This window comes from Miniopterus schreibersii (genome assembly GCF_964146895.1).
Source record: "Miniopterus schreibersii genome assembly, chromosome: 1".
In the NCBI taxonomy this organism is placed as follows: Eukaryota; Metazoa; Chordata; class Mammalia; order Chiroptera; family Miniopteridae; genus Miniopterus; species Miniopterus schreibersii.
In genome coordinates, this window is record NC_138101.1 from 38,177,069 (window position 1) to 38,290,015 (window position 112,947).

General features: G+C 38.3%; 2 protein-coding genes across 2 annotated transcripts; both read right to left on the minus strand.

The window, feature by feature from the left end:
- Positions 1-1,325: 1,325 nt before the first annotated feature.
- On the minus strand, positions 1,326-14,407 carry LOC308563349 (transmembrane protease serine 11B-like; the record flags this gene model as incomplete). The annotated part of the gene is made up of 10 exons (XM_081150351.1): positions 1,326-1,487; positions 2,198-2,340; positions 2,700-2,959; positions 4,635-4,812; positions 5,581-5,619; positions 7,026-7,186; positions 8,526-8,593; positions 8,685-8,800; positions 10,473-10,591; positions 14,385-14,407. The coding sequence occupies 10 exons, from the start codon at positions 14,405-14,407 to the stop codon at positions 1,326-1,328; spliced, it is 1,269 nt and encodes a 422-aa protein (XP_081006477.1).
- Positions 14,408-28,412: 14,005 nt separating this feature from the next.
- On the minus strand, positions 28,413-64,594 carry LOC308559291 (transmembrane protease serine 11E-like). Its single transcript, XM_081141883.1, has 10 exons — positions 64,544-64,594; positions 49,889-50,013; positions 45,973-46,094; positions 44,364-44,431; positions 41,759-41,922; positions 39,363-39,401; positions 37,779-37,956; positions 36,605-36,864; positions 35,872-36,014; positions 28,413-28,998 (listed from the first exon to the last, which is right to left on the minus strand). The coding sequence occupies exons 1-10, from the start codon at positions 64,549-64,551 to the stop codon at positions 28,837-28,839; spliced, it is 1,269 nt and encodes a 422-aa protein (XP_080998009.1). The 5' UTR covers positions 64,552-64,594; the 3' UTR covers positions 28,413-28,836.
- Positions 64,595-112,947: the final 48,353 nt, after the last annotated feature.

Sequence of the window (112,947 nt, forward strand, 5' to 3'; positions counted from 1 at the left end):
TTCCTTTGAAGTTCTCTTCTCTCAGATGTTTTGTATGTTTTGCCTCTTCGTCATTTAGGTCAAGTTCAAACGCTCCTCCCTTAGAGAAGTAAGTTAGACTGCCCAATCTCAAGTACTCTCCATCTGCTATAGTACTTTTTATTGCCTCCATAACATTTATCACAATCTCAAATTATCTTATTTATGTTTACAATCTTCATCCACTAAATGCAGCATCCTTGAAAGAAGATTCTTTGTCTATATTTGACAGTTCCTAGAACACACTAGGTGCTAAAAAAATATGTGTGTCCTGCCTGAGAAAGGAGTCGAGAGAGAAAAACACTTCAGTCGAGAGAGAAAAACAGTCACACCTGGTTGTGGATTGGTTTTATGCAGGTCATTTAGGTCACACTTTATAATAAAAAAGTAATATTATAAACAATTGAGGAGAGAAGTAGTTTTAGTTTATTTTAGGGACTTTAAAAATTTGGGGCTACTTTTTTAATATTAGGAAATTATTTTCAGAGATTAGAGCTACTCAGTTGGTTCCACACAGTTCTCTGCCCTTGAAAACCTCACATTATTTTTGTTGCAAGTGAAGGCAAACAAATGACAAAAGGACAACAAGCAGAAAATGTTATTTAAATAATTGCAACTTAAGAATTATTTTTAAATTTCTGATTAGTTTAGTACATAAACTCTATGAAGGAAAATTCATGTGAGGGTTGCAATTTATCAGTGAGGCTGAAGATTAACTTTAAGCAAATAATTTTCCCTCTCTAGTCTTTAGTTTCTCAATCTATAAATTGAGAGGCTTTGTCTAGCCCAAACTCAGAAACCTCTTCTCCACTCAAAGATTGTATGATTTTATGTGGCACACAAATTATCTCACATATAAGTAAAAAAATGAATGTACATTTTATGTCTTATGTATTCCAGTTTAACAAAATGCAATTAAAATTTATAGAATGAAATATAATTTATTTGGTAGGTGCAGCATTTATGTTCTCATACTAAAAAAAATGTGTTTTTTTAATTCTAAAAATAAATTAAGGTCAATTCTGAATATAGTGGCAGGATAAATCAGAACTAGGCAATTAATAAAAATATTCTGGCCATCTTTTTTTTTTTTCTTACTGTTTCCTCTATTAGTTAATAGAGGAAGTAAATGGATAGTCTTTTAGATATAATAAAATATACCTTTATCTATGATAAAGACCTTTATGTATTTGTACATAAGAAAATGATTGGTATACCAACGATCAAAAGAAAAAGATTTTGAAGCAACAGATAAGAAAGCCCTGCAGTTGGTTGTCTTTATGTTTTGTTCCAAAGTTACTTTTCGTTCAGAGTCCAGTCTTGGAGGTAATCCAATCACGATACGCAGTCACTCGGGTGTAGACACCTGGCTTATTCTTTTTAGCGCATCCATCGCCCCAGCTTACTATTCCAACAAGGTGCCAGATCTTTCTAGAGTCAGGGTAAACTAGTGGTCCACCAGAATCATTCTAGAAGAAAAAGGAGAAAAAAAGCTTCTTATCCTGTCCAAGATTTTCCTTTTACCTCTCTTCTGGAGTTATCAATAGCCCCTGGGCATTGAAAACAATCCACACCCTTTAGGCTTAGAAACTCAGGGTGGTGACTGGAAGCGGGGCGAGGGGGGAGAGGGCATAGAGGGGATAAATCATGATGGAAAAATAAAATAAAAATAAGCAAAACCCAGGGAAACTCCAAACCAGAATCAGCTGTCTCCAGCTGCCACATGTTGGATTGGGCAGACTAGGAATGAATTGACAGTGAGCCCAGCCTGGACTGTGGAGGCCACTCAGCTGCTCTGTGATGAAGCCTCTGGGGAACGGGCGACCTGTGCACCTGCTAAACCCGCTGCATCTCCAGGTAAGAAGGAGGCAGCATTGTAGATCTGCAGGTTGCCCAGGAAACAGAGCACATCTGTTTAATTACCTTGTAGCTATTATTATTTGTGTGCATTTGTAGACTGAAAACTCCATGAGGGCAGGGATTGTGTTCCCCACTGCATCCCCAGCACCTAGGCTGGTGTCTGGGATATAAACGGGGGTAATCAATATTCTTTATATGGATTGAAATAAGAAGGAACTCTGTGGAAATCATTAACACAGAAAAATATCTTGTGGTGATAAAAACTGCCATTTAATTAGTACTTTGGGAGAAAATGATTTGATGACGAATCTAGACGTACCTGACAGGCATCAGCGTTTCCTGACATAAATCCAGTGCATAGCATGTTATCAGTCACTAAGCCAGATAATGCATTTGGCGCGTTGCAGACTTTGTTACCGATAATCTTCACAAAGGCCTCTTGAAGGACACTTGGAAGGGGACCTAAAGGCAACAAATTCTGCATATTAAGGGGATCTTAACTTTGTTGAGACGAAGAATACCCCAAATAAAGCAGTCTTTCGGTCGCCAGGAGTCAGGCCAGTCCCAGGCCAGGCTGCTCTCTTTCCCACATTGATTCCAGCTGGTTCCCTCACACAATTCCAGTTTTTCCAATTCTCATTCCCAGAGAGATTTCGGAACTTGAAGACAATGCCATGCTTTTGGTTCCAGCACTGGGTTTCTTTTCAGTATATTTAGGGATTGGTTAATTGCATGAGAGAGTGACTGATTGATTGATTGATTGATTGATCGTTTAAATAATTATTCCCATGAAGCTATTATGTTTTTACAGAAAAACTTACCGTTCATATAAAGGGCTCCCCATCCTGTAACTACAACTCTGTCATTTTCTGAGAGCTTCATTTTGGCATCAGGAAGACAAATTCTACGAATGTACTTTGAAAAAGAGACTTCCTTGGCAAGCTGCACAAGGGCAATGTCATCATGAACCCCAGGACTGCTAAAATTTTCATGAGAAATAATGTTTTGGACTTTCCCTGTCATATATGGTTTATTTACTACAGTTCCGAAGTTGACAGTCCAATCTTCTGAATTCGTTTTGCTGGAAAACACAATTCAATTTAAATATTTTCAGTTTCTGTGCCACAGCAGTGTTCCTAGTGGTCATATCATGACTTTAAGGCATGAGATTCCCAAATAACATTGTAAAGCACTTAAATTCTTATTTTTAAAAAATGGCTTTGACTTGCGGATGTTATAAATGCTGCAGTCATATAAAAATAATGCTAAGGACTATTAGAGCTGTCAGCCTTCTGCAAATCCCCCTAACTAGAGTCACTGCTGTCTTCTCCTCCTACTTCAGTCCCACCCAGTTTCTGAACATTTGACTTGAGTAGGAATCATCCCAGCAGCCTCAGGGGATGGGGTCTAGAATCACTCATTGCCAGACAGTCTGGATTTCGAGAGCCATTGAGAGGCTCTGGCATCTGAAAACGTAAAAAAATTGCCACTTGTTCTCACCCAGTCACCCTATTATTCTACGAAGTCAATACATTTTGGCTTCTGATTTAGATTTTATGACCCATTTCACCAAATCCCACTGAAACTCTCAAGTTAGGACCTAACATCCTGTTTAACTATTTTCACTCTCCCTCAAAAGATCAGATTCTTGGTTTTTGTTTGTTTTAAGGTTTCAAGACCTTCTTGTAACAGTGACACTCTTCCGTCCTTCTACCATTCTAGAACCTTCCATGACTCCATGTGCTTCACAGATCTGTTTGTTAAACTTCATTCCCTTAGACTCAGCCCCAGCGCCACCTCCAGAAATTTATATTTAAAAGGTTTAGTGATATGCTTAAGGGTCTACACTTTTGATAAGTCTCCCAGGTGGTCCATAATCCATGGACTACTTTTTGAAAATTACATCAGAGGGACAAATCTTTGTAAGTGACTTCTTCAATAAGTAAGTCTCATGTCATTTAGAGATGTTCCCAATCGATACAAATTTTCTAAGCATATTTTCTAATGTTTTATTTCACAAAATTTTTCCTACTTCAAATTACTCTTTTTGTTTACTATCCATAGAATATAACTTCTCAACACATTTTAAGAAGACTGTTTTCCCAGCCCAACACACACATTGTTCTTTTCCATCTACTCACCCTATTAATCAAATCTTATATCTGTAGGGGCCATATCAAATTTTATATCTCCATATCTCAGTTGGATATGCTGTCTTTATTCATCAAATTTCCATAGCTCTTACTTGTGTTGTATGTAAGACATTTACTATACTATGCTGTCTTATACCTTGAATACATCACATTTTAAATTCTTTAACTACATTGTAAACCCCTGAAGGGCAAGAAAAGTAAGCACCTAGTAACTGGAGTCAGACATTCCTGAGTTCACATTCAGTTTCTGTCATTTAAGGGCTATATGGTCTTGGCCTAGTTATGTCACTATTTCTGAACCCCAATTTCCTCAGCTTTAAATAAGCTTACCTTCTGTGAAGAATTATTGTTATGATGAAATAAAATAATGTAAGTAAAACAGATGCTGTCAGGTCAGAGTAGCTATTTGGAAAATGAGAATTGTTTCTATTCACTTTTCCTTTCTTTGCCAAATTTAAATATGCCTGCTTCCCTTCAAATTTGCAGGTAATTGTAAATGTATATGGCCTTGATGAATGCTCAGACACTTAGGTTAGCCCCCACAAACTACCAAAAATGGGCCAGCACCCGGAATCCTACAGATAGTCAGAGTTTTGCACTTACTTAGCAAAGCAGTGAGCTGCAGATAGTAACCACCTGCTGCTGATCAGAGACGCTCCGCAGTGGTGTTTGCCCTTCCACTGCATGCTGGCCTGCCACGGCCATGCCCCCATCTGGGCATTTTTTCCATTCACGATTCGGTTGCCTGCTCTGATACTGTTGAACAGTTGTCTCCCACAACCTGAAGAAAGGATTTTTTTTATACAAGAGCAGGTATCTTTGATAACGCTTTATAAGATATGTGTCTTAAAACATTACTTTAACCCCTTTGGTGATTGTCCAGCATCTCCTGAGTGATGCTTTTTCACTCCTGGAATGTACTGTCATCATGGTTTGGGTGACTTTCACATCTCTTCTTTTCCAGTCTACAGCATCTTTCAACCACTGGCTGTTATTGTATCTATTTCTTATCATTCTCATCTCTCCAACTGCAAAATTTTTTGAACGTGTATACTTTGCTTCATTAATGTCTGCATCTTGAATAGCAGAAATATTCCTTATAGATACTCCACTGAGTGCATGAATGCAGGGTTATGTCTTGGGAGAACATGATACTCCACAGAGAATTTGTTTAAAAGGTACAAAACTGTTTTTCATCAATAATAAATATATTTGATACAGCCTGGTTTTTTATATTCTTATTATCCTAAATTGTCCTTTTTTCCCTTCAATCTTTCCTATTTTAACTTATTCAGAGTGATTTCCTTAACTCATAATTCAATTCTTTGGAATCAGTTCTTATTTCATCCATTTGGACAACTCCTTATAAAGTTAAAATTGATATGCCAGTGTTTTTCAAAAAGAAATTCCAGATATATATCTGATATATCCAATAATTCTGAAAGACTACTATGGATTTTCATGTAATGTACATCAAGGTCCTTTTTAGGAAAAAGATGGAGAAATGTTTATGAGTGTGTTAAATTTACAATAAAATTTCTAAACTTACATTTGTTGGTAAGCATTTCAGCATTAGCCTTGCTGATTTCTGAAATTTAAAAGACATTAAATTGATAAGACATAATTTACCAAGCAATTGCCTTCAGTCCGAGGACATAAAGGCTAAGTTTTCCAGCCCAATCATGACCAACATTTAACAAATCCAGACTGTTTCATGTATTATTGGTCCCTCTTACTGCTACTTGTTATATTTTGACCGTCTCTCCACATCTCTACCAGGTATAGGAAAAGGGGAAAGGAAATAAAAGACAAAGCTCTCAATTGTATAATAGTTGTAGTAAAATACTTAGTGAGGTAAAAGCTGACATTCTTACTATTAAAAAGGACTGGGCATTATCTTTAAATTTCTCTATGATAATTCTTTTTACTTTGACGTACTCAGAGTTATCTATATTGTAAAGAAAAAGGTCCAATTAAAATTCTATTTTATTGGACCTGTTCTGCTCTTTGGGATCATCTTATTACTAAGGCTAAATTCTAAAATTTTGAGACTTTAATTTAAATTCAAGTCTCTTTTCTATTGGGAAGAGACTTTAGAGAGAAAGAGAAGAGTAGGGAACTAAAGGAAGACACACTGGAAAGTGCTGCCTGAATCCCGGGGACACAGGGGCAATAACTAGTGCAGCCATCTATCCCGACAGCCACCCACAGAGAATTGCATTGCCCCTTTGAGAACTTCTAGTTCAAACTCACTTCTCATCAGTGGCCCATTGGTGGTAGAGTCTGTATTCGGAGTCAAAGGAGCTGTAACTGCCACCTGGCAGCCTTCATAGACTTCAAGGACACTCGGATCAACTGTCTGTCCAGAAGCACCACAAAACTGGGTTCTGTAACCACATGCTTATCACCTAACAGGCCCTTTAACAGTACAAGTGAGAATTTCAAGACCTTCACTGGACCTGGAAGATCTTTACAAACTTCACTTTCTGTACTGTGGCAAAGTCCTATCGTTTTCTTCCCTTGTTTTCTAGGGAGTTAGTCCAGACGGGTTTTTTTTCTTTAATACTGTTACTCCCATTCGTCCTCAAGAAGCAATGAGAACTTCCTATCCCCAGCTTCACTCTTACCACGTCACTGTTTACACTGAATGATCAAGAAAATTCTAACTCTGTTTCCGGTAATGAGATCCTGAGAAGAGTAGGGGCTGGGGAGGAATAATGCTTCAGTGAGGACCCTTCACTGCCTTTTCCACACATTGACAGCAAACTCTCTCAAACTCGCATGCTCACCGTTTAACCATTTCAATCACCCTTCAGACAAAAATTCTTTGGCGCTGTCCCTTCTACAACCAATTCACTGTAGAAGTGCCAGACTTGGGGAAGCATATTTTTTCCTAAATGAATTCCTGAAACCCTTGGCTTATTTTTTTCCTAGTACTCTTTTTGTTTTTTAAAATAGTTCATAAGCACAAATATTAGAAAATAAAGGAAATACCCATAAGTTTAATGGAAGATGGAACTGCATTCCAGGACACCGTGTTGTCTTTCAACATCTGAAGTAAGACAGCTTTGATTTCAGTCTTCATGATGCCCCTCTTTGCTGGAGGAAACTTGAATGTCAGCTGCAACTGTACACTGGAACCATTGGGATGAGGGCTAGAAACAGAAGAGATGTTCTAGTATGTTGCTTCTTGATTTTTTAGATGTTTTTTGAACCCATTGAATGTCCCACATTTTAATTATTATATTTTCTTTATATATATTAAAAATAATACACAGAAATTGTTCCAGCATGTTTAAAGTGCAAGGGTTCCCCAAAATCTTCTAACTGGTTCAGAGGTATTGTGCATGGAAGAAGATGTGAACCACAAACTAGAAAACAGAATACAGGGTGGGACAAAAGCAGGTTTATAGTTGTTCATGTGGAAAATAACACAATAATTAATAAATAACAATACAACAATAAATTCTTTGTTTCTCGTACTCACAACTATAAACCTACTTTTGCCCCACCCTGTATTTTAAACACATAGGAGACACTGAGTACTGGCCAATAAATGATTAATTTGAGATTTTATTATAACACAGTAAAAACCATGTTCTCATACAGGTATTTTCAAATAATTTTAGATTAAAAGATAAGTGAGAACTTAAATGTAGAACTAGGAAGCATTCAAAAGATAACTTCTAAAATATATTCAAGAGCAAGTGCTAAGATCCTTTTTATAATTTCTTATACATGTCTACTTCCTGAGAAATCTCAGAAACGCAACTATAAAGCATGAAGAAAATCTCCATTATTTGTACATTCAGTACATTCTTTTTATTAATCAGGAAAGGAAATTAATTCATTTTGGAAGACAAATGCTATCTTAAATGATTCACTTTGCTCCACAGTTATTACAGTAATGGTAATGCTAGAGAGACCAAAAGAAGGCTATTTTAGGAAAGGCATGCCAGGTGGATATGGGCGGAAGAAGAGGTGGCTGGTATATGGGTAGCAAAACAACCAGGTTGGATTCCTTGTTTTCCATAGAGTTACAGTTACCTTTTATCCTAGAAGTCAGTTAGACCTGCCTGACATGAGCAACCTTGCAATTCCCCTTCATGTATAAGATTACAGATTCGGACAGAGCAGTTTCTGCCTTGAACAGAAATTGGTTAAATACAATGATACTTTAATTTATGGACAACTTTTCTCCCTTCCTTCCTTCCTTCCTTCCTTCCTTCCTTCCTTCCTTCCTTCCTTCCTTCCTTCCTCCCTCCCTCCCTCCCTCCCTCCCCCCTCCCTCCCTTCCTCCCTTCTTACCTTCCTCCCTACTTTCCTTCCTTCCTTCCTTCCTTCCTTCCTTCCTTCCTTCCTTCCTTCCTTCCTTCCTTCTTTCCTTCCTTCTTCTCTCTCTCTCTTTTCATGTTGTTATTATGTAAAACCAGGGCTAATGTGACATATCGCCTACTTCCCTTTCCATAGCATCCTGAATAAATTTGTACTCACAGAAGTTTGATGACCTGAGAGTTGATATATTCTTTGTATATACTAGAATTTTGAAATCGGTCCAACATCTGTCAGGAGAAAAAAAAAAACACAAAAGAGCTACCATGTCTATTTTAATCAAATTTATAATGAAATTAACAAAATAAATCACCAACTTACCTTAGTCTCAATATCTTTGCTCAGATCTGTACTAATTTGTGAAGGTGCATTTTCACAGCTATCATTGTATGTGACTCCAGAAATAAGAAAATCACCTTGGTAATGGTAAATCTTTCCTGTGAAATAGAGAAATGTGCAAAGAATTTTAAAACAGAAATTGGCTTCAAGTCCCTCCGTGTCTTTATCACAAAACTAACATTCAACCCAGCTTTAGAAATAACCAGAAGGACTGAAAAAGGGAGAAGAGGGAAATGAAGGAAAACTAATATTCGCTTATTCTAGAAATGGCAACTACCCAGCATACACGAAGTGACCCCTCCTTTATTCGTAAGGTAATAGACATCACCGTTCTTCAGTATCCTCCTCAAGGCACTAATCCAGGCAGCTGATGGCAACTTACCCAAGAATGCACTAGAGGTGAAATGTGTTTTTCATGTGTAACCTGAATTCTTAGCCTAGTGATTACCCAATTAACTTTTTTAAGCAGTTTTGATACAGGAAGTATTACAAACGTCTCCTTGCACTTTCTGGATGACCTACACTCACTTGCACCCTTTCTTATGCCCCACTGCCTGTTGGCCTGCTTTCCGCGCCTTGAAGTCATTCTTTTATGTCCTGATGTTGCCCTGGCACTTCCCTGTGGCATCTGGTGCCTGGTGCCTGGCGGTGTCACAGGCCTCACATTCCCTATTCTTTCCTCTCTCCAAATGTAAACTGCTTCACCTGATGTACTAGGCCACCCTAATTTAAAACATGACAACCTACAGGTAGCTCTTTCACGTCACCTATGTACTTTTAAAAATAGGAACTAGTAGGAAATGGTATCCTGTTTTGGTTAAGGATTAGCCATTCACATATTTTGAGAACAGTTGTGTGCTTTTGAGCCACCTTGAAAAGCACCACATGGTCTGTAAGGGGTGCTAATAATAGACTTTGAAAAATATGATCACCTGAGCTGTAATACTTCATTGTACTAGAAGTCAGAAACATCATTTCAACCTAAAATAAAAATCAGTTTTCTTCTATCCTTACAGTTTCCTGTATTTTTCCTTCTGGCAACCAGTGCATGTGAAAGGAAATGCCAGGTTCTGTCTAAGAAGTTACCTAAGGTCACTCTGAAAAGAGTAAAGTATATAAAGTTAGATAAACTAGTTCAATTTGTTAAATACAAGGTGAAACAAATTGGCTGTCACCTCAGCATATTACTTTAGCCCTCTGGGATTATTTTCACTAATAACAAAGACTAAATTACATTAAATAAACTCCAAGACTCTCTTTTTCCTACCGTTTTATAATTTTAATCTGTAAAGTTTTTCACCAAACAGAAGAGCAAATAAACAGACTCTTTAGCACTGTTACATTCAGTATGCTGAACTTGGGTATGTGCAGGAGAGCAGATTAATCTGTCAATACTAGAATTGAGCCGAGAATAGTAGGAATCTCTACAATTTGAGGTATATTTACTAAAAGATATACCAACTCAACTACAAGCTTACTACAAGCTCCTTTATTGACAATGAATATTAGCATCAAAGTATTGACTGTTTCATTCTTGTCATATCCCCATAGTTGATGATACAACTTATAGAGTGGATCAAGGAGGCATCTAATTCAAAAACTTTTATAAACTTCAGTGTCAAGTAGTAGAAAAGTATTGTGTTGAAACAAAACACTAAGTAAATAATAAATTTTACACAAAGAAATTTAATATTTATGTCATTTCTTGACAATTCATAAGTAAAGGAGATTTAGTAGTAAGGGTGGAAATTGAAAATAGTTAATACTGACCAACTGCCAGGAAATGAACAAGGAGACCAATAGTTACTCCCAAGATTGCCACCACTCCAAGAAGAATAGGGATCACCGTACATACTGGCCAAGATCTCCTCTGGGAGGGCACTCCAAACCTGTGACAGGGGGAAAGTGATTCAGATCAGGTGACAGACACTCTAAATGTACCTACCTCTCCTCCAGCACCTACAACATGGCTTATAATACATGCATCAGGCCTTTACATTAGCTAAAGCGCAGGAGCCTCAAATGCCCAAACTGGATACACGCCCAGTGGCAGCCCAGCCCCAGGAGGCCCCGGTCGGACCCGAGCAGGGCACGGGGCTGCGGGCTCCATCCCTGGGAGGCGGCGTTCAGGAGGCAGCCAAGGCACGTTTCTCTCTCAAAGTCAATTTAAAAAGATGGACAGGCCCTGGTGCTCATTCTTTGAGTCAATCATACTTAAGTGCTATGTTAGCTTAAGTACTATGGGGATACAACTGTGAGCAAAGTAGACATGGCTTTTGTCCCCATGTTAGGGATGAGAAACTGGTTTGCTCTTTTTATTTACCTAAAGCACGTTGCATAGCATTAGGTGTGGTCTGGTTGTATTTCTCTAAACTATAGCCACATCATGTACAAGGGTATATACAGATTCATAAACAAATATATAACATAGCCATTTATAAGTTTTACTTAAACATGGAAGGAAATATCGTATCAATTGCACTTATTCCTGTTATGAGATCATGAATAGATTTTTTTTTCTTTTTTGTCTACTTTTTCTTTAACTGTATTTTCTAACGTTTCTACAGTAAATGTGGACTATTTGTACAATGTAAATTAACAAATAGGTAAGTTTCATCATCAAAACAAATCAATTAAATAAAAAGTAATCAGAAAATACAGTGATTTGGCATCATAGAGTGATCTAGGGCTACAGTTGGGCCTTATGGTCACTCTCAGTCTGATCTACATAAGGTTTGGATACTAGTTATTCTTCCTATCTTGAAAGACTTGATGTCACAAAATTGCTCATTTGAAGGAAGAGCTGTAACATTAAAAAACATCTCTGATTTCAAGTTCAAAGCAGCTTCAGCTGTTTCCTCAAACTCTGTATTCTGCACCCTCCTAAACAAAATGTACAAAACAGGAGCTTGTGATCAGCAGATATATTTGGCAGGTTAAATAGTCTCTATGAATATGAGTATCTTTCTTTTTGTTCTAATGCCTAAAGAGCCAATTGATTTTTAGGTAGAGGAAAATTTGGGGGTTTTGTTTTGGTTGTTTTTTACATTTTTTTAAAACATTACCTTATGTCACAACAGTGCAACTCCACCAGTCTTATTTCCTCTCTGCTCTGTTCTCTATTCATAATCCTACCTCTTCCTTATATCTCTTTTGATGACTTGTTAATTCATGTTTTCAAGAACCATAATCTCTTTCAAGAAACTCCCTATTTCATGTATGCTTTCATATTGGAATTCTATTGTTTATTCTCATGCTCAGAGCAAAAGGATATTCTAGCCATGTCTCTAATACAAAATGAATCACACCCTAAAAGAAATATACAATTAAAGCAACTAATAACAATATTTTTAATCTTACTAATATCTGAGAATATGTTTCCTGTAATGACTAGAAGTTCACTGTGATAGTGAGGTCTCAAATCTGTTTTGGATTAGCCAGTAGTAATTTAAGACTGATAGTTTAGTCTTTCTGAGACACGCATATCAGTTTGAGGGACTCAAATTATGTAGCCTAAATGGTGATTCTAAAGTCACTGAGATGTTTTCTATACAAACAATCACTACATAACAGCTTATAAAATGTTTTTCTATGAAAGCCCTTTTAGATGTTCTAAAGAAAACATATTGTTGAGTATAGCACCGATATGGTTCCCCAGCCCCTCCCATTATGGATCTCTTCCTGTCATAAACAATTGAGATTAGATTTTTTTATATCTAAAATATCATAGTAGTTTATGATTTATTCAACTTTTCCTTTAGTAAATGTGATGCATGGACTTTAGGAATTGATTATTATTTTGAATTACTGAAACCATTAAAATTATGTTCTAAATACTAAAAAATGTCCATTCATGAAACACTTTACTCTTTTATTTATCAAATTAACTTTTGGCCATAGTTTTTTTTTTAAAATGTAATGATTTGCATTCCAGGATGAACCCCTCATGAAAAAGAGAATAGGTTAAAAATTAATCTTCAATGAATTTAACCAACTTCAAATACTTAACTATAATTGCCTCACTTTTGAATTGACTCTACTTCAAGTAAAGGCTCATTGCTGTTCTGACATAATCCACCGTTCACCTTAATCAAATTACAATAATAATATCATACAAATAATAGTAACTACATTATTCCCAATTTTAAAACATCAATCTCACTATAATTTATCCCACAGTCCATACCAGGTGTAGTTTCGTAGATCAGATGTCCTTCTAACCATATTCTGATATTGCATTTGCAGTTAGGCTGCATAACAAACTACTCTTCATTTATTAGACCTTCAGTTACAGACCATTTGAATTAGATGCGCCTAAATTGTTATATAGTGAAGAGAGTTATTGTAAGATTCCTGTGCAAAATTCCCCAAATTTTATAAAGATAACCCTTTTTTTTCATAGAAGACTTTAAATCACTAAGGAGAAAGTTTTGAAGAACAAAGAGAGAAATTAATGATCAAATGAGCTGAATGGCCTCCTGTTCCAACTTTCTCCTGGAACCCTAAAGAAACAGTACCCTAGAAGGGGATCTCATTTAAATATTTATGAAGTTTTGAGGACCCCCAGAAGTTTGCCAGCTGCTAATTCAGAATGTGTGTTGTAAAGTGCATTATTCTAAAAATCTATAAAGACATTAAGAGTTTTAAATTATTTCTATAGAAACATTTTCTATTATAAAATATGATTTCAATTTTATTACTAGAGAATAAAAATGGTAGTGTTCTTATGGGTGGTTATAAAAAAAAAAAAGTAAGCAAAATTTTGCTGAAATCTGATTCTTTTTTCCAACTTTCTGAAACTTTCCTAGAGACTTTGCAAGGCCTTTAAATCTCAGAAACAAGAGCATGTTTTTGACAGTCCAGAAAAAATAATCTGAGTTATAGAAAGCAACCAATTAGTAAAAAGCTAGAAGATACCCTATAGTAGCTTGTTAGGTTTTTACAGACTTAATTTCCCAAATAAAGTCCCCTTTACCTGTACATAATTTTCTGATTGTTGTAGTGGTGTCAGGGACAATGATGGTGACGAAGATGACAACGATGATAATGGTAATAAAAGTAAGGATCTTCTTGTGTAGCTCTTAAATTGACCGATGTTTCACAGGTTTATGTGCCACATCCAGTGTGGGTTGGTTGGTTTTTATGGGTTGGGTGAAATGTAAAGAATAAATCAGATGAAACTTGTCTGACCAGGGTTAAAGACTGTCATATTTCTATAGTTTCAAGATAAGAGTCATCCAGGGAATGACAAACTTCCTTGACTTGGCCATTTAGGAAAAAAAAAAAATTATAGCTTTGTCTTGGGTTAGTCACCTAAAAGTTACACCCAAGGTACAGCTGAGTGGTAAATTGGGATAATCTGTATCTGCTTGACCAATTCCATTCTAGTGACTTCTTCCTCCTCAACTGAAACTAATTATAACTATGGAGAAGTTTCTGACCAATGACTTTCCACAAGGCATGAATTTCATTATAACTAATATTGCCATCATTCTCATGTAAATAAAATTCTATTTCATTGTGGTTTGCATTTGCTTTTCCCTAATTACTAGTGAAAATGATCATCATTTCACATACTTTTGGGGGGGTGCTGGAGGGCTGGGTTTTCTCTTCTGAGACACCTGTTCATAAATTTAGCTTATTTTTTCTATTGGTTGTTTATCTGTTTTCTTCTGGACATACCTGAGTTTTCTATAATATCGCATTGTATACAGGAAACGTATTTATATGTTTTACGTTGACTGGTAGTAGAGCGCGCAATAAAAACTACCCGCAAACAATGTGATATAATAAATATTGTGGTTCTGCATATAATTGCTTGGAAGTCACCCCTCCATCCTAACAAGTAGAAAGTTCAATCAACCCCATTCCCACAATAAATACTGAAGTAAAATTCCTTTGGGCTTCTCACTGAGGGAGGTAAAAGGAGCCATTCTGAAATATTACAGAGCACTCTATTCTTCTTAACAAGGCTTGCCATCGGGGGTAACTAGTTACCAGGAGTCTAACCTTCAGAGGTATTATCAGAGCCTTTTTGCCCTGGAGAAGGGAAATACCCAACTTCAGACCATTCCAGCCACCCTATTCCACCTGAGAGCAAGAAGAAAAACTGAGAAACACTTGTGAAGTTTACAGTCCAGAGGCACAGGCTCACTAAAAGACTGGACCTAATCATAGGGCTATAGAACACATCCTGGGCAGTGTTGCTAAAGGCCTATTGAAAGAGGAATCTCAAGGGAAATTTTTAAATATTGAACTAAATAAAAACTAGAACACAATTTATCAAAATTTGTTGAATGTAGTGAAAGCAGTGCTTAAGGGAAATTTAGAGCATAAATGCATATATTAGAAAAGAAGAAAAATCTCAAATCAGTAACCCAACTTTCCATTTTAGGAATCTAGAAAAAGAAGAACAAGTTAAATCCAAAGTAAGCCAAAGAAAAGGAATAATAAGAAGTAGAGCAGAATTCAATGAAAATAAAAACAGAAAATAGAGAAAAGCAATTAAACCAAAAGATGGTTCTTTGAAAAGAGCAAAAAAATCAATGAGCCTCTAGCCAGGCTAAGAAAAAAGAGAGGATACATATTATTGACATCAGAAATGAAAGAGGGAACATCACTACAAGTCCCATGGACATTAAAAGAATAACAAAGGAAAACTATGAACAACCCTATTCCCACAAATTTGATAAACTTGATGAAATGGACCAATTCCTTGAAAGGCACAATCTACAAAAGTTTACACAAAAAGAAATAGTATAAATAAGCTTATATATATGTGAATCAATAATGAAAAACCTCCCAATAATTAAAAACTGGTGGATTCTACCAAACATTTAAGGAAGAAATCATAACAATTCTCTCCAATCCCCTTCAGAGGATAGAAGCAGAGGAAATACTTCTAACTCATTCTATAAGGCCAGCATTAGAAAACGAAATTATAGGCCAACGTCTCTCATGAATATAGATGCAAAAATTCTCAACAAAATATTAGCAAATTGATTTTTAAAAATATGCAGACCACGACCAAGTGGGATTCATCCAGGGTATGCAAAGCTGGTTCAACATTTAAATCAGTTAATCCAAATCATCATATTAACAGACTAAAAAAGAAAAATTGCATCATCATTTCACCATCACTTCAATAAACGTACTGGATATTAACCAATTCTGTTCAGATTTAATAATTATTTATCCTCAGTGTGTAATTTGATGTTTTGTCATTTAAGGAGGCCTTTTCATGCATAGAACATTTTAAAAATATTTAATAGTCTAATTTCTCACACTAAAAACCACAAAATATTAACAAATATTTCCCACCTTGATTTCTTCAAAGTATGTTTCTGTATTTTTATCTAAAATTTTAATTTTAATTTTTTTACATTTAGGTTTTGCTGCTATTATTTATGTCTAGTTATAAACCATTTATCTTTGTGTCAAGATAAGTTAAAGATACAGAATTTTTGTTAACACAAGTAAATAAATAGAGAACCTGCCTATCAAATAACAAGTTGAGATGAATTTAACATGAATCTCCTCTGTCATAAGCTGCACATTTCATGTATTGTTTTACACCTGCTTTAAATGTAAAATTATCTTTTTGTTTTAAGCTGTGATTAGGAATCTGAATTTATAATCTTTAATTCCTAAGCTTATACTAATATCAAAACCTATCTCTTTTGAGATCATTTCAGACTGAAACAATTAGAACCCACATACAAACAGACACAGTTAAATAAGAAATACTACTTCATACCATACATGTCTGTTAGTTTTCATCAATTTTTTGTTTCTTTTTATATATTTTTCCCAAGAATCTGTACAAATTCAGAACTCCTTTTGTTTTTGAAAGAGCTGCTCTAATTAGCTCACTTTTGCAAATATTTTAAATAAAATTTAATTGATTTTCATCATTTCTAATTTTCCAAACACTCCTGGCCTTTTACCATACTCCTTCTTCCCTGTTAAGGTAGAACATTTTGGGGGAGAGAAGTTGTATGTTTTTCTCCTCTCCTGACTTCTTTATAAATCATTAATTTTTTAAAAATTATATTATCTGTTTTCATAATTCTATATTTTATCTTATTATTTTAAATAAATTTTAACTGGAGAATTTAACAATAAATATCTTTACCTTCTTTTTTGCATTACTTTTAAATGATTATCTCAGGAACTAAAAATATGCATCCTTATCATGTTCTGCTTATGTACCAATCTGCGACATCACTTTTCAGCCATGTTGCAGCGCTAATCCTTGTTTTCTGGTGCCTAAAGCCAGTAAGACTGCCTTTCTTAGAGACTTTTTTTATAACTATTTTTTCATTATTTTTTTAAACATATCTATTGATTTCAGAGAGAGGAAAGGAGAGGGAGAGAGGGAGATAGAAACATCAATGATGAGAGTCATTGATCGGCTGCAGCCCGCAACCCGGGCGTGTGTCCTGACCGGGAATCGAACCCCAATCTCCTGGATCCTAGGTCGACACTCAACTGCTGAGCCACGCCAGGCCGGGCTTATTTTTCAATTACAGTTTACATTCAGTATTATTTTGTATTAGTTTCAGGTGTACAGCATTGTGGTTAGATAATCAAATACTTCATAAAGTGTTCCCTTTGATATTTCCAGTACCCACCTGGCACTGTCTGTAGTCATTACAATATTTTTTACTCTGTTTCCTATACTGTGCATTATATTCCCCAGGACTACTTTGTAACTAACAATTAGTATTTCTTAATCCCTTCACCTTTTCACCCAGCCTCCCAAGCCTCCTTCCCTTTGGCATCCATCATTCTGTTCTCTATAAGTCTCTTTCTATTTTGTTTTTTAATTTATTTTATTCTTTAGCTTCCACATATAAGTGAAATCATATGGTATTTGTCTGCTAGACTTTTTAGCTCCCCTCTACCACCTGGACTGGGCAATACTCTCTGGCAAGAAACCATATGTATGTAAATCTGACCCATTATACTTCCTTCTTTTTACTCTCCTTTAATTGACTCTTCAGTTTTTGCCAGTTTGGGGGTTACTCTTTACCATCTTCATATAGTCAGTTTTTATATTTTTCTAAAGTTTATAACTCTAGGAGTGTTCAATATAAGATACTTGACCATTGCTGGAAGCAGAACTCATTATTGTTGACTTTTAAAGAACAATATTTTTTTGGTATGGACATTGATTTCATTTTTTAAAAAAAAAACACCAAAATTTCTTAATTTTAGTTTAAAATTTATCAATATTTCCTTTTAAGTTTAGTATTTTGGATCTACATGTGTGGAGTGTGTTTAATAATTCTTTGCTTTCCATAAAGATATTCTCCCATGTTTTCTGTATAAACTTTGTGTAACCATTTGCACTTAGATCAGCAGTTTATATGGAATTAATTTTTGTGTGCATTATAAAGTAGGAATAAAGATACATTTTTTTTCATATAACTGTTTATTGACTCTCTACACCTTATTGAAAATGTACAAACACTATCCTTTATTCACCGCATTGCAATGCTACCTCTGTTATAAATCAAGTAGGTATCAAGTGTGGGTCTGTTTCTGAAGTTTTCATTGTTTCTTTGATTTTTTTCTAATATCACAAACAGCAACTATGGGCTGATGTAGTTCAACTTTCCATGTTACCCAAGATCAGCCTCTCTTCCATTTGAGCAAAGCCTCAAATTTCAGTATTTCTTCTCTTGGCTCCATAACCACAAAAACACATATATCATGTTATTTTTATGGTCTTGTTGAATCATCATGCTTTAAATGAGTGAGTTACAGAATGTACACTATTCAAAGGACACTCCCACAGACTGCATATTCCAGTTTCAGTTCAGCCAGGAAGTCTTAATGCCAACTCGGAGAAGAATTAATCAAATCCTCTGTAGCTACTGGAATTATCCACCCCATGACAACACTTCCTCTTTCTGGGTTTATGTTTCTCCCAAGGCAAGTTTCAGAGTGGGAAAAGAGATTTTTAATACATTTATCTGTATTCTACTATGATTCCATATTGTGAATTCATTGGAGGGTGTAGTAGGCTGAATAATTGCCACCTATAGATATCAGGTCCTAATCCTTGGAACTTGGAAATGTTACCTTATAAGAAAAAGGGTCTTTGCTGATGTGATTAAGTTAAGGATCTAGACATAGGGAGATTATTCTTGATTATTCGAGTGGCTCTAAATCCAACAAGTGTCCTTATAAGAGAGAGACAAAGGGTAAAAAGGAAGAAAATTTTACCCTTTGTGACAGCATGGATGGACCTGGAGAACATTATGCTAAGTGAAATAAGCCAGTCAGAGAAAAGCAAGTACCATATGATTTCACTCATAGGTGGAGTTTAATGAACAAACTGAACTACCAAGCAAAGTAGAGACAGACTAACAGAGAGCAGGCAGACAGCTCGAGGTGAGCGTAGAGCTGGGAGGGAGGTGGAAGGATTGAACAAAAAAGAAAAAAGTAAAGAGAGAGAACTCATGACATGAACAACAGTGTGGGGTTGGATGGAGGTGGTAGAGGGCATAGAGGGGATAAAAGGTGATGGAAAAAATTAAATTAAATTATTTTTTAAAAGAGAGAGAGGCAGAGGGAAATTAGGCACATAGAAGAGGAAAGGGGCATGTAAGATGGAAACAGAGATTGGAGTGATGGGCTCATAGCCAAGGAATGTGGTAGTTACAAGAAGCTAGAAGAAGCAGGAGATGGATTCCCCCCTGGAGATGGAACCCAAAACACATCTCAATTTTGCAACAGTGTGAAAGGAGGAAAGAATGGGAACAGAGCATGTATGTTAGTAAGTTTAGTGGTGGAAAAAATGTAGGTACTAGTTAATTTTTCCAAGTAAAATAGAAGGCAAGTTCTTCTACTAAAAATTAAATAGAAGGTGACAAAACTGTAGGTTTAATGAGATAGTAAATGATTTGAAACAACCCATGTGGAGAATGAGAGAGCCTACGTAAGGAAACAAAATAACCATCTTCTCCTACACAGAGACAGAGGCTGGGGCGATAAGGCTACAAGCTAAGGAATGCCAAGGATTGCAGGCAACATCCAGAGGGCAGGAATAGACAAGGAAGGAGTCTTCCCTGGAGCCTTCTAAGACACCATAGCCCTGACGGCACTTTTATTATAGACTCTAGCCTCCATAACTCTGAGATTTCTGTTGTTTTAAGTCATCAAGTTTGAAGTACTTCATTATGGCAGCCCTAGGAAACTAATAACAGGTTCTTTCTCTCATTCTATTGCTGCTTTCTCTGAAGGAACCAGCTGCCATGTTGTTAGTTGCCCTACATAAGGGCTAATGATGACTCTAGCCAACAGCCAGCAAGAACCGAATGGCCGCATGAGTGAGCAAATCCTCCAGTCCAGCCTTGAATTGACTATAGCCCTGGCTGACACTTTGATTGAAACTTTATAAGAGTCCTGAGCCAGAGATATCCAGTGAAGTTGTAGTAGATTCCTGACCCTCAGAAACTACCATATATTAGGTGTTTGGTGTTTTAAGTTGCTAAGCTTTAGGATAATTTGTTTCTCAAGCAAGAGATAACTAATTTAATGCTCTACATGAAAGACAAGAACTATTGGTGGTCTGGTGTAAAAGAAGACAGCAGTGTCTCTCTCTAGTCTTAGTTGGGAGGCTAATGCCAGAACTCTATCTGACAGCAAGTCGTTTTCATACCTGGGGCAGGTGAGGGAACACATGTGACTGTGTGTTCAAACACACAGAAAAACACTGAACCAAAAGTAAAACATTTGCATTATGTCTACCTATCCAAGTACTATCTTCTGGTCTCAAGGATGTTAAGAAAATCAATCAATTAGAAGAGTGCTTGAGTAATAATAAACCATGTATTTTAAGACAAAGGGAAACAATAGCACTCATCTTAGCCAAGCATCCTGAGCCCTGGTTAACTTCGTTTAGGTTGCTTCTTCTTTTTTTTTTTTTTTAAATATGTCTTTATTGATTTCAGAGAGAGGAAAGGAGAGGGAGAGAGAGAGATAGAAAGATCAATGATGAGAGAGTCATTGATTGAGCCCACAACCCGGGCATGTGCCCTGACCAGGAATCAAACCCCGATCGCCTAGGATCCTAGGTCGATGCTCAACCACTAAACCATGCCCAGCCGGGCTAGGTTCCTTCTTAGGTGATATCAAGGTATAAAGGCAGTGTTTCATTCATTTATTCATCTGATAAATAATATTTGAATATTTGCCATGTGCCAGATACACTGGAAATACAGTAAACAGAAGCAAAACTCCCTGCCACTTGGAGTTTACATCTTAGTGTAGAAGACAGAAAATAAACAAGTATTTATTTATTTATTTACTTATTTATTTATTTGTGTGTGTGTGTGTGTGTGTGTGTGTAGTGTCAGGCAGAAATTATTTCTATAAAGAGATATAAAGAGGGTGAAAGGAATATGCGTAACAGAGGCTACTAAGGGAGATAAGGTGGTCAAGGTAAGCCTTTCTGAGAGATTGACATCTGAGCAGAGACTTGAATAAAATGAGGAGAAGGGGAAAGTTGCATGGATATCTAAGGAAATATCTTTTCAAGTAGAAAAATCAAAAATATAGGGCCAAGAGAATTCATGAGATGCTTGAGGGACTGCAAAGTGGCCAAAGCGGAGAGTTAGAAAAATTGTAGAAAGATAAGAAGTTTTAAAGGCAATGGCCAAAGAGAAACAGTTTTTATTGGACATTATGAAATATAACAAGAATTTTGAATTTTATTCTAAATTTGGTGGAAAACCATTGTAAATTTTAAAACAGAAAAGTATTTGATCAAACTTATATTCCTAGTGACTGTATGAAGCAAGAAACCAGGTGTCAGGGCTGAGAAGGAGCAGGAGTAAGGGAGTTAATAGGCTGCTGTAGTTTGTAAAGGTGAGAAAAATGGGCTGCAGAGATAGCAAGAAATTGTTGAAGTCTGGTATATTTTGAAGGCTGAGCTGGCAGAATCTGCTGATGAATTGAACATAGTAGAAAGTTTGGAGCCTGAGCAATTGGGTTCACAGTAATGCCATTAACTGAGATGGTACCACTCAGAAAAATAGTGAGTAGAAATTGGAAATCAAGACCTTGTTTTTAGACATCTTCCATTAGAGAGGGCTTTTAGAAATCTATGGGGAGCTGTTGAATAGGTAATTGCTTATAAGAGGCTGTAGTTCACTGAAAAGATTGTAGTTGAAAATATAAATTTTGGAAGTTGAGGAAACTGGAGACTAATTCCTGTGATGAAATGCCCAGACACATTGATTATTCCAACTGATGTCTACAGAGAGTAAGCTGTAGACTAAATAAGGTGCCTTGACAACCATGAACAGGAGGCTGAAATGTAGATAGCAGAAGCTCAAGAGGAAAGAAAATCTTTAGGTAGCTACTTTGCTATTATAAATGCTTTTTTGTTGTTTCTTTTCCCAGAATGAACTCTATTCCATGGTAAGAAAAATAGTTGAAAATGATAACTTGACTACTGAAGTTCATGTCTCTGGAATTATGGGAATTCAGAGAATGAAAGGAATGATATTCTTTTCAGAAGGGAGCAAAATATTAATTTATAAACAATTGACAAGTGAGCTTGAGTTTAGGCAAAATTCTAGAGAATATTAATATACTAGAAAAGTTTTAGATGTGGGAAGTGAGAGAAAAAAAGAGGAGGCAAGAGGATAGCAAGTTTTGAGGCCTCCACAACTGGAAGAATGGCATTGACTGAGATGAGGAAGACAGTGGGTATAACACATTTTAGGAAAAGACATGTTGTGTTTGAGATGGTTCTTGCACATCTGAATGGAGATAACCCATAGGAAATTGGACATATGAGTTTGGATTTGGGGAGAGAGGTTTGGACTGAAAATAAAAATCTGAAATGTCATGTATATAGTATTTAAAACTAAGATTGAATGAGATCAATATGGAAGAGTAACAAAGTCTTAGCCCTGGAGTAAGCCAGCATTAAGAGATCAAGGACAAGGATAGCGACCAGAGTATAAGAATAGCCTGTGATTATAAAGTCTGAGAGTAGCAGGAAATCAGGAGGGTGTTGTGCCCTGGAAGACAGAGAAGAAGGTTAACAAAGGCGAAGGGAAAATCAACTGTGCCTTGTGCTATTGATAAGACATGTAAGGTGAGAATTCACCATTAGATTTAGCAACATGGAGAGAATAAACGTCCTTGAAGAGAACAGTTTTAGGGAGATATGGAGCCAAATTTTGAAATATGCTTAAGGAATAATGGAAGGAGACGTGTAGGAGATAGTAAATATAGATCAATTTTTTAAGAACCCTTCCTGCAAAGTCTTGAAGCAGCAACTGGTAGAGAAAGTGGGATCAAAATAATGTTTTGGTGTTTTGTTTTTATTTGTTTGTTTATTTTCAGATGGAAGAAACAACAAAAGGAAAAGTTGACCCCGTAGGAGAGGGAGGGAAGAGTTACTGGAGCAAATTCCTTAAGTAGGTGAGAGAAGGTAGGGTCTAGTGTGCAGGTGGAGAAATTGGCTTTCATTCGGAGTGCCTCAGCAACAGGTAGAAGAGCCAGCCGTGAGGGAGGGCGCAGCTGCTGGTAAGTGGAGGCAGTGAAGGGTGTCCTCAGAATGCTTCAACTTTCAGTGAAGGAGGTCAGAAGCAAGGTCTGCAGTAGAGTTGGGAACGGATAAGAAGATGTTAGGAGAGCTGAGGAGAGGGAAAGATGTGAAATAGATGTCTAGGAGAGTGGGAGAGTGAATGGTGGAGCATAGCATGATAGTGGGGAAGCATCAAGGTTATGCTGGAGGTTTGTGATCATGAATTTGAATTTAGATCAGTCAGTGTGGTTGTGTATTTTTCTCCACATTCAACTGCATGGTATAGAAAAAGAAAAGGTGGAGATTTGCATTTTATCAAGATTATGGTAAAAAGCAAGTGTGACAGAGTGGTGAAACAAAAAAGAAGCAATGTAGGAATATGCAAGGCAGTTATAGTGATTGACTACTGTGTTTATTTACTCTGAACATAGCTATGCCGAAGAAGTACTGATTAATGAATGGATCAGTGTCAACTAATGGAGATCTAATTGCATTTCATAGGCCTCCACCTTGAGAACTGTACAGAAAAAATTACATTAGGACAAACAAATTATAGAGTCATGGTTATAAAAGTTAAGACCAAAAGAGGTTATTTTAATAATATTTTACTGATATTTTTAGAAAGAGAGGAAGTGAGAGGGAGAGAGAACATCGTCAGTTGGCTGCTTCCTGCACACCCCCTCCTGGGGATGGAGCCAGCAGCCGGGACGTGTGCCCAGACTGGGAATCAAAGTGGCAGCCTTTTGGTGCAAAGGCGGATGCCGAAACAACTGAACCACACCAGACAGGAACAGACCAACAAAGCTTTATGAAGCATATTCCTGTTCTGGAATTCATCCCGCAAGTGCAACACAGAGGCTGATAAAGATGTATCAGATGACTGTTAAACATGTTTATATATAAATGTATCAGAAAACCATTAAATATATTAAATATAAATGTATCAGGAAATACGTTCAAGCATGAGGACTGGATCATGATATAAACCATGGCTTAAGTGTGTGCTTGATTGTGTGCCATATGGGAAAGTGGAGAGCAAGATTTTACGTCAACCAATATTAGATACTTGAAGGTACTGTGGCAAAATCCAGAAGTATAGAAATTAGGGCATAATACACTTATGAGGCAGTATGTTATTTTCTACCCAAAGAATTTCTTCTTTTCCATTTTACATATATTATATTTGCTTGCTTTATTACTATCTTATTCTTTATTTAATAAACCTTTATGGGCCATAAGCAATATACTTTTCTATGAACTATGAAAGTTATAAAAATGAATCAGTCATGGTCCCTACCCCTACAGAGCTTACAGGCCAATGCTGAAATCAGATCTATTTACACATGTCCAGAACACATAAGTACAGATTACAGATATAGAGAGGTTAAAAAATGGTAAGAAGCCATCTGAAAAGACTATGGCAGTTTTTTTAAAAACAAACATGCGCTTACCATACAACCATTAATGTACTCAAGGCCATTAATCTCAGAGAAAGGAACACCTATGTTCACACACAAAAAACCTACACACAGATGTTATAATAGCTTTTTTCATAATAGCCGAACACTGTGAACAACTTGAATGCCCTTCAATGGGTGAATGCATAAACAAACTGTGGTATATGCATACCATAGAATACTACACAGCAACAAAAAAGAATGAACTATTGATACACACACCTTGGACTGATCTCAAGGGAATTATGCTGAGTGAAAAAGCCAGCCTACAAAGGTTATACACTATATGATTCCCTTTATATATCATTCTTGAATTGGCAAAATTAGAAAGATATAGAACAGATTAGTTGTTACCAGGGTTAGAGACTCAGGATAGAGGTAGGGAGGAAGGTAGGTGGCTGTGGGTAGCAGGAGGAATTGTGATAAAACTATTTTGGCCCGGCCGGGTGTGGCTCAGCAGTTGAGCATCGACCTAGGATCCAGGTGATCGGGGTTCGATTCCCGGTCAGGGCACATGCCCGGGTTGCGGGCTCGATCCCCAGTCGGGGGCTGTGCAGGAGGCAGCTGATCAATGACTCTCTCATCATGGATGTTTCTCTCTCTCCCTCTCCTTTCCTCTCTCTAAAATCAATATATATTTTTAAAAATGCTATTTTGTACCTTGACTGTGGTGGTGGTCACATATGTGATAAAATTACATGAAACTAAATACACACCTACAGAAATAATTGCATGTTTTTAAACTGGTGAACTCTGAATAAATTTGATGGCTTATCTCAGTATCAACTTTCTGGCTGTGACATTTTACTAATGCTAAGCAAGATCTTTCCACTGGGGGAAGCTGCAAAAAGGATACTCAGGATCTCTCTGTATTATATTTTACAACTGTATGTGAGTCCACGATTATTTGAAAGTAAAATAAGTTTTTTTAATAGTTAGGAATTTCAGAAAAGAGGATGTTACGTCCACTTGAGGGAGTCAAGGAAAGCTTAATGGAGAAGGCATCGTTTGAACTAGACTATAGATATTCATATAATCCAGTCACTCTTTGGTTAATAAGGTTTATCATTTTTAAAGGTTGAAACAAAAAATTAGAATAGCAGTCAGATAAAAAATTGACAATATGTTTTGGAATTATCCCAATAAAATTTATTTTGTAGAATCAGAATTAAGAAAACAGCCCATTCTCACAGTCTAATTATTTCTTCATTTCAAAAGTCTTTATTCAACCTGTTATGATCAATTACCAATCATTCAAAAGAAGAGTGTAGTTTCATTACAACCATTGCAATAGCACCATTTTTCAGCACCTACTATGTTCCAAGAACATTCATTTGATGTAAATGTTATTCAGTGTTTAAATTACTGGTTTAAGTCACACAGTTAGTGTAAAAATCTGACATTACTCCTTAAAATCAATGTGTGAAAAATAATAAAGCTCTGTTTTCTGAATAATACAAAAATAAAAGAGCAGTTTGGCAACATTTATTCAAAGACTATTAGATACAGAGCACTTTACTAGGTGTTGTGGTAAGAGAGATAAAAGATACAGAAGAGGAATCACCTACCCTTTTTTACATTTAATAAATATTATTTTGGTCATGACTTAACTTTCTCCAATTAAATGGTTAAAACAGACGTTTCCAATAATGCTTAAACACTTTCTATGTTATCTTTCAAAGGAAGTTGTCATTTAAAAAAATTTGACACTACATTACCTGTTTCTCTGTACACATAAAGTTTGAATTATTGCTCATATTTCACAGTGACTCAACCTCTCTTTCTCACATCTTTTGAAAATACCAAAAATATTTCTTTGAGGAATATAATGCCATTATAAAATTAAACTCCAAAAATCGGTCAGTTTAACTCTCTTCCACTTAGTTTGCAGAGGAAACTCTTTATGTCACGTGTTCATTTTATTTTAGTTTGGAAACTAGCCTCCAGAAATCTGGAAAACACTAACCATGATGCAAGTTTACATGGATTTACTTTTAAATGCCTTTTCATGAGTGTATTTTTTTAGTTTTACAAGACCCTAATATAGAACTGCTACTGCAGTTTTTCTTATTACTTGAAGACAGACGTCTCTCTTCCCTGTATCTTCCTGCAGCGGGCGGGTGCCACCTAGAGGCCTGACTGCGGAATATACTGAAACAAGGGAAATAGATTTTTATTGGAACAGAGTAAGGGGAAGGGCTGAGCCAGAAACTATACATACATAACACATAGACACAGGCAATAGTGTGGTGATAGCCAGAGGGAGGGGGGTGGGGGCTAAGGGAGGTGGGCACAGAGGGGGAGAATGAGGGTGGAAAGGGACTTTGCTTGGGGCGACGGGCGCACGATGCAGTGTGCAGGCCATGTTTTATTGAGCTGTACACTTGAAACCCGTATGGTTTGTGAACCAAGGTCACACCAAAAAATTCAGATTTAAAATGTACTTAAATCTTTGTTTAAAAACTATCACTTCCCTCAATTTTTTTCTCAAAATATTCATTAAATGGAACAAAAATAATTTCTGCAAAATATTTAACACTATCAATTCAGGTCAGTTTTCATATCTTATTTTAACCAAGTGCCTAAATCTTATCAGCTCACATGCCAGTATTATTTGAGTCAATTAAAGTCAAATGTTCCTACTGACGTTAGTTTTCAAAGTGGTTGTGGTACAATACAAACTTGCGTTAAGTAGCTGTGCACAGTGAGGGAGGCGTTAATGAAAGATTCGGTGAGACCTCACCATTAACACGGCGCCTGCCAAGGCACCGGTGCTCACTCCATAGTGGCCTTGACCACTTGGATGTTGTGTCCCTAACAGCTCAGCAGAAATTTACCAAAACTGAAATGATGCAGGCGGCTGATGATTAAGTTTTTATTCTTCCATTTTGTATCCAAGCAGTTAGCAATCCAGTGCCATTCTGGATGCGGGGAGTCGGCTTCCAGAAGGCCTTCCCCATGCCGTCCTCCCATCTGAACCCAGAGAGGCCTGCACCGCGAGCATGGGGTGGACGCACAGCCGTGGGGAAGGTCTGCAATTATTTCAAAATGGTGGAAATCAAGCTACAGAAATAAATGTGGGGAAGAGCTCTAGGTTCCTTTGCGTGACCATAACCACATACCAACATCTGGACTTGATTCCCATGCAAGGCTTTGCAGTTCGGGAGAGCTTCAGATACAAACACACAAGCACTTGGTGACAATGCCCTTTCATGCAGTGGTCTGAGCTGCTTCTCTCTTCATCCCCTCTCATTCAACCACTCAAAAATCTTACCGCATATGCTGTGCTGGTTGTTCTTAAATAAATTTTCATTTTAGCCTCAGATTCGAAAAGAATTTTCAATGAATTCATTAGTGACATTTCCCCATCTTTTCCTCTTTCACGGATTAGCATATTATAATGTCAAGCAAATGGAAGGTTTATTATTTTTATTATTATGTATCCACATTCTCAGCAGTGCATGTTAAATAAATATTATTTGCTTTATATAGATTTTGTAAAATGATTGTAGGTTCCAGGAAAGCATAATCTTGCCCACATTTATTCCTGTAGTCGTTTGACTGGAAATGGGGAAAAAAGCGGTATCTTGTTTCTCTCTGTATCGCCTTGTCTGAGTTCCCATTCCTTTTCCATCATGGTATTTCCATCATGGTAGCTGTCTTTGCTTGACCTTTCACGGTGAATGTGATCATTTTCTTTATTCTGTTCCAAAAAAAAAAAAAAACCCACAATATTTTTCTGTACATAAAATTGCAGTTTTTCCTTTTAGTGTTTTATTTTTTGTCCTGTACCTTGTAAGTGGAGATTTATTGATAAGACAGAACCTGGGGGAATGAAGGAAGGAACCACTTCAAATTGTACACATGCATGAGAAACTTTATGTCAACAAGGCACAAATGACAGAAAATTTGTAGAAAATAAATGATTGCAAGTGAAGACAGAATCCATCTGGAAGAAGCAGGTTGCTCACATGTAGAGCAGAGCTAGGAAGCAAATTATTCATCAAGCAGACGGTTTCATTTTTGGTCAGATCGAGGTGACCTACAAGGCTTCTTCTGCAATTCCGTATCTCTCAGACTGGCCTGTAAACACAGATGCGTTCCATTCTCCTCAGCTTTTCTCTCAGATACCGGTTCGGGAAGCGATCCAGTCCCGCAGGGCAGTCACTCTAGTATAAACGCCAGGCTTATTGGGTTGCCCGCATTCATCTCCCCAGCTCACTATTCCAGCAAGGTACCAGATGTCTCTAGCATCTGCACTAACCAGTGGTCCTCCAGAGTCACCCTGAGAGGGAAGGAAGAGGTTAGTCGTTAATCATTCATTCATTACAGAGGAATTTGCTATTTCTCTCCTAACTTGACTTCAATGAAAGGGTGGGTTTTCAAGTCTTTGGTGTGTTCATATGCACAGTGATTCCCTTTATCTAATCATAATTCACATAGAGGAGGAGCTTCACCACCTGGAGAACTGGCTTAGCCTCAGGGTTCAGTAGACTGAGATTAAAAACTCAATCTCTTTGGAGAACAGGGTTCTTAACCTGCCTGGTTCAACTGACAAAGAAGTTCCCCATATTGGTTGCCTTTTTATCAGTGTCACATAGCTCCCAAAAGAAGTGGGATGAGTCTATTGCTGATATTGAGAATGGACATTAGAGTCAAATATCTGGGCTTAATTTCAAGTCTGGCCCTTCCAAGGTGGCTAAGACCTTTAATTTACTTATTTTAAATGATGGTAATACCTACCTCTGGTGATTATTTTGAAGATAATATATATATTTTTACAAATGTGTATAAAGGGCCTAGCACTTCCTCCTCTGCTCTGGGCTACACTCCCATTGTTTCACCCCAAGCAAGCCAGGTATTTCCACTCATTGTTTCTGTGCATTTTTAACACCCCCTAAATCAGCCACCAGCCACCCTGGGTATCCTGCTTACCCAGTTATTTTTTAAGGTACAATTATTTGTTGTTGCTAACTCTCTGATTACCAAGTTGCTTAGCCTATGTGGGGTCTGCTGGTCTGTCTCTAATCCTATTTTTTCCAAAAATCCTACTATTTTAAGTGAGGGATTTAGTGGGAAATGAAACCGAAAGTTTGTGCAGGTATGCACATAAGAGAAACTTTTAAAATTAGAAGCAGGAGGCCAAACCAGGAAGCAACATTAGTCATCAAAATATGACGTAATGAAGGAATAATTGGAGTATTAACAAAAGGAATGCAGACAAAAGAGATAAATATGGGAGCTATGATAAAGAGGGAAATATTCTAAGACGTGGTTGACTCCACATGAGGGAGATAGAAGAGTAAAAGACCCTGAGCATAATGAAACCCGATAATACGAATGAGAAATTTGATAATGGGAAGTCTGGTTAACATTTCATGATGTTCGTTGTTTGTGACGGCACAAATACAAATGTTAGTCATATTAACAACTTAAAACATATAAATGAAAATTGTTTGGGAGTAGGTGGAAATGTGAGGTGAAATTTGGGCAAGAGGTTAATTCTGGACATGTAGACTTGGAAGTCATTAAAGTGACACTGACTTTAAAAAAAAAAAAAAAGATAGCTTCTTTGAGCGATGACATAGACAGCAGAGAAAAATTTCATCCGAGACCTGAGTCTTTAGGAATAGCCAGGCTTATAGTGAGGATGAGAGACCAGAATGAAAAGAAGAAAGCAGAACGGAGGGCTGCAGCCGGGGGCTGGGGGGCACGGGGGTCAGCATCTCTCAGGACCGTCCCAATGAAGGATCATAGTCTAACAACCAAACACCCAAGTAAAGACCTTTGCATGTGAGGTTATTGATGATTTTTGAGATATTAAAATAGAGGGAATAGGTCAAGTGGCAAAACTGTGGGTGCTAGGTCCCTCCAAAGATAGAAAGATAGGGTATTATAATCACAGGAGTAAATTTGGTTTCTCATCTTTAACGTCCCAAATTTGTAAAGAACATTCTCCTGTAATACCATCATCGAAATGGCATTGTTGAATAGGGGATATATTTTCAGATGAAATTATATGACTTCTGTGATTTTTTTCAAAATAGATCTGGAATTTTGTGGTGGAGGGAAGGGTTGAAGGGATTGTGTTAGAATATATAGGGATAAAATAAAATATAAAATAAAATAAAGTAAAATAAAATAAAATAAAGTGTTAAAAATAGTTGAAGCTGGGTGATGAGTACATAGGGGTTCATTATACTGTTCTCTCTACTTTTGCATATATTTGAAATTTCTGTAATAAAAATTTAAAAATAAAAGACTAAAAAAGCACATAGTTGTTCCTCTGAAACTTTTAATAAGAAAGTTACTATTAATAGAGGCTGAGGTATTTGAATGAAGATCATAAATGATGATCACAAATGTGAAAGCACAAGATGTTTTCAATAATTTTAGTAAAGTTGGAGGTAATTAGGCTGAAGGGGATTAAGACGAGAGAAGATCTACAATCATATCTAAACAATGACTGTAGATCTGTTTTGTATGTCTATGGAAAAGTCAAATAAAATAGACTGGAGTCTCATTCATGGTTGTTATGTTCTATAAAGATGCTGCATACGCTGAATTAGTGATTAATTCATCATCATCACTGCTAGGGGAAATACAGGGTTAGAATGCCATGGGCCTTTGGTCAGACTTTTGTCAATTGATCAAAACATAACCACATCTTACGTGTGTTTCTGCTTAAAATCATCTTATTTAACACGTACTATTGATTCATTAACGTTGAACCCACAGCCAACAGAATATTTTCTCCATAAAGCACATCACAGCCTTCTTGCACTTCGCTTCAGAACTATACACTTAGGGGCTATTTTAAATCACAAAATCACCAACAAAATGCACAAACATGTAGAAAATGTAGCATTAAGTAGACCACAAAAACAACACAAGTTTATGGTGTTAAAGCTAAACAAGAAGGCAGCAGCATCACCTTTTTCAACCTGTGGTGAGAGCATGCTCACTGGGTGACTCAAATTTTTCCCATTCTGCCCATGTTCGTGAATGATCACGTAAGGGCCTTGAGTATTGACTTTGAATTTTCAAACAAATATTAGCAAGTAGATGAATTCCCATGTACAGAATCTGCAAGTAATGAGGATCAAGTGTAATTTCCAGTGAGGCTTATTAGGTTGGTTTTATTTTAGAAGGTTTATTTACAGAATCAATTTGAATTTTCTGTAGAATTTTCTAGTGGAACCAATCTACATTGCATCATGTCTTCCTTCATGAACAAACAGAGCCTCAGAGCAGAAAAAAATAAACACAATGAGCCCAGCCGGGCGTGGCTCAGTGATTGAGCATCGGCCTAGGATCTAGGCAATTGGGGTTTGATTCCCGGTCAGGGCACAAGCCCAGGTTGTGGGCTTGATCAATGACTGTCTCATCATTGATGTTTCCATCTCTCTCTTTCCCTCTCCTTTTCTCTCTCTGAAATCAATAAAGGTATATATTTTTTTTAAAGTACATTTTGAAAATAAAAATAAAAAACACAATGAAATGAGTTCAATCTTGAGTATATGCCAAAAGTGTGCAGAAAGGTCATTTGGGTGAAAGAGTCTAATGTAACCAACTGATCAATACCAAAGTGACTGACCCAGAGGTAAATGTTGGGAAAGGACTATGGTGAAGTCAACTGTGCATTAAGGGAAGTGAAGCCAATGAAGGGAAAAAACAGGTGCAGTATGTATGTGAGAGAGAGAGAAAAATGGCAAGTTCAAAAAATATATATATATATTTTAAATATATCTTTATTGATTACAGAGAGAGGAAAGGAGAGGGAGAGAGATAGAAACATCAATGATGGGAGAGTAATTGATCGGCTGCAGCCCGCAACCCAGGCACGTGCCCTGACTGGGAATCGAACCCTGATCGCCTGGATCCTAGGTCGAAGCTTAACCGCTGAGCCACGCCCGGCCAGGCAAAAATATATATATATTTTAATTAATTACATCCACTCTGTGAATCCACACTGGAAACCATACAGAATAGCATGGAATTTCAAAGGCGAATGTGAGGCTCAGAGAGCATATTAAACATAAGATCTGTCAAGTCATAAAATAAAAATTACAGGGGTATTTAGGGACATACCCAAGGAATTACTTATTGATCCCCTCCAAGATTTTATCAGCAATGAGCATGAAGACATAGAGTTCATGGTTATCATGTCTGGCAAAGGTACAAAGCCAACAGTGATAGCCCATGTACTGAAAAGCAAATTCTGAGTTCAAAGAGATGTCTATGCTGTGGATCAAGATGGAATATACTTATTCATTTTACCCAAAATAAATACATCTATAAAAACATAAAACCCTGGACACTAGAAATAAAGCAAATATAAGAAGCTTCTGAGCCCTGGCTAGTATGACTCAGTCAGTTGGAGCATCACCCAGTACACCAAAAGGTCACAGGTTCAATTCCCAGTCAGGGCACATGCCTGGGTCGCAGATTCAGTACCCAATTGAGGTGTGTATGACAGGCAACCAAACAATGTTTCTCTCTCACATCAATGTTTCTCTCTTCCTCTCTCTAAAATCAATAAACATATTCTCGAGTGAGGATTTAAAAAAAAATTTTTTAAGATTCTGAAAGGTAGAGTGAAGAAGGCAGATAAGCTAAGAACCTCAAGACAAGGAATGACACAGCAGTGAGCTCCCTGGGCCCTGGATTTCCCCCCCTTCACTTATCCTGGGCAGGGAGCCAGCAACCTGGCAACAGGTACAAATGAAAAAGAACCTTCAAGAAAAGCAGCCTTTCTCTAATAAAAAAACCATAAAAGGGGCAACCTAGGAAGACAGAAAATTTTAGACAATATTCTCTCTACTCCAGCCAAACACAGAAAAATACTGTGGCCCCATTCCATCCCGCATCAGCACAGGCTAAGTGGGGAGCTTGGATTCCACCCTTACCAGGCAGTCTTAAGGTCCAGTCCCTTACCAGACTGGTATTAGAGAAGGCTCAGTGGGGAGCCAGACTATTATCCATGCCAAGTAACAACAAAGGCCTCCTCTATCTCCCCTGTGGTGACCAGCTGGGGAGCATGGACTATACAGCCCAGGGGTAGTGAGGCATAACTGTCTCTCTCAGTGTAACGTCAGGGGAGACCTGGTGGAGAGTCAGGACTTTCACAACTACCAAGCAGTACTGAGGCCACTAGCCCACGATGTCAGTGGAGACCGGGGGGAGAGCAGTAACAAGGTGCTCAAGCCAGCATGGTATCAGAGGAGGCCTAAGGGGGCCTGAAATTCCACCACCGCCCAGCAGTAATGAGGCACTGCTCCCCCACGCAGGTGTCCAGGGAGGGCGAGTGGGGAAGAAGGCGGCACCTCCCTTCCCCTTCCTGTGTCACATCAGGGGAAGCCTGTTACAGTAGAAGATTTAAATAAGATCCCGAGTCTCACTACAGTACTCAAAATGTCAAGGATGCATCTGAAAATTATTCTCATACCAACAGCCAAGAAAATCTCGAATGAGAGAAAGCAGCCAACGGACACCGACACTGAGATAGCACAGATGTTAGAATTATCTGATAAAGCAGCCATCGCAAAAATGTCTTCATGAGAAATTACCACCGTGCTTGAAACACACACACAAAAATAAGAAGTTTCAGCAGAGAAATAGCAGATATAAAGGAGAATCAAGTGGAAATTTTAGAACTGAAAAATATAATGACCAAAATAAAAATTTTAAAAACTCACTGGATGGACTTAACAGAAGAATGGAGTTGGCAAAATAAAACATGAGTGAACTTGAAGATGGAATCATAGAAGTTACCCAACGTGGACAACAGAGAGAAAAAGAGTGAAAAAAAGAAAATGAACAACAGAAGCTCAGGGACCTCTGAGACTATAACAAAAGAACTAAAGTTTCTGCCATTGGAGTCCCTGAAAGGGACAGAAGAGAAGGGGGGTGGGGCTAAAAAGTAGTCTAAGAAATAATGGCTGAAATTTTTCCAAATTTGTTAAAGGACAGAAACCTGCAGATTAAAAAGCTGAACAAATCCCAAACTGGCTTACCCAGAGAAATCTATGCCAAGCACATAATCAAACTTCTGAAAACTAAAGACAAAGAAAAAAAAATCTTGAACACAGCAAGAGAGAAATGACAACCTCATCTATAAGGGAAAAGCAATTCTAATAACAGCAGATGCCTCATTAGAAATCAAGGAGGCCCTGATTTAAGTGCTGAAAGAAAAAAGAACTGTCAATCCCAGATTCTATATCTGGCAAAATTATGCTTCCGAAATTAATAGGAAATAAAGTATTTTGCCAGACAAAGAAAAATCTAAGGGAATTTGTCACCAGCAGATCTACACTAAAAAAAATGGCTGAAGGAACTTTCTGAAACAGAAAAGAAATGATAAAAAAGAATCTAGGAAATCCAGGAAGAAAGAATGAAACTGGGTAGATACACTTTCCTTTTCTTGAGTTTTCTAAGTTATGTTTGGTACTTGAAGTAAAAAATAAAATAAAATTGTTTGATGTGGTTCTCAGTATATGCAGAGGAAATATTTAATATTTATATTTATTAATATTTAATATGATACATGGGGAAAGGTAAAGAAATTTGAGGGGACATAAGTTTTCTGTTGTACACTACACTGAAACTAGTAAAATCTGAACACCAGTAGACTGACATAAATTATGTGAGTATAACTTAGAGGAACCACAAAGTGTTTTCTCTACAAAGAGATGGTCTAGTCAAAAACACTAATAGATCAATCAAAATGGAATTCTAAAATAATAAAAGAAAGTTACTGTATACTTCTATTTATATAGCATTCTCAAAATTACAAAATTATTGAGATGGAGAACAGATTAGTGATTGACAGGCCTTAGTGATAAGAGAGGAAAGTGGGTGTTACTGTAAAGGGAGATCTTTGTGGTGTTGAAATAGTTCTCACCTGCAGTGGTGGTTACACAAATCTACACATGTGACAAAGTGCCATAGAACTAGAGGTACACACTGTACCAATGTCAGTTTCCTAGCTTTTATACTGTACTATAGTTGTGTGAGGTGTGACCTTTGGGGGACTTTGGGTGAGGGGTACAGGAGAGCCCTCTGTACAATCTTTGCAACTTTCTATAAACCTATGATTTTTTCAAAATATAAGGTGATCAAAAAGTTATGCAGCATATTAATAGGCCAAACTTCTTACCTGGCATGCATCTCTTTTTCCTTCTAAGGAGCCAGCACATAACATCCTAGGAGTTATAGAATTATTGTAAACTTGAGGTTTATTACAGGTTTTACTGTCTATGAGATTCACCTGCACTTGCCAAAGATGATTTTGACTGCTACCTAAAGAGAAAAAAATAGTCTTTATATTTGTTGATATACATACATTTTATAGACCTGAAGAAAGTCTTTCATAATTACTGGACAAGATGCTAATATAGAATCTTAGGATATGTATTTTTTTCAGATAACAGTAATATTGGAGGAGAGAATGCATTTCTATTTTAAATAAAAAGTTAGGCACCTAGGAAAGAACCTCAAGTTGTGTAAGTAATTTCCACCCCATTGTTAAGCTTAGAAGGTAATTTCAGTAGGAGGGCATGGGGCTTTAGTATTCTCTGATCTTCACAATTGAATATATTAATGATCCCTCAACTCTTATGTCATTAATTCCCTAGGAAAAAGCTCAGACATGTTTACTCTTTCAGGTATCTCCTCCAGCACCATCACTGTGGTCATTGTGACGCACTTGATAGTAACCTAAGGCATGAAGGAATTTATGTATCTTCTAAATGACTTCGTTCATAAGCAGAGCCTGGCCTGGCCCAGGTCCAACCCACTAACATATGTTCGCATAATGACATTCCGTTCTTTAAATGCCTTAGAATATGAAATTAGGTTACTATGATTTGAGTTTCCCTTCAGATTCTCACCGTCATTTTGTAGTGCTCCAAATCCAGTCACAAACATCTCATCACCCGGGTGGAACTCATGGGATGCATCGGGGAGACAAACTCTATGTACCGCATTTGTGTAGGGAACTGGGCTAGAAAGCTCTGCAACTGAAATATCATAGTCATGTGATGGATATTTGTATTTTTCATGGACAATTATCCTCCGGATGCCTTGTTTCATTTTAGAAGGAAATACTGTCACTCCAAAGGAGGCAGTCCACCTGGCTGGGTCGCTATACCTGGGGGGGAAGATGTGAAGAATAAATTCTACTTTACCGTGCTACCAATATAATGATTTCCATGAAACAATTTAATCTGTCCATATAAGGTGTTTTTTTTAAATTACAGTTTCTATGTATAGAAACAAACTCTTTGCAATCTGAGAATCTGGTTCATGGGTCAGAGCAGGTGGAAATAACACAGTGGCGTGTTCCTTGGGATACACATGCTGCTTTGCATGCTGAGTCACCACTCCAGATCTTAAGGCCTTTTGACATTTCTGGGCACCAGAGCGACATATGGAAAGCATATCCTGCACAGAATGAGAGAACTAAACGAATTCTATGTGCACCATGTCACCTACCCCACAAGCATACACGTATCTCTGAAAACCAAAAAGGCTGCGCAATAATTTTAACAAAGCATTATTATCCTGTACATGTCAAGCATTTTACACCGGGTTAAAAGGGTTTTATTTCTTGAAATATAACTAGCCAACCTATTCAGTGGTATAATTTGTTACTACCAGATTTCTTCATATGTCATTCTTACCATGGGGAATTTCCCCACTGGGTCAAACCTACAATCCACCTAGCCTCTATCTCTCACAGATATATATGTAGCAGAGAGATATGGCTCTTCTCTTTGATATCAAGCTCAAAGTCTAAAGGTGACTTTAAAATTCCTGCTTTCTCTGACATATTATTGTGTAATTTTCAGTGGATAATTTACCTACATGTACTTTGATGCCATTCCCATTTCCAGACTATAAAACCTTTTACTAAAGTTTATGAGTTTCCCACTCTCTTTGTGATGTACATGTTTTTTAATATATACCAAACTCATCTCTCTTAAACTTCATAAGGTATTTTCTTCTTGCCAAGCCCCAATGCACTCTGCTTACCCCCAGTCACTCACGAAGTTCAGGACTTACATTCTAAAGCAGTGAGCGGCACTCACAAGCCATGTGCTGTTAATTAAAGTTGCTCCACAGCGATGGACCCCATCCCATTGCAGGCTAGCTTGCCATGGCCATTCACCCTCTTCTACTTGTGTCCCACCAACAATCCTGAGACTCTGCTTTGTAACTTTATTCCTTCGAGTCCCACAACCTGCCAAAGAGAGATGGTGCATTAGTTAGGAGTTGTTTTTAATTTCAAATTGTGGTATTATGTTCCAAATTTCTCATACTTTTTGCTCCAGTAGCATTAAACATTTTTTTCTTGTTTTTACCTTTCCTTAAACTGTTGTGTTTCATTATTTAACTCCTATTCATGTTGTAAGATTTAAATTAGTCATTACCTCCTTTAGGATGCCTTCTCTAACAATTCCCCACCCTCAGACTGATTAGTTATGACTTCCTTTAATGCTTCCATTAAAAAAAAAAATCTCTCTCATATATGTATGTGTGTGTTTTTTACATGCTTTATTACAGGGTTTCTCAACCTTGGAAGTCTTGGCATTTTAGGATGAATAGTTCTTAGTTGGGGGGTGTTGTCCTATATCATAGGATGTTTAGAAGGATCCCTGGCCTACATACTAGATACCAGTAGCACCTCCACACACAGTCATGATAACCAAAAATGCCACAATGGGGCATATTCTTTAGAGGTCAAAATTACCCTTGTTTGAGAATTATTGTTTTAGACTTATGTGTTCATGCACTAGTCCCTGTACATATAGTCCCATTAGACTATGAACTTCTTTAGGCAGGTATAATATTTCATCTTTTATATCCCTATTGCCTAACACAGCACTAGCACATAGTAGTTTCCCAATAAATATTGGTGACAAGAATATATCTCATTTTGGTAATGGGATTATCCTTTGGTCTCATGCCAGTTAAATTTATGAATCAACCAACATTCTGAGCTGGTAAGTAGCATATTTCCTTCCATCTTTTAAGATAAATATATTCTGTACTAATTCTACCAAATGTACTCTCTAAATCCTGGTGGAATCTCTGCTATAGAGGAAGGGAAATACTAGGTCTAGAGACAGTATTTTTAAAATACGGGTAAAGATATTATCTGGGCCTTCGGTAATTTCATCAATATATACTCCAACCCCATAACTGCCTATGCTTTCCACAATATGGGATTAATAACATCGAGAAGATTTTATTTAATGTAGAGTAATAAATTTCTTCCTCCAGCTGAAAAATACCAACATAAAGATCACTTTTCTATAATCTTTAGAAAACTTTTGTGAGAGTATATTGCAGCAATCTTCAATCGGAACATTAAGAACTATTTTTTTGCCTCTCCTTTAATAACTACATGGCTCGCTTCAACTACACATGTGCCTTGGGCACCCATGCATCAACTCCAAAGCTCTCCCACCTGTGTTATTCTTTAGGCATAAAATGTGCCTCAGAGGTAAGATAAAGCACCATGAGCTGTGCACAGACATTCAAGCTTTATTCTGACCCTTAACACCAAATGAAGTAAACCTAAATAATCTAGTATTAATATTTTACATTCAAACCATGCAATCTTAATAAGTATATTAAACTTACAGTTGTTCAGAAAGTTGTCTGTTTCTGTCTTGTTGATTTCTGAAACACACAGAAAGGGTGAACAGGGTCAGCTCATCCGAATTGCATAATGCCTCTGACTACTTCCAATACTAAAGGCCGATTAATTCCATTTTAAGATAGGATAGCTCTAGGTTGTAAAGAAAGTAACACAGTTATTTTATCATAGACATAGTATGTTCATTGCCTTGGGGAAAAGAGAGATCTGAACAGTGTTTGTTAAACTTTCGTGTGGATAAGAGTCACATAGGGAGCACCTTCATAATGTAAATTCCTGTTTCTCTTCCCAGGAGTTCTGATTCAGTAGTCTTGGGTTGAAGCCCAGGAATGTGAGTTTTATACCAGGAAATAAAATGCACATGGACCACAGTCTCTTTGAGAGAAATAATGGTCTGAGCCACAGTATTGATCGGCCAAATGTAAAGATATTTTTATTGACCATTATTTCAGATTATTTTGCTAAAGTCATAGGCATAGTTCCATTTGAAGAACATCCAAGTGGCATCTCCATAAGTTAGTTCTCACTCCCATTTAAAACCAATGTTATCTCTTTATAAGTCTTCCTCTGCCAAAGTTTTTGCAAGACAGTTTGCCTTCATATTGTCATTACACTCTAACCAATGGCTCCTTAGCGTGTTGACTTCTCAACAATCAGGCAGAGGGCAGTGATAGCCCCAAGAGGCCAACTTTTCTGTCTGAACCAGAGCTTGCTTAAAATGAAGAAAGAAGGGAACAACCAAGGGACCCTATCATATTCTCTATTGCTCTCATTATTTCTTGGTACTAGCCAACAGTTTCTGCTGGAAATAATGACATAGAAGAACTTTTTGGTCCATCCTCACTGAACCTGAAGGTAGAGAAAGTTCTTAAGATGTGCATGTGTCAACAAGGGAAATAAAAAAGGTTGTGCTAGCCTCGTTCAGTGTTTTCATGGATCTGGTAAAAACTGAAACATGTATATGTAAGATCTATGAAATACAGTTGTATAATTTTGTGATTCCACATATAAATTAAATGCTCTTCTATTTGCATTTAAAATTGACATTTCACAGTATGAAGGTGAACAGTAAAACTCATGCTAGTAATTTTAACTTTTTCACTTTGAATGACATTAACAAATAAAAATATCATGACAAATCAAGAGATACCCAAAAGAAAAAAAGTCTTATATTTTATTACCTTTAAGAGCCCTTTTTTATTGCTTTTTGAAGAGTGCAACATTTTTATTTTCACTGGGCCCCACAAATTATGTATCTAGCCCTGACTAGTGAAACGTCCCTTTGTAAGCAAGTAAGGTAGCTGACCATCAGGTTAAGCCTCTAGGTAAGTCTACAAGCTTTTATATTAGCAATTTGTATTCATTCTTTCTACTTGTTCCCTATGGCCTCATTTCTAGTACTGCCAATTCTCATATTGTACCACTAGCCACATGTGCCTAGTTAGCTCTTAAAATGTGATTTATCTAAATTGAAATGTACTATAAATATAAAATATACACTCGATTTCAAAAGCCTTAGAAATAAATAATTTTTACATTGACTACTTGTTGAAATAATACTACTTTAGATACATCAGATTAAACATACAATTTAAATGAATTTCACAATTACTTTTACTTTTTGAGCAGCTACTAGAAAGTTTAAGATCATCCATTTGGCCTGCAAAGTATTTCAATAGACTAGCATTGTTCCTAGAACATGACTTAGCTCTTAGCCAGACTTATTTCTACTGAGGCTCTCTTATGTTTCTTACTTTCTAGTGATGAGGACTTGTCACTGCTTGTTTTGTCCCCCTGCCCCGGCAAAAACAAACAAATAAATAAACAAACAAAAAAACCCTCCAGACTTTTTATCTTAGTTGTAAAATATACCAAAAATATATAAAAATAAATTATAAATTTTTCATTGGTAAGTGTTCTAAGGAAAGAAACTGTAACAAGGTATATCAATAACATTTGAAGCAAATATGTGAATGGCATGAACCTTTTCACACATCACACTCTCAGAACATAAAATATGTAAATTACAAGTAATTAATATACAAGTAATTACAAGCAATTAAAAAGAAGAGGAATAGTATGCATAGCCCCTTTCTCTTTTTCTCTTTGGGTTCTATAACCAAAATGTGAGGCCCAATATAGAAAAAAGATCCAAGCTCAGGACTTAATGACAGGCTTGCATGCAAGGCGTAAGTTTTGGGTAGTATTTAAAAATTACTTTATGAGGGTCAGTTTGGTCCCAAAGAAATATTCTACTAGTGGTAAGACCCCATAATTGAAAGGCATCCAAAAAATTTTTAAAAATCATTGCCCAAGACCAAACTTAACATGGAGCTATTTTACATAAGAGAATTAAACTAAGTAAGAAAAATAAACTTACTTTTTATTTCAACTGATTCAGGATCTAATTCAGGGGGCCCTACAGCATCTTGCAGCTTTTTATGTAGAACACGTTGAATAATTTTATTTATGGTTTCAGGATCCTCGGTAGAGCGAAATCTAAAAATGAGCAGCATATGAGCCAACACTCCCTTTTCCTCTTTACTGTGAACCAAAATGAAAAACAAAAACAAACAAAAAATGTGGTTTTAAAAGATATAGTTCCAAATAAAATGTATAGTAATATCACAATATATTTTTCTTTATCATTCATTTGAAACACACACAAAAACAAATCCATATTTGTAATTTTAAAGATCTAATTTATTTTCTTTTATATTTCTATTGTTTACCACATATAGAACTCCCAACTTAGCCTCCATTCTGTCAGCTGCCCCACCTCCTTTTTCACATACAATCATTTCCCACAAAATCTTGCTCCTCCCTCTACAAGGCATTGACCCTTACATAAACTGTAAATAGAAATATAAATTAGAGTCTTATTTTTAAAGGTCAGTTTTGTTTATTATAAGTTTTATTATCTATCCTCTCTGATGCAGTATTTCTACTTTTAGAAATTTAATCTTCAAATACCCTCTTGTGTATACAAGGAGCTATCTATGCATATGCTCATCATAACCTTGTTTTTAAATCTGCAAGATATGTAACAACCCAAGTTTCCATCAAAAGGGCACTGGCTAAGTCAACCCCGAAGCATACTTGTAGTGAAATACTATTCAGCCGACTAAAGAATCAAATAGATGTACATTCACTCATTGAAAAGATGTGCCAAATAAATTGCTAAGAAGATGAGTTCTTTCTGTGAGTGAATTATTGGAGAGGGAGCTTTCATTTTCTATTTTATGTATTACTGTGTTGTTGAATTTTATGTTTTTGTATTGCTTTATAATCTGAAGAAACAGGGCTTTAAAGAGATTATTGTTATGTATCTCATTGCCCTTCAGCAACCTGGTACATCAATCATTTCTTCTTCTTTCCCTTAAACTATTCCTATACTGCCTGGCTTATAGAAACAAAAACAAATAAAACCCTCTCTCTACCACAGCTATTTAATTTCTCTCTCACCTTCTTATCACCACAAACCTTGAAAGGACAAATCCCATCCTGCCTCATATTTACTTCCTTGCACTCTGCTTCCTCCCCTCCCAGTCCACTGAGTCCTTTCTCTGCACTAAATGACTTCCTCACTGACACATACATCCAGTCGATTCTTTCCAGTCTCTTCTTAAACTTTGTGCATCTGTCATGAATTTTCTTTTTTTATGCTCCTTCCCTGTTTCCCAGGTTCCTATTTTTCTTACATCTCCTTAAATACTGTTGTTCTTCAAGCTTTTTTCATCAACTTTTTTTTGGTCTTTCATTACCCTTCTTCTGAGAAATTCCATTTATGCCCACACTTTCTGATACTTTGAGTTGATGATGACAAAATGTATACCTTCTCCTCAGTCCCCTTTTCTTCCCCCAAGTTAGACTCATATTTCAGGTTCATATGGTCCCTTAGTATCTGAATTCAACATCTCTAAGACTGGCTTCCTCATTCCAACACAATTTACTTCTTCCTACTGCAGTAACAGGAGAAAAAATAATGAGCAGCAAGACTTGTAGAATGGAGAAATAGACTGGAAAGTGGTTTGGAAGATAGAATTGGTAGAATTTAGTTATTCACAACAGGCGAGGGTGCCCAGAAAAGGAAGGAGTGTGTGATGACTTCTAGGTTTCTCAGTAGAGTGAACAGGCTTTCCTTGAGTTCATGAAATTTCTGTGGAAATTCCATGTGGAGATGCACATGGGCAGGCATATAGTTCTAGAAGTCAGGAAAACAGGTTAGAGTGAAAATATAAACTTGGATTTCAATAGCATATGATGCCACATGGGTGGACAAAGTCCCATTCAGAGAGTAAAAAATTTAAGAATTGGAGATTCAAGGAGGAATAATATTTCAGATCCTAGAGAGTGCACAATTTTCAGGGGAAAGTAGTCAAAGTAACACCTCAAAGATGTCAGCAAACGAATAAACTAAGCCCTGGTCAGTTTGGCTCAGTGGTTAGAGCACCAGCCCACGGACTGAAGGGTCTCGGGTTTGATTCTTGTCAAGGGCACATACTTCGGTTGCAGGCTTGATCCCTGGCCCCAAAACACCTCTGTCCCCAATAGTCACCAATAACACCTATAGTCACCAATAACACCTCTATCCTTTGCAATCATCTTGCAAATGCTTTCCTTTGCATTTAAAAAATCAGCAAGGGCCTGGCCAGGCACGGCTCAGAGGTTGAGTGTCGACCTAGGATCCAGGCGATCAGGGTTTGATTCCCGGTCAGGGCACATGCCCGGGCTGCACAGGCTAGGCAGCCGATCAATCTCTCTCTCCCCCTCCTTTCCCCTCTCTGAAATCAATAAAGATGTATTAAAAAAAAAAAAAAATCTGCAAGGAACATTGTAACCCATGAATTACACAGAACAGGTGCTAAATGAATATTTGTTCAATTAAATTCCATCATAACACTTTAAACAGTATTTATAACTAATTGCGTTAACAGCTTTAGCTTTAAGTTGCATTCAGAAGTAATAATTTTAGGCCTACATACCTGAATCTGATAATGTGAGACGTGACAAATTCTTCCCTCAGTGAAGATTTATTAAATGCATTTTTCACCTGTTCCAAATATATTCAGATTATGTCAGCAAGAACAATTTTCTGCAAAATTCTGCAAGCTAATTTGCAGCTTAAAAATTTTTTTTTAATTTTTTTTTTTGTTTAAAATACTACAGATGCCCTTTTTTCTCCCCAATGACCCATTCCTCCCCATCTCTTCCCCCTCCCCAGTCCCTCTCCCCACCATTGTCCATGTCCTTGGGTTGTGCATATATACATATAAATTCTTTGGTTAACACATTGACCAACATTTCACCATGTACTAAACTTGAGGACTCTTTTTTAGTATACTACTCAGTGATTTCCACTGAACTCTGCTTTGAGAATTATAGGAGCTGGGGAGCCATAGTAGGAGGGCCTGGGGGGACATCTGCTGTGCTACACTCAGAAAGAGATAAAAGAGAATAAACAGACTATTTTTTTGCAAAGTAACAGTAAATGTTAACATCCTGAGATATAGACAAAAGTAGACAAGGGAAATGAATTAATTCTGCCAAGTAGTAGTTGGGTTATAGAAATTAGTGCATGCATGAGTGTCACATGGTTTCCAAACCTGGTGGAAAAGATATATATATATACATACACTGCTTTAAAGAAGAGCTTATTCAGATATTCCCTGACTTGGTGCTTACAAATACAAATACAACCAAGATTTGAGCCCCTCCTCAGCAAGGTGTCCAAATTCTCAGGCTTCTAGTCTACCAAGCAGTTTCCAGGCGGTTCACTACCATTCTGTTTTTACTCAGGGTGGTGGAACTGGGAGACAATTTGGAAATTATCTAGTCTTAAGTCCCTAATATTCACATAAAGAAATTTGACCAGAATGGTAAGTGCTGTGTGAAATAACACATCACTAGCTAGTACGTGGTAATGAAAATAGATTTTCCAAATCCTAGTGCAGGGTGCCTTCCATCACATCATTCCATGAATCACTTCACAAAATATCAGGAAAAGTCTAAATTATTCTCTAAATAATCTGACAATGAGAAGTCATCACCCAGGCCCTTGCTCTTTTGGCCAGTACTGTCTGTTTGTTTTTAAATATTTCATTTACCCCTCAGGATAATGTTAATGCCTTAATGATAGAATGAGTATTCATGGATTTCCTATAGACTGATGTACCAAAAGCTGGTCCACAGTTAGATATTTTTAAATACAAAAATACTCTTCAAGTATGTGTCTGAATAGTTTTAATCTTGTGGTCTTTTGCTCAAAGTCTCCTCTTTAAGAAGTCTAGTATACATCAGCCCTCACATTCTCGGAATTTCTGGATTCTGCTGATTAAGAGTGTAGCCCAAGCTAAGGAAGGGTGAGTAGGAGAAACGTAAAGAAATGGCTAAGGTCACTTGGTTCAGCTCTTCACATCACGTCATACTCTCTGAAGTCATGTATTATTTTTGTTTTATATCTCTTAGGTAGGGGCCTCTTCTCATTTCGCAGAGTTAAACAAGATCAGCTGAATAGATGCTTTAGAAGTTAGGGTATTAAAAATTATAATAAAAAAGTAATGGCCCTAGAAATGGAGAAAAAAAAATGCTTACCATTGATTCAATTCTCTGGCTCATTTCTGTGAAATTTTTAGAAGCCTCTCTTTGAAAGTCATCATAGAGTTTTTCACTTGTAAATGACAATGTACTGTAGTAATTGTAGGTCTTCCTTTGATCTACAAGGAAAGAGATAAAACCCATCATGCTTTGTATCAGATGTGTTTAAAGCATCATCATGTTCCCATTTGGTGGTTGCTGGGAAGGCTGAGACCAGAAAACTTGCCCCTACCCAGGTCATCATCCCCATCATCCTGCCCCGAGCTTCATGATCATCTCAGAGGAAAAGACAGCAACATTCCTCATGAGACTTGGAGTGGAAAAGCCATGAGAAGCGCTTGGTGTTGCTGCGGGCTGATTAGTCACGTGTCTCTCCATTCCTGAGTAAACCACAGGAGGCAGCAAGTCACGCCATCCGAGCAGATGCACAGGGATGGGTTCGGAAGCTTCCCAAGAGTAAATGTGTTTTGTTTTCCAAAAGTAGGTTCTTCCAATTCAGTAAACTACACATCATTTCTGGCCACAGGACTCTAGTGTAAGAATATTTATTATGACTAAAGAATAAGATGAAGGTAGGGCTTAAAATGCTAGCAGTTCAGAACACAGAAGTTTAGGAAACTAGAGCTGCCATATGACATAAGCTTCCAGAGACACTGTTTAGTTTCACCTGACTCCCTTGTCACTCATTTATTTTCTCCCAGGAGCCACGGGGATTGGCTTGCCTGCTTCCTTAGCCATTGTCTCCACTTTCTGCATCAAGTTTAAGCAGGCCATGTTTTCGGCCTGCTGAGGAATTAATGCAGCAAAGCTTTTCGTCTGCCCTCCTACACATGCAGAAGCACAGAGCCCTCAGAAGGTTCATTAAACAAATGTTAATACTGACTACCTTTTCTGCGAGAGACTCTGTGCTGAGCAGTAGGAATACAGTGGTGATCAAGGCTATTGTGTATGGTTATTACAGGAAAGTAGAGCTTGCCTCACCCAATCTCAATCTCTCTCCTCTTCTCTGTTGCTTCTCATTTGTTCCCTTTTCACTTAAGCTCCAAGGAAACGGAAAACAACTAACACTGGACACCGGTGTCCCAGACATACTCACATATCTCATTTAATTTATAATAACCCTCATGGGAAGGCAGTATTATCCACATTGATCAAAGGAATACAGCCTCATAAATGTAAATAAATTGCCTAACCCCAACATGACATAGCCAGAAAAAACAGAACTGGGCTTCAAGCCAAGGTCTAACTCCCAAAGCACAAATTTTCTTTACGTACTGCTTCCTGGGGGTGGTTAAAAAAAAAACACAAACCCACTCATTGAAGCTATAAGAAAAATCTCTCTTTATATAAAAGTTATGCAAAAATAAAAATAAACCTACTGGTAAATTTCAAAAGAACATCCTGCTCATCCAAAGAGGGAAGCCACCAGTCAGACTCTGACAAGGTCTGAAGTGGCACATAAAGGAGAGGGATGGCAGGCTGGAGACACTGAAAGGTCAGGGTCTACTGAGCATTAGCCACCTATGTGAGGCCCTGGGGAGGCTTTACTTTCCCCCCTCCTTTCTCACTCCCTTCCCTGAATGGCCAGTGTAGGCTGAAACGCAGGTCCCTGGCAATATATACAATTTTAAGTCAGGTTTTTAATTTATTTAAATATCGACCAATAGTTTACCTTAGCTCTAAAGTTGCATTTCCTCCACCAAGCACCAGGCTGCTGCTGCTGGCACCTAACCACATGCTGAAAAGTAAGGTTGTAAAGAGGAAGAGAACAGATTCCTATATCTTTAGACCTGTTTGGTGTGGGGGTTTTTTAATTATTAGATTGAATCATTTGAAATCGCAGTTCGTATAGGTCAAAAGCAGTCAAATATCAGCAATTTCATATACTTCAACCAAATGAACAGCTTATCTATAGTCAATATTTTACTTTGCTCAAATGGCTCAAACAGACCACTAAGTGTCAAAACATACTCCCAGCTGTCAAAACTATATGGCGTGTGTAGTTGTTGAAGAACATCATTGGGAACGTTAACAGAAAAGTAAGAAAAATAAGGATGAGCACAAGTTTTCTAACATGTTTGTGATTCTATAATCTGCAATGATGTTACTAATGATGGATTCACCTCCTGTCATTCAGATCTCAGAGGCAGCTTCAAAGGCCCCTGGACACGAACGGCACACGCAGTTCTAGGCCGCCCTGGGCTGTATGCCAAAACAATGTTTCTTCAAATCTGATCACTTCCATCTTGATCTGACTGTTTCTGTAATAGATTTGTTTGGTTTGGTTTGGTTATCTAGGCGTACCATCTCCTAAATGCGTGTGTGCTATGTCCACTCGCAGAGGGCAGGTCACAATTATGACGGCAGCGCACATCACGATTGTTTATCCAGGTGCGCTGTGTGGGTGGCAGAAACTGTGCTCTATATTAGTCAACTGAGCATCCAAACAGTAGGATCCAGGAGCAGGTTACTGGTAAAATCTTGCCAGGTTTGCATTGTATGCATGTGACTAAGATTTTAAGTCTTATAAACACTTGACTTGGGAAGAGGCAAAGGAGAAAAAATAAGAAATATTTTCTCTCACGCAGGTGTAGAGGCCCCTAGCATTACTAGGAACTCCTTATGAAGTAGGACAAGCCAAAGAATGCCCCTAGAAAATATCACTCGTTTATTACTCAGTATTTAATAGACATTAATTAAGTTTCTAATATGTGCCAGGATCCTCTTAAGTTCTGGAAAACAAAAGTGGATAAAACACAGTCCTAGGCATCCATGGAGAAGAATAATGACGATTACATCATGAGACCCAGTATATTCACAACAGGATTATCTAATTATAAAGTTATTTATTCTTTTTTAATTAAAAACATGCTCCATAAAATTATCAAAATGCAGATACTCCAAATTCGAAGACCCGTATGTGGGCAAATTCTACCCAAAAAAATCTTTACATTAAATATTTTTTCTTTAAACTGCTCAAAAATGATCCACCTTGCTTGGAAAATTAAGACTGGACTGTGTCTGCTAGCAGAAGATCACCAATTTAAAGATCACCATTTCTCCTTATAGGAAACTTCTGCAAACTCCCAATTAACCTAGAATCAAGTGATTAGCCTCTTTAGCTACAGAGTCTTGAACATCAAAGCATTATCTACTCAGTAAGGGAGTTAAACCAATAGGTCATTGCGAAGTCAACTAATTAAAACCTGAGGCCGAGTAGAAGGAAACTTCAGAAGGGTTGTCATACCCTCGAAGAACAGTTCCCAAGTACTCTGGGGACCTTTCTAATAACACAACAGTGTTCATGTTTCATCTAGCAGTGAGATACCCAATTAACACGGAGTGAACCTCTTTACAATTAACCTTCTCAGCATATCCTATCCTTTTTAATCACTTGTAATATATCCCAAGATGAGATTTAAAAGAACAGAAATAGGCACTTATTCAATAATATATCACTATCAGCATTTTTCCAACTTACCAGCACAGAATAGAGCCTACTTATCTCTATAATCCCTGATCATGTAATTAATTTATTGGGCTGTCAGGGTTTCAATGAGTTAGGATTATTTTAAATCAAGGTGTTTGCCCTATAACCTCAAACAACTCAAGACACTGGACTCTAGCTCTCCTATGGTCTTCCTCTAATTAAAACTTGATTATTACTTATTAGTAAAAATGAAAACTAGCATGCTATTCCCAGCAGGAAGCATTGCTTCATCAAAGGTAGAAGAAAGGATCTCCTTGGCCTGTGAGGATTAAATGTGAAGCAAGGCAGGTAAAGAGTTCTTTGTAGCAGCTCTGCAAATGAATTGTAGTCATGGATGAATAAGCCCGAGGCTAACCCAAACAGGAATGCACAGGAGGAAATATTTGGGGTAAATCACATGATGCCAGGGCAGCCCATACTTACTGTATCTCACGTAATGAACAATGAGTCCAATGCACACTGCCAGAACAATCAGGGATAAAAAGGTGATGAGACCAATAACCCATGGCTTCACACAAGCTCTCTTCGTGGCCCTCACAACAAAATGCCTGAGAAAGCAAGCAAATAGGTGAATTACATCACAGTGCACACTGTGCCCACTCCTTAGACAAAACAGATATTTCTGGGGAATTCAGGACACTCAGTTAGATGTTTTGTTTAGAATACACCCTGGCCCCAGGCTGCTGAAACCAGTTTGGCTCTGGCTGGCTGACTTTTGGCAAGTAAATTTGATTTCTCCGTGCCTCAGTTTTTCTTGTCCATAAAATGAAGATGATAATGATAGTACCTATCTCATAGGACTGTTGTAAGGGTTAAATTTATTACTGTGTATAAAATGCCTACAACAGTGCCTAGCGTGTAGAAAATGCTATGTGAATGTTAGCCATGATTTATGGAGCCGTCCATGTGCAAGATTCTGAGTTGGGCACTGTGGAAGCTAGAGAAATGTTTAAAGCCTGTTTCTACCACTCTAGAATCTTCAACAGCCTATGAGGTGTGCTACAGCTTGAACCATACCAGGTTCCAGATAGATTTTCTAATTCAACCTCTTTCTCTTTTTCTGATCTATTTCCAAACAAGCTTTGAGGATACACATAAGGGATAACCAGAGGTCTGTTCTAAAAAAGCTGAATGCTGGAGCTATATTTATCTCTAAACTTCAGTGATGCTGCAGGGAATCCCTTCTTCATGAGACTCCCTCAACCTCTCCCATTTGTTCTGATGTCAAAAACATGTTGCTGAAAAATGTTTGTCAACCTGCTTTGTGTTTGATTAGTAAAGTTGCTGTTTCCTTGTGTTACAATATTTGCTAAGCAAACTGAAAAACTAGAGAAAATGAAATACTAAGTCAGTTGGCTAAAGAGTTTGAATATGGTGCTGTTTTAAATTTCTTGAGGTATTCATCATGCTGGTAGAAGCAATGGCGTGTATTCATGCCTGCAGAGAACTGTCTTGTACATGAGCGATCGGGGTAAGTGTAGTGTTATTTTGGAGGGGCGCCAGGGGTTGAATCAGAATAAAGAGAATTTCAAGTCCAGCTCTTTCCTTACCAGCTTGGTCTAATCATTCAGACTCTGAGCTTAGTTTCTCCATCTGTCAATAAGGGACAGAATACCCATTCTTTCTAAAGCATGTGGTTGACTGTGGGACCCAGAATGAAATCATGAATGTGAAAAGTTCTCACAAACTGCAGAGCATTTTGCAATAATTTTTTTTTTTTTTTTTTGCTTGCAGAAATCAAGGAAACTCTGTTTCCTAGTGACATATGACCAACAAGTGATATTATCATTTTTATCCCTGCCACACCATCATCACATCCTGTCTCTGCCTCCACTTTTTGTCCTGTGTGAACACTGTTGCAAAAGTCAATAATGTTATCATCGCTACGTGACTCTGCCTCCGCTGAAGGCACTGGGCTGTAGTGGGAGGCTGCCAGGCCTGTACTTCGTCTCTCCTACTGTTCCTGTGATTTCCCCATGAGGCTGTAGTCAAGGAAACTTCATCTTCCTCTCCCCAATCTCTCCCATCACTAGTTCTCCCTTGAGTGGGATCCCAAACACCTGTTCCCAGAATGGCAATTACTGCAATATAAAAAGACTTCTCCACAGGAGGTTATTTTTTATGTGCCTAAGAAGACTACAAACTGACTCCTACTCCTTTATCTGTGAATGCTTGCTGTTCACCTGTTGCAGAAGAAGGGAGATGCATATAACAGACGTAAGCAAAACTTTGGGGGGGGGGACATGGGGAGGGCAGGGCTTCTCAACTAATATCAAAACATGCCAGATAAAGTATATGAAGTTATAATAGTAGGGAACATGATATAATTATCAAAAGTATATGATCACTATGTAGAATTGTGAAATATGACAGAAGTTCTAGTCTACAATAACTTTTAATCAAGATAGAAAAGTAAAATAATGCAGCCATTAAATAGATGGGTGTAGAGCTACATGTATTAACATGCAAAAGGTCAATGATATATTTTATTGAAAGAATGTTGCAGGAGAATATGCATTCTGTGTCTAGTTTCTGTAAATAATGAAACTATATATGTGCATGCATAGCAAAATATATAGAAAAAGACACAAAATTATGAACAGTAAGAAGTGGAATATCAGAAATAAGAGAGAAATTTTAATTTTAATGTACTTTTTTGTGTTGTGGTGGATTTTTTTCTAACAAGAAGTATCATAGCTTTTGAATTAAACAAAAGAGAAAGAGGTTGAATTTCAAAAGACAAAAAGATAACGAGGACGATTATATGACTTTTCATTAAATTTCTGTCACTATTGTGCCCCAAAATTACCAGCGCGTTCTCTTTTCCTGACCCCCACCCTTTACAGCTATTTCAGTGATGGTCTTTGGTGGCTTTGAACGAGATAAGAGAGACAGCATGGGACAAAGAGAAAAGAGAAACCATCAAAAACACTTGAATAAACAATTAAGACAGTGTGTTGCTGAGTCCCACCACCAACTGATTTATTGCACATTCCTGTACCAGCAGATCCAATTCTCTTATTTTCTCCTTATGAAAGGCAGGGTTGATAATCCCAGACCCCTCCCACCCGGATGAGCTATTTGGAGATAAAAAATGATAAAATATTCTATTACTTGAGCTCCCAAGTAGAAATTATTGTACAAATAGCCAGGACCATTATTATCATCATTATTTTAATTATTAATAATAATGGTAATGACTATATTGCTGAGATGTTTTCATTTGAAACATTACCCCTTCCCTTCCCAGTCTGCACGGCACTGCTTTTCAAACTGATTCACTCTGTTTCTTAATTACTTTCTTTGTTGCTCCCTCAGCAAGTGATTTAATACTGAATTGCTCCATATTAGATGCGGTAGAAGTGTGCTCAAAAAAGTCATTAAAATGGAGGAATAAAGCCATTTTATATATCAACAGAAACATGTAATTAACCCCCTTCTGCACATAAACCCTTGTCCAATCATTATTGCGGCCTGTGGAAGCTTATCTGAACCTCCTCCCATAAAATTATCTTCAGACAGACTGGTTGAATAACTTCTAATAGCTTCAGTGGCATCAAATTTCTTTCTTTCTGTTATTTTCCTTTCCATGTGGTGACGTGTGATTAGACAGTGAATAAAGCAGTTAAAATATAGGTACATTTTTATAAGTCCAAAATTGCCGGGAGACAAGTAATATGCTCAGAGTTGCGTTGTCATTGTCACTTAATGTGTCGTTTTTAGGTGAGTACTAAAAGAGAAAAGCAATACAACAGCAAAAAAGCAAGTGGGGGGGAGGTCCTAACACAAATCAACTTCATGGCAGGCACTGGGAAACGAGAGTCGAGACTCGCAGTGTGTCAAAGAAAAGTTCCCCAGAAAAGCCCCTGCCCACCACCATGGACTGACGGAGAGGGAGCCTTGAACTCTGCTCATTCCCTGTAATGGGAACCGGCCCTGAAGTTCTTAGTTCGCATGTTTCACCAGGTCAGCCCAGCTAGGCTGTTGTGGATGAACATGTGCACAGCGTCTATAAAGCTGTTGGTGCCAAAGCACTATCATCAACCGCTTAGCCCAGAAATCAGCAAGCTTTTCTGTGAAGGTCCAAATGGTAGCTAAGCCTTTCTGGGCCACACAATCTCTGTTGCAGCTACTCAGCTCTGCCTTTGTCACACAAAAGCAGCCACAGACAACACAGAAACAAAAGAGCATGTCCGTTCCAATAAAACTTTAATTCTGTACACTGAAATTTGAATTTCATAAACTCTTTTGCTTGCCATGCAATATTTTTCTTCTTCTGGTTTGTTTTCAACCATTTAAAAGTATAAAAGTCATTCTTAGCTCAAGCACTGGACAAAAACAGTTGGTAAGCTGAATTTGGCCTAAGGGTCATAATTTGCTGGTGGCTGGTTTAGGCAAGAGCCGACAGGTCAATGCTAATTGTGCTGGGAAGCTGTAATGGTCTTTTCATTTTCTAGTCTCACTTTCGTAGCTAATCTAATGCAGTGTATGGCTAATCCCATTGTTACTGAACTTGTTTTAGCAATCCTCGCTAAAACGTGTCCTGTCGCTTGACAGCAGGTTTCTCTCCTGCCTACCCAGTCCCTGAGCCATCCTCCAGTATAGTAGGCTCTTTCTAGAAGTGGCTGAGACTGCTCGAAACCCAAGTCGGCCTCAGTTAGCCTGGCATTCCCTCTCTGTCCCATGAGCCTTCAAGCTCTTTGTCTTTGCTCCTACTGCCTCCTATGTGGAGTAACTTAGAATCTTTTTTTTTAAGGCACATATGTATAACTTATGTAAAACAGGTTACCAAGGTGGCCCATTCACATCTGAGTCCCTCTCCTTAGCTCACTCTCCCCAAGGACGGCCCATCTTGATCAGTGCACCAGTGCTGGAAAGAGCTGTAGGATTTTTGGTTGTGTGTGTGTGTGTGTGTGTGTGTGTGTGTTAGTTTAACTGAGTGAACTTTTTAAAAGTTACTTTTATCTTCATCAAAGTAATATATGCATAGTGTCTAAAAAGTGAAATGCCACTACTTGCCACTTGTGTCTTTAGCAGTTGTTGTGCATTTACCTCTGAGTTTCTGAATAACGTTCTTAGGTAGAGTCTATTCTTTGCTTGCATCATAAAAGCCTGCGTGTATTTAAGAACAAGTTCAAAAAGTGCCCTTCACTTCAGTTAGGTCTGTTCATCCCCGAATATCACGGCGAAATATGCATTTTGAGCTCCTTGAGGATAGGGTCTGAGCCTTACTTATTTCTGTATTCTCTGAACACATGCTCAAGAAATGTCCCCAGAGGGAATGGAATTGAAGTCACCTAAACCAAATCGAACTGGCCATTTGTCAGTACTGCATTATGGGTTTTGATCTCTCTTAAAGCACTTCTGGTCTGCCATAGTCTTAGAAAAGAACTTGGAATATTACACACAAAGAAACACAGGTCAAGGGTTGTAAAGAATTATTACTATTTAAGAAAAGCCTGATTTCTGTAAGGCACTTTATATAATAATCAAGCTTTGGTTAATATTTCTATTTCACCTGTGTTTAAAATACATGATTTTCCAAATGTGGTTTTATCTACCTCCTGTAAAGTACTATCATAGTACAAAAAGTGACAAATTGCAAAATAAAAGAGCAGTAATTTCAGGAGATATTATTTGGGGCCACTGAATGTCTGTATGTTACAATATCTAAACAAAAGCATAATGAAAAATACCACAATGAAGTAACAATATAGTACCATATGACTTGCTGATTCCCTATGTCAGTGCTTAAGATTTAAAATATAAATTAATAAATTGTATTCATATTTTATTTTGTGTTTGGCTCTAGTTTATTTCTTTAGCTCATAGGATTGTGCCTCCTTGTCTTATCCATACAAATCCTTCAAATGCTTTTTCTTACCAGCAGGCATTGGTGAGATCTTTGATCTTGTTTATACTTTCTACAATAAGACTATGAAAATATCCAGGATAAAACTAAAATGTTGTATATGTGTGCATGGATCATATGTTTTCACTGTTGTTTTTTAAAACAATACAAACAAATTACTCCTTAATAAAATTGTAAATAATATATTCTGCCCTGTCTACAGTTACACAAACACATCTATAAAGTGTCTAATAGCAGAGACCAGGCACATGGACTGAATTATATGTTCATTCCCTACAATAATAACTTTGAATAGTTCTCATAGAGAAGTTATAATTATAACAAGGTGGGAGTCTGATTGCTAAACAACTGTGTCTATTTTTCTTTTATAAACACCAAGATAAATGGTGAGAAACTCACTGTTTTTATTATAAATGTTTTTATTTCTATTCCATCTTGTTCTACGCTGGATTAAGATGGCTTATAAGGAGATTTTTATATAGATAGATTATATAGATAGATTATATATTACATATGGTATTAAATTAAGTTTAGAGATGCAAGAAAAAAGCAAAACATAAGTGAGAAGATAAGATGGGACTAGAATTAAAACTATATTTCATAATTCCCATATAGACATTTCCTTAAGTTGGGCCACAAAATTTATAGCTTTCTAGGAGCCATCTGAAAACACAACTGAACAAAAAGAGCCAACAAGCAAACCTTGGTCAGGTACAGTGTTCACGTCACCCATAAGATAAAAACTGAGCAATTGTTCAGAAGTAATACGATTCTTTTAGTTCCCCATAAAAAGAATAGTATAAAATGTAATGAGCTATATTCTCTAAGATATTCTTAGCATAGAAACAAAATTTGTTTTATAATACTCTTAGAATGCCCCTCAATAGTAACAAATGGCATCAATTACTATTCAGTAAAAGTAATATGATATGGAGCAGAACAGTATGAAATCATTCAGATACCAAGTTCTATAATTTTTATCTGACAGCACTTCCTTAATTATTATTGAAATGGCTCCACATGGCATTTTCACATTACAAAGTATCTAAAGATGATTGGCCTGGCCAGTGTGGCTCAGCAGTTAAGCATCGACCTATGAACCAGGAAATCACAGTTCAATTCCTGGTCAGGGCACATGCCTGGGTTGCAGCCTTGATCTCCAGCACGGGTCATGCAGGAGGCATCTCATCATTGATGTTTCTTTCTCTCTCTCCCTTGCCCTTCCTCTCTCTCTAATCAATAATATATATATATATTTTTTTTTTTAAAAAAAAGATGATTGAAATCATAGACATTAAAACAGTATTGTTAATTACAGTATGTTTTTAATAAACATAGTATTACTTTGTATAGTAGGAAGTTTTTAATAAATATTGTGAATGACAGAAAACCCCACCACTCATTAACTTTTAACTTAGGCAAAACCCGTAGCTTAACTATTTCTATATTTAACCAACCATAAAACTGCAGTGATAATCTTTCCTCCCACCTACTTTAACAGGAAGTTGTGAAGATAGCATCTGATATCATCAGACTTTGTTAGACAGGTGTACTATAAGCATTAGTGGCAACTCAACAGTAAGGAATGTCTCTGATCTCCACTGTGTTATCATCAAGGTCTTTATTAAGTTCCCAGCCAGGTATGGTGCAGCATAGGAAATTTAAGTTGACACTTTGAACTCTAGAAATTTACAATCACAGATAGATGAGGTACAAAAAATTTAAAGGTATTCTTAAGTAATTAGTTATGTGTTTATAGACATAAATTGAGCTATTTGACCCTTGGTTCCACTAATATATTTGTTTTCTTTTCCTCAAACTCTTTCCAGTTCAAGATAATAAATTTGCGTGATCTGAGTAAACAACTTTAAAAGCAGCAGTTTCCCACAGAAATGTTGAAAAGGAATGCCATCACAGCTCATCATAGGGAATTATGCACACTTAAAAATATGAAATAAAAATAAGAATTGATAGGGAATGTGTGCATATGTTATGGCAGATCTATCAGAAGGAAAATGATTGAGAAACCTGAACTACAGACACTTTAGGTTGCTAATATGTAACACAGGCTTTCATTAACTTTTTGCAAAGGTAGATGTCTTTCTACCAAGTCTCTCTCATTACTTTGTCTAGATACCTCCTATAAGGGTTGGCATAATATAGTAGAAATGACTCTGAACTGGAAGACCAGTTGCCTGTGTCTTAGTCCTAAGGGTTTTCATTTAAGGACTAAGTCCTTTCATCTAAGTCCTAAGTTTCTCAAGTGAGAAATCTGAGATCACATTCAACATCACAAATTCCAGCATCTCCTACTCCTCAGCTTCTATGATGTTGAATGTGCTCTCATTGCCTTCATTTTTAAAAAATAATGAGGATTTTAGTTGATCTAGGTGCTCTCTAATTTTATCAAAGTTAGTGTTCCATGCCTAATAACCTAGAAAAACATTATTATAATTAAAATTCAGCTTATGTTAAACAATAAACTTTAACATAAATATCAAATGCATTATTTTTCTATTGGGTATATGCCAGATAAATAGGAATAATAATAAAAATAAGGGACTGCAAGTCATTTGACATAATCCAAGAATCATACATATGAGGAAGAGATAAAATATCTTTATTACTTGAATCCTAAACCAGTTTTAAAATCTGTAGACACATGAAATTCTATTTTATGTAAGCCACTGAAAGGCCTTAAAATTGGAATGCGCCAGTTGGAACACATGCTAAGACCCTGTGATGTCCTCCAGGTTGCTGTTTTCCTGACAAACACACTGTAAGCCATATACTAAGAATCCCCCAGATAATCTAGAAATGTTTACATATAATTCTATCTAATTAACTTTGTAAGGAGAGACAACTGGAAACTGTATGAACTATTTTAATGTTTATATTATTTTTCCAAAAGTGAGATTTCTTGAATAATGGATTTCCTGCCCCAATTACTGACCTGTGTATAAGGAAGTACTGAGTCTTAACTTTGGATAGAACACAAGATTTGTGAAATTGATCATTATATGCTCACCTTAGCTTAATTATACTCTACTGGCATTTTAATGAATATAGTGATATATGCTCAGATTCATGTTAGAATAAGGTAGGATTTGCTGTGCAAGTAAACACCATAATATTATAAGATATTATTTTATAAAAAAAACCCACACAAATATTTTTAGTTACCAATGTCCATGGCCTTATATCCATATGTATATACTGATGGTTACCAAGTCAATAACTTGTCTAAACTTCAGACCCACATAGCCACCTGCCTACTGTTCATCACAAGTTTTGAATGATGATATGCTTCATATAATTCAAACTTAACATGTCTGTGGTAGAGATTCATAGGTGCCTATCCCAAATATTCATTCTTTTTTCTTAATAACAGAATGTTTTATTTTTGGTTGGGCACCTGTCCACCTGGAAAACAGAGTAATGTCCCTTGTCCATAGGAGTCTCCATTTGAGTAAGTTCTGACCAATGAAATCTGTATTCCAATGGCTAGAATCTTGATGCACATGTCATAGCTAAAATGTGTAAGTGCTAGTTGGAGCTCAGGCAACCATACTGAACATGACTTGGAGGATATGTGTTTATGCCAGTGGGACCGCATGACAGTAGGAGCCTCGAATCCTGATGACTTTGTGAACCTCGCTATCAGCCCCCACCCACCTGCCTTCAGACATGCTTTACATGAAACTGAAATAAAATTACATTTCATACACTAAAGCCGCCTTACCTGCTACTCCTAGCTAAATTTAATACATTCGCAATATGCAAAAAAGGCTAGTTGCAACCAGGTAAATAGCTATCTTTATGCCATTATCTTTGGGAAAAGAGGACAATAAGAAAAATATTTACTAATTCTCTTGCAATTTCTGTCTGTACGAAAGATAACAAAAAATATTTTTACTTCAGCATATTTGAAATACAAGTACTACATCTAATACGAATAAATCAGGATAGCACGGTTCCACTGAGGAGCTCATCATAACAAGTTCCACAGCTCTAAACAAATGCCTTCCATTTCCTCACTCAGTGACGGGAGGTCTGGGCTTCAGCACCAGCAGCTCGGGTCTAGTCCCGGCCCTGCCCCTCACTAGCTGGGTGGCTCTGAGCCAGCTACCCTTCACAAGTCTACGCTTCCCCACCTGCCAATGGGGGTAGCTATAGGGGGATCTACAGTTAACCCTATCGAGAGGACCTAACGATAGGGCTCTTCTAAGGGTTAAATGAAAAACGCTCAACAAATGTTGGCTTCGTCATCATTCCTCCTTCATAACGAGAAACAAATTTGTTTTAAAGTGGGTTGAAAACTCCCTCAAGTTGCTTTATGTGTCCCTGAGGAGTTAAGGAGAAGACAGAGCAGGTGAGGCTCGAAGCTTTAGTCCCACTCCACCCTTAGCAACTCCGCTCCATACGACAGGGCTTTGCGTTAGGCCTGATGTGTAAAAGGGATTCAACTGGTAAAGAAAATGTGGAAAAGCACTCATCTTTGCACCTGCCTGTCTCTAGGAACCTGTCAGTTAGGCCAATGGTCAGCCATGCAGTAGAGTTTAGTGCAAGGATTTCGAACTCTACTTATGAAGCCCAAATCTATATTTGCTTCAAATTCAGTAATATATGCCCAAGTGCTTCATTAAGGCTTGGATGTATTATATAGATTGAAAGATTGTTTGTTTTGGATGTATTACTTGTAATCTTTGGTATTCTCTTGATTAGGAAAATTGAGACACTAAGATTAAGCTAATTGTTTTAAGAACGAAGAAAGTTAGCTCTGCTTAATGAAAGGAGCCCTTGTGATTCCAGCCATCATGGTATGGAGGAGGCGGCAGGAAGCGTTAAAAGTACAGGCCTGGAGTTAGATCATGAATGTTCCAACTCCAGCTCCATCAACCACTTACTCAAAGTTGCGGAAGTCTCAGCCTTCCTAATCTTTGATTTCTCTACCTGTAAAATTATGGTAAGGTTAACATTGCCTGCCTCACAGGTTTGTTGATAGGTACCAAATTTTATATGTATATATGACTTATGTATAAAGAGCATATATGTATTATATATAAATATATATATCTGAATATATGTATTCCTACTATATGTACCCTCTCTGAATTTTACTAAGTGTGACCTGACAAGCTTTAATTTGCAATACCTAGTGTTTAAAAGGCCACATATTTCTATACAAATCCAAGCAGGAATAGCAATAACAATAACAATATTTCTTGGGTCATGTAGAACCTGTGTTAATTTAACTTTTCCACTTGACAATATTGTACTCAGTACACAGGTGAACTGGGAGGGCAGATTTTATCTCTAATATTGATTGACTCACTTGTTCCTGTGGCCACATGAAAATTACCTAATTTTTGAATGTTTTATCCCTTACTTTATAGAACACAGACAGCAAGTCTTCCTGTCTACCAGCCTCAGAGGTCTATTTAGAAGATTATTCATTGAATAATAAAGTTGTTCCTTGCAAATTTAACTTTTATGTCTTTAAACACTCAAGACAGTTAAATCAGCATAGTAGTAGAACCACCTGAGTAGATAAAGGAGACACTATAAAGATTGTATAGCACTGTAATAAGAGCATAGGTTTGGAGTCAGATAGACCTGGCTTAATTCCCAGTTCTGCCATTTATTGCCTCTGGACAAATAATGTTACCTGTGAGCCTCAGTTTTCTCATATGTAAAATGAGTATAATAACATAACCATATGTTTTCATAAAGTTTAAATGTGCCTGATGTTTTAGAAAAGTAGTGCATGTGAAACAAATGATAACAATTATTTTCTTCTGCACTGACTCATAGTTTGACTTTAAACAAAGTGCTAAATTCTTCCATATCTGCTTTTGCGGCTTCAAAAAAAAAGATATAATCTGACAACTCCAGATGAAAGGGTGCAAGATAGCATTTAATGATACTGCACGGTACTTTGAATTCCCCGAAGCTTGGTTCTACCACCTCAGAGTTACTATTCTAAATATTTCAGAAATTGCTCAACCATACAGGTGATGCATGTGCCTGGGAGATTGAACTTGCAGGTTTTGGCATGACTTGGTGTCTCTGAAGCCCGTTTTTCTTTCTCAATCTCTTAAAACTTTCCTAATCTCTCATGCACTCATTTTTAACCTATTAAATTATGCTCAAAACTATGAGAGCATTCTTCACAATTTTTACTCACCATCTTCAATCAGAATGTGTTCAAACAACTGAGCTTCGAGAAGTTTTTAGTACAGCTCTTCCAGATCCTAACCCTGACAAAGCTAAGAAATGCAGCCAGAGTACCCATTTCAGCACCTACCGTCTTATAAGACCTGCTTCACAACTGTCCAACTCACCTCATTCCCAAGCACTAAAACATCAGGATCATACACACACCTTATAAACTTTGGTGCTGATATTGAAGCACATGATGTTGCTGTTGCTTCTTGAGCTTCTCTGTTTATTCCCTTTTTATAGTGTAGCAATGACATATTTTTGGAGGAAAGCAGACCAGCAATGAAAAAACAACAAAGGCCTATCACACAGTTACAGTTACTACAGACTAATGAATTCCTTCCATGAAATGCTGCACTAAGATGAACTTGATTTTTACACAATAGCAAATGTTGCAATCCTTTTTATGAAACAGTGATGTTGTAATTCAAGTGCTATACTCTCAGTCACTGATCACCTTTGAGATAGGGTGGGAAAGTTAGGTCATATTCTTATCTTGTTTAAATACAAAGACAGTTTTAAGAAAATTAAATAAGGGCAGTCCATGAATTCTTTAAAATGAGACTGATGAATGTCAGAGGGATGGAGGAGGGCGGGTGGGGGAGGGGGAGAGAGTAACCAAAGAATTTATATGCACAACCCAAGGACATGGACAATGGTGGGGAGAGGCACTGGGGGGAGGGATGGGATGGGGTGGAATGGGTCATTGGGGAGAAAAAGGGACATCTGTAATATTTTAAACAAAAATAAAATTTTAAAAAATAATAAAAATATAAAATGTTTTTAAAAACAGGTCAATAAAAGTAAAATTATATCATCACCCTTCCTTCTTAAGCATATATGTACATTATTTCACATTAATCTGTATATGATCTGTTTCTTTGCCTATATATCACATAGGCATGTATGGGTATACATACATATATATACCTTTTCTCCCTGTGTGGATATGCATGTGTGTATGTTTTCCATTTCTCTGTTAGACTTCAAACTTTCCAAAGACTTTTTTTTAGGTCCCCACACCTAGTAGACAATGTGTTACAATAGAAAAGTGTAGACTTGAGAGCCAGAAAGGCCAAAGTCAGATTCTAGGCTCAACACTTAACTGACCCTGGACAATCTGAGCTGCTGTTATTTCATCTTTTAAAACAGTGATCACAATAACTACTTTTCAAGGTATTGTCTAAATTAAATGAGAAACCATTTTACAAAGTGTACAATACATAATAGGTGCTCAACAGATAGTTTTCTTCCGCTCAGAACTGAATACTCCATGAGAGCTTGCTACAGGTTGTTATATGGACCAGGACTGACCTTAGCTGAAGAAGTGAGGCTCAGTGTTAAACACTTGGAGCACGATCATATAGCAATCCTGCACCTACCTCTCAATAGAGTGCCCTTCAGCATCACTATCTATTGACTAATTTCACGGGAGATATTACTGCATTAGTTTTATATCAAGGTTTTCCCTGTAAACAAACATATTTTTAATCTGAAAATGACCATGCTCCCTGTTTAACACAAACTACCCAATGTCAGTATCCTCCCTTCAGTTCACATTCCTCCTTAAATGATCTTCGCCTCCTTAATCATCACTACGCTGCATAAAAGGGTCCTCTTTTCCTCCGGAGGAAAAGGTGACTAGGGAGAGAGCACCTCTCATTAACATATAATTATACCAATTTAAATAAAATAAAGGGCTACCTCTTTAATAGATAACTGATTTGATTTCTGCTTTAATTTCTTTATATCTTACCAGTTCCTTTCTTTTTTATGGCTTTACACTTTATCAATTCTTCTCAAACTTTAGATTCTTCTCTACTCAAATCTCTTCCCTATAAACTTATTCTTGATGAAGTTTTCTTTGTGTATCTTCTAAAAATTAATTTTTCATGCCTTAACCAGAGATTTATTAGAATTTCTGGCATGAGAACTGGACTTTTCTATTTTTAATAAGCATCTAGTGAATCTAATGCAGTAGGTCCATGGGCCACACATGATAGTCATACCTTACTAAGTAAAAATTAAAGTTGTCCATGATGTATAATTTGAATATTGCTCATTTCACCTTCATCTATTTAAATGTGTATAAATATTAATGTTTATAAATTTGGTCTGCTAACCTTTAATTCTTATCAGTGGTTGCTAATGAATACAGTTAGCATACCTCCCCATCATCAATATATATATAGGGGTGGGCAAAAGTAGGTTTATAGTTGTTTGTCTGGAAAATAATACAATAATTTTAATAAATAGTACTGTTCAAGAATAAACTGTGTACTCACAACTGTAAACCTCCTTTTGCCTGCCCCTGTATGTAATAGATTCTTCTCTTCCCTATAAACTTATTACACTGAAACCTGAATACCATTTAGTTTCTGACTTTGAAAGAAAACAGCCTCAAAATAATTTTGACTCATCTATTAGAGAAGCTGGTTGTGGCCAGGTACATCATTAGATTTATTTTTTAAATCCAGCTATAATAGTTTTAGTCATATTGTCTTCTTAAATTATTTCTCACTCTTTCGAAACATCTTCAATTTTTAAAAGTTAAACTATTTACTTACACAAATAAATGTAATTTGGATCTGCATGATTTCAGATTTTTCATCATGTATACCTTTGAAAATAAGAGTATTTTCTTGATAAGATAAAGCCCACGCTAAAAACATGTTCTGTTCTTCTTAAAAAACAAACAAAAATCCCTAGAAGACAGCTTGCAAACAGTATATACATTTATCTTTTGTTGAACCCTTCTAAAAGTACATAGAAAAACATTTTTGGGTGGGACATAAGAGAACAGGAAACACTAATACAGAAAGAATAGAAATCTATTTCTTGATGTAATTTCATGTTAAATATCAAAAGGATTTTTCTATGCTAAACACATAATAAATCAGACATCTATACATGCCTTGGTGTGCCTTATGTCTCATTTTAAACTACAAGTTAACTTAAGACCAAAAAGAAAAAAGGGAACTCACGGATGCATTGCTGAGGAGCAAGGAGGAGTCCGCGGGTCTGCAGTCGGCGCATCCAGGCTCCCTCGGCAGCTTCCCGGGTGGACGGTGAAGAAAGGGCCGCGATGATCTAAGCAGAACCAGTCTGACGGGTCTTGGCTGGTGTGATGGCAGCTGTCTGTGTAACCAGTAGGACAAAGTCAAATTTTACAGGGAGCTGGAAAACATAAATAATTTCTAAGTACTTTCTAAGAGTGGAAGCTTACAAACTATTGTCTTGAGACTTACTTAAAAGTGTTAATGTCAGTTGTAATATTTAGAAAAGTCAGATGTGTAAATCTAAAACGAAACTCTAAAATCATCTTGCTCAGCCTCTTCATGTTTCCAATGAGGGAGCTGAGGTTTAATTGACTTGGTCAAAATCACACGGTTTATGAACCACCAAACCAGGACGAATGCTCGCTTTTTTTTTAACTAATGTGATATGCCTTCCACTCTACCATGCATATAATGAAAGTTTCCCTTTGGTATTGACTATAATCAGCTGTTGAAAATATAGTAGAGACTTAAAAAGCATTAATATCTTAAAATTATGTAGCATCATTCTTCTAGAAAAGTCAAGTTGTTTACAAATATTAACTTCCAACTGAGACAGTATGTTTCTTTCATTATGCTGGAGTCAGGCATATCAGCCAACACTGAATCACACCGTCTTAGTTCTGAAAAGTGAATAATGCATTCTAAAAATGTGTTCACACGTGCATGCAAAACTCTGTATTTGCGTCTGGTATAATCTTTAAATTGCCTTCCCTAATCCCCATAAACTAGATTAGGTGTTTCTCTTCTGAGCTTTCATGGCATTATTATCAGGGGATTTAGGGTTTCCCTTTCCCCACTGAGTGGGGGGGTGGAGTCCCTACAGTCTCTCAAGAAAAAGAATTTTCTGAGACTCGCACGGGAGGATGAGTGATTTTTATTTGTGTGGAATTCCATGTCTGGGTTTCCAAAGTCCCATTTCCCTTAACCCTGGGAGAAGTGTAGACGGGGATTCAGTAGAGCTCAAAGCAAAGCCAGTGTCCAGTTTCCGCTCCATGGTGCAGCCGCGGCCAGCTCAGCGTCCGGCTGCTTGAAGTTCATTAGTCCAAACTGTGTGGCGTCCGCGGGGCTGCGGACAGTGTGGCCAATGCAGGGAAGTCAAGAGAATGTACCCCCTGCAACAAGAGTCCCAAGAGAACCAAGAGAAAGAATTCCTTTATTTAGGAGACTAAGTATCCCAAAGCTTCCTGCCCCTGCAGTGGCCGTGCCCATTCTGGCCTATGCCCTCTTTTCTCAGGGTGACGGACAGCAGGCACCTTCCAGTGCTCCCGCCTCTGCTGGGCATGTCTGCCCTCCCTCCTGTCCAGTCCCTTCCCCCAGAGATCTGCGGGAAGGGACTGATGGCTCCCTGGGGAGTGTAAAGCTGTGGCTTCCTGGCAAAGCTGCCCCAATGCCATGCCTATAATATCTGGCCTTTCCTTTATTCCTTTCCTGTTATTAATAACTAGGTTAATTACAATGGTATCAGTATCATAACACTTACCGTATTATATTAGAATTTTTGATTTACTTGTATCTCAACTCCACTAGACTATGAATTCTTAAATGACAGTAATCCTGTTCCTAACACAGATAGCTCTCAAAAATATCTGTGAAAAGGAAGGAGGGGAGGAAGGTGTAAGGAGGTATGTGTGACCAGTCTTAAAAATCACCATAAAGAAAGCAAATAGATACTGTTTAATGTTCCTACACACTCATTTGGCCAATGGCTCATCTGAACAGATACCGGAGTTGGGATCCACAGTGAAGTGTGGGCTCAGGCTGCCAAGAATTGAATCACTCTCTAGCAGTAACCCCAAAAACACCTCTATAATTGGGACACAATGTACTCTGGATTAGAGAGCATTGCATCTACCCTTTGTTTCTGTACAATAGTTCACTTAATGCTGTAAAATAACATTATGTGAACTTGAAGTTATTTAATACATAGTATCAGGTTTTTGTTTACTCACTTTAAAGAACAATTTAGCCAAAAATAAAAAGGCAACAATAATGAAGTAAAAACTTTGTTATGAGATTAAACTGTTCTTATTATACAGCCTTTAAAAAGTGAAATCCTCACTAATGAAATGTTAAAACTGGTTTAATAATACTATATTCTACTTTATACTCATATTTTATGAAAATATTGGTTATACTCTTTCTTTCAAAAAAAAAATTTTTCCTCAGGGTAACTGTTGACCAAGACTTGTCAGAGCCATTTTAACAGAATCTTATGACTTTTTTTAAGCCAAAATCCAGATTCCAAACTCAAATAAATCTCTTTATATGGTCCTATTGTCCTTCCTATATACTTAGGATTATGTATACCTAAAGATGAATTTTTTTAAAACCCTATGAATATATAGAATTTATAGAAAATCAGAAAACCAGAGATCAAGGCTATATAAATAGAAGATAAGTGTATATCAGCCTAAAGATATCAGAAGATAACCATAAGAACATTCTTCCTATGTTAATGTTCTTCAATTGGGCTACTCGAGCATAAACAGTGTGTGTCATCAAATTTCATTGTATTGCTTGCACCTTGGTAGATATTTGACGAATAACAGGGAAAGAAGGAGGAATGAAACATTAGACTCTAAATTATCTGTCAAATGGAGCATTTCATGTACTTAGGCTTTTCTCTGTAGGCTTTTCTTAGAGTTGTAGGGTACAAAGGCACAGTCGTTTTTAAGTTAATTGATCTCTAAGAGAAAAAAAGGCTCTTACAGCAAAAGTTTGTCTTTCATTCAAATATTTATTTTCTGTTACTGTTTTTCTGGAATCATAAATTTTATTCTGCAATCCTTTTGGCCTAAATTATGGTGTGAAGGAAATGTATTCAGATTTGTCCCCCTCTTTGTGTCTGAGATCAGGACAGTCTGTCTTCCGTGTCCTGTGCAATGTGAAAACAAAGTCAGAAGGAATATATTTGTGGGCTTGAGACCCACAGCAGATACGTTACATTGCAGAGCTAGTAAAACAGCACATGACCGCAGGCATTTTTACAGGCCAACCAACTATTCCGTAGTCCTTCCTATACGTGTCAGTGTCATACGATGAGGCGTGTGATGGCTGTAAGCATGAATGTGCTAAAGAAGTACAGTGCCAGTATGGCTAGTCATGGATGATTTTTATCATTGTTTAAATATCCCCTAGCTTGAACCAAGTTCTTTATGCCTGATATTATACATGGGTGCACATGCATGGTAATTTGATTAATTTATGGAGGCACTCAAAGTTATACCTAGGTTATCTTTGTATTGCTAGAACAATTATTTTATTGGTCAACTGAGTCATACATGATGGGCTGCCCAATGTCATTAAACTAGTAAATGAACTAGTTAGATAAACACAGCTATTGGCATTTGTGGACCCATTTCCTGTCATGTATTGTTTTGAAGGGCCCCATGCACATTTTTTTGTTTGGTTAAGCTGAGAAAACAAAGAACATCAATCTAATTAATCTTTCCTTCTACCTCAGCAAAAAGTACTGCTGAAGAACAAGCTGTTACTCTTTTGTCCCTAACTTTCATTCTCTGTCTCATTTTATTGGCCAAAATATGATCTTTTCTCTACCCCTCTATGAGATGTTCTGCATCTTCTATAACTGTTCAGAATGCTGGAGATAATTTTTCTGGGCTTCTATGGCAGGTTCTGTTAAGCTTTATAACACATAATGATATATATACTAAAAACCAGAGATAAAGTTTTTACAATTAACAGATAATAACTATGTTAAAACACTATTTTTATTGTATAATTTTTTGGGATATACAATACAGACTGGTTCATATTGTTAAACGAGTAAGTGATAACATTTTTGAGCCCATTTTATTTTAAAACAGTTTTTGCAATTAGTCTTTCGAAATCATTTTTAAGATTAATCAATTTCATGTTGGGGGATCAACTTACAGTCTTCTGAACAGACTCTTCCTGGGATATGAAGTAAATTTATTTATCTATACTATCTCTACAAGTAGATTCCCCAAAAGTATACAATAAATTGATAAAATAAGAATCAAATTCAAGAAAAGGTATAAATGCAAATATGTTCTACATATTGCTTACACTAGCTCTGATAGAGCTGCAAATTTGGCTTTGTACTTTCTGGCAGCAAGGATAATAAAGGAAATTAAGAAAATTTTTTATTATTGAAAGGAAAGAAACACATCAAGAGAAAAATATTTCTGACACTAAGTTGTTGAAGAAATTTTTCATATAAGGTTACATTGAGCAATGCATTGAATAATATCAGCAATATTTTTATCAAAAATTAAAAGAGAGTTTTATATAACTTTCTTATAACAAGTTTAAAGAAGCCTAGGAATATAACTTTGAAATTGGTGACAGATGTTTATAGAAGATGTATTTATGTGGTCATTAATGTATACTTCCACTGATCTAGCTTGATCTAAAAACTGAACTCAAAGTACCTAAACTAGAGGTACCCTGTTCTTTAGATGAACTTTCTTAAATACTCTTTTCTCAGAAGACCTTTATAAGAACAGAACAGGAGATAGTCTAAGTTCATATCCCTGACAAAGACCTGGAGAGTTAGTATTATACAGGGTATCCCCCAAAAATCTATATACACTTTAACAGCTGATAGCTCAGTTGATATTTCTTTCTTTTCCGATTTAACCCATTGGAATTAATAATGGTATTCAAAATGTGTATACATTTTGGGGGGACACCCTATATATATGTTACTGATTGAGGGAAGATCAATTTACTTTCTAAAACCAAAGGGGCAGTTGCCAGAATCAAAACTTTATCAGAACTGAGGAGCTGGATGAATTTTACACTTAAATAAAATAAAATCCCATGCAATTATGATTTTAGATTAGTGCACTTTGACTTAGTAGATCCAGTGTGGTTTGTATTATGTTTTCATTGCCTGGTTTCTTGTGTAATATATCACATCAGGAACACAAATGCAAAATAGTTTTATTTAGGTTCCAATCAAGGCTTCCAACCATGATGTATTGAATCTCCTTTTCATATTCCTTAACGAAATCTTGGCACAGGGCATCATTTTCTACTAATTTCAGTTATTAGAACTTTGGTCTAGTTTAAAACTTCAACTGTGCATCTGATATAAATAAGATCTTTTCCCCTCAATGCAAGCTTAAACTGGCTGCTTGGAATAGAGAAGTTGGGAGGCTCCTCCTTCCTCACTGCTTAGCTCCTCTACTTTTGGAATCAGAGACGGGAGGTTAGGGTAGTAGAAATCTTACATAATCAGCCATGTGTAGGTGTTAGAAAGTGTCACAGGTCTTTCCCTGGTTTGATTCAATTTTTGTCTACTGCTAATAGATTCTGCTAGTGAGAGCTCTGTGCTGGTGAAGTGCTTGGTTTTCTTTGGATAGTGTTCAGCTTTACGCTAGCCCGGCAATCACTGAGGAATCCCTCAGGGAAAGCAACCATGTCCACTTTGGGTTGTGACACCAGTTGCGCCTTTCACTCCTTCTTCAGCTGGAGTTTTCCCTCACTTGGCAGCCATCCTGCCCCTTTCCTTTGCACCATGCTACTCTGTGTGTAGCCATGGTAACCACTGCAAGCATCTTCTGAATCCTCCAAGAGCTCAAAACACCAGAATGGGGTAGAAGGGGATATTTCCTCTCCAGAACAAACTCTACAGCCCTTTCTTAACCTGTTAGTCTGAGCTACTCCAGTGAGCTCCTCTTCTCCAAAAACCCAAAGACTAGAAGTGAGCAGCTATCTTTGGTTTACAAGTGGCTCCCAAACTTCAAGTGGCAAAAGCTTAACTTCTCCAAGAAGACTCACATCACACTGCTCTCCCAAAGCAGCTCCAAATGGACCTGTGTGTTAAGTAGCTTCCATCCATCCAGCTAAGGAAGGAGAGACCAGTCTTCCTTCTTGCAGACACACACACACACATACTCTATACATGATCTTTCTAATAGGCTTTCATCATTTGGCTTCAGGAGGAGAAAATAATAATCTCTCTGTTTTCCTTGGGAAGAGGAGTAACCTTATCCTATGAAAACTATTCTCTCCAGGAGTTTGCTGACTTATTTTCACCACTCCTTTCCCTAGTTTTCTCTTTATGTATTCTGGGAGCTAGGTGATGGTTGCTATTAGGAGAGCAAGTTATTTCACCTCACAGTGTTCTTGGTAGGGAGCACTATCTGCCCCACCCCCAGGCTTTCCCCATACTAATGTCTGTGTCCATGGGTTACGCTTATAAACGTATATGTTCTTCGATTAATCTCTTCCCATCCACACCCCCCTCCCTGCCTTCCCTCTGAGATCCCTCGGTTTGTCCTATGCTTCTATGTCTCTGGATCCACTTTGTTCATCAGTTTATTTTGTTTATTATATTTCACATGTAAGTGAGGTCATGTGGTACTTGTTTTTCTCTGACTGGCTTATTTCACTTAGCATAATACTTTCTAGTTCCCTCCATTCTGTGCCAAAGGCTAGAAGGTCCTTCCTCTTTACAGCTGCATAGTATTCCATGGTGTGAATGTCCCACAGCTTTTTCATCCACTCATCTACTGATGGGCACTTGGGCTGTTTCCAGATATTAGCTATTGTAAATTGCACTGCTATGAACATAAAGGTGCATAAATTCTTTGTGATTGGTGTTTCGGGTTCCTTAGGATATATTCCAAGAAGTGGAATCACTGGGTCAAATGGCAGCTTAATTTTTAATCTTTTGAGGAACCTCCATACTGCTTTCCACAGTGGCTGCCCCAGTCTGCATTCCCACCTGCAGTGTTCTAGCGTACCCCTTTCCCCACACCCTCGCTAGCACTTGTAGTTTGTTAACTTGTTGATGGAGCCATTCTGACAGGTGTGAAGTGATACTTCATTGTGGTTTAATTTCCATCTCTGATGTTGAGCGACATTGAGCATTTTTTCATATGTCTCTTGGCCATTTGCATGTCTTCTTTGGAGAAGTGTCTATTTAGGTCCTTTGCCCACTTTTAATTGGATTTTCTTCCTTTTGTTAAGTTGTATGAGTTCCTTATATATTTTGGATATTAACCCTTTATCAGATGTGTCATTGGCAAATATGTTCTCCCATACAGTGGGCTCCCTTTTCATTTTGTTGATGGTTTCTTTTGCTTTGCAGAAGATTTTTATTTTGATAAAGTCCCCTTTGTTTATTTTCTCTTTTGTTTCTCTTGCCCTAGGAGATGTATTGGCAAATATATTGCTATGAGAGATGTCTGAGATGTTGCTGCCTACGTTTACTTCTAGAATTTTTATGGTTTCATGTCTTACATTTAAGTCTTCTATCCATTTTGAGTTTATTTTTGTGTATGGTGTAAGTTGGTGGTCCAGTTTCATTTTTTTGCATGTATCTGTCCAAGTTTCCCAACACCACTTATTGAAGAGACTATCTTTACTCCATTGTATGTTCTTGCCTCCTTTGTCAAATATTAATTGACCATAATGGCATGGGTCAATTTCTGGGTTCTCTGTTCTACTCCACTGAACTATATGTCTGTTCTTGTGCCAGTACCAGGCTGTTTTGATTACAGTGGCTTTGCAGTATAACTTGATATCTGGTATTGTGATCCCTCCAACTTTGTTCTTCTTTCTCAGGTTTGCGTGGATATTCAAGGTGTTTTTTGGTTCCATATAAAAGTGTTTTTTCTAGATCTGTGAAATATGCTGTTGGTATTTTAATGGGGATTGCATTGAATTTATAGGTTGCTTTGGGTAATATGGCCATTTTAATGATGTTCATTCTTCCAATCCATGTACATGGTATATTTTTCCATTTGTTTATATCTTCCTCTATTTCTTTTTTCAGTGTCCTATAGTTTTCCAAGTAAAAGTCTTTTACATCTTTGGTTAAATTTATTCCTAGGTATCTTATTTTTTTAGTTGTGATGGTAAATGGGATTATTTTTTTAGTTTCTGTTTCTGAGAGTTCATTATTGCTGTATAAAAATGCCATCAATTTCTGGGTGTTAATTTTGTATCCTGCCACCTTGCTGAATTCATTTATTAAATCTAGTAGTTTTTTGGTGGAGTTTTTAGGATTCTCTATGAACAATATTATGTCATCTGCAAATAATGACCATTTTGTTTCCTCGTTTCCAATTTGGATGTCTTTTATGTTTTCTCCTTGTGTGATATGATCATGTGATTTTTGTCTTTCAGTTTGTTTATGTGATGTATCACGTTTATTGATTTGCAAATATTGTACCAGGCTTGTATCCCTGGAATGAATCCCACTTGGTCATGGTGTACGATCCTTTTAATATATTGCTGGATCCAATTAGCTAATATTTTGTTGAGGATTTTAGCATCTATGTTCATCAGGGATATTGGCCTGTAATTCTGTTTCTTTGTAGTGTCTTTATCTGGTTTTGGAATTAGCCTAAAGCAGGCCTCATAAAAAGAGTTTGGAAGTTTTTCTTCCTCTTGAATTTTTTGAAATAGTTTGAGGAGAATAGGCACTAGTTCTCCTCTGAATGTTTGGTGAAACTCCCCTCTGAAGCCATCTGGGCCAGGGCTTTTGTGTGCTGGGAGCCCTTTGATTACGGTTTCAACTTCATTGGCAGTTATCGGCCTGTTTAGACTTTCTGACTCTCCTGATTGAGTTTTGGCAGGTTGTATTTTTCTAGGAATTTATCCATTTCATCCAGGTTATCCAGCGTGGTGGCATATAGTTGTTCATAGTATTTTCTTACAATCCTTTGTATTTCTGTTGGGTCAGTTGTTATTTCACCTCTTTCATCTCTGATTTTGTTTACTTGGGTCCTCTCTCTGTTTCTTGATGAGTCTGGCTAAAGGTTCATCAATCTTGTTTATCTTTTCAAAGAACCAGCTCTTGGTTTCATTGATCTTTTTTTTTTTTTTTTAGTTTTAATGTCATTAATTTCTGTGCTGATTTTTATTATTTCCTTCCTTCTACTTACTCTGGGCTTTTATTGTTTTCTCTTTCTAAGTTTTTAAGTTGTAGGGTTAAAGAATCTATTGGAAGTTTTTCTTTTTTCTTTTTTGAGGTAGGCTTGTAGTGCTATGAACTTCCCTCTCAGGACAGCTTTCATTGTGTCCCATAGTTTGGAATTGTTGTGTGTTCATTTTCATTTGTTTCCAGGAAGATTTTTATTTCTTTCTTAATCTGTTTGGTAACCCATTCATTACTTAAAAACATGCTTTTCTGCCTCCACGTGTTTAAATGTCTTTTAGTATTTTTATTGTAGTTGGTTTCTAATTTCATGCCATCATGATCTGAGAAGATGCTTGATAGGATTTCAGCCTTCTTGAACTTGTAGAGCCTTGTTTTTTGTCCTAACATGTGGTCTGTCTTTAAGAATGTCCCATGTGTACTTCAGAAGAATGTATATTCTGCAGCTTTGGGGCAGAATGTTCTGTAAATGTCAATTAAATTCATCTGTAATGCTGGTTTTGTTGTGATAAAGTCTTTTAACCTTTTTTTCTCTGGGAAGCTCTTTATTTCACCATCCAGCTTGATTGATAATCTTGCTAGATAGAGTAGTCTTGGTTTCAGGTTCTTGCTTTTCATTACCTTGAATACTCCATGCCATTCCCTTCTGGCCTGTAGAGTTTCTGATGAGAAGTCATCTGACAACCTTATGGGAGCTCCTTTGTAGGTAACAGGTTGCTTTTCTCTAGCTTCCTTTAAGATTCTCTCTTTGTCTCAGATTCTTGGCATTTGAATTATGATGTATCTGGGTGTGTGTCTCTTTGGATTCTTCTTGCTTGGGACTCTGTGCCTCCTCAACTTGTGTGCCTTTTTCCTTGGCCAGGTTAGGGAAGTTTCCTGCCATTATTTTTTCAAACAGTTTCTCTAACACCTGCTTACTTTCGACCTCCTCTGTCACTCCTATAATATGAATATTGTTACATTTTGTGCTGTCCCACAGCTCCGTTAAACTGTCCTCCTGTTTTTTAATTGTTTTTTGTTTTGGGGTGTCTGACTGAGTGATTTTTTTTCTACCCTGTCTTCTAATTTGCTGACCTGATCCTCAGCTTTCTCTAATCTGTTGTTTTTTCCTTTTAATGTATTCTTTATTTCTGCTGTCATTCTTCATTTCTGATTGGTCATTTTTCATATTTTCCACATCTTTTTTCATGCTGTTGAGCATCCTTACAATCAGTATTCTGAACTCTATATCTGAGAGATTGCTTATCTGTTTCATTTGGCTCTTTTCCTGGAGACTTCTCTTGTTCTTTCATTTGAGGCTTGTTTTTTGGTCTCCTCATTTTGGCTAAGTGTTAGGTAAATCTGCTAGGATTCTCAGTCTTTTTGTAGGGTCTCTAGTACAGGCCAATGTCAGATGCAGTTTGTGACTGACCCTGAGCACCCTGTTTGAGCTGCCTTTTGACTCAGTGTACCCACTTCTAGGAGTATATCCTAAGAAGCCAGAAACACCAATCAGAATGAACTTATGCACTCCTATGTTCATAGCAGTGCAATTTGCAATAGCTAAGATCTGGAAACAGCCCAAGTGCCTATCAACAGATGAGTAGATAAAATGTGGTACATTTACACCATGGAATACTATGCAGCTATAAAAAAGAAGGATACCCTTTGGCACAACATGGATGGAACTGGAGAGTATTATGCTAAGTGAAATAAGCCAGTCAGAGAAAGACAAGTACCACATGATCTCATTTATATGTGGAATATAATAAACAAAATATAAATAAATAATAAATGAATAAATAAATAATACATATTCACAATGATAAACCTACTTTTGCCCACCCCTGTATACAGAACTCCATGATTATAAAGTGGAATGATTAATTGCTTTCTGTGAGCAAGAAGGCAGAGCAGGGGAGGCTGTTATGAATGCTCCATGTGTGGTAAAGTAACAAAGGGTAAGGGAAGAGAAAATGGAGCAATTGATTCCCCTTGTCAGGGACTTCACATAATGCCATGGACACACAAATGACTAAGACTTCACCAGGATAACAGAGAAAGTTAATTCCAGGAAGAGGAAGAAGCCTGAACAAAAGTATTGGGCTTCAATAAAATACACAATACATTTGTAAGATGTGCACACACAAAAAGTTCAATCTGAAAGAAATACAGGGTTTTTTTAATCCACAACTCTAAATATTCAAACTCTTTTTGCTAGACACTTCTTGATAGATCAACATATAAGAAACCCTGGAAAAAAGTTCCCATACTGCATGCCATTTTTTACAATCCCTTTAACTTCTAAGAAATTATTCTGCATGGCTAAAGAAAAGTAAGCTTTTATTCAAATACAAAATTACCACCAAGAGAGCCCATCCTTCTCTGTCCTCTATAGTGCATCACTTTCTTGGAAGATGTCCCTGAGCCACTGAAGGGCCCTGCTCTGTTCTTCACAGAACATAGTACTTCACCTAATGTGGCACTTATTAGCCCATTTTGTAATTGTATGTACATTTGTGTCCCTCATGGCAATGTAGACTGCTTAGAGACAGGGATTGCGCCCACAGTATTCCCAAGACCTAAGTGCCAGACACGTAGTTAGCTCTCAATAAAGGCCTATTAAATGAATAAGTATCTTCACACTTGTGGATTTGTGGGTCCAAGATCCTCCTGCAGAGTAATGGGCCAGGCCTGGACAAGAGTCAGTAGGAATGGCAACTGAAGAATAGTTCCTAGGGTAGGGCACACTAACTGAGTTGGTCCACAGTGGAAAATGCAAAAGATCTAATGGAAGCCAAAGTCCTTAAAGAGACTGGAATTTCAGAGTCAAGGAAACAAAGTTAAGGGGCAGAAGCAGGGTCTTAAAAATGGGGAGAAAAGCTTAGGCTGTGCCTCTCAAACTGGGGACCTTGTGTTCACAGGGGTATTTGTCAGGCTGCCTCAGAGGACAGAAAGCCATAAGACCAACATGGACCATCATCCCACAGCATCGAATTTATTCAATGGTGAGTAATTTAAACATTCTATTTCTATTAAACAGAGATAGAGAGAGTAAATGCAAATTTACACAGATTTTAATAATAAAAATGAGATTTCAAAATAACTGCTTTTGGTGAGCCGCTTCATTTTGTATGCCCAAATTCCCAGAGTCCTGTGTTTTCCCCCCGTGCTAGGGATACCGCAGTACAAATTTTTGAGAAACATAGGTAGGGTAAGAAGATGAACAAACCAAACTTTGAAAGAAATAATTGGGCATAATTTGAAAGGTATCTTGGGCAATGGACAAGAGCAATATTGGGCTGTCCTTAACTGAATTTCACTAATTTGCATAAAGGTGAGTTGTATGGATTAGAGAAAATGTTAAGTAGGTGACTGGTTCTTCACTTCTTTTTAACTAAAATCAATTTTCTGATATGAAACAATGCATAAAACAAGATGTGTCCCAAGTTGATAATTGTTGAAGCTAGATGGTGAGTACTTGCAGGTTCATTATGCTATTCCCTTTACTTGGGGTTTTATTTGAAATCTGACAACTGAAAGGTTAAAGAGACAGAAGCAATGCATGCTTATTTATAAAGTAATATTACATAAAGGTGAGCAAAAAGAAGAAAATGTAAAAGAAATGTAATTTCACTGTCTAGATACCATCCTTTTATAGCATTACTTTTCTAGACTATTCATAGATACAGATAGATTGATAATTTTTAAAAATCTATAAGAAATGTAATTTCAGTGCCCAGCTACTATCATGTTGTAGGATAATTTTCTAGTCTACTCAGAGATAGAAATTAGACAGATGACAGAGATGATAGATAGATGATGATGATTGATGATAGATCATAGATAGATGTTAGATAGATGATAGATAGATGGATAGATAGATAGATGATAGATAGATGATAGATGATGATAGATAGATGATAGATGATAGATAGATGATAGATAGATGATAGATAGATGATAGATAGATAGATAGATAGATAGATAGATAGATAGATAGATAATAGATAGATAGATAATAGATAGATAGATGATAGATGATAGATATAGATGATGATGATGATAGATAGATGATAGATGATAGATAGATGATAGATAGATGATAGATAGATGATAGATAGATGATAGATATTTTTTAAATAGTGTTTTACTTTCCAAATGCATTCCACTCTACTCTTCATTGACTAGCAGCATTATTAATGGTCACCGAGACATGAAAACAACCAAATTTCCTTCGATAGATGATTGGATAAAAAAGATGTGGTGCATGTACTCAATGAAGTACTACTCAGCCATTAAGAAAATATGAAATATTGCCATTTGAAACAACATGTATGGACCTTGAGAATATAATGCTAAGAGAAATAAGTCAGAAAAAAAGCTAAGAAGCATATGATCTCACTCATATGTGGGATAAAAAACTGAAACTCATAGACACAGACAACAGAATGATAGTTACCAAAGGGAAAGGGGGTGGGGGAAGTAAAGAGCAAAGGATGCCAAATATATGAGGATAGAAGATGATTTGACTTTAGATGGTGGGCACACAATCCAATATACAGGGCATGTATCACAGGAATTATGCCTAAAACCTATGTAACCTTATTAACCAATGTCCCCCAATAAATTTCATTTTTTTAAAAAGGATCACATTTTCTTTGACAAATGAGTTTATTAATTGGCACATGATGCAATTCTAGCCCATGATAAATGAAGAGATGGTTGCTAGAGACTTCCAAAAATGTTCCTTTTCGATCTTGACAGCTAGTGATAGTCATTCTCTCCTTCTCTATCTTAATGTGAATGAAGAAGGAAGAAGTTGTACCCAATTGCACCTGGAATCTATCCTTATAATTATTTTGGGAACCAGCTGTAGAATGAAGCAGATACTTGGAGTAAGAAAACAGAGAAACAAACTGATTTCTTGATAGCATCATTGGGTCACTGAATCAACCAATCCTGAAGCCTGCTCTACCTCTGAACTAGATTAATTGGATAAATCTAACAATTAGAATTATAAAAATAACTCTATTATTTTTTAATTCATTTTGAGTTGGATGCTGTGTTACTTACTGCCAAAGCTATCCTTACACCGTACAGTTTAGTCTTTTTGTCTACTTAATGCTATATCATGAACACCTGTCCATGTCAATACTTGCAGTTCCACAGCATCATTTTGAATGCCCCATTGTGTACCTGTACCTTTCCAACATCCCCAGAGTTTATTGTGCAATTCTTGTGATATCAAATGCATGAAGTTCTTTAACAGTGAATCCATTAAGGACATGGTCCCAAGATCAGTACCCTTTCTGAAGGCAAAACTACGCCTCCATCGAATGAACACTATAGTAAGATACCAACTATGTGAGCAAAACAATGTTATCTAAATTCAACCAAGATAGCAGTTCTTTCTTGTCAATCCATTGAACGTTTTACATGGTATTGTCTTCTTTTCCACCTTTAATGGGGGGGAAGTTTGCTATAACCTGATACTAGAACAATTTTGGGATGTCATGTAGGATGCTATGCAAATTCCTCCTCACTAAGCTCCAGGCAAGAGATTTTTGTTATGACTGTTTTCCGGAGACACTCGTGCATTATTATTCAGATGGGTCAGAAAGTCAGGGCTCCCAAGGAAACTCTGGCTACAGTCAAAAAATGCAGGTTTTGAGAAGGCCCCATTTTAGGGGGTTTTACATTTGATAGGTCATGTTAACCAGTTATCCTTTGGCTAGCTGTAATGTTCTAAAAAAAAAAAAAAAGATAGAGTATTACCAGAGTAAGACTAGGATTATCTAAAGAGAATAGGCAATAATTTCTCTGTTAGCCATAGTATTCCTCTCTATTATTGAAGAAACCCAACTGATGGGTGAAGAAAATGTGAAAAGGAACAATGGTTCATATATGAAGAGTCACATCAATAAATAGTCATAGCAATACCATATCGTGATAAAAATGATATGGTTACACTATAAATATTGCAAATATCAGCGCTGTACTGAATTTGCATCTGTGCTACTTCCCTGGCCATTTGCCTTTACTTAATGTAAATGCTTTGTTAAAATCTCAAATACTCATATCATTTTAGATTTCTTGCACAGACAGTTCAATTTATGTCTTATTATACCTTTTTGTTCTAATAAAATAATGCTGCTAAATTGGTGAGGGTCCTAATCCAGATTATTTTAGAACAGAAAATTAAAGGAAAAATTATTGGCATAAAATAGAAACACGGTGGATAGTCACTACAATTTACTCTTCAACTGCCTAGAATATATCCAAAGACATATAGCTCCAAAAATGTCCCCATCAAGGATGATCCTATAGCTCCAAAAATGTCCCCATCAAGGATGATCCATGTGCCACCTAAAACACCTTCCCCTCCCCAACAGGAAATTGCACAGCCATGTCTATTAGACCTTCACTGGCAACGTCCTGAGGTCAGTGTTCAAGTCCAAGCTTTCTGTACATCTGTACAATTTCTTTCAGTACAGTCAAGTCAGACTCTGGTGTGAAGTTTCAAAATACCCATCTCCAGGGTGAGGGAAAGATTAACCAAAGAAGTTATATGCATATATGCATAACCCATGGACACATAGTGCAGTGAGGGTCTGGGAGGTGGAGGGGGGTGTGGAGTGGAGGGGCTCAACGGGGGGGAAATTTGTAATACTTGCCGCAATAAAGATAATTTTTTTTTAAAAACCTGTCTGGGTTAGACAATGAGTTTTACTGTCCTACCAATTAGGGCCCCAAGAAGAAATAGATAGCACAAGTAAATAAAATATTTTCAAGAAGGAATTGTTTACAACGAAACTCTTTACTAAAGTGTAATAGATTTAGGGAATTACAAGGTATTATTTAGGAACCAGGTTTTATAGCAGCTGAGCTATTGCCCCAAGGCCAGTTACAAAAGGAGGGAGGGAGAGAGTCACGCAGAGTGATTTGGCTTGAGATGAGAGTGATCTTCAGATGAGGGACACAGAAGGCAATTTTGCAGAAAAGGAATGAGGAGATGAAGATCCTGGCTTCTCCTTTTCCCTCCCTCTGATCCACTTCTCTCCCTCCCCATTAGCAAACCCAACTGGAAGCCCAAGGATATGCTTGTCCTGTGTTTCCATATCTACTTTTCAGTGGGCCAGCTTCCCTGCAAATTAATCTCTCTCTTGTATTACATTCTTAAAGTCAAATATTAGTGTATCTTCTGAATTACATTCCTAAAAGCCTAAAAAAATATCCAACACACTTGGATATCCTGGTATTTTGCTACTATATCCACAAGCAATTTGGCCTCAATGTGAAGAATTATTTACTCAACAAATATTTCTTGCATGCTACCATGTATCTGCCACTCTCAGTGCTGCTGGCGAAAATTAATAGCACAGTCAAGGTCCCTACTCAATGATGCTTTCACTTTAGGTAAGGAGAGCAACAGTTTGAGAACTGGGACAAGAGGTAATGGTTTAAACCTGCTTCTTCAGTACTTACCAAGGGCAGCCACTTTCCCGGGCAGGGATTCAAGGGTCCTCACTTCTCTCTCATCATCTCAGGTTGGCTGCTTTTACATTTTAGTTTTCATCATTCATAAATCCCTCACTTTATATATTTGTTAGTTCTCATTTGGTTGAGATTATGACAGTTACCTGCGTAAGGAGTTCAAATTTTTTAATAATTCAAAAATTTATCACACAAATAAATTCTGAATTAATTAGCATAATGTCTAATACCCTTTTCCTGCCGACCTCTTGAACCACATCATTGGTCATGGCATACTTTGCACCCTGAGCCATCTTCTCTTTAATCAGCGTATCTTCATAAATGTTCTACCTTTGATTCCAAAGGCCAACTCTTCTCCCTTTCTTGGTCTGGCTGCAGCAGCGCTCAACTCATCTTTCACTTTCTCTAGATAGCTGTTCTCCTTTAGTCTGGGTTAGGTGTCCTTCCTAATCTGTATTTTCCTTAGCTATAATACCTATTATAGTGTATTAGAATTTTTAATATGTTCTCTTTTATTATTAAAAAATGGTATTAGTCCATTGTGAAAATTTCAGAAGGCATAGATGTCTAAAGAGAATAAAATTAACCAGCCTTCCTTTATTCTGAGCCAAAGCAAGTCAACACGATTTTGTCTGCATCCTTCCTGTGTGTATTTGTGCCCCTCCTTATTCTCCACAGTATCTTCTTTAAACTATAGATTATTCTAGCCTTTCTTCTCCTTAATATTCTTTTTTTTTTTTAAATATATCTTTATTGATTTCAGAGAGAGGAAAGGAGATGGAGAGAGAGAGATAGAAACATCAATGATGAGAGTCATTGATTGGTTGCAGCCCGCAACCCGGGCATGTGCCCTGACCGGGAATCGAACCCTGGTTGCCTGGATCCTAGGTCGATGCTCAACCGCTGAGCCACACCCGGCCGGGCTCCTTAATATTCTTTTAAAATTTCCTACTGGCTTTAGGAAAAGATTTCATATCCTTGCTATCTTTTTCAAGGCCAAAAAAGATCTGGCCCCTACCTACCTTTTCTTAATTACTTTATGCCACACACCCCATCACTTCCTCCCCAAGGCACCTTGGGCCTAGCATGTAGTAGGAATTCAGGATGTTATTGAACAAATGAATGAGAAAAGTTTATAATCACAACAACAATGGCTACCATTTTCTGAGAACTTACTGTGTGCTAAATTCTAAATTCTTTATATGTATTACTTCATTTGACTCTAACGACAAACCTGTTAGCCCCATTTTACAGATGAAGAAATTGAGGCCTAGAGAAGATAAGTAAGGTGCTCAAAGCCTCTCAGTTAGTAAATAGTGGAGCTAGATTAAGACACAGGCAGTCTGGCTATAGACCTGAGGCCATAAAGAGAATCAAATAGAGATTGTTGGATCAGGCAAAGGGGACTTTAGCAGTGACTTTCAAGGCAGAAGATCTGTGAGGCAGAAGTTGGTCTGAGGTATGCTGAGAACAAAAGTAGGAGGTTTGAACATGCCAAAAATTTAGAAGCTCTCCATTAGTTATGAAGATAGAAAACAAATGAGAAATTAGCTAAAGGAATGGGAAAAGATCTGAGAATGAAGGAGGGCAGCATTCCTGAGACCCATGGGGAATCAAGTTAAGAAGTCTAAGTAAAATAGAAGCATAAAAAAAAGGGGGGGAGGGCATAAGTCCTTCCAAACAGGACTTGCCATGCATATTCATGGAACCATAAGGATGGTGAGTGGCTCTTTTCATAAACAGCCTGATAGTTGAGAACCTCTCCTTAAGCTATTTATCAAAATATTCAAAGCACAAGAAATACAAATCTATAATATTTTTTTCTGGAAATCACTTATGTGTCTTCTCCATTATTTTATATTATTTGTCAGTTCTTGATATCATACCTATGAAAAGCTCATTCTTCTTACCAATAGTAGACATTTTGTCTAAGGTATGATCTACTTAAGGATTTAAAGTAATCAAATGATAAAAGTTTTTATTTGTTATTATTTTGAAAGGTTACAGGATAGGAGCTTTAAAAAGGCACTTAATTATATGTAGAATAATAGCTATGAGGACAGGTACTATTTCTTTTTAAAATAAGAGCCTCTTCCAGCCAAGTACAGATTCAGTTGGTAAAAACTCAGAAGACACGCTCATACAGCGTCCATTTCTAATTTGTTTTTGATATTTAAAAACTGAAGAGAACATAGAAATAAAACTTCACAAATGCAGAAGCAAGTCAACACAGAGCTAAACTCTCCATGCCAAATACCTACAGTTAAAAAGAAGGGTTTTTAATAATGGATCCATTGAATTAATAACTTTCAAAATAATGCTTTTGGAAACAAAACAAAACAAGAAAAACTTTGCCTCTTAGGTCTGTTACTTGGCCTAAAGATAAAGATTATTTCCCCTAAACCTTAATATTTCAGCATCAGAAGACATTAAAAGAGAAAATATTATCAAGCTGTAAATAAATAACAAAATTTGAATGAATGCTTCACCATCTCTTCCACAATCACGACTAATACTGTTTCAAGTCAACTGTTTTAAATACTGTCAACCACACCTCCTGGTTTGCCTAATTGCTTTTCCACCATCATTTTAATGAGGGTTATGTCTTCAAACCACAGTAAATCTACCTGTAATATATGTGTATTCGTATGCTAAGTGGATGATGTGAATGTGTGTGCACATGTATGTTTTGGGGGGAAATGGGCAGAATTGGGAAATGAGGACTGAGGTAAATTTGTATGGATTAAATATGGAATACAAGGGAATATTCTAACTTTTTTCAGTTTGATTTTTGAGATAATTCCATGGATAATTATTTGACGATAATATTAAGTACAAAACACACATATTGATGAATGAAAGGGTGGAAGTGGTAAACATTTGATGTAATCTCCCCTCCCACACTAAATTCATAGAAATTAAGGAAACTATATTTTAAAAAATACATAAACATAGCCATAGTAAAAAACAAACAAATAAGAACTTAAAGAACTACAGAAACAGTAATTAACCTTTGAAAAATACAGACAAGAGAGAGGTCACAGTCCAGGATTCCCTTAGGAAAGTTTTAAGCTAGCAGGTGAGACCAGCAACACAAGTGCTCCATGCCTGTAAGATAATGAAATCTAGAGGAACCCGACCCAGAAGCAACTGGCGGGATGATCTGTTGGAGTCTCACAAGGGAAGAGGCCAGGCAGATCAACCCCTGCATTTCTCTCTCCTTCCCCTCCTGTAAGGCAAATAGTGGTATCTGCCTCCAGCCAGGAAAGATGGACATGGGCACTTGGGACACCGCAGATAAACAGAGCACTGTCCCAGATGGCTGGCGACACTAGGAGGAACGGAGAGCACTCATAGTCCAAAAGACAGTCATCAAATTACCCCACCCTTCAGTAGATTTAGAGAGAATGTGGTAGAAGAACTATTTTAGGATGTAATTGCCTAGAATTTTCAAGAACTGCACAGAGACATAAAACCTCACAAAGGGCCAGTGAATGCCATGCAAAATTAAAAACACAAAAACATGATGGTGAAATCTTAGACTATCAAGTTAAAGAGGAAAATCCGGATGCTACTAGAAGGAAAAGACAGGTAATTTACAGGATAAAAAACAAACAAACAGACTTTTCACCAGCATACTGTGTGCATTGAAACACCTGAGCCAAATATTGAGTGAAGAAAATACATTGAACCTAAAATTCTATGCCTAGTCTAATTATTAAGTAAACAAAGCCACTTTTAGAGAAAACAATAACTGAGAATTTTTTTATTTTTATTTTTATTTTTTTTAAATATATCTTTATTGATTTCAGAGAGAGGAAGGGAGAGGGAGAGAGAGAGATAGAAACATCAATGATGAGAGAGTCATTGATCGGCTGCCTCCTGCCCGCTCCCTGCTGGGGATGGAGCCCGAAACGCGGTATGTGCCCTGATGGGGAATGGAACCGTGACCGCCTGCTTCATAGGTCAATGCTCTGCCCCTGAGCCACACCAGCCAGGCAGCTTTTCATTATTTTTGAGGATAGTCCTGAATATAGGGAATTAGCCCCCTAGCAGAAGTCTGACTTTGGGCTTAAGTGTCCTGATGCGTAATGTAAATTGGTTTACTAGCAAACTGCCTCCACAGAGTTGAAGACAGTTTCCCTTAAATCTGAATTCAGTTTGTTCTCTACCTGAAAATTACTATTTTTTTGAAAGCTGTTTTTATAATCTTTGTTCAAGAATTTTCTCCCAGGAGGGAAAGAGATCAAATCATATTATATGTGCAGTTGCAACTTTTCTTTGCCTCATCCTGAAGGCAAAACTAATAGCAAACTGTATTGCGTTTTGTGCAGTGATACCTGGAATATAACGTAGCCCTTTCACATAAACTGTTCCTGGAGATGGAATTGTGCAAACTGTGACTGTTTTGAGTAAGTTGGTGGAGCCAGACCCTATTAGTGGTAAGGTTGTGTACTTTCCCCTGATAAGAAGAATTCTCACTCACATGCAATGTGTGTGGAGGGGGGCGGGTTTGCACATGCCACATGGAAGTCCGATGGTTGTCGTTTGGGGACTTGGAAGTGTAGTTGGGCTATGGGTTTTAAGACTAGCTACTTGTAGTAGTGGCTGTTAGTCGATGATTATAAACTAGTGTCCCATAGTCCCACAGAAATGTTTGGTTTGGCCATGGCAATGTCATTAAAAAAAAAAAAATCAGGTACCAGTATTAAAAATTAAGGTTTCACTTAAAAATATGTTTCAGACTTTTCTTGCAAAACCAGATCTGGTGAAACTAAGTCTTGTTCACATGGGCCAACAATCAGTTGGCTCTAAATAGCAGCTGCTCCTTTTAAGTGAGGCGTGTGCTGGCCAGTCCCCACCACTCTCACATTGCCTGCAATTTCCTGACATTAAAACCAAATGCTACGCCACTTTTCTTACACTATACAGTCTTCACACATTTCCAGTAGTGACCAGACCTCTGCTGACATTTGAGTTTGTGACTCCTATGCCTCTCAAGCTTTGCCAAGGCCCTAGCAGAGTTTCAACCATCTCGTGGAGAATGACAAGGACAGTGTCCGGGCAGGAGTGGGGCCAGCAATGCCTGGGGTAGAGGCAGAGTGGCCATCTAGTAAACAACAGCAAAGGTAATAATCCTGTCGTCCAGCAGGATGGGAAAGGCTTTGGCTCTACATAGAACATAAAGCAAGCAGTTTTCTTTTGAAAGTAGTAGATAAGGGGGAAAATTAAAAACAGTGTCATGGCCCTAGCCAGTTTGGCTCAGAGGTTAGAGTGACAGCCTGAAGACTGAAGGGTCCCAGGTTCGATTTTGGCCAAGGACACATACCTCAGTTGCAGGCTTGTCCCCGGCCCTGGTCAAGGCACGTGCAAGAGGCAACCAATCGATGTGTCTCTCTCACATCGATGTTCTCTCTCTCTCCCCCTTCCACTCTCTCTGAAAGGCAATGGAGAAAATATCCTTGGTGAGAATTTAAAAAAAATTAAAAAGCAGTGCCATGTTTTGTAGCCGCTAGAGAGTATCACTGATTTGGGATGTGGGTCACGTCTTCTCGTAGAGAGCACACCTTAAGCCTTCTGTTTTCCCCTGTTGTCATAAATGTTTAATCCCTATGAATATTTCGCGTGTATGTATGATAGAATTGTATAGAAGAGAATTCTGTACTTTAAACAACTGACACTGTAAAAGTTTGTGCTGTTGTATTTGCATTTGAAAGGACTGGCTGCATTGGAGTTGAAGGCTGAGAATTTTGACAGGAGTTGTAACACTGGGATTGGATGTAACATAGAGGTGAAGTGGGTGTCTTCTGCTTGGAAGGAACCATGCAAACATACGAGGTGAAGCTCCAGCTGAGTATTATTTTCCAAAGAGATGTGGAATTTTGTGTTTGCTGGAGAGCCACTAGAGAGTCATTTGTGAACTGAGCCATGCAATGTTATAGAGACCCCAAAGACTGTCAGGCAATATCAAGGAAAGGATATCGAAGCTTCCCTATGTTGGATTATTTTTAACAAATCCATTCTATTTATGTGAATAATTTTTCATTCACTTTATAATTATGAAAAGTACCTATACATATTATCTACTGGTTATAAATTTTATATAATCTATATAGCATCTTATAAATAAAAGAAACAAAGGAAGTAAATGCAGAGAAACAGGAGTTTTTATAAGTACAAACTGAGGCAGAAAATAGCTGGATAATAGGGAATGTCCATGTGCAACTTTATAAAATATTGCCAAATTACTCCTCAGTGTAGTTTACCTATTTATATTCCCATCAGCAGTATATGAGAGTTCCTGTGTCCTTCCATGGTTATTTCTATCATTATATCTCAAGTACAGATTAACACACAGTAGGAGTATAAGTGATGTTTGATGAATGAATGAATGAATGAGAACCAAGATTTGTTAACCATTGGGACACTCCAGAATGTAGGTCCAGCACCAGCTCCTACTAAAGACATTAGGGGCAGACCCAGCAGCACACAAGTGTCTGCTCAGAGAAGCAAAGTAAAACATACTATGTACATGGAAAGAATAGCAGCAAGGAAACATTCGTATCCGGGTTACAAAAATGTAACAGAAAGTGCGTGGACATGGCAGGCAGGCAGTCTGTCAGGAGGCAATAAGCAGAGGTCCGGGCAGCAATCGGACTACCTCAGTGAATTCTCAGCTAGTGAAAACCCCAACTCTGAAGGGGAGACCCCAGTTTCTGGAAGGCAGTGTCAGAGAAACTATTGGCTTTGGGGGTGGGCTTTAAGGAGAATGGGGCATTGAGTGGAAACTAGAGAAAATCCCAGAGCTAGACATCAGAGTGGCCTGTCAGCCTGCATGTATGCCTTTAATTTCAGCCCTGTACCAGTGTTCATAGGTCTCAATATAAACCTGGCTGTAGGTCAGAGTCCATGGCATCAGTCCTAAAGCAGATTTCTTTCCTGTTCATAAGTCATTTTACCCTGATCGTCTCCTCCCTGCCGGTCATCATCTGAATTTCATTCCCTTCTCTGTCTAGTCTTTTCCACTGTATTAGCCATTTACTCCTAATGCCATCCTTTATTTTTTTTAATTATTATTATTTTTTAATCCTCACCTGAGGATATTTTATTGATTTTAGAGGGAGTGAAAGGGAGAGAGGGGGAGGGAGAGAAAAACATCCAGGTGAGAGAGAATCATCCATTAATTGCCTCCCGTATGTGCCCCAACGCGGATTGAACCCACAACCTAGGTGTGTGCCCTGACCCGGAATCGAACCCACCACCTTTCTGGTTTACAGGGTGATCCTCAACCAACTGAGCCATGTGGCCGGGCCTGATGCCATCTTTAATACTATATCAGAGCTTCCCAATTTTAGCTCAGTTCATTGATGTGCTTATTCCAAGTTATCTGCTAGTATTGACTGTCCCCCTCACACACTTTATTGTCTATTGAATGATTCTATACTGTCTTCCTTACATTGCTCACTTCAGGAAGGACTGTCACAGTCTCCTGAGTCTGTGGAACCTGTGACCTGGGTCCTGCCATGAGATCAACAAGAGTCTCTTTATCAGGTTACGTTTCCCATTCTTTTCACTGTGAGGACTCAGTGAGATTATCCACTTAAAGGCCAACAAAGAACCTGGAACACACTAAACTATTGGTTCACTTACTTATTCATGCAGCAAATATATATTCCTAGAAGTATTTACACTATGGTCTTGTGACTTAACCCAGTCTAGGAAAAAACATTAATCCAATGATATTTTGAAATGATTCATTTCTGTTTTTATTTTCTGCACAGTCTGGGTTATTTTTTTTTTTAACTAATTGATCTACATTCTAATTTTCCCTATCTTTCTTTTTCACCTTCTCAAATTTTTTCCAATTAGTATGTATAATTTTAAAGAGTATGCAAAAACAAGTGGAAAGGCTGAAGAAAGAGGAAACAAGAAAACTTAGAAGTTATCAGTTATCACCATAGCCCATGAGTGTGTGTGCTCCTCAGGTCAGGAGCCTCTGCAGCCATCTGCTATGACACCTACAGTTATAGCTATAGCAATTTTACCATGTCAAAAGGATTATTTCAGTCCCACAGTTAAGAACAAGCCTTGTTATGAGAAAACTTTTGGACTTGCACTTTTTGTTTTCAGCTTTATTGATGTACGATACTCATTGAGCATACCTGAAAAACAGGGGATATTTCATGGCTTTGCAGGGACCGTGCTAATCTTAATCTGTGAGATTCCAATTTTAGTATATACTATGGAAGCAAGCAGTAAGCTTATTAGGATTTTTATTATTTTTATATGATTTAGATCTGAAAAATTATCAAACCCCAAATTAATAAACTAATATGCTCTTTGAGGGGGAAAAATAGATTTTCAGATTATTTCAATTGTTTCTTTACACTGAACAGACTTAATTTTTTTTTCTTAAAATAGTGTGTACTGATTTAATTATTGCATAATTATCATTTTTTAATTTCTGATAATATTAGTTTCCTGTTCCATTACTCTTCTTTTCAAATATTGGTCAGCTGTTATTGCCGTATATTCTTCCAGATAAAACTTTGAATCATTTCATCAAGTCCTCCCCTTAGGAAAAAACCTCTAACATTTATCTCATCAAAATATATTCCAGATTATTTTGAGTGAAGTATAAATGCGCAGACAAGCACCAGAAACAATTAGAAAAAAACATAACTGATTATTTTTCATCTCTAGGCAGAGAAGGACTTTCTAGGCATAAAAAGCAATGGAAGAAACACAAGATGAAAAGATTGATAGAATAGGTCTGACTATTCTTGGCCTACTCCCCTTTTCCTGGGTCAGTTTTATTAACTGGGAAATCTTGAATGAGATACTTATTCTTTCTGTTCCTTTGTGTTCTCATCTATGCAATTGAGAAATAAACTCAATCATGGTGAGTTTATGGAACATCAACTGTATGGACTACAAAGACGGCACTTAAAAACATATTGAAGAAGCATACGGATGAAAGAATACTTACATAAGCCTTAGAAGGAGTGTGGTGTAGTCATAAGAACTGACCTTGGCTTTGGACAAACCTGGTTTATAAACCTACTTTTGCCACATAAATGGTTCTGTCACTTAAGTATGGTGATATCAGTTTAAGTTAGTTTTGAGAGTTAGAAATATAGTCATGTACATCACATAATAATGTTTCAATAAACAACAGACTGCATATATTACAGTGGCCCCATAGGATTATAATGAAGCTGACAAATTCCCATCACCTAGTGATGTCGTAGCTGCCATAATGTCATAGCAGACACATTACTCACATGTTGTTGTAAACAAACCTACTGCACTAACAGTTGTATAAAAGTATGGCACATACAATTACAGTAGTAGACTGTACCATGTAGGTCTGTGTATAGTATACTCTGTGATGTTCGCACATATCATCTAACGATGCATTTCTCAGAGTGTATTCTCATTGTTAAGTGGCACATGACTATAATAGAAGCTATATCGCCAAAATTATATCATTGTCCAAGAGAGTAAACTAATTAATTTCATTCTAATCCAAGACAAAAACTACCTTTTATGCTCCCAAATCAATCAGTTCTTCCCAAGCCAATCATATGTCTCTGCCTCATATCTCCTCACAACATGGTGACTAACACCACAATCTACTCCTAAAACCATGCAAACCAGATGAGAAGGAAAGTTATAAAAAGGAGAAATATTTACAATGCATATGACAAAGTATTAATGCCCTTAATAAAAAATTATTTTTGAACTGCTAAAAAAAATAAAAGATGAGCATAGTCAATAGAAAAAATAAGTAAATAATTGGCAATTCATAGATCTACAAAGGGTAGAGATATTATAATAAAAATAAAAACATAGCATTATTTACCAATTTGCATTAAGTATTAAAAGGAATAAAAATGTTCAATGTTGTGAACAGTAAGGGCAAATTAGAAACTTGGAATTTTAAGATGGCTTTGGAGTAGGTGGCAGCTACACTCACCTCTTCTGGGTGTGAAACTGTATTTACAGTTAAATTAGGGAGCAATCAACCTGAATGACCAACTAAAGGACAACTGGACAGGCATATTATATCCAAGGATTTATAAGAAGCTTCATAGAAACTGGTAAGAAGGGTGAAGATGCAGAGAGCGCTGACCTCTGCACCCATGTGCAGCAGCTGAGAAGCCAGAAGGATATCTCAGCTACAAAAGTCTCCCCAGAGGAGCATGCGGTCTCAACTCCATGCCAGGACCCCCAACCCAGAGCACCAGGGCCAAGAAGTGGAGACTGCGTAGCATCTGGCAGTGAAAATCAGCAGGGACTCTGCCTGCTGGGAAGAGGTAGGAGTCTGCTAGAATCCTAGGTGCTCTAATAAAGGGCCAACTCACAGGAGTTTGCTCTTTCACACTCACCTGGGCTCCAGAGCTGGCACCTTCAGAGTGCATCTCCCTCAGCCGGAGCTTGAGCAAGCATGACTACACAGCTAAGGTAAGGCATACAGTTTGCTCCCCTCCAGTGGGCTAAGCCAGCACCCCCCCCCCCCCCCCGCAACAGAAGAGTGTCTGTGTCTGTCTTCCCAAGTCCCTGTTGACCATGCCCTACTAAGCTTGCTCCTGCAGTGGGGACAGCTGGCTGCACCCAACCTGAACCAATGGCGCACTCCTCCTGGGGAAGCTATAGTTGGAGACTGTAGCAGAGGCTGAGTGGTATGGCTCTGGAGTAGGGGCCACATTCTCCCAATTGAATGCCTGACCATGCTGCTCCCAAGTAGGGAACCCACTAGCCCTGTCCTCCCAACCCATTTGCCCCGCTCTACAGAGGTTGCATCATGTGGAAGGGGCAGTGGGGCATGGCTTATTGGGCCCTCTCTACAGTCTTTCTTCAAAAGGCTCTGGAGGAAGTCCAGGCAACCACAAGGGTTGGTGAAGTAGCTAACAGGTAGACACCAACCTCAGAGAGCCTCAGGCCTTTCTACTGAACCACCTCCAGCTCAGAGCTGCAGGAAGCCAACACTTGAACACAGCTTGGCCCCTCCCATGCAAACCCAGGCCCAATAGACACAACCATAATCAGTGAATAGCATGGTAGCTCCAGACAGCTAGCCCAAGGCTGTTTACACACATTGTCTGACACCAACCTGCCCTGGACCCTATCCAAGTGGACCCAGAACCAACACAATCAGTGGCAGGCTTCAAACCTCACCAGAGCTCGACCCTACTAGCCACACAAAAGACACAGCCTAAGGGGGACTCTAGCAGACACCAGACACTGCTGGGAACAACACTGCCTTGAGTGGGAGAGAGGGAGGGAGAAAACCCTGAAGAGCAAATCATACACAGTGAATAAGGTCCATCCTTATAGTCAGTCAGCCTGAGGGCTAACTCCACACACAAACAAGCCAACAGCATTCAAGATTCAACTACAACAGGAGGGAGCACATAACCCACACAAAAAACTCATACAAGAAGCATCTAGAGCCTGGCCGGGAGTGGCTCAGCGGTTGAGCGTCGAACTAGGATCCAGGCGATTGGGGTTCGATTCCCGGTCAGGGCACATGCCCGGGTTGCGGGCTCCATCCCCAATGACTCTCTGATCATTGATGTTTCTGTCTCTCTCTCTCTCCCTCTCCTTTCCTCTCGCTGAAATCAATAAAGATATATTTTTTAAAAAAAGAAAAAAAAAAAAGAAGCATCTAGGTTAGGTGATCTAGAAGATTGTGCCACTGAGAATCACAAGGTACCTACATCAGAAAGCCCTCATAACTAGCTTGGAATCAAAGCAGATCTACTTAATACAGTGTCAACACAAAAAGGCAGACACAATTTGGAGACAAAGAAATATGCCCCAAATGAAAGAACAAGAGAAATCCTCAGAAAAAAGAATTAAATGAAATGGAAACAACCAGGATATGAGATAAACCTTAATAAATTCAGTAAGATTGAAATAATATCAAGCATCTCCTCTGAACACAATGGTATAAAACTAGAATACAATTACAATAAAAAAAAAAACCCTCAAAAACACAAACACATGGAGGCTAAATAAAATGTTATTAAACAATTGAAGGGTTAACAGTGAGGCCAAAGAAGAAATCAAAAGTTAACTGGAGACAAAAGAAAATGAACACACAACCCAAAATATACGGGACACAGAGAAAGCAGTCCTGAGAAGGAAGTTCATAGCATTACAGGTCTACCTCAAGAAGCAAGAAAAGTCTCAAATGCACAATCTAACCCTACACCTAAAGAACTAGAGAAAGAAAAACAAGCAAAGCTCAAAGTAGAAGGATGGAAAAAATAAAGGTTAGAGCAGAAATAAATGATATAGGGACTAAAAAAGGATACAAAAATATCAGTGAAACCAAGAGCTAGTTGCTTGAAAAGATAAACAAGACTGACAAACTTTTAACCAGACTCATCAAGTAAAAAAAGAGAGAGAACCCAAATGAATAAAATCAGAAATGAAAATGGAGAAGTAACAACTGACACCACAGAAATACAAAGGATTATAAGAAAATATTATAAACATCTATATGCCAATAAATTGGACAACGTAGGCGAAGTGGATAAATTTCTAGAAACATATAATCTTCCAAAACTAAATCATGAAGAATCAGAAAATCTGAGTTGACCAATTACAACTAATGAAATTGAAACACTAATAAAAAAACTCCCAGCAAACAAAAGTACTGGATCAAATGGCTTCACAGGTGAGTTTTACCAAACATTCAAAGAACTAACACCTATTCTTCTTTAACTATTCCAAATTTCAATAGGAGGGAAGACTCTCAAGCTCATTTTACGAGGCTAGCATTATCCTAATTCCAAAACAAGATAAAGACACTACAGAGAAAGAAAATTATAGGCCAATATCTGTAATGAACATGGATGTTAAAATCCTCAACAAAATATTAGCAAACTGGATCCAGCAATACATTAAAAAGATCATACACCATGAACAAGTTGCATTTATTCCAGGTATGCAAAGTTAGTACAATATTCACAAATCAATAAATGTGATACATCACATAAACAAAATGAAGGATAGAAAGTACATGATTATATTAATAAATACAGAAAAATATTTTATAAAACCTAGCATCTATTTATGCTAAAAGCTCTCAGCAAAGTGGGAATAGAGGGATCATATCTCAACATAATGAAGACCATATATGACAAACCAACGCCCAACATCATACTCAATGGGCAAAAACTAAAAGCATTTTTCTTAAGAACAGGAACAAGACAGGGATGTCCACTTTCCCCATTCTTATTCAACATAGTACTGGAAGTTCTAGCAACAGCCATCAGACAAGAAGAAATAAAAGGCATCCACATTGGAAAGGAGAAAGTAAACTGTCATTACTCTCAGATGACATGATATTATATAAAGACTCCACCAAAAAACTACTAGAATTGATAAGTGAATTTGGTAGCAGGATACAAAATTAATATACAGAGTTGATTGCATTTTTTATAAACAAGTAATGAACTATCACAAAGAGAAATTAAGAAAACAATTCCATTTACTATTGCAAGAAAAAAATAAGGTACCTAGGCCCACCAGTAGATGAGTGGATAAAAAAGCTGTGGTATATTTACACAATGGAATAGTATTTTGCCATAAAAAAAGAGGGAAATCTTACCTTTTGCGACAGCATGGATGAATCTGGAGAATATTATGCTCAGTGAAATAAGCCAGTCAGAGAAAGACAAATACCAAATGATCTCAGTTATATGTGGAATCGAATCAACAAAATAATTTAATAAACATATTAGAAACAGAGGCCTAGATACATAGACTGACACTAGTCAGAGAGGAGGGGGGTTGGTGGGCCGGTTGAAAAAAAGGTGAAGGGATTAGATATATATCCCCCCAAAATGTACACACACACACTTTAACAGCTGATAGCTCAATTTTAAAAATGAAATGTATTTTAATAAACACTGCCTTTATGATTATTTAAAGTGTGTGTACACACTTTGGGGTCACCATGTATATAGACATAAACAGCAGTGATAGCCAGAGGGAGAGGTGGAAGAGAGCCAAGAGGGGTAAATGGGGACAGAGGGGCCTTTGCTTGGGGCCAGGGGCCCATGAGGCAGAGCACGTGATGTTTTGTTGAGTTGTACACTTGGAACCTGGATGGTTTTGTGAACCAATGTCATTCCAATAATAAATAAAATTAAATAAATAAATAAAACTTGGTGAGTTTAAAACTGGTACAACATTTTGGGAAAGCAATTTGTTAATATATTCAAAAATATATGTTAAAACCTTAAGTTATCTTTATTTAGCCATACCATTTCAAGAAATTTGGCCTAAAAAAAAAATCAGAGAGAAACATAAATATTTATGTATATGAATGTTCATTACAGCATTATTTATATAGTAAAATGGAAAAATAACCTAAACTTGTGTCACTTAGAGAATAGTAAGATAACGATGTTATTTCCATCTGTTTGACTATTATATAATTACTAAAAATCATGACCTCGAGGCCCATTTAAAGAATGAAGAAATGTCTGTAATTAGCATTAAATGAAATAAAAAGGGTATAAAATATATTTCTTATACTATTCCAACTCTGAAAATAAACCACTCGACTAAACACACACATGCACACATATACACAGAGCGTAACAATATAAAAAACAATAATGTAACACTGGATTTTTTACCTAAAGTTTAGATAATTTTTTTAACTTCTTTTTTACCATCAGTATTATCTCTAGCTCTGCAATGAACATTATTACTATTTATAGATTAAGAACAAATACAAAGTTTCTTTTTCCTCCAAAAATATGAGTATCTCTCATACAAGCAGTTTTTTCCTATTTAATTTTTTCCCCCAAATGTTTGCAAATAAATACATAATAAGAAAAAGTAATAATTATTTCATTTCTAAAAAGACCTTGGGGATGAAACTCATTTTTATAGCCCGAGTACTAAGGAGCATATAAAAATGGAATGTAGGACACAAGTACAATTAAAAAAAAGACTTAAATACAATATAAAAAACAATAAATCAACAAGTGCAAAAATACTATGTCAACAATATAGGAGGCTGCTCTGTGCCCAGCTGGGTAAGCTCCGGTTCAGACCTAGACAAGCTCACACTCCTATTAAGTGAGATGCTACACCAGCTGCTCCCTTCCACCAGGCCAGTAAGAAAAAAGCGAGAAAGGGTTTGGAATGGAGAAAGCAAGCCCAACTTATTCACAGTGCCAAGTATCTTCCAGTCAACTCTCTGATCACTTAAATGATGTTAATTTTAATTAGAAGTTGAGGTATAAGGGCTCAGGAATAACTTAAGGAAATTTACAGCTCTACACAACCAGAATGTGCAAGTCACTGCACCTCCTGAACCAAATACACAGTCTGTTCATTAGTAAAATCAACATTTCTATGGTCTTTCTCAATTCTAATAGTCTATGACGTTGTTCAATTGTTTCATAGTAAATGAGTGTGTGTGTGTGTGTGTGTGTGTGTGTGTGTGTGTGTGTGTGCAGGAAAACCTTGTCTTTGAATTTCATTCTGGCATATATTTGACCAACATGAAATTAACAGAGAAAAAAATGCTGATGACTAGTTAGACTAGTTATCATATAAAGATATAACAAAGCAGCTCCCAGGTTGTAACTTTAGCTGTGGCTCCTAAAGCGAAAATTTCTTAATGTTCCCCCTAAATACTGCATGATGTTCTTTACGAGAAAAACCCCCAAAGCAGGCAGCATACAGCTAAGGAAGTAGACCTTAAAACCCATTTGATTTAGTTCTGAGGTGCCGAGTCAACAACATTGTGTTGATGGAATCTTTGAGCTTGGCCCCTTGGTTCGTCATGACAACATTTAAATGTTTTAACAATGCACATTAATAACTGTGGACAGATAATTTCTCTGAGAGTTTGCCTACTAATCTTGCCACTCACTGGAGCAGTTGTGAAACTGTTGATGTGTGTATTTATTTTTTAAAAGCCCCAAGAGAGTAATTATAAAATAAGGATGGGTGGATGCATATAATTTGGAATTTTAACTCAGAGATCCCTATCTAGAAATTCCCTGACAATGAAACTTTGTCAGAGACAAATGCTTGTACACATGCAGGAGAGACTAATGCCTGAAGAGGAGAGGGTGTAGTCACCCCAAAAAGAAGCAGGGCGGTGCTTTGGTTGCAAAGCCCTGGGGCAAACGCTGAAAACTGGAAACCTTTGTTTTTAGTCTACAAAGTGCTGTGCAGCCTCATTCATATCATAGTAAAACACGAAAATTTGAAAATCTCTTAATCTCACTCAAGAGATTAACAGTTCTCTCATTTTCAGAAGGTGAAGAATCATTTTTATACAGAGAAGAGGCAGACATTTTTCAGTGGGTTGGCAAATCCTTTCATTCTTACCTCGAAAAGACCTCTTAGAAGTTGTCTTATCTTTTGTACTCTTTTTGCTAAAATAGTCAGCTGAAAGTCTGATGTGTGATTTAGACACCTTTTGGCCTGTCATTGGAGTTAATATCATTGACTCATTTCTAAGAAACTACCACAAAATCCTTAGTTATTACTAAGTGAGCAAGTCTTAAAACCAGTAACATGGAAAGAAAATTTCTTAAGTGAGAGTCAGTCCTCTTCTGTGCTCTGAGTAAGGATTTAAACTTATAACGATTATAAATTGTGAGCATTAAGCTGAATGCAATAAAGGAGCTTCTAGTCAGATCCAACTTTTTACATATGACTCCAAGAGGCATAAATACTCATTTGGCATGGATTCGTCCTCTGAATGATGAGTTTATGCTAAAGGATTCATCCAAACCAGTCACCCACACAGCATGCTCTAAATCCTTACACAGTCTGCAAAATGCCTTAAAGATGATTGCTGGCTTAAAAATAAAGTTATTTCACCAGCAAAAGGGCTTCATTCAGGAATAGTAGAGAATTGCAATTTGGCACACATGAGCTATGGCAAAAGCATAAGCAAATCCAGAGAATAAAGAGAGAAACATTCTTTTGTAGAGGAAAGGGGAAGTTAGGAGGAGCTGTTATAACAAAAAATCCCTTGGAGGAGACTGGGAATTCTAAGGGTAGGGGCTTTTCAGTGGCTGGGTTGTGCCAGTCCCTAGTTGGCTGGGCCTGCTGCAGATGCAAGGCAGTCTGTTTCTGTTTGGGGCAACCTCTGATTAGTGGTAGGGCGTGAGAGCTCCCTCAACCTTAGCTGAGGTCTCCTTTATTAATTTTCACATGGTTTAATGCCCATCTCTCCCCCTTGGTCTGCAAAGTTCAGCCCCTCCAAGGTTCTTTTCCACTCTGCAGACTAAATTAGCCTATTCCTTCTCCTTGCTTCCAGAGTACATCTTAGATTCTTCTATTAAAATCATAGTTAATCATGCATATAGTGTTTACTATGTGCTAGACATTGTTCTAGGTTTTTAGATATATTAACTCAAACTTCAAACTAACTCTATGTGAAAGGTTCTGTTATAACCCCAATTGGACACACGAATGATAAATAACTCATCAAAGGTCATGTACCCAGTAAATTAAATAGGTGGTTTTGAATCCAGATAATCTGGTTTAAGAATGTTTAAGAGTTGATTCTCTTAACCACTATGCAAACTATTTCACTGGATTATAACAGTATCTTTATGTGTCTGAGGGTCCTTGTGATATTGTGATTTATAATAAGAAATATATATTTGGTCTGTCCATGTTCCTGGCACAGAGCTCCTGAAACCCTTGGAATTTCCTGAGTGATGACAGCCATAAAGGTGTCTCTTGTTGTGTTAATGATGACTTTTGGAAAGCCTCTAAATCATGGAAGTGTGGAGGCAGGTTGCCTGGAGAACCAACTTTGTGATGATAGGATTAAACCCTTTAGTCTCTGGGGAGAGAATAGTGGCTAGAGATTGAGTTCAATCACCAGCTGATGATTTAATAAGGTATGCCTCTGTAATGAAGCCTCCAGATTGCTGGATCAGAACATTTCCATGTGCCACTGTGCCAGGCCCCAATCTCTAGAACAGAAGCTACTTTGTTCAGGACCTCAGCCTATGGATCTCTTCTTCTGGCTGTTAATTCATATTCTTCAACAACGTTTATAATAAATTAGTAATCTGGCAAATAAACAGATTTCCTCAGTTCTGTGGACTGTTCTAGCAAATTAATCAAACATAGGGAGGAGTTGTGGAAATCCTGGATTCACAGCCAGTGGGTCAGAAGCAGAGGTAACAACCTGAACTTGTAATTAGCATCTGAAGTGGAGCGCAATCTCTCTAGGACTGAGATCTTAACCTATGGAATTTGATGTTATCTCTGGATAGATAAGTGTCAGAATTGAGTTGAATTGTAGGATGCCCCACTGGTGTCAGAGAGTTGCTTGGTGGTATGGGGGAAAAAACCACACTTTGGAATTCGGCGTAGAAGGTAACTTCACAGGAACTTCATTTATTTAACATGACAATTACCTTAATCCAAGCTAGCTTTGTCCAGTCTAATAGCAACATGACATGCTGCACATCCACTCCCTTAAACCTTAATCCCTTAGGACATCATATTCTGGTCAGTGTCAAACTGTTTTAAGAATAAAGCCTCTCCCTAGCCAGTTTTGCCCAGTGGTTAGAGCATTGGCCTGCAGACTGAAGGGTCCTGGGTTTGATACTGGCCAAGTGCACGTACCTAGCCTCAGCCCAGTCGGGTGTGTGAGGGAGACCACCAATTGATATGTCTCTCTCACATCAATGTTTCTGTCTCTCCACCCCCCTTTCCACTTTCTCTGAAAAGCAAAGGAAAAAATATACTTGGGTAAGGATTGAAAAAAAAGAAGAAAAAAGGCTCAGGTCTGTTGATCAGGGCAACAGAGTTTTGGGTCAAGCTGAAGATAACATTTTTTCCCCCTGAGAGTACGCTTATTAAAGCTGAGGATAGTGAAACAAGGAAGGGCTTAGGATAGAAGAATTAATAGGAGAGAGATTAGGTGGAGCTGCTTTGGCTCTCTAGGAACATTATAGGAAAGAAGTGAGCCAAGGTGGGCTGCTGTCAGTTCACGGAGACTCAGAGAAAAGGGGGCCTTGGGGACAGGTTCAGGGAGTTAGCTCTGGATAAGCTGCTGCTGCCCACTAATCCCCTGGTTGCAAGTCTTGTGGGAATCCTTAGAGTTTAGGAGATGCATGCCTGAGAGGGAAGAAGAGGGGGAAGGGACAGGCACAGGTGTGCTCCAGGGAGCGAGCTGAAGATAACATCTTGACCTCAGCTGTATTTTAGCCTCAGGCCAATTAAATCAGACTATCCTAGACCACACCCTCACAAAACCAGACCAAAGGACACCATGGCTTACATCAGATCTGATACAATGATCTACTCTGTGCCCTGGCCCCAACCAATCAATAGAGCCCATGGTCCAAACTCCTTTGGTCACCATGATTAGTAATTTTTCCCCATATATGATCTGTCCCATCGGGGAGCCAAGTCTACAGTGTCAGCTCTCCTGTGTCTCTAGGCTTAATGCCATTTTCTAAAATAAATGTTTATTTTCTTTGCAGCAAACTCCTGTTTGAGTTTTATTGGGCTTTGATTCACACAGGCAAACGAATCCCTTTAGTTCAGCAGCAGGAATCAGTAGTCCCCCTTAAGAACTGAATGTTCGCTCCTTGAGAGTAGGGGCTGCAATGGGCTCATCTTTATGTGCCCACTCCTGAGTCCACTGTAGGAGCTTTACAGTTCTTGTTGAAATGTATCACAGACTCTTTAAAGACTAGGATGTTTATTATTTTAACACTCATAGTATACAATACACTTTGAAAGCTCTGAACACTAGGAATATAAATAAGCACAGATAAAGGACTGAATTTATCTCCCTGTTGAGACAGACCAGTAAGCCAGGACAGGTGGAATAGGGAAAGTGAGACACAAAGCTGGACAAACTGACAGCAATTTACAGCAGATACAGAAGGTCACCTCCCTACAAATAACACAAAGGCCTCAGTTGTATTTCAGCTCCAGACCCAGAAAAGCAGCAAAACCAGGTGGGCAATACCAGGACCAGCTGCAATGACTAAGGATCCCCCTGCCCTGACACTGACCAGTCAGTGAAGACCATGGTGCTGAAGGAGCACACTTAGAAAACTATGAATATTCTCTTGAAACCTTCCCCTAAGACCTCCCCTAAGATTCTGGCCTGCAAGAGAGCGATGAAAGCCCCTAGACAAAGAACCCAGCTGTGCTCTCCCTCCCGGGAGCATTCCCCCGGCCCACCCACCCCTTCTTTCCCCACTGGCATGGATCTCCTAAACTCTAAGGAACACCATGAGGCTTGCAACCGGGTCAGCAACAGGCAGTGTCAGTTCATCCTGGGCAACCCCCCGAGCCTGTCCCCAAAGTCCCCTTATCTCTGACTTCTTAGTGAACCAGAGCAACCCAGCCTAGGCTCATTTTCCCAGCCCTTCCTTGTTTCATTGTTCCCCAGCTTTAATACACATCCTCCAAAATTCACCTGGGCCTGCACGGGCATGGTTCAGTGGTTGAGCATCAACCTAGGATCCAGGAGATCTCGTTTTCTTTTATTCTGGGTCAGGGCACATGCCCGGGATGCAGGAGGCAGCAAATCAATAACGACTCTCTCATCATTGATGTTTCTCACTCTCACTCTCCCTCCCCCTTCCTCTCTCTGAAATCAATAAAGATATATTTTGAATGAATGAATGAATGAATGAATGAATGAATGAATAAATAAATAAATAAATAAATAAATAAATAAATAAATAAATAAATAAATAAAATTTACCTGGACTCATGTTGTGAAATTGTTCCTGCACAAAGTCAAGATCCCACACACTACCAGCTAGCCCTAGGCAGACCTGCTGAGAGCCAGGTCCCATTTCCAGCAACACAATGACCTAATTCTGATGTTGATTTGCTCTAAATTTATTGGCAACATAGTCTCTAATTCCTCTCCCTGTTGATGGAAAAAATAAAATGACATTTAAATAAATAAATGAATCCTCTCCCTGCAACAATTTAAAAATAATTCAGCATGTTCTTAAGAACAATAAGATTTTTAAGATCATAAAATGTTTACAATGTTAAGAATAAATGCTTTCCAGAAAAGGCCTGTAGCCCTGACCAATGTGGCTCAGTTGGTTGGGCGCCGTCCAGTGCACTGAAAGTCTGCTGGTTCGATTCCTGATCAGGGAGTGCAGAAGGTAGCCAATCGATGTTGCACTGTCACATCAATGTTTCTCTCTCTCTAAAAATCAATAAGAATATTTTTTAAAAAGGCCTATAGTTAGGGATATTCTTGTTTATCATCCAACAAGGGTATTCTTTTAATTTCCCAATTAGATGACCTGACATAATATAAAATTACAGTCACTGATTATTTTACACAGGGTTTTTATTTATATTAAATTTTAACAAAACAGTGGTGAGATTTATTTGATACAACAATACTTACTGTTCTCTTTGAAAATATTTGGCTCTAACACTCAAGTGTCAAAATATTTTTTCTTAGGAACTTGCTTTCAATTAACCTATCTTGCCACTAGATGGAGACTGATGACCGTTTACGGTCTTGTAAACAGCCTTTAAAGGTAGCTATTCAAGTATAATTCGTATGTCCATGGAGTCTTGTCTAATCCTGGTGAAAAATCAATATTCTAGTTTCAAAGGTGAATTTAGAATAAGTTATTTTGCTCTGATTCATTAAATATGAATAAAACAAGCCTTCTCTTAATGCCTCCTCTAAATCTCCCTATACTTATTTGGGAAGATAAAGCAGGATCTTTAGCCCAGAAACAGTACATCAATTAATGAATCAAGCTCTTAATGATTCAGTCTGGATGCTGTCCATGTTACCTTCTAGAAGAAAAAGATATGGCAACTGTTGTTCTAACAGTTCGAGGGTTCGTGAGAATTCATCTGGCCACATTAAATCAGGGCAGGACAGTGGCTCCTTCAGCAGGTTCCAGAAGACAGAATGACAGCTGTATTTTTGGACCCTTCAAACCTCCCTGAGTCATAGTGCTCTTCCTTACGGAGGCTCTTATTGTGGGCGGCAAGACAGTCAGAGCCTGGGCCCATGCACAAGTAACTCACAGAACTTATAAAATTATACTGATAAATATTCAGACACAACTCAAGTCTAGCATTTGCACCTAAATTGAATTGGCTGCATCATAATCAAGTTACATAATCTTTTCTTTCTTTTTTTAATATGTCTTTATTGATTTCAGAGAGAGGAAGGGAGAGGGAGAGAGAGAGAGAAACATCAATGGTGAGAAAGTCGTCGCTGATCGGCTGCCTCCTGCACGCCCCCAGCTGGGGATGGAGCCCGCAACCCGGGCATGTGCCCGACGGGGAATCGAACCTCGGTCTCCTGGATCCTAGGTCAACCCTCAACCGCCGAGCCAGGCCCAGCCGGGCAAGTTACATAATCTTTTAAGCTAAGGCCTATGGACTTCAACTAAGTTTAATTTTGGAGACAGTAAAAGAACAGTTTCCTTGGTATTTATTTGAAAGACCTAAAGAGGACTGTCTGCTACCAATATAGGACCCACTAGATCTTAAGTTATTTATTTTACTAGTAATAATTATACATGGAAGACAAAACAACCATAAAGTTTCCCATCATTTGAGATAATATTTAAATGTATTGCTGAGATCACCCGGCCTAGGGGGCGATCAGTGACTCTCTCATTGTCTCTCTCTCGCCCTCTCCTTTCCTCTCTCTGAAATCAATAAAAACATATTTTAAAAATAAATAAATGTATTTCTGAGAAATACTGAGAAAAGGGGTAGTCTAAAGACTTGATTATAATTCACCTGTGTGAGAATTAAAACGTTCAAACTCACTGGCAAAAGAAATTCTAAGTGTTTAAATGATGTGTCATTTTCCTTTAAAAACAAAAAGAGCAAACAAATGCATTAACCATGATCAATAATATGGAACAAGGATGGCTGGAAAGAATATAAACTGGTATGAGTTTTCAAGAGGGCAATTTTGCTGTAATTATAAAAGAAAAAAAAAAAACAGCCTTTAAAATATCCATAGATTCACTCCGAGGTTCCACTTCTAGAAATTTATTTCTCATAAAGAAAAATATAAGCACCACCTAAATGTAACCACCTGAAAATAAAAAATGTAAGAAACGGTCAAGTAGGTTGTAATAAATGCTCTACTTCCATTCCAGTCCTTTTAAAACACTCTGTGACCTCGAGGGTGAGAGGCAAAGGCTGCGCTTCCCCGCCGCCCGCCGCCGGGGTTTCCGTGGGTCCGGCTCCACCAGTCAGGCGGCGGACTCGGCATCCGCGGTGCTGGTGCAGCCCGGGCGAGGCTGGCAGGGCGCCCGCGCCACCCGCGGTCCGTGCCATCCGCGGGTCCGCGCCATCCGCGGTGCTGGTGCAGCCCGGGCGAGGCTGGCAGGGCGCCCGCGCCATCCGCGGGTCCGCGCCATCCGCGGTGCTGGTGCAGCCCGGGCGAGGCTGGCAGGGCGCCCGCGCCACCCGCGGTCCGTGCCATCCGCGGGTCCGCGCCATCCGCGGTGCTGGTGCAGCCCGGGCGAGGCTGGCAGGGCGCCCGCGCCATCCGCGGGTCCGCGCCATCCGCGGTGCTGGTGCAGCCCGGGCGAGGCTGGCAGGGCGCCCGCGCCACCCGCGGTCCGTGCCATCCACGGGTCCGTGCCATCCGCGGTGCTGGTGCAGCCCGGGCGAGGCTGGCAGGGCGCCCGCGCCACCCGCGGTCCGTGCCATCCGCGGGTCCGTGCCATCCGCGGTGCTGGTGCAGCCCCGGGCGAGGCTGGCAGGGCGCCCGCGCCACCCGCGGTCCGCGCCATCCGCGGTGCTGGTGCAGCCCGGGCGAGGCTGGCAGGGCGCCCGCGCCACCCGCGGTCCGCGCCATCCGCGGGTCCGTGCCATCCGCGGTGCTGGTGCAGCCCGGGCGAGGCTGGCAGGGCGCCCGCGCCACCCGCGGTCCGTGCCATCCGCGGGTCCGTGCCATCCGCGGTGCTGGTGCAGCCCCGGGCGAGGCTGGCAGGGCGCCCGCGCCATCCGCGGGTCCGTGCCATCCGCGGTGCTGGTGCAGCCCGGGCGAGGCTGGCAGGGCGCCCGCGCCACCCGCGGTCCGCGCCATCCGCGGTGTTCGCGCTGCCCCGCAGGTGGTCGGAGGTGCAGCCCGGGCGAGGCTGGCAGGGCGCGGGGCGCGGGGCGCGGGTGTGTGTCCGCCGGGGAAGTCGTTCCTGGAGCTCAGGTCGTCCCGCTCGGCGACTTCCAGCCTCTCCGCGCCCCGGCTCCAGCGGTGAACTCATTTCCCCGCGAACTGGGTAGGACCGCCTGCCCGAGCACATCCCCTAGCGCGTCCCTGCGATGGAATGTGACCCGTTAATTTAACAATCTCATGGGCAAACTTAATACTTAGTAATAATAATATAGGATTAAGTTCTGCAACTTTTTTTTTTACTGGCCAATTTGGTTTTTGCTGATCTATAACCTAATCATTACTTGGGCCAAAACCTGTTTTCTTAAAGGGCCTCTGTGTCTTCTCGAGAAAGCAGTTAAGCCCATGTGAGTTCAACGTGGTTGTAGAGAAAGTTAAAAGTGATTTTTTTTTAAACAGCCCTACACAGATTTCTGCTTGTGCTTTCATCTTAGCCACCGTTGTGTCCCTGTTCTACCTCATTTCCCCGGAAAGCGTGTTCTCACATGAAACCCAGTTACCAACGAAAGCAGACTAATATTCAGGCGAAGTCGACTCGAACCACGCGAGTGGCACGGCCCTGTGTTCCTGCAGGTTTCAACAGCTCGGGCAGTTCTGGGGGAGGAGGGCGAAACTGGGAAGGTGGTTTCCATTTTTTTTCTCCTGAACATTTAATCAAGTGGCTTTTTGCTTTTGTTCCCATTCTTTACAAGAGGAAGGACACAGGTCAGGGATTTCTTGCCCCTCTGATATGGATGGCACCGCTTCCCTTAGCGTGTTAAATTAATTAAACGGGGAGGCCGTTAGGCTGCGGTGGCTCTAAATACCTGTCAGCCTGTAAAAGCAAACCAGGACCTAAGCCTGTAAATGCCTCAGGGCTACCGAGTCAACACCCGAGACAACCACCACCAACAGCCAAGGAGGCTTTAAGCTATTGCCAATCAATTAATTTCCTTGCTTCTGCCTTTCCTCTTATTAAAGATAACCACAGGTCCCAAATGGCGTCATTCACGCTAAAAGCCCATGATACCAAGCCTAGATTTAACACCCAATCTAATTGCAACTTCAACCTCTCCCGGAAACATAATCTTAATCAGCCGTCGGGAAGTTTCTGGCCGAGCACCAGTCATCTGTAACATGGGCCCTTTCAATCCTCGGTAGAAAGGAGGCAATCTGCGTCATTTAAATCCCTTACCCATTCCCCTTCCCCCCAAAGAAAATAGGTCCTGAGACCAAAAGTGGTCCTTTCTTTTCATTTGGTTCTTTCAAAAGAAGCAGTGAGAAGAAAAGTTCAGAGCAGCAACAACGGTAGCACATAGTACCCGGGAATGGAATGTTAACACGTGGAAAGTGTAAAATAAATTAGTACTGTAAAAACAAAAACAAAAAACTCAAAACTGAGTAAATGTGAAGATCTAATTGGCTTTATTAAGTAATTCATGAATCAGGCAGCACCCATATAACTAGGAGGGGCTGTACAAAGTGGAAGGTTTTTATAAGCAGCGAGGTGTGGCAAGGGAGCTATAAGTGAAAAAAAAGAAAGGTTTATTTGAGGCCAGGACATTTTGTTTTTAAATTTTTTTAGAGGGAGGAAGGCTCTTTATCCTGCAGATCGCCTCTTCTTTCCATAGGGGATAAAGTGAGCCTATGTGACATACCCTTCGTGGTGCTTGATCAGAAAATCCCAGACTGGTTAATCAAGATTACATTTCTGGGAGAGGCTGAAACCGCAGTTAGATCAGGCATTCAATCTAGGTTTGCTATCATGGGCTGTTAGCATAAATGATGCCATTTTGGACTTGTGGGTTTTTTTCTTTTCTTTTTAAAAATATGTTTTTATTGATTTCAGAGGGAGAGAGAAACAGAATCATCCATGGGCTGCCTCCTGCCCGCCCCCTACTGGGGATCGAGCCCTCAACCCAGGCATGTGCCCTGACCTGGAATCGAACCCTGACTCCTGGTTCATGGGTCGACCACTGAGCCTTGCCGGCCAGGCCCTGGAGTTTTCTTTTTAACAGTACTAACACAATGATTTTTGCCTGAATTCTAGGTAATAAAAGCAGTTACAACTCTTTTGAAGCAATCATTTATCTAGTCGTGCACCAAGAGCCTGATCATTTGTTGTGAGTAAACTTCATGTCCTATTCCCCTTCCCTCTAAAAAGAAGCCATGGCAAAACTACCACCACCACCACCACCGATGCTGACAGTAATAATTTTTTTTTTGAGCACTTACTGCTATGTGCCAGATACTACACGTGCTTTTTCTTGCTAAATTTGCACATAACTGTCTGAGGTAGAAATTCTGATTCCTACATACTCTCACAGAGTGGTTACTTTGACCAGTAGCAAAGTAGCAGAGTCTAAATGAGAGCAGAGCCTGACTACAGAGTTCTTAAAGAGAGAGAAAACTCTGCAGAGTTGGAGTGCCTGCAAACCAAATTATTAGATGCATAGAGATTGATAGTTATATTTTTTAAACGTAAACTCAATCGTGTTATTTTCTTGAATCACTTGAGATGCTGGTTAAAATAGTAGATTCCCAGGCCTGTAATAGACTCCTAAATCCAGCTCTGGGTTTAAGATCAGGAATCTGCATTTTTATTAATAGTTCCCGTTGATAGCAAAACGGTACCAGGTGTTAGACCTGTGGAGTCAGGTGGGACTTTGGTTTAGCAACCTCAGTTCTTGAGTTCTGGCTAAGAAAGAATTCAGATCCAAAACTCAAACTGTAAGAGAAAGTTTATTTAGAAAATCAGAGAGGCAGAAGAAGTGAGCTGTAGAAGAAATGGGTTCAGGAAACAAGTTATAGCAAAAGAAGGGCCCTTGGAGCTTAGGAGAAAGAAAGAGGCAAGGAAAGCACACCTGGGAGAAGGGGGTGGGGAAAGGCACTGCGGCTGGAAGGAGAGAAGAGCAGGAGCCCTGGTCGTGAGGGTGTTTGTCTGGAGGTCTCAGGGGCAGATCCCAATAGAATATGCATCAGCTTCCCAGGTGTGTCCTTTCAGGGGCATGGCTTCTACTGACTGGTTGGTGCCAGGGCCGGGGGTCATTAGTCATTGCAGCTGGTCCTGAGGTCAGCCGGGGCATCACATGATTGGTTTTACTGCTTTTCCCGGCCCGGATCAAACGCAACTGAGGCCTAGATGTATTTGATGGGGGCCAGAATCTCATTGTGCTGGGGGCTCAATACCTAAGGGCTATTCTCCCACCCCTTTGTACATTCTCCCTCTAAGGGGATCTAACTTGCATGACCAGCAGCATGCCAGGGGAGGAAAGGTCAGGGGAGGGTCCAAAACACATGGCCAGTGATATGAAAGGTCAGGGCGTCTAAACCGCATGACTAGAGATATGCTGGGGAGGAAAGGTTACCCTGGGGGCCAGGTTCTTGTTTTCCCAGTTTTGCCTCTTGCTAGGCACCCGGGGCTCTCTGCCCTGGTGATCTTCTGTACCTACCTGGCCCATGGTCCTTCTGCCTACCTGCCTGCCACATTCCTAAGAATCCTCTACCCAATGGAAGATGCAGGTCTGAGAACTCCAGATGAAGACGATTAAGTTTAAACTCATTTTTCTGGCACAGAAACCAATGTCTAAAGTCAGTGCCTGTCGTGTAATAGATGATCAGTAAATACTTCTGGGGGAACAACAAAAACAAGGAAACAGGGAGGGGAGGAAGGAGGAAGTAGATTGGCCTACTTCTGGATAAAATTAAGACTTAAAGTGGACAGATAAGGCACATAGACTAAACATTTTACCAAAGCCTTGCACATACTAATTGCAACCTTACGTCCGCTTTCTACCTTGTTTTTCTTTTTCTAAAATGTTGGGTAGCCCTTGAAAAACAAATGCAATGATTCACTAAGTGTGAAGTTAACTACTCAGCTTTTAAGTGCCTTTCATTCTTTCCTTCTCTTTATTACACCTTTCTCTACTTGCGGTGGCATATGAACTGGTTGTTCTGGTCCAATGAGTCAGTTTAAATGGAAACTATTTCCAGGAACTCAGCTTGCGTTGAGGTCCTTCTGAGACGTGCATAGTCACACACACACAAATGTAGTGGCTGCAATCTGTGTTCTAGTTAGTCTGCAACATTTCTACCATGTTCCTGGAAATTTGGCCTGAAAGCATCTTCAGAGTCTGGTAAAATTTAAATCCAATTACACAAGTAAAAAGTCTTCTAATTATGTTTGAGGTTTTTTTGTGTGTGTTTTTTTGTTATTGTTTTTTAGGATTTTATTTTTTTAGGGCAGTTTTAGGCTCACAGCAAAATTGAGAGGAAGGTACAGAGGTTTCTCATACACCCCGCCCCCCCATGCCCAGCCTTCCTCATTGTCAACACCCCACCAGAGCGGTGCATTTGCTACAACTGAACCTACATGGACTCATCATTATCATCCAAAGTTCATGTTTACACTTGGGTTCACTCTTGGTTTTGTACAATGTATGAGTTTGGCAAAATGTAAAATGATACATATCCATCATAACAGTATCAAATAGTTTCCATTGCTCTAAAAATCCTTTGTATTCTACCTATTCATTCTTACCGCACCTCCAACCCCTGATCTTTTTACTATCTCCATAGTTTTACCTTTTCCAAAATATCATATATTTGGAAAGATACAGTATGTGGCCTTTTCAGATTGGCTCCTTTCACTCAGTAATATGCATTTGTTTCCTCCGTGTCTTCTCATGGCTTAATATAGCTCATGTCTGGACCTTACTGTCTACGTGTCTGTTTCCTTCATCTCCCGTTTTCCTAACTCTCCCAGTACAGACGTGCATATATGAAAACCCTCACCCATGTGTTACCTAGAGCCTCAGTATGGTCGCCCTGTACTTAATTTAGATTTTCAAGTCAGAATCTCAAACAATTACCCAAAACAGCTTTTTAAGTTTATTTTTCATGTTTGCTTCCATAAATACTTGTAGAACAGCTATTACCTTGTTAGTACTAAGGGAGAAAAAACCAATAGATGCTGTAACGATCATATATTTCTCACTTTTCAAAAGATTAAAAAACTTTTTGCTATTTTTTCTCATAAACACTTTCTATGATTGTACCATTTGGGCACTCAAATTATACGCATCCCAATTTTGATTCAAAAAATAGGGAGGTGGTTTTTTCTTAATTTTTATTTATTGATTTGAGAGAGAGAGAACATTGATTTGTTGGTCCACTTATTTACGCAGTCATTGGTTTCTTCTTGTATGTGTCCAAACCCACAACCTTGGCGTATCGAGACGATGCTCTAACCAACTGAGCTACCCGGCCAGGGCCGGAAGTTGTTTTTAACAATAAGTTGTTGTTCCCCGGGAGGTGACGGTGAGCTTGGACAGACAGATATCAGAATGGACAGCCATGTACACAGGCAGCCACAAGGAGAAGAGGCTCTTCAGGGCAGGCAGTGGTCGCTGAAGCAGGCTCGGTGATATCTTAAAAAAACAACAACAAATAAACATATAGTTTTCTTTATACAGGTGTACATTCTTATAGAAAATTGATTAAAATGAAAGTCAATTAAAGAACAGTAGAAAGGCCTTTTCTTTGCAAGTGAGAAGCATGTTGGACTCCTTATAGGGAGCAGTGAGGCGCCCAATTCAGACTTTTAGGCAAGTGCCGTGAAAAACTGAACAACTGGAAGGTGATTTAAGATGCAGAAATAGCTCTGATTGTTCCACAGACTTCTGTTGAATAAACAGCAACTGCAGCAAATCTCTCTCAGAAGTGGGAATCTCTTAGTTCCTTCTCCCGGAATCAATCCATCACTGCGGTGACTTACTGTGATTCATTCTTTACTTTAGCTTCCCTTCATGTCACTAACAGCACTTTAATCCTGTTCTTAACCCCATGACTTGCTTTTATTTATGGCCTCTGGCTTCTCTTTCTGGTTCTCTCCACTTCTGCCTGCCTTACTGTTTAATGACTCACCCTCAAAAGAGGGGACCTAACTTGGTAGGCCAGTAACCAGCTAAAGCAGGGTATTCCTGCTGGACAGAGCTCTCGCCCTAAGCCAGGCCGTAGGTTTCTGAGACAGAAGTCTGACCCCAATCCACTAAGCAACGGCCAGGGCAGCCAGGTCATATAAGAAACGCGGGTAATATATACGGTACAGCTCAAAAGGAACTGTGAGCACATGGCACGGATTATCGAGTGGAAGTAGCAGTTAATGAGAAACAGGAGAAATGAGATTCTAGGCAGAAGTAACAGGAAAATCTGTAAATATGATAAAGAATAATACAGTGTATTCAGCAGAGAGAAGACAAACTTAATTCAGTGAGATCATTTGATTAGGTATAAGTGGGAGATAGCAATGAAAAGTTAGGTGGTGCCAAATGTGGAAAGTCTGTCTAAGGCTTGATCATTTATCTGGACAACCTGAAAGTTACTTATATACATTGAACAGGGAAGTAACATGATTGCAATATTTTAGGAAGAATATTCTGATGGTTTTAGACTTGATAAGGTGGATCAACTAGGAAGCTGATCAACCAGGTGGGAAGAAGTCAGTGTGGGGTGGTGGCAATGGAACTAGAAAGGAAAGGACAGGTGAAGGAAAAATAACCAGTAACTGATTATATTTCAAAGATAAAGGTCTCATCAGAAGATGGAAAAAGTACCAGGTAACACTGCTTTGAAGGGTCTTTTAGAACCTGTCAGTATTACAATGACTCCCATCTCTGGGCTGAGCCCTATCGGTCTCAGGACAGACAGCGACCTGTCAACAGATTTTTACTACCTTTTCATTCTCCGTAAAAAAGACCAAGCATTGCCAGTAGCCACCCCACTCCCACCCCCCATTAACTGAGGAGAAGTTCTTGAGTTTAAGCACTCTGGAAGCCACAGCTGGTGTGGCTTGTAGTCCCTGGGTCAGGCACAAAAGACCAAGCCTGTCACCCAGCAAGTTTTGTGGGCATGACCCACATGGCTGTTTCAAGGGTGTGAGAAGGTATCCTGTTCCTACGATAAGGCAGACACTGCTTCCCTGAGTGATAGCCTACTTTAATTTTGATTCATTGGGATAATAAAAAGGCCAGAAAATGTGCTAGTCAAATATTGTTTTATTTTAAGACACCAAAAACTCTGGCACCGCACTCACCAGTTCAGCAGTGTCTACTGTGGTATGCAGCTGATCCCTGCATACGGCAGGGGGTGGGGCACCAATCTCCCCAGTTGAAAATTCAGGTATAGCTTTTTTTTTTTTTTGAGAGGAAAGGAGAGGCAGAGTGTGATAGAAACATCAATGATGAGAGAGTCATTGACCGGCTGCCTCCTGAACACCTCCTACTGGGGACGGAGCCAGCAACCCGGGCATGTGCTCTAACCTGGACTCGAACCCTGACCTCCGGGTTCATGGGTCGCTGCTCAACCACTGAGCCACGCTGACCAGGCCAGGTATAGCTTTTGACTTCCCCCCAAAAAAACGTAGTTGTCCCTCCCCGCCTGTTGGGGACTGGTTCCAGGATGCCCAGGTTCCTTATATAAAATGGCATAGACCACTGCACACAGTCCCCCCGCCCCCTGCATCAGCAGGCTCCCAACTAAGAGTCGAAAACAGTACAGGTCCTTATAGAAAAAAGTTCACATATAAGTGGCCCCAAACAGTTCAACCCATGTTGTTCAAGGATCAATGATTCGCATCAAGTTATCTTTAAGTCTCCTTCAGGTGGGTTCTGCAGGTTCCCTTCTCTAAGGCTTTCCTTCAATTCCCTCTTCTAGCCTTCTGCTCTTCTCCCCAGGTTTCCCATCATTTACCCTCTTCTCTGGTCAGGCCAGAAAGGTCCAGTTGCCCTTGAGAGGTGTAGGTCCTCGACAGATGTTCTTCAGAGA

What these genes read in the sequence shown, in the direction of transcription:
- LOC308559291 (XM_081141883.1), bottom strand. An exon ending in TGTTCATTACGTGAGATACA is followed by an intron (nt 46,095 to 49,888) that starts GTAAGTATGGGC and finishes CTTTCCTTGTAG; the next exon opens with ATCAAAGGAAGACCTACAAT. An exon ending in TCTCACATTATCAGATTCAG is followed by an intron (nt 41,923 to 44,363) that starts GTATGTAGGCCT and finishes TTTGGTTCACAG; the next exon opens with TAAAGAGGAAAAGGGAGTGT.